This window comes from Cornus florida, unplaced genomic scaffold (genome assembly GCF_030987335.1).
Source record: "Cornus florida cultivar Cherokee Brave unplaced genomic scaffold, ASM3098733v1 CherokeeBrave_3.0.0_Hap2_Chr07, whole genome shotgun sequence".
In the NCBI taxonomy this organism is placed as follows: Eukaryota; Viridiplantae; Streptophyta; class Magnoliopsida; order Cornales; family Cornaceae; genus Cornus; species Cornus florida.
Genome location: NW_026775577.1, coordinates 71,169,159 through 71,313,337, shown reverse-complemented (window position 1 = coordinate 71,313,337; position 144,179 = coordinate 71,169,159). Strand labels below are relative to the sequence as shown.

Genomic DNA, 144,179 nt, shown 5'->3' with positions numbered 1-144,179 from the left:
AATAGAGAATAGAGAGAGAGGTGTAAGAGTGGTCTTGAAAAATTGGGCAGCACTCTCTCACTGAAGTCACTGTGGTGTACCTGATGGAGTCAAACATACAAATATGAGATATTAAAAGACATCCATAATCAAAAAGCAATATATAGAGAATATAAAGTGCAGGTACATCAATAAAATAATAAAGCCGATAGACCGGCCGCAAAGTATAAAAGAGTAACAGTGACATTATAATACAGATCCAGAATAAAAAAAAATGAAAGCATAGAGCAACTGGAAGTGGAGTCTCAGGAGGCCTGATCGTGAAGATCTGCAGTGGCTGGAGGTGCAGGTGCGGGTGCAGGTGCAGGGAGTCGGGTGGAGAGATCGGCAAAGCAACCCATGACATCCGCCCTAAAAGAGGTGAACTCAGCTCGGTGGGCAGTGATGTCGGCTCGCATGGCTGCTACGGCATTTTAAAATCCTCAAATAGTTCGATCGATCGAATCCGAACTTGGATCGATCGAACTATTTGCTCTCCCAACTATTTTTTTTTTAATCAAGGGAAATTAATTAATGAGATGCAAATTTCGATCGATCGAAGAAAGATTTCGATCGATCGAAGAGGATAAAGAATGTACAAGTTTAAGGGTTCAAGAGTTGACACGTGTTGGAACCTTGGATCGATCGAACTTGGAATTCGATCGATCGAACATGAAAAATTTTGAAAAGTCCCGAGAGCATGCATTTTGGAATTTGGATGCAGGTCCAAAATTTTTCTAAGTGTTGGGACTCATGATCGATCGAACCACATGTTGGATCGATCGAAAGGTAGTTCGATCGATCGAAATGGTTTACGATCGATCGAACTTTTGAAAATTTGGAGATCCCGAGAGCATGCATTTTGGAATTTGGATGCAGGTCCAAAATTTTTCTAAGTGTTGGGTGTAAAATGAGAGCTGGATCAATCGAGTCCATAGTTGGATCGATCGAACCAATGTTCGATCGATCGAACCAAAACTTGGATCGATTGAACTTATGCCTAAATGCTCAAAATGACTCGAATGCTCATGCAATCCCTTACTCAGTTCCTTCCAATGTATATGAACCACAAAAACAGTATCTAGACTTCGCAAGAATCAAAATGCAAGATAGAAATGAGGGAGGAATAGGGTTTTGACATCCTACGAATTTTGGTTCTAGTCTTTAACGTCTCTAGCAAGACCTAGGGTTCTTTTAACCCGGATCAAAGATCTTGCAATGCATCCCTTCCTTTTTGGGATGAGAGATGTTTTGAGTTCCACCCAACAAATGGTTCTTGGAAGAACTTGTTGGATTTAATTCAAAAGATGTTTTTAAGTTCTTATCAAAATCTTCATCAATATGTTCATACACCGGGTCAATAAGATTTGCAGCCTCTAAATGTCTTTGAAAGACTTGACCCTCTATGTATGGTTTCAATCTTTGTCCATTCACCTTGAAGATGTTCCCCTTCTTCAAGTCTTGTATCTCTACCGCTCCATGCGGTGCAACCGAGATAATTTCATAGGGGCTTTCCCACTTGGTTCTCAATTTGCCGGGAAAGAGTTTTAACCTAGAGTTGAAAAGCCAAGCTTTTTGACCGGGTTCTAAGGACTTCTTCACAATATGCTTATCATGGAAGGCTTTGGTTCTTTCTTTGTAGAGCTTGGCATTATCATAAGCATTGTGCCTTAGCTCTTCCAATTCACTCAATTGAAGTAGCCTATTCTCTCCGGCTTTGGCTAGGTCAAAATTGAGCTTTTTAACTGCCCAAAAGGCTTTGTGTTCTAGCTCAACTGGAAGATGGCAAGGCTTCCCATAAACAATTCTATAAGGGGACATGCCAATGGGAGTCTTATATGCCGTACGGTAAGCCCACAAAGCATCATTTAGCTTTCTTGACCAATCTTTCCAGGTGGTGTTAACCGTTTTCTCAAGGATATGCTTAATTTCCCGGTTAGACACTTCAACTTGTTCACTTGTTTGAGGATGGTAGGGAGTGGCTACTTTGTGAGTGACGGAGTACTTAAGAAATAATTGTCTCAAGAATTGATTGCAAAAATGCTTTCCTCCATCACTTATCATAGCCCTTGGCATACCAAAACGAGCAAAGATATTGGATTTAATGAATTGAATGACCACGGAGTGATCATTCGTTTTGGTAGCACAAGCGTCAACCCACTTAGAAACATAATCAACGGCAAGAAGAATGTATTGATAACCATATGACATGGGAAATGGACCCATGAAATCAATGCCCCAAATATCAAAAATTTCAACAACCAATATATTGGTTAATGGCATCATATCTCTTTTAGACATTGTTCCCATCTTTTGACACCTCTCACACGACTTGCAAAAGTTGTAGGCATCTCTATGAATAGTGGGCCAAAAGAGCCCACTTTGAAGAACCTTTAGGGCGGTCTTCTTTGCACTAAAATGCCCACCACATGCAAGTGTGTGGCAAAACACTAGGACACTTGGGATTTCACTCTCCGGAATGCATCTTCTCACAATTTGATCGGGACAATAGCGGTATAGAACAGGGTCTTCCCAATAGTAATTTCGGATGTTGGCAAAGAAACGATTTTTGTCGTTCTTTAACCAAGAGGTTGGAAGCTTGCCTATTGCCAAATAATTCACAATATCAGTGAACCAAGGCATTATTCCATTTGAGACTTGAAAAAGTTGTTCATCCGGGAAGGAATTATGAATTGGAGGACTAGGGAAAGGCTTTATTTGTAATCTGGAAAGATGATCAGCAACCACATTTTCGGTGCCCTTTTTGTCCTTGATTTCAAAATCGAATTCCTGGAGGAGTAAAATCCATCTAATCAATCTAGGTTTTGTTTCCCTCTTTGTTAAAAGATGTCTCAATGCAGCATGATCAGAGTAAACAACAACCTTAGATCCTAGCAAATAAGAGCGGAACTTATCAAGAGCATATACTATAGCAAGTAATTCCTTCTCGGTAGTGGAGTAATTCAATTGAGCTCCTGAGAAGGTTTTGCTTGCATAGTATATGGCACAAGGGAGCTTACTTACTCGTTGGCCCAAAACTGCCCCCATGGCATAGTCAGAAGCATCACACATAATTTCAAAGGGCAAAGACCAATGAGGAGGTTGCGTCATAGGAGCGGATGACAATGAAGTGCGCAATTTATGAAAGGCGTCTAGGCATGCTTGATCAAAGACGAAAGGAGTATCCTTGGCAAGAAGATTGCACAAAGGTCTAGCGATTTTGCTAAAGTCCTTGATGAAGCGGCGATAGAAGCCGGCATGACCTAGAAAAGAGCGAACTTCCCTCACCGTTGAAGGTGGGGGTAGTTCAGAGATGAGTTCAACTTTCGCCTTATCTACCTCAATTCCTCTTCTAGATATAACGTGACCCAAAACAATTCCCTCTTGAACCATGAAATGGCTCTTTTCCCAACTACGAACAAGGTTTGTTTCATGGCATCTTTTAAGCACTAAGTCCAAATTTTTGAGGCAAGCATCAAAGGAAGACCCAAAAACAAAAAAATCATCCATGAAGACCTCAAGATACTCTTCCACCATATCCAAAAAGATAGACATCATACATCTTTGGAATGTAGCAGGAGCATTGCACAAACCAAAAGGCATCCGTCTATAAGCAAATGTGCCAAATGGACATGTAAAAGTGGTTTTCTCTTGGTCTAATGGGTCAAGGGCCACTTGGTTGTAACCGGAATATCCATCTAAGAAGCAATAGTATTGTTGCCCCGCCAATCTCTCTAAGATTTGATCAATGAAGGGTAAAGGGAAATGATCCTTTCTAGTGGCGGCATTCAATTTTCGGTAATCAATGCACACACGCCATGAGTTGGCGGTGCGCTTAGAGATTTCCTCACCTTTAGCATTTTCAACCACGGTAATTCCCGACTTTTTGGGAACTACTTCTGTAGGACTCACCCATTTGCTATCGGAGATTGGGTAGATGATTCCGGCATCCAAAAGCTTCACTACTTCTTTCTTAACTACCTCTTTCATGTTAGGATTCAATCTCCTTTGGGCATCCCTAAAGGGTTTTGTATCCTCTTCCATGAGTATACGATGCATACAAATGGAAGGATCAATTCCCTTAAGGTCCGCCACACTCCACCCTATAGCTTCTTTGTTTTCTTTAAGTACATTAAGTAGAGCATTTTCTTGGTCCTCATCTAGGCTTGAAGAGATGATAACCGGAAGAGTGTCGTGATGACCTAGAAATGCATACTTAAGATTAGAAGGCAAAGTTTTTAGCTCAAGAGTTGGTGGAGATACCAAAGATGGAACCGGAGGAGTACTAGAAAGTGAAGGAAGAGGCTCAATTGGAGTTTTCCATGGTGAACAATTCAAACTTGCTACGGATTCCATTATATTGCTTACTTCATTGATTGAATTTTCATTATCAAACCCACAACTCTCATACATTTCAAGAAAACATGAGGCAAGAGGATCATCGGATAAAAGAGATGAGAGATCATCCTCAAGCGGTTGTTTCATGATCATTGTGGGAATTGATTCCTCAACAACCTCATCTAACACATCAATAACATAACACTCATCTTCATCTATGGGATGTCGACTTGCATTGAAAACATTGAGTTTGACCAACATATTACCAAAAGAAAGATCCATGATTCCGGACCTACAATTGATAGTGGCATTGGCGGTGGCAACGAATGGTCTTCCCAAGATGATTGGGATTTGGGTAGTGGGATTAGCAACCGGTTCAGTGTCTAACACTACAAAATCAACCGGAAAGTAAAATTTATCTACTTTGACAAGGATGTCCTCAACCATACCCCTAGGTGTTTTGACGGATCTATCGGCCATTTGAAGCACCACCGAGGTTGGCTTTAACTCATTTAACCCCAATTGGACATACACAGAATAAGGAATCAGGTTAACACTTGAACCTAAGTCAAGAGGAGCTCTACGGATCTCGTGATTTCCAATTACACATGAAATGGTTGGAGCACCGGGGTCTTTGCACTTGAGTGGAGTATTTTGTTGAAGAATGGAGCTCACTTGCTCCGTGATGAACACTTTCTTAGGACCTTGTCCTTTGTTCCTCCTCTTTTGTGTGCAAAGATCTTTCAAGAATTTGGCATAAGGCGAAATTTGCTTAATTGCATCTAAGAGGGGAAGATTTATGTTCACTTGCTTGAAAACATCCATCATGTCAAGTATTTTCCCATCTTGCCTCTCTTGAGGTGAGGTTTCTCTCAAAGCATAAGGGAAAGGAGCTTTTGGCTCATGACATTTTGGCACTTGAGAAGATGATGAAGATTGAGTATTCTGATTTGGAACATTCTCATCCAAAGAGATAGGTATGGAATTGGAATTTTGATAAGTGACAACATTTGGTTGCACCGATTCACTATCCTCCTTTGGCAACTCAACCTTATTGTCAACTTGCTTACCACTTCTCAAAGTAGTGATTGCTTGTGCTTGAACTTGTGAGGCATTCTCCGATGTAGAGTTTGCCTCCACACAAAATTGAGCTTTTGGGTTCCTCTCGGGTTGACTAGGTAAACTTCCCTTGCATTCAATGCATTAGCTATAATCCCGATTTGGGACTCTAGCTTTGATATAGATTGAGAGTGTGAATGCAACAAATTTGTGTTCTTCTCTAGGCTATCCAAAGCCATTAAGACCTTATCTTCAAATGTAGAATTATTATGAAGTGCATGAGGAGAATGATGCTCCGTTTGGAATTCATACATTTGAGGATGTGAAGAATTATTCATTCTTTGATGATATGAAGGAGTGAACCCTTGAAAACTTTCATTTCTCTTATGAGGTGGAATGTACTTGTTTTGAAAATTCTGAGCTTGAAAAGAATTTGGATGTTCATTCCACCTTGGAACATAAGCATTGGAATAGGGATGAGCAAATGTAGCATTGACTTGTTCATAGTGTTCATTATAAGCATGTCCGTGGGGACAATCAAAAGTAGTGTGCAAAACACTTGAACATGTCATACAAGGCTCATACATTTGAGAGGTATGATGATGAGGATATGAATTGTTAGCCGGTTTTTGATTTAACAAGAATTGGTCAAACTTTTGAGAAAGAGTTTTAATCTCGGCTACAATTCCCATTGAACTCTCTATTTGACAAACTTGAGAATTTTTCTTCTTCTCTTTTCTTTCATGGTCAATTTGAGAAGTATAAAATTTTTGTAAAGAGTTTTCGCTCATCTTCTCAAAGAGTTGCCAAATGTCATCCTCATGTTTCCCAAAATATGATCCTCCACATGATGTATCAACAATGTCTTTATGAATGTCGGATAGGCTCTCATAGAAGGATTGAACCACTTGCCATTTTGGAATGCCATGATGTGGGCATTTCCCTAGCAAGTCATTCAATCTTTCCCAAGCCTCATGTAATAACTCCCCTTCTTTTTGAGAAAAAGTTCGAATTGAAGTACGCATAGCATTGGTCAAACTCATGGGATAAAACTTTTTTAAAAATTCATTTTGCATTTGCATCCAAGAAGTTATAGAATTTGCTTCCAAAGTATTGAACCAATGCTTTGCCTTGCTTTTGAGTGTGAAAGGGAAAAGGAGTAGTCTAATCACTTCCTCCGGAACATTCATGTATCTAATGGTGGAACATATTTCAAAGAATTCATTTAGATGCTTATAAGGCTCCTCATCATTTAGACCATAGAAAAGTGGACACAATTGAATAGTTTCGGGCTTGATTTCATATTGATTTGTCTCGAAATTAGGCAACATGATACAAGAAGGTGCATGGTATGCATGGAGATCATAATAGTCACGAAGTACCATTGGAGGCATTGGAGCTTGAGCTTCGAGACCGTATTGGTCGGGAGGGAGGTTTTGCATGAAATGCGGGTCTAGGTAGCCAAGATTACCCTCTAGGTTTTCCATGTGAATGCCTAGAGTGAATGATCAAGTAAAGACTACAAATCACAACAAAGTAATCAAACAAACACTTCTCCTCCTCAACAAGTCAAATATCAATAACTTCCTCCATATACAATAATTCCCATACTCCCATGCTTTCAATGATATGCAATGCCACCTCGTGGGCCCCCGATTTAACTAAGGAGATTGAGTAAGAAGGTCTCATAATGGTCCTTTAGCACTTCAACTCCAAATTTAAAAGCTTAGCTTAGCAAAAACTCTTCATTTTTATCATCATTTTTTTCTTTTTGCTTGCTTTGCTCCTTAGCTTTGAAGTTCTTTGCTAGCTCCTTGCTCAATGCACCTTGTTAATGAAGAACAAACTTAATAAGTAATCAAAAACAGAAAATAAAAAGAAAGTAAAGACACGATCAAAAGAGTACTAATCCTAATTGAATTTCACAATTCGACGTTGCCAATTTAAAATCCCCGGCAACGGCGCCAAAAACTTGTTGGCTTCCTTGATGGAGTCGCCACAACTAACAAAGCTTGAAAAGTTGTGTGTGAATTTAGGAGGTGGCCAAGTTTTACATTTATAGAAAGCCACTACTACCTTTCTCTATATATAATATAGATAGGGCGAGTAGGGATCGTCCCAAGGGATTTAATGGTGTATTGAATTGTGAAACTATGGTAATTAGGGTTAGTAGGTCGAATGATCACACAATTGTTGATTGATTGGTTGATTATACTAAATGAGCTAAACTATAATAAAGCAATGCAATAAGATAGAGAGTAAGTAAGAAGGAAAGGTCTTGGGGTGTAGAGATCACCACCAAACAATACTATTCCAAACCATAATCAAGTGATTAATGAGGGAAATGAATGTGTTGCAATAATGTTGTGTGTGTAAAAGACATTCAATTGGTACGGGTGACTCAACAAGTGCAAATTGTCTCAATCAACATGTGTGAGGCCACAATACATCTATTGGTAGAGGAATATATTGTCTAAACATCATGTGAAGATAACAAAATAACAATTCAAGTCATTGAACCTTTCATTAAGCTCATAGTCCAAGCAATCCATAAGGATGACTTAGTTAAACATGCATTATCTAAACATCATGTGAGAGGTACAAAATATCTATTAGGAGAGGAATAAATTGTCTAAACACATGTGAAAGATACAACATATTATAACTAATCATTAATCCTTCATTAAGCTCAAAATTCCATTACACCACAATATTAGAGCATATGCCTCTTGCATTCAAAAGCATGGAACATTAAAGAACAAGCATGAATTGTTTCCCTAACTAACACTACACTACTTAAAAGAGAAGCACAATCCATCAAGGAATAAGTATGAACCATCTAGAGACATAACAAGAGCATTACATTAAGAACTTCATATTTTGGCAATCTCAAGATTAAAGGCATTAATACACATAGACATGCATCAATAACATTAAATCTAGAGGTGAGCATCTACTCTAGCATACATAGACATATAGATAGAGAACATGATCAATTAGAAGCATTAATCCATAGAACTCAATGAATAATCAAGATCTTCATAAGTTCAAGAATCAAAATATGCATTACAACACAAATCCCTCAAAATTACACAAGATTAGGTAAAGAAAGCATGTTTGGGGCTAACTCTAGCCCCAAGAAGATGTCTAGCCACTCATGGTAGTGATGATCCAACCCTCAAGGGCTAACTCCATGGCTGCTCCTTGTTGGTGAAGATCTCCTCCAATGGTTGCTCTAGCTTCCTCCCTTCTTCCTCTCCAAGAATAGCCTCCAAGATGATTTTCAATGTGTGACAAGAGACTCTAGACTCCCCCCCAAAAAGTGTATCATATTCCTTATATAGGTAGCTCAAATACACCCTATGATGAGCTGTGGTCGTGCAAGGCATATTCTCTAATGATTGGGTGAAGGACGGAATAAATGAGCTGGACTTTAACTTTTTCTCGCTGGAGGAAGTTCGATCGATCGAACCTTAACTTGGATCGATCGAAGATGGGTTCGATCGATCGAACTGCATCTTGGATCGATCGAAGTGGTCTGACTCCTTCGGATAAGGACAAGGCTGAGATATTTCGAAGATATTTATGGGGAAAAGGACAAAAGTGGTTGGTAGGCGTACAGCTGTGGATAAGATCAATCATTTGAATAGGACAAAACAAGGTTCGATCGATCGAAGGTGATGTTGGATCGATCGAACTTGGAATTTCAGCAAAGGCCAAGGTTGGATCTATCGAGAAGTACTGTGATCGATCATAGATGTTCGATCGATCGAACTCTAAGTTGGATCGATCGAACTTTTCAGTTGCACAACTTTGATTCCTTTTTGCTCCTTTCTTTCTCTACTTTGCTCCCTCCTTTGGTTTATCTCAGGATTGCTTCAATTAAGCTCTTATTTGGCTGAGTTAGCTCAATTTTGGGATTAGTGCCTGAAAATATAAATAACACGTAATAAGTCTAAAACGGCAAAGTAAGATAGATAAAGGTACTAGAATGCTTAAGCTTAACGGGTTTAAATGCGCACTTTTCAGTGCTCATCAGAAAGGTATTAATTGGACTTGACCTTTATATTGTTTATTTATTTATTTACATATGTATCTTATATTAAAGGTTAAAACTTTAATTAGGATGATTTTGGTTAGAGATGCTTTATTTATCAGTTTTTAGAGGCTTGGTAGAGGGAGCTTGCTCGTGGGTCTAACCCACGTTTTAGCTTAGGGTTTTGTAGGACCCGAGGTAGGGTTTGGTGTCCGGAATTGGTTTCTGACATTTCATGTATTCACTTTAATTTATTTTATTGTTAATGCATAGTGTAATTGAGTGGCAAAGCATGCTAGCTTATTTTCTTTTCTTAGGGGTATAATTGCATTATTTCTTTAGGTGACATTTCATTTTTGGGGTTATTTGTGCGATTATCTTTTTGAAATATTTTTGTGTAGGGACCTTTTTGCAATTATTTCTATGAGATATTTAGAAGAGGGACCTTTTTGCAATTTGGAAAAAGTTGAGACAAGTGTCTCTTCTTCATTGGACCATGTGTTGGCACGTGATTGGTGGCATGTGTAAGGCTTGGATGGTGCTAAGTGTGTGGTTGAATGTGTGTTTTGTGTGGTGGACTTGGATTATGACAAGTGGAGGGTTTAGATTTAAGTGTGTGCGTGAGAGGTTATGTTAGAGTGTGTGTGTTGACTATATCATCTTCTTTTTTCATTTTTTTTTCTACACTTTATCTTCTTCCTCTCTCAAACCCTCCTCCATTGTTGTCCAAGCTTGAAGCTTGTTTTTCCTTACCTTCCATTCACCTTCTTAACTTGCCACAAGAGAGTTTATTGTTGGGGACACCAAGGGGTACATAACCCTTGTCCCTATTTTCATTTTCGGATACTTTTGAGTGTGGCGTGGCATGAACCCTTTCATTCATCCTTTGCCAATTAGATTTTCATTAGGATTATTTTCAAAATCTAGAGATTTGGCTAGGTTTGGATTCCTAAGTTGCCGGAAGAGGATTTGTCGTTCTTCTTGTTGTCCCAGACATAACCCCGAAGTTTCATTGCCTTGGGAGCGGTTTCATTTGGTGTCTTTGAGGTTTCCACCTCAATGTGAGGTGGGGGTGGCTTGTGCTTATAACTTGCACTTTCTTTGGGTTTTTGATGATGTAAGGGATTTGTAAAGCATGATTAATTGTTAATTGTATATATGAGCCATGTTTAATTTGACTATAATTATGTTTCGTATCATGCTAAGTGTTTTAATGCCTTTTGATTTACTTCTTGTTGAATTGGGGTTTAGTGATGTCAAGCATGTTATATATATATATAAAAGGAAATTTGAGTAGTTGATTGTCTCCTTTTTGGTCCAAGCATGATTTACATTGAGATAGTGATAATGTTGGTGTTTCTATGTATATATGTTGGTGAACAAATTGAGGATTGGATTGAATGGCTATAGAGTAGTCTACATTGTTTTAGCATTGTGAAATTATTGATGTATTTTCTTCCATGTGTGTGAATCATGGTGTGTGTGTCACTTTGGCCTTAGGAGCATAGTGATCATCATTCAAATTGTTCATGAAGTTCATGATGTTATAAGGTGGTGTCCATCTCTAGAGACTTCTTCTCTTTTCTTGCTTCCGCGTTTTGGATCTCGTTATCTGGTCAGTTTTCAGGTTACTCACTGATGCTTCGGGTTATTTAAATTTGGGCCATCACAACTCTGAACCAGTTCAAGTTCCCCAGAACCATTTTGTCTTGGCAAGGTCCCGCCAGCTTTGGACCCCTAACTTCAAGCAGTCATAACTTCTTCATCTTAAATCCAAATGGGGTTATTCTTGAGTCCAATTTCAAGGTTTTTAAGACAAATTTCCAATAATACTAACCTCATAATCAGATTATAATCATACTGAGAGATATGTATATTTTAGTGGGATAGTGTCGGAATTTCTCTTGAACCGAACAGGGGCACTTTTGGACAAATCATGACTAATGCCCCGTACAACTTCTTAGAATGTTATGGAATGACTAGGATGGATTGTATAAACCTTGACCAGCTTAGGGTCAAATTATCCCTACTTAATGTAAACTGACCATTTTACCCTTAGTGTGTCCTCGGGTTCGAGTAAGGACCCCGTTAGCGACTCGTACCCCCGGGTTCGAGTCGTTACTGGAAACTAATGAAATGCCTCATTTAGAGAAGCCCCGCCTAGGGATGCTCCATATAGGGAAGCCTCGTTATTTAACGAGATGCATCATTCAAAGATGCTCAACGTGTCGGATCAACTCCATCACCACTTCACTATGCACCTCAAGTGGTAATCCCACTCTTTTATGCGCTTTCACGCGCACCAGTGGTTATCCCTCACCTCAATGTGTCGGATCAGCTCCATCACCGTGCCACTATGTGCCATCAATGGTTATCATGTGCTCACACACGCCTTCAACGTAGTGAATCTTCACAAATTCATCACCCATCAGTTTATAGTAGTTACCACCGGGGATTGACAACATCAACCTATTCACGCTTTGCATCTACCTCCAAGATTTTCACAGATCCACCCAACATGTCACCTAACATGTCAGCATTAGTGCAATGTCAAACACATTCTATGATGCTAGTAGTTGTGCCACGTCACCTACCACGTTAGTTGCCACTCAAGAGAGGTGCTAGCAATAGTGCTAAGTCACTTGCCACTTTAGTTGCCATGTTATCAACCACATTAGCATCGGTGCCACGTCAGTTACATCAGGGTGAAAGGATTATCTTCAAACTCAAAATGGCTTCATATAACCCACATTGACTATGAGGGGGCTGTTAGAGTATATTATACCTACTAGGATTAGGTCACCTATCTTTGTTACCATATATAAAGTTACCATATACATATAAAGTTTACTTGTTCACCACACATAACTCCTCCTATATAAACCCCTCTTGTATTCATTAACATAACATCAATACAATACAGAGTTCTATACTCTCTCTTTATTTCTAACACAAAATGTTGTCTACCTGTTATACAATTGGTTTTCCATGTAATGCAAAACAAAGGTTCGTTATATGATTTTATATTTTTTTTTGGACATTATTTTAACTAATTGCACTAATTACATCTCATTTTCTGATATGTCTAACTTGAAGGATGAATGGAGAGTGAATACCTTTCAAAAGGAGGAATTCAAGAAGAATTGTTGGTCCATGATGAATTTTTATTAAGTTTTTATATCAATTTATAATCTGTAGTTTTTTTTTTTTTTTTTTTTTTTTTCTTAGTTTTTCTTTTGTGTGAATTATTTTTATTGTATTATTATTTTTTTTCACTTTTGTGTGAATTATGATCGTCTCATGTTTTCAATCTAGTGCAACATAACTTTTCAAAACCCATAAAGAAGAACTTTTATCACGCATATAACTAAATTAGAAGAAAAAAAAATAGATAGGAAGAATAATGTTTGTTCCAAAATTCGACAGAGACAATAATGTACTAATCATTAATTATTTTGTAGTTCTTGCTTGAGAGAGAGGTGATTTTGAGAGATGAAGAGGTTATTTTATTTTATTTTATTTTATGTTTTGGTAATTATCATTTATTATTATAATTAATAGTATTGGTAAATATTAAATTTGGAAATTAAAAATAAGAATAGTGGTTTTGTATTAAAATGAAATTATATAAGTGGGTTTGGAATGTGAACATTAGATTACTATAAAAAGTATAGATGAATTTTCTTACTCTATGGAAACAAGAGATCACTATAACTTATATATATATATATATAGACTTACAAAATAATAAACACTTCTATTATTAAGTTTAATTTTTTAAAGGCAAGATCAAAAGGTTCAAATGAGTAGTAAATAATTTATTTCATAAATCATATTTAATTTTCATAGATAAGTAAGCAAAAATGAGAACTTTATAAAATTTTGGGAGGTCAACTTTTATATTCTTATACAAAATTATTAATAATAACCATAAATAATTACTGTTTCAACTTTAATTTTTTTATACAAAATTATTATTAATAACCATGAATAATTACTGTTAATAGAATTCTGAAAAATATTTGCGGGGGCCAAATTCAATATTTTATACAAAATTACAATTAATAATAACTATACATTAGTACTACTAATAAATTTTTTTATTTTATTAAAGGTTTTTATTATGGAATGGGAACCAGAATCAGACTCCAATAGATTTTTTGTGCTAACCCTAGAAAGAACCGTACCCTTGCAGTGGGTGGGCACGGAAGTATGAGTGAGGGAGTCCTACCCGCCAAAACTAAAACTGGCGTTAGGGGCTAACTTCCAAATAAATAAATCCCTCTGTCCAAACAATACAAAGACTTCCTCTTGAGAAAACAGCCCCAGCTCATTGATAATGGATACCACCTTTCCTCAATCTTTTCTCCTTCCTTGCGGCGGAGATAGCGGAGCCCTGACAATGACAACCCCCCTCTCTCTCTCATATCTGTATCTATATTTATATATATATATAGCATTAATTCCTCACTCATGCCGTCCAAAGGACGGCCACATCACCTGTCTTCTTGTTCTTCTTTTTTCCACACATGATTACATTTCAATCAAAATGCCCAATTCACTACTAGTACGAGTAGTACTATCATCTGACCATTCTCTCAATGATATGTTACCTTGCTGTCATCCACACTTGAATTCCCTGCAAAACGTTAAGAACATTCATAGATTGGCTGCAGTGAATCAATGGGGTGTGTTCACGGTAAGGGAGCGACCTACACGCCGCCTCGGGGGCTTGAGAAACTGAAATTGGATAATGGGTATGTTAAAGGAAGTAGTGGAGGGAGACCCATTGGCCATAAGCAGCCTGAGAGGGATTCCGGCAAGTTATCTCGGCGCGAAGGGGATAATAATGATGTGGGTGGTGGTGGTGGTGGTGGTGGTGGTGGTGATGGTGGAGAGAAGAAGATTGATAGAGAAGGAGAGAGGGAAAGTAAAGGTGGGAATTTCTCGCGAAGGATTGGGATGAAGAAAATTGGTGCAGATGAGCTGGTTGATGGGTGGCCTAAATGGCTAGTTGATAACATCCCTAAAGAGGTTTTAGCTGGTTTGGTTCCAAAGAGTGCTGATTCATATGATAAGCTTGCTAAGGTATGTATGAAAAATATGCCCTCTTTATTTATATATATGTTTGTGTGTGTCAGTTTGTGTGTGTGCATTTTTTTTTGGAGGATTAGCCATATACATGAAATTGGTTTATTCCAATTGCAGTGCTTTCTCTGGCTTTATTGACAACCTTTTTCCAAAATTTGTTTGTTTCCTTTCTTTTATGAGATTTTTAATTCAACAAAAAGATGGGCAGAAGGTGTTTACACACTTACTTCATTGTGGGGAAGGATGTCATTGTTGTAGTTTTCATTGTTCATATCTATTCTTGTTTTGTGTGTGGTGCCCAAGGAATTGATTTTCCCTGAAACAAAGTATGTATGATTCTATTTTTCCCTTCAAAAATTAACATGCTTCATAAAATTTGGTAAATTTAATCAATTTTTCCTTTGTATAAAGATAAACTGAGACTACTTATATATAAATATTATATCAAATTTTATTTATAACTAGCATATTTAAGTATGATTTAGTACCTGATCTTAGGAAAATCGTAGTCTAAGGAATTTATGTTCATTGCTTTTGTGTTTTGTTGGGTTTATTTCTCTGAGGAAGTGATACATTTGAATTGGCTATGGTGTTGTGTTTTGCAGGTTGGTCAGGGAACATATAGCAATGTGTATAAAGCTCGAGACAAAGACACCGGAAAAATTGTTGCCTTAAAGAAGGTTCGGTTTGACACATCAGAGCCCGAAAGTGTGAAATTTATGGCAAGAGAGATTGTCATACTACGGCAGCTAGATCATCCCAATATCATTAAACTTGAAGGACTTGCCACCTCAAGAATGCAATATAGTCTTTATTTGGTTTTCGATTTCATGCTGTCAGACTTGACCAGAGTCATCTGTCGTCCAGACGGGAGGCTTACTGAACCGCAGGTTGGATTGTCTTCTCTGTGCACTATTGAAGTATATTTTTTCCAGCAGCAATTAGCTTTATTTTAAAATTTGATAGCCCAAAATTGCTCAAGATAAATTGCATTTTAAAAGTCTAAAAATGAAAGTGTTAGGTCAATAGGACTTAGGTTGGCATATTTCGTGAATCTAAACTATAGATTGTAATTTTATTTTTAATTTTTAGTTCTGTTAGAATTTTAAAATTAGTTTTTGTTAGTTACCCCTTGGTCATGGTCGAAGAAGGAATTCAAGCTTAAATTAGGTAAAAGCATAATCTTCTACACCAAGGGTATAACGGTAAATCGACACTTCTATGCATTTAGGGTTCATGCATTCATAAATCAGGGTTTTTAGATGTCATGATTTATTTGAAAAATCCTAACTGATAATAGGTGTTTTGGAAACTACCTTTTCTTTTTTATTTATTTATTTATTATTATTTTTATTACTAGTAGTTTGTTAGTATAGACCATCGAGGTCTATTGGAGTCATGTCGATCAATAGACATGTCTCTTCATCATCGAACCGTTCGAGATAGTGTTTTCCCATTTTTCCTTTTCAGCTTTAAACACTAAAAATGCTACTCTATAAAACATTGATTTGTCCTATAAATACACTACCATAGAGTAAATATTATACATAGAGAATATGCAGAGACATTTTTTGAAAGCTTTTGAGCAAAATTTGATTGCATTCATAATTTTTCTTTTAGCATTCATCAATTGCATTAGTTTGGTAAGTGTTACATGAGTGTATTGACATCGTATTCACTTTGGAGCTGATTCCAGCGCGTTTAATACCAACAATCATTCAATTAAAGTGAGATTGGGGTGGACAACAGATTATTGAAGATTAAATCATTGGTTGGAGAAGTAGATTGTGTTAGGAGAGTTTGGTGCATCAATCAGTGTCAAGAGGTAACTAGGGGTTTTGGTTTTGGGTACCATTAACTATTGAATATTTAACGGAGGAATCAGTAGAGAAAATCCTCCAGTAATTGATGTTGTTTCCTATTATTGAAGATTTACTGCTAGTAGAGGAATCAATGGAGAAAATCCTCTTTGTTTCCAATTTTCTGTCTCTTTCCATTCTCATCATTTCTTCTCTATATAGAAGAGCCTCCACCACTGCATTGTGTATGAGTTGAGAGAGTATTATAAAAGTGATGTAGCCCTTTGGGCTCTTTGTGCCGTGGATGTAGGCTCTAGTGGCTGAACCACATAATATCTGTGTGTTTTACTTATTTCGCTTCTTTATTCACTTATATTTTGTTATTTACAACATGGTATTAGAGTCCAATTTCTCTTCCTAGGTTTGGACACCTATTTTGTGGAATTCCCTTAGCATCTCAAAGGTTGCTAAGGGTTTCTCGGGTGCTATTTGTGACTTGTTTGGGCTATCGGTGTGTTCGATAGCATTGTTCTTCGCCTTTGTCGTGTCTCCGGCAGTTTGTATTTACTTGTTTGAGCTGCCGGTGTGTTCGGTAGCATTATCTTCGCCTTTGCCATGTCTCTGGTTGTTTTTATTGACTTGTTTGGGCTGCCTGTCTGTTCGTTATGCAATCAGCTATGAAAGAAAGAAAATAATTCTGAAGAAGGGAAAACAAAATGCTAATTCAAGCTAGAAAAATAGCTTAAACACCCACCACTTAATCCCAAATAAAGGGAGAGGTAAAAGGCTGCTGTAGCAGGCTGATTATAACTTGGAACAACCCTTTTATAAGGCCCAAGGGATGCCCTAGCAAGGATTTAATCTTAACTCTTCTTATAAATATAATCTAACGACTACTATTTTGTCCAGCATAATAGGCACATGACTCATTAAATAGAAGCGAAATGACAAAAATATCCTAACTAAAGCTTAAGGCAAACATTAAACAGATAATTAAGACAAATTTATGACTTAACTAAATGAGTTAAACCCAATAAACAATGATGCCCCTATTAGTGCAATCTTAGTCTAGTCTTCTTAGGATCTTCAATTGTTTAAAGAAAGTCCTATTCCACTTGCAATGCATCAGTCCCTCCAGGTGAGAGAAAATTCGTCCTCGAGTTAGAAACAAATTTCCACCATCAATAAAAAATATGAGCATGGCGTTCCATCTCTTCTTTCTTCTTTTCCGAACTCGATTAAAATCCAATAATCTTCTTATACTAACAAATAACACATTGCATAATCATCATGAATTTTGCTGGATTTTCTTTGAAATTGAGTAGATTCGCAAAACTCGGTTCAACACGTATCCTGCAATAGAAGTTTAATTAACTTTAATTTTTCTTCCACCAATCACCTAGCAATTGTAGTGCGTTCCAAGAATTCACCACAAATCATATCATAAAAGTAAAACCATTTTTAGTACTCGAATCTTCAAACACCAACCAATGATCAGACTTATATTCTTGCAAAACTTTCGTTGATGAAAGATTAAACACTTCATTGTTGTCCATTGCTCTTATTACCGCCACATTCTCATAGCTTCCTTCTTTTTGAGATTCTTCTTTTGTAGCTTCCTTACCAAAGATCACTAATTGATCCCAATCCATGGATTCAATGTGTGGTTCTTCATAAAAAATTTGAGGCTTACTCCAGTCAACAAATTGTTCTATGGTTGTCGATGTTCTGAACAACCATGACTCATCAATTGTTGAATCATTCTCGGAATCATGATAGAAACTTTCCAACCGTGGCTCCTCATGATTGAGGAAAGTGTTCTCATTGGATTCGTCATCCTTATCATAAATAGCCTCTTCTTGTGGTTGTTCTTCTCCTCCTCCAAGATACCGTACAAATTCTGGATTTTTCACCTTAAAGCCACCATCCAACTCCTTTCTTCAAATGGAAGAGGTGCTGGATTTTATTAATCCTTTTTCAAAAAAAAAAAATATGGAAGAGGTGCTGGTCTGCGTGCTGCGTTTCCAGAAAAAGGATTAATAAAATCCTCTTCCAGATTGTCCTCCTCCTCAGATTCGACGCCATCTTGAGAAGGGGTTGGGGTGTGTGTAACGCACAGGGCTAAAGCTTCAATTTGACTTCTTAGATGTTCTATCACGGCAAGCACTTGTTGATCAACTGCTGCATTCTGATGAGGACGAACGGCTGGTCTGCGAAGCGGGTTTCTTCTTCTTGGTGGCATGTTGCAAAACCTAAGAGAGATATCCGATAACCCTACACAAAACCACCGGACCAGAACTAGCTCTGATGCCAACTAATGCAATCAGCTATGAAAGAGAGAAAATAAATCTGAAGAAGGGAAAACAAAGAGCTAATTCAAGCTAGAAAAATAGGTTAAACACCCACCACTCAATCCCAAATAAAGGGAGAGGTAAAAGGCTTCTGTAGCAGGCTGATTATATTGAAAATACGTCAAAAGCTGCTGAATACAACTTGGAACAACCCTTTTATAAGCCCAAGGGATGCCCTAGCAAAGATTTAATCCTAACCCTTCTTATAAATATAATCTAACGGCTACTATTTTGTCCAGCATAATAAAAGATGTCAAAATTGACAAAACAACCTTAAAGTGGTCACATGACTCACTTAATACTTTAATAGGCACATGACTCATTAAATAGAAGCGAAATGACAAAAATATCCCAACTAAAGCTTTAGGAAAACATTAAACAGATAATTAAGACAAATTTACAACTTAACTAAATGACTTAAACCCAATAAACAATGATGCCCCTATTAGTGCGATCTCAGTCTAGTCTTCTTAGGATCTTCAACTGTTTGAAGAAAGTGTTGTCAGGGGCTTATTTGTTATTACTTATATTGGGGCTTATGTGTAATTTCTAAAACTTATTAGTATAAATAGAATGTGATGGAAGGATGGAAGTATTCTTTCATTCTTTCTCTCTTTTATTCTTTCTCTCTTTTCCCGTCTGTCTCTCTTTTTCTCTCATCCTCTTTCTTCTCTTTTTCTTTTTCTTTTTCTTCTTATACTTTACTCTTGATTTGATTATATCTTAAAGTCAACAGAAAGTCCTATTCCATTTGCACTACATTAGTTCGGTAGCATTGTTCTTCGCCTTTGCCGTGTCTCTGGCAGTTTTTGTTGACTTGTTTGGGATGCCGGTGTGTTCGGCATTATTCATCGCCTTCTCTCTTCTCTCTTCATCATTTGCACTTGCTGCTACTCATCATCTTAATGGTAAGTTGGGCATTCATGCTCTAACTTAAGGGGAATTATTGAAGATTTAACGGAGGAATCAGTGGAGGAAAATCCTCCTGATGTTGTTTCCTATTATTGGAGAATTACTATTACTAGAAGAATCAGTAGAGAAAAATCCTCTTTGTTTTCTATTTTCTATCGCTTTCCATTCTCATCATTTCTTCTTCTATATAGAAGAGCCTCCACCATTGTATTGTGTATGATTTGAGAAAGTATTATAAAAGTGATGTAGCCCTTTGGGTTCTTTGTGCCGTGGATGTAGGCCCTAGTTAACGTAGCGGAAATAATAAAAACAGAATTAAAACCCCCGAATCCAAAAGAAATATACTCACAAGTGAGAAAATTTGAAATTGTATAGATAATTGTCTGCATACAAACTTATATCTCTTGCCTTTATATAGGCAAGTCAAAAAAAAAAAAATAAACCACACCACTTATTAAAATAAGGACACTTATTACACTCCATAAAATATTACTAAAGGGGAATCCAAAGAGGTATCTGCTTAGATTTCGGTGGAGCATAATCCTCATTAAATCTTGTAATGGAGAATAATTCTTCAATCAAGCTGTCTATTGTTGGCAACTACACCAATCTTGTTGCTTATTTTCAACTTTTCCTTTTTCTATTGTTGACTTTTCCTTATTTCCTTTTCTTCTATACTTGTATATCTCTCCTTACCTTTTTAGCCTCCCTGATTTGCAGTGATCCTGTATGCTCATATACTCGTGAGCCAGTAGTTCTACATCACTAGTGGTTGAACCACATAATATCTGTCATTTTTTTCTTCACTTTTTTTTTTTTTTTTTGGATAACTGGCCCCCCCCCCCCCCCCCCCAAAAAAAAAATAACACACGGATTGGATAAGGCTTGGACTATGTCTGCGGTCATGGCCATTGCTCGCACCTAGGAGGAATCGAATTTGAGACCTGAAGCTTCATGAGGCTCCAGGGCCTAAGTCTTTTCCACTAGGCCAACCCCTTGGGGTTTCTTCACTTATATTTTGTTATTTACAACATTAACCTGGTGTCAAACTCTTTCTCATAGTTGATTTAGTCTTCCTGGACTAGTTCCCGTAGTTTTTTTTGGTTGCGTTTTTCACATAAGAATCTTGATGTCCTTATTCATTTTTCTTATTACTTTTATTTATTATTCTTAGAATGGATGACTGATTGGATTTCATTACTTAATTTCAATTTTAATTCAAAATTCAGGTAATTTAGTTCAGAATTTAAAAAGTTGTTCAAATTAGTTAAAATCAATACCTATTCACCTCCTCTAGGTAACTAGGGAATCTAGTGTTGGGAATTTTTAACTTAGTGTGAATCTCTTTCTCATAGTGGATTTGATTTTCTTAGACTATGTCCTGTCTTCCGGTTAGGTATTCCACTTAAAAATCTCGGTATCCTTATTCATGCTTTTAACTTTATTCTTCGAATGAATGATTGATTAGCATGATTGAATTAATCGATTTTATTCCTTAGTTTCAATTTGAATTTGAAATTCTAGTAATTTAAATTAAAAATCATAAAGTTGTTCAAATTAGTTAAAGAAACAATTAGGACCTGTTCTTTGCCAAGTAAGATACCAAATCTTGAACCATGGCCAAATGGTTGAAGTATAAATACAAGATTTCAAGGATTATGACCTATTCACCCAACCTCTAGGTCTAGGTCACAGACCTTGCGCTAACTTTATATTAGAGCCTAGGGTTCCAATCCTTACCCCATAAGAAAGAATTGAAAGAAAAGAAGAAGGAAGAATCAGGAGTATTAAATGAAATTTAATTGATAAAGAAGCTGTGGGGTCTTGTATCTCAAATTCCTAGTTTAATTAGGTTTTTATTTTAAAGTTGTATTTTATTAGGTAATTTCTTGTTAGACAAGTCTTGGGCTCTAAGAAATTGTAATCCTTATCCAACAAGGAATTGTGATTAGAACTCTATAATTAGATGCCTAGATTATGGATTGAGACTTATGAGGTTGAGAGAGGTACAGTCTCACGAGGGAGTTGATGGGTAGAGGTAGTTTGTGGGTTGGTAGGGTAGGAAAAACACCGAGGGTCACTAGTAACGAGGAGATAGATTTGTGGAGTGGTACATAGTAAAAAGGCATGTACGTGGTGTTGGTTTGTACTGTTGTAATATCTCTACGAATCATAGTGGAATCTCTTCTCATAGATAGATACCGAACCACTTTATATCTTGCGTTTGTGTGATTGCTTTTAATTGCTTTCATTGGATCTTCATGTTCCTTATGCTTTCGCTGACCCTAACAAATTGATATCAAAGCCGAAGGTGAAGGAGATCCAGAAAATACGAGGAACTTTGGAGGTTTGACTGATCGAGCAATGTGTAGTGTGGCAGTCACAGTTTTGCAGGAGGATTGTCTATATTAAAGGGCTGCAATAAATTGTCTTGATCAATGATGTGGGAAGCGATGATAGACCGGATGGAATTTGAGTCAAGGTAGTGATTGTTGGGACTTGTGTTTCTAATTCCTCGTATAATTAGGTATCTATTTTAAAGTGTATTTTATTAGGTAATTTATTTTTAGACAAGTCTTGGGCTCCAAGAAATTGTAATATTTGTCCAACAAGGAATTGGGTTTAGAGCTCTCTATAAATAGATGCCTAGGTTATGGGTTGAGACTAATGAGATTGAGAGAGCTGCAGTCCCTTGAAGGAGTTGATGGGTAGACGTAGTTTGTGGGTTTGTAGGGTAGGGAAAACACCAAGGTTCATTGGTAGCGAGGAGATAGACTTGTGGAGAGGTACATGGTAAAAATGCATGTACGTGGTGTTGGTACTCTACTGTTGTAATACATCCACAAATCATAGTGGAATCTCTTCTCATCCGTGGGTGTAGGTGGGTTTTGGCCAAACCACTTTATATCTTGTGTTTGCGTGTGATTGCTTTTAGTTGCTTTTGTTGGATCTGCATGTTCCTTATGCTTCCGCTGTTGCCAACAGAAGCATATGTTGTCATCATTGCTAACCTTGATTGTTAATGATTTGTGAACTGTTGAATAATGGACAAATTTGTCAAATAAGCAAACATAAGAAGAGGTTACACTTTAAGGATCTTTAGAATACATAGAATTTTGTGAAATTGATATTCTTTTACTGAATGCAGGTCAAGTGCTATATGCAGCAGCTGCTTTCAGGTCTCCAACACTGCCATGCAAGGGGAATTTTACATAGGGACATAAAAGGATCCAACTTGCTGATAGACAATAGTGGGATGTTAAAGATAGCAGATTTTGGGCTTGCAAATTATTTTCAGCCTAAACAAAAACGCCCTCTCACAAGCCGAGTTGTAACACTCTGGTATAGAGCTCCAGAGCTGCTTTTAGGTTCTACAGATTATGGAGTTGGTATTGATCTTTGGAGTGCGGGATGCCTTCTGGCTGAGATGTTTATGGGAAGGCCAATTATGCCTGGTAGGACAGAGGTAAAACTCTTTTGGTACTAAATGCTGTTTAGACACGAATAACAAAGATTTCATTACTGTTACTTTAACAACATTTGGAATGACTACAATTTTTATTGCCAAAAAAAAAGAGGGTATATTTTGTTACCTTGTGGTTTTTAAAAAGTACTCCTTCTCCAAGCCAAATATACAAAAATCATTGAGCTTGATTTTTTTGGTAAGTGCTTGATATTGATTTATAAACATACTCTCTTTAATGACATCGAATTTTGTTCCTTCATATGTATAAAAAGAAAGAAATGAAAACACCTCTTGCATCCTGAGCATCAGTGTGCAATATTTTGGAAAACAAAATGTCATAATATACATATATATTTTTGCATTCCAAAACTGTTCTTTCGGCTTCTGTTAGGATATGCATGCAGTGACATATAGTGGCGGTTTACTAAGTTTATAAGCTCTTTTTCTTTTCCTTTCAGGTTGAGCAACTTCATAGGATTTTCAAACTTTGTGGTTCACCCTCAGAGGATTACTGGAAAAAAATGAAGCCACCAACAACCTTCCGACCACCACAACAGTATAAACCCAGTTTTCAAGAAGCCTTTACAAATTTTCCTTCCTCTTCATTTGGTCTCTTGACCACACTTCTAGCTCTGGACCCAGCATATCGTGGCACTGCTGCTTCTGCTCTCCAAACTGATGTGAGTTCAAACGGGAACTACTTTTTATTAATAGTTAGTGCTACGTTAAACATTTAGAAAGGGTCAAAAGATATGAAATTTAGAATTTCTGGTGCCTGCTTACATAATAAATCTAATCTTTTTAGAGAAACCAATGGTTGCATGAACAATGTTTTTTCAGGGGGAAATAAAAAAGAGAGAAGAAGAGAAGGCAAAGAAAGCAACACACTAAAATTCATATATACAACCGAAGTGAACTTCATTATCAATTTAAATGTAGTGTAACCAAATGGGCATTAGCCCAGCTGGTACAAACCCACCTGCCCAAAGGAGAGAGGTTGGGGGTTCGAGCCTCAGTGGTCAGTGGAGGCATGGGTGTGTGAGTTTGCTTACCCTTCCCAAAAAAAGAAAAAATTTAAATAGTAGTATCCCTTTAGATCCAGATACACAGACTTTTCATCTTTAGATCGTTATTTATGTCTTCCCTAGTTTGGTCTATGTCTAACTCACAGGTATATTTCAGTCATTAATTTTTCATCAGTAAGAAATACGTGTGTGTGTGTATATATAGAGAGGGGTAAATCTAACATGATACTGTGATTTCTCAGACTAGAAATATTAGTAGTTGTGAAACCAACATAAAGGACATTGTCAGCTTCTCAATGTGTCGTAGTTCTATCTGTTCATTGTAATGTCAGTCAACTGGTGTTTCAAGGAAATCCCAAGATGACAGACTTTAGTGCCTTTTTGTCTCTCAAACTTAGCAGAAGTTCAGACCAATATCTTACATAAACGCTGTGTAGGTAAAAAAAATATAAACCTTTCAATTGAACTATGACGGGTTCAAAAGTTGAATTTATCTAACAAATAATTTATAAAACTGCATATAATGTAAAATCGTGTTAAAGAAGTTTTCTTCTCATCTCTTTTGTTTTCTTATTTCTATCCCATTTATATGCTATGTGTTTTGTTATAATTCTAAGTAACTCTTCCTGCTTACAGTTCTTTATTTCAAGTCCATTAGCGTGCGACCTTTCTGGTCTACCTGCAATGAACAAAGAGGAGGATGATCCAACTCAAATGAATGACCGTAAGAAGTATGTTGTCTTCAGAATGTGGTTTCATTTTCAATCAAAAGTTGATAAGTAGTACTATTTCATGATCATAAAGATATTACTCTGTTTAGTTGTCAAGAGACTGAAGATAAAGTTTAGAACACTACATTTTGTTCTACAAGAATGCAAAATCCACTTAATTGTAAATCTAGAGTAAAGCAAAATGCACAACCTTTTATCCAGTTCAACACATATATGACATAGCACGGAAATAGGTCCCAAGTCCATTTACTTCTCCCTTGTATTCTCGATAACTAGAGAATAATTTACTAGATATGATTTGTGGGTGTGAAAAATAGTATGACTGGTAAGACGTCTATTGGGATCTAGTTTGTTTTTTATTTTTTTTTGATAAGTAAAAATAACATAAAAAAAAAAAAAAGGCGTTCAAGAGGGGAACGCGTCCCAATTACAAAAGTGGAACCGGAACTAAGGCCCCAAAGTATCCAAAAAAGTAATTAAATCATATGAAGAAGAACAAAAGCTCCTCTTCACATAATTGAAGAGAGAACGAAGAATGTAAAGTTTGACCGTTTCCGTAGGCAACTCTTTTCCTTCGAACATTCTGCTGTTTCTCTCCTTCCAAATGCACCACCATACGCAATGTGGTACAATTCTCCAGAAATCGCGAATGTCTCTTCTCACTCGACAACCTCTCCAAACATGAATCAATTCCTTAGTAGATCGTGGCATAACCCAACACATGCCAAACAACCCAACAATAAGATTCCAACAATCAATTGCCATAGGGCAATGCAAAAGGAGGTGATTAACGGACTCCTCATCATCGTTGCATAGACAACAGCGATTAACTATACAATTGCCCCTTTTCCTCAAATTATCAATTGTCAGAATCTTTCCCCACACAGCAGTCCAAACAAAGAAAGCCACCCTAGTTGGAGTCATAGACCGCCAAATAGTTTTCCACGGGAAGTCTCGATTAACAAAATTTGACAAACATAAGAACAAAGATCTAACTTCGAAACGACCATGAGAAGAGGGAACCCAACTTAAAACATCATTACCTCTGCCAACGCCCTCCTGTCGATACAGAAGATCCAAAAAAACACATACCTCGTCCATCTCCCAATCCTGAAAAGAGCGCCGAAAATGCACATCCCATATAATCCCACTGCTATCAAGCCGATAGCAGTCGACTATGTAGGCGTGTTTATTAATAGCAATACTATATAATCTTGGAAAGTACGAGAAAGTGACTGATCCCCACACCAGAGATCTTCCCAAAACCGAATGCAACGTCCGTCATGGAGTTTGTGAATTTGAAACTTTTTGTATAGTGACAAAAAATGCAAGTAGAGAATGATTAGGATGTAAGGTCATTTGTTTTCTAAGAAACCTAAACATTAACAATGCAGATATAAATTCTCAACTCTGAAGTTTTTTAGTAAAATCATGATGATAAGATACTAGGAAAAATGATATTGTACGAATGCCTTAACAAAGGTGTCTTTTGGTGTTCCATGGCAATTGAATTGATCCATCGCGATGTCCATGGTGTTTGAAGGAAAATTTAATTCTCTAAGTGGAGCCATTATGAAAATGACGCCTTAGGCAAATGACAGTGAAAACTTTGAGCCTTAGAAGAAAGAAATGTAATGGAATTCTGTAGGCTAATACTTTGAACAATGTCAAGTACAACAAAAATATTATTTATATACCTCTGGAATCAAAATGGTCTAGTTTTAGTGATTTGTAAAACTCAGTTAAGGGGAGAAATTTCCACGGGATGTGCAGATGCATTGTTATTGAATTAGCTGATTCGCCTTTTTCTGTCTCATAGGAGAAGGACTTTAAAAACAAAGGAACGGTCTCAAAAAACTCGTGAACATCATGAAAGAAAGGACTCAGCTACTGAACAAGCGAAAGATGCTTCTACATCAATGAAAGAGGTAAACCACAACTTGAATTTTCTGAGTTGCATAAAGCAATGCACTTCATACGAAAGTACTTTTATTTTAGTTGGGTTCACTATGGTTGCAAGTTTATGAAACAATCTGGTTTTTGATTGGATGATGGTGTCTTTTGCTTATATTCAGAAAAAACTTTGAGATTTAATCATTGCAATATAAATGTAATACATTTTACAACAAATTTTTAGTCAAGTTCCTAGATGATGATAAACGTCATAATTTTAAGCATTTTGGAGTTGCAGCGATCTCATAAAACAGCAAGTAGCCTTTCATTTTTTTTTTTTTTTAGAAAAACTCAAAAAGGCTATTATTAAGATTAGAAGAGAACCATTTATGTGACATTACACTTTCATCTTCACTTAAAGCGCTTCTTCAGGTATTTGTAGGCCCTGTGTACTTTGAAGTAATTATTCGTCAAACTATCTGCTTCAAATATACTAATGCTCCATGGATGGAAGGTTGGTTGGATGGAAGGGAAAGAAATAGAAGCTATTGATATTTTACTAATATACCTTTAAATATGTAAATTAATACATTAAAATGAGGTAAGGACGTCTTTCAAATTTATCTAACAAATTTTTATTTTCCTATCTCTTCTTCCTCCCACTTTTGAATGGAAGCAAAATGGTGAGCCAAGAGGGATGACTCATCCCTCCATCCTCTTTTCCCTCCTCCTCTCATCCTCCCTCTTACCAGATGAAGCATAAATGTTATCTTCCATGGTCAACTTTACATATAAATTTGTGGGTCATTTTCCAGATTGGGGGTCATTTTATAACAATATTGCTATTATCCTTGAAAGTGATTCCAAATATACTTCAACTAATCACTGCTGCTGATAAGTACTGTGTCCAGATTGATCATAATTATATCTATGTATTTTGAACAATGCTGAATTCAGTGACACCTACCCTTTTTTCCCTTCTTTTTTATAAAGATTGTATCTTATTATATGTTCTAGTAGAAAATATAGCTCATAGATATATTTTTCTCCCCTTCTTTTGGTAGGAGAAGAATGAAGAGCTAAACTTGCACAGCCAAGAGTTGGGTCACAGTGCAAGCAGCACTGCCTCCAGTAGAAAACCAAGCAGGAATGAGGAAAGCACACCTCCCACCCCATCCCCAGCTTTTCATTCTAACCGAAACCGATCTGCAAGAACCGAGGCACATCCAAATGCTTCAAAGAACATCAAGAACTTCCCCATCTTACTGGCCTCTATAAGAGATACTACAAGCCACATCAACATGAATGAGAACAGATTGACTCTCAACCGGAGGTCCGTCTCCACCGTTGATTTCCGAAAACTTGATCTGGAAAAGATATCAAAACTCTTTGGATTGGAAGACAACTAGTCCATGTCAAATGGTGCCCCATTTTGCTCTGGCATTTCATGCTTCATGAGTTGCATCTCTTTGTGTCACTCTTTCACTACTTCAATAAACAGAGCTATATATAAATAAAGGAATCAGTTTTGTCACAGTATTGGGTTGGTGTTGCTTGACACTGATCTGGCTAGTTTTCTCATGAAAGTTCCTGCAGAAACTTATCAGATTATTTTATACAGTTTTATATAATTATCTCTATAGGTAGTTGGTTCTGGTATAGCTCTGCTCACTAAACACTCACTAAACAATAGGATGGCCCAAGGGTATTTTTTTAAGTGAGTTCTTTATAAATTCAATCTTATAATGGAACCTTGAGTTTGACATTACTAGTTGAAGTAGTTGGTGGCTGGTGACATGACTGCACAATGTTTTTGCCTCGTGTGCTTGTCTGTATGCACAACCGAGCATCTAGTTTCAATGTATAGTATATGCTATTTCCGTCATTGCAGGATTTGAGAAGGGGTACACAAACTTACTTCCGTATTATCCCAATGAGAGTTCAATCCCCATTGGGACAATACCCGATTCGTGCACTTCTTAACTATGAAACACACAAACAGATGGTGCTTAATTGGAAAGTTTAGTATTTGTTAAATCAATAATGCCAACATGATATTGGTTTAATTTTCTGAAAATAGTTTTCTATTTTTATCGGACAGAAAACTAAAGGACAGTATAAAAATTTGTTTTGTTGACAAACTTGGGATTAATTTCTCTCCTGTCATCCAGAGTAAAGATAGCACTAATAATTATTTTCTTGTAACCAAACTATGAACAGGGTTTATTTATCACAATCAAAAGGAGGCTAAGAAGTTAAAGCCAAAACCAGTGTACAAATTCAACACCAAAACATATAAGTTTAATATCAAAAACACACTTGACAGGCCCTCTTATCATCCAACAACACATAAGACATGTACGCATCAGGAGGAATCATAGTAGGTATCAGTGAACTTGCTCTTGATCCACTTGAAGCTGTTCCTAAATGATGATTTGAGCTTACCTTCCATGGCATACATGTTATAGGATGCCACCCTCTTCCTCCTCTTGACCTCCGGGTTGTCGTTGGGACCGTTGAAACTGTACGATTTGGTTCGGTCCTCGAAATCTAGCCGTACTTCTGCGTAGGAAAATGAGTGATCTGGAAATGATCTGCTCTTCTCCATCACCGGAAGCTCAGTGAAGACGTAGTAGCATTGCAATCTACTTTCTCTTTAAATAAAGGAAGCAAGCCAAACAAAAAAAAAGAAAAGAAAAAATGGAGGTCTCTAGTAGTATTGGTGCATTCCATGCAAGACATTGTGCACATTAGTGCGGTCTTCATGGGCCCTAGATGTGAAATAAATTTGATGATAAAAGATTTGAATCAAGATCTTTGTGCGTCATGAATTAGTTTCGTGAGGCCATTCTCAATCCTCCCAACCATTGAATTGGTCGAAAGATTTATCATTTTTTATTCCAATTCAATGACTCAAGACACTTTTATTATGGTATGTGGTATAATGGTGAAAAAAAAAGAAAAGAAAGAAACTATACATATTTTTATGGAATGTATTAAGACAATAAAGCATATAACTAAAATAGTGTTGCGTGATTAACCTTCTATAATTCTTTTCTCTTTTAATCACTGACTCTTAACGTATGCTTTAGGTATTTTTTGATACAAATTGTAAACTCATGATCGAACCTTTTATAATTCTTTTTTCTTTTAATCACTGACTCTTAACGTTATGCTTTAAGTATTTTCTGGTACAAATTGTAAACTAAGACATATATTCGAATAATTGCACATATTAAATGGTTATTTTTGCTTGCCAAGGATCACTACGTTTGAAAGATCCCTAGTTTCCCACCCCAAAAAAAAAAAAAAAAAAAAACCACCTTGTGTTTTTGGAATTACACAAATGGTCCCCTTGTTCCCCCAACATTGTTCAGCCTCTGCACACGCGGGTCACGTGATTTGAGTGAGATGGCATGTTGTGATTGGCTCACACGTGTGTTGTTCCCAATTCAATGGGCCTCCTTCTCTTTTCTCTCATTATGAATAGTAAGAGAAATGGATAGATACGGTGGTTGAAGCAGTTGGGAGAATGGCAGTCGTGACAATTCAGATGGGTTTTAAATCCATTGAGGCAGACCACACTAAGTTAGGTCACACACAGATGGTGGAGCCCACCACAGTTGAGTTTTAAGTGGTGATAACCACTGTGTGCAATGTGTGTGGGCTTTGGAATGGACAACTTTCTATGGAGGAGTGCTACTGCTACCACCACTTTATGCAAAGCTAATGCGGCCGTCTTCTCATTTAATCTGTGGGCCTTTTCTGTCTCATACTTACTGGTGACAAGGAACATTTTTAAAACTAAAGTATCTTACTAGTGTTTGATCACATAGATAACCCATCAAATGAAACATCACTTTCCCACCCCTATACTAATATCACACACACGCGCGTGTGGAGCTTGTTCACGCGTGTACCCGTGATAGAGTGGATCTAAATCCTCTCATACAAAACAGTAAAACCCATCCCTCCGATAAGTGATACAAATTAAGTAAATATTGTGATGCAAGGCTAAACTTTACGACATTTGTCTAACGTACATCACTGGCCGGAAGAGATATGATACTGTTTGGCATGAAATGATTTTAGCTCCGATCAAATGGGTTATTTCATATCATCGTCATCATTCTTATCCTTTGTCACGATGAATAAGATTAACCACATAAATTATTATTTTTCGTTCTTTTCTATTACAATTAATGTCTTCAACTATTTTTATTTTTTACAATCATTTCTAATTAATTCCTCCCATGAGGAGTTTTACGGTCTCTCACTTCGTTATTAATTGGTGCTATTCCTAATTATTAATCATATTTTTCTAGTCACTTGTATCATTTACATTACAAAATTTTCACTTCAGTTATATGAATGCGTTGTTCTTGTTTCCCTTTTAACACTCAAAATTATATTCCATATAAAACAATAATAATAATAATAATAATAATAATAATAATAATAACCGTGTTATAAAGTTTTCCTTTTTATTTTTTGATATTCTCTTGTCACATTACTTAACTTTTCAGGAAAAAGAAGAGGAAGATACAATTAGCTTGTTTTAAATTTATCCAATGTGCTTCAATCCAACTAATTACATCGCCTTTCTATCTCCCTATTTTTTGTATTATTGACCCTAAGTTTTGAAATTAATTATTTTGAGTAATCCTTCATTCACTTGACATTGTTTTCTTCTTTTAGAAATTTGTTAGCCATTCAATTCCTATTTTCTCTGGATTGCTTGTCATTTGGTCCTACAGCTTTTTTATTACCCATCTTCTCAAGTATGTCATTTACCCATTATTAATTTCAATGTTAGGTTCGTTGTTATTTCTTTCATGACATATTCTTCATTTATGCTTTTATCATTTATGCTTTTACCGGTACGAAAGAAAAGGGGGAAGGAAAAATAAAAAAGGAATAAACAAACTTTTTTCGTTTAAGATGATACAATAAAAGAAAGGTGCAAACAATTCCCCGGGATAGGGGAACTAGGAAAAAAAATTGAGAGAAATAATGATAAATGAGTCATCATTCCTCCTTTAAAAATTTCCATCCCTCCAAATATGGGCAAAAGAGAATGGAAAACAAGCGATGCTAAATTACAATAGTATCCTAAATTATACTCAAAAATATTAAATCTGATTTTAGAATGAAAACAACGAGGTGTGCATATACAGGGACCTGGGAGCGCTCGGAGGCATTGTGCAAGCGCTCGCATAGTGTCTGAGTGCTCCCACGCGTGTGCAAGGGGTGCGTCGTGCAAAGGGCTTGACATGCTCCAAGCACTCAGAGGTATCTTGGTGAGGATGCAGCAAGTGGCATGGGCCGGATATGGATCGCGGAAACGAGATCGGGTTGAATGATTGAAGTAGGATCCATGCCAAAGCACCCTGAAATGGGCCGAACGTGGGGGGTCCACCGAGGAAGGTCAAGCCCATTGCAAGACCCAGCCCAGAAGGAAGAGAGCTTTTGGATATAAGCCCAATGTAATTGGTTAACTGCAAAAAAGGTCATGGCCTATAAATAGACCATGACGGGTGGAAAGTGGAGAGAAGGCTAGAGAGAGAGAGAGAGAAGAAACGAAATCTTGTATCTTCAATTGGCGCCTTCTGTGGGAACCGAGGACGAAGATCAATTCGAGCCCGATCAGTACCATATTAGTTCAATCGAGTTTGTGAATATGCAGTGTGACTTCTGGAAGTTGAATCCAGATCAGTGAGATTGTAGTTTGTTCCGAGAGAATTCTTGCTTATTGTGGATTCTGAGGCATTTGCTTTGGAAGGACGCAATTGTGATTTGCTCAGTTGCAGTCAGATCTGACAAGTTTGAAGCTAGAAAAGTTCAGATCTAGCAAACAACGATCACGATTCGGTAAAGTTAAGCCCAGATCTAGCGGAGTTTGCATCGGTAACGCTTAGATCTGTTTCGAAGTTCGTAATTCATGCCTTTGCTTCGATCCAGAATCATGATAGGGGGTGACAACTCTAATACGGTTGAGAACGTCCAGCAAGTGAAACTTGATGAGTTGATGAACATGATCGAAGCTCTCCGGAGAGAAAATGCAGATCTAAGGAATGAAATACAGCATCAAGAAGCTCCAGTAATTCCACGACCACTTCCGGTAGGAGAAGAAGGTGCACGTACCGATGCAGCACATCACGGTGAAGAGGTTGAAAACAATCTAGTAGATTCTCACCGCGAGGAAATCCGACGAGACGGTTTGCTGCCAAATCTTCGTCGTATGGATGATCGTGAAGGATCGATTCATATGGATCCACGGCGTGAGCAGATCAGGCGAAACGAAGCAATGACTTTTGATCCACATCAAGAAACGCTCAGCCGAGGTGAAGCAACAGAGTTGATTCGTCAAAAAGCTATGCCTCCATGGCGCAAGGACTTCGTTGAGGATAGATCATTCGATCCGACCTATCGGCCTTCCATGACGACGTTCGACTATCACAGCTCAGAGAGGAGATCAGTAGACCAGAGAGCAGCCGCGGGGTTCCAGAGGGAAAATGAAGCACTCCGTTCAGCAGCTCGAACGGTGGATTCATCGTTCACCGATGAGATTCTGAATGCTCTGAGTCCGAGGAAATTTTCCATGCCCGTTTTCATTCTATTCGACGGAACGACTGATCTGATCGATCATGTGTATCACATCCAGCTGAAAATGGCTCTAAACACTGAGAATGATTCTTTGATGTGCAAGTGCTTTCTTACGAGTCTAGCCGAACCAGCTCTGAATTGGTTCAAGAACCTGCCGAGGGGTTCGGTGGATAGTTTCCGAAGCCTGTGCGATCGGTTCATAAGCCAATACTATGGAAACAAGCGTCCAGCGAAAGATATTTCAAGCTTATTCACAATGAAGCAACACGCTGAAGAGCGTCTCCAGGCTATCCTAACCAGGTTTAACCTTACCAAGAGCATGGTTATTGAATGTCACCCTTCAACGGCAGTTCAAGCATTCATTCTGGCTATGAATCGTGGCACCCCGTTCCACACAAGCTTGGTGGTCAACACGCCGAGGACTATGGATGAACTTAACGAAAGAGCCGATGGATTTGTGCGCTTGGAAGAAGAAGAGGCGGCAAACGCTCGGAAGACATCCGTTATATCCACGGAAGAAAAGACCAAAGCAAAGATCAGGCAAAAACAGGTCCAACCGCAACGCTCCTCGTAGAAATCCGAGAAGAGGCCCAGAGAGGAAGAGCTGATTACTCCATTAAAAGTTACCCTAGCAAGACTGTACCAAGAAAATAAAGATAAGTTCCGACCTCCTTTACCAATCAAACAACCTCTAGAACAGAGGGATCAGTCTAAACACTGTGCATTTCATTCTGATTTTGGCCACTAGACTAACGAATGCAGGAACCTAAGGAGACAGGTAGAGATGCTGATAGCTAGAGGGGAGTTCGCAAGTTATATTCAAGGACCAGCGGTGGAGCAGAACCGGCCAATGGAGCATGTGAAGAAGAATCAAAAGTCGAATTCTCACAACACGCAACCAGTTCGAGTAATTAATGCAATTCACGGTCGGCCAGAACATGCTGAGGAATCAGATGAATTGCTTTGAACACGCCTTCGTCAGGCACGGATGAAGAGAAGGATAGGCAGTGTAAACACTCTGCACTAGCAGAGCGCATCAACGTAGATAAAGTTTGACGCAGCAGACTTGTTGCGTGTTCAGATCCCTCATGAGGACCTGCTGGTCGTAAGTTTGATAGTGGCCAAATGCTTGGTGCGCAGAGTTCTAATTGACCCTGGAAGTAGTGCGAACATCATGCCAAGAGATACATTCGATCGACTCGAGATCAAACAGGATCAGCTGAAATCCACCGGGAATCCACTAGTAGGGTTTGATGGAAAGCGAGTGGAGCCCGTCGACACGGTGGAGGTAGCGGTACATGCTGCCGAGAGGGTTTTGATGGAAACCTTTGTAGTTGTTGAAATGCATCCCTCTTACAATCTTCTGATGGGCAGAGGGTGGATCCACAGAGTTCGAGGTGTTCCTTCCACTCTGCATCAGGTAATGAGATGCCTGGCACCAGACGGAACCAAAGTGGTTGACATTCATGGAGACCAAGTTGCAGCAAAAGAATGTTACTCTGTAACGATGAAACATGCCGGAAAGGGGAAAGCTCTCATTCGTTCAGTAAGTCCGAGATAGCAATTACAGGAGCCTCCCTCCAAGCAGAATGGAGAGGAGGAACCAGTAGGCTTGACTGAAGAACCCCTACTTGATGTGTAGATCGATCAGTTCCGACCAGAACGAACAACCAGAGTAGGGGAGCGACTCGTTGAGGAGGAAAAGCAGGAATTAGTTGATTTTTTGTCTCAAAACGCAGATGTGTTCGCATGGAGTCACCTAGACATGCCCGGGATCGATCCTTCAGTATCCTATCATTCCTTGAACGTTAACCCCAATGCAAAACCTGTAAAGCAGAAACAGCGACGGTTTGCCCCCGAGCGCAACCGAATTATTGCCGAGGAAGTTAATAAGCTGCTTGATGCGGGGTTCGTAAGAAAAGTGTACTACCCCGACTGGCTATCGAATGTGGTCGTTGTGCAAAAGAAAAATGGGAAATGGCACGTATGCATTGATTTTACCAATTTAAACAAAGCTTGTCCAAAGGATAGCTTCCCGCTGCCAAAGATTGATCAGATGGTGGATGCAACTACTGGATATGAACGCTTGACCTTTTTGGATGCTTATTCGGGTTATAATCAGATCCCCATGGACCCCACTGATGAAGAAAAAACTTCTTTCGTTACTGAACGCGGGACGTATTGCTACAAAGTTATGCCGTTCGGACTAAAGAACGCCGGGGCAACTTACCAAAGACTTATTAGCAAGATTTTTAAAGAACAAATAGGGAAGACATTGGAGGCTTACATTGATGATATGGTGGTCAAGAGTAAGAAGAAAGCTGATCATGTGCAGCATCTTCGAGGCGTGTTTGATGTTTTGCGGCGATATAGAATGAAGCTCAATCCGACCAAGTGCTCATTCGGTGTAAGTTCAGGCCAATTTATAGGGCACGTGGTTAATCTCAGAGGCATCGAGGCAAGCCCTGCCCAAGCAGATGCTCTGACTAAGAATGCCGAGCCGACGACAATCAAAGAGGTGCAAACACTTACGGGACGGATTGCTGCACTGAGCCGTTTCATTTCCAAATTGTCAAATCCATGCAAACCATTTTTTGACACAATTCGGAGCTACGGCAGGCAGGTTTGGGGAGATGAACAACGCCTAGCGTTAACTGCTCTGAAAAAATATATGCAAAACCTTCCGGTACTGTCCGCTCCAGAATCGGGCGAAAAACTGTTTTTGTATCTCGGAATGTCCAGCATCGCGACAAGTGACGTTCTGGTCCGCTACGTAGAAGGGAAACAATATCCAGTGTTTTTTGTTAGCAAGACAATGACTGAGGCCGAAAGACGTTATTCAAAGGCAGAGCGGGTGATACTCTCGCTAGTGCATGCGAAAAGAAAGCTCAGGCATTATTTTGAGTCCCATCCTATTATCGTTCCAACCACTTTCCCTATCAGAATAATCCTGCACAAACCGGATCTCTCCGGAAGAATGACGAAGTGGGCTATAGAGTTAAGCTCATTTGATATCACGTACGAACCTAAAACAGCAGTCAAGGGGCAGGCGGTGGCAGATTTTTTACTAGAATGTGATTCAGAGGACGTGGAGGAGGATCTTGGTAAGTGCTTATGGAAACTCTTCGTTGATGGATCCTCAAATCAGATGGGTGCAGGCATTGGGATCAAGCTGCAGATGCCAGAAGGTACAGCCTTAAGCCAAGCGCTTCGGCTTGAATTCGCAACCACGAACAATGAGGCAGAGTATGAAGCGTTGCTGGCAGGAATAAAGCTTGCCAAAGAACTTAAGGTTAGGAATTTAAATGTTTTTAGTGACTCACAGTTAGTCGTTCGGCAGGTGAGGGGTGAGTATGAAACCAAGGATGAAACGATGGAAGCATATCGTTTTGCTGTTATGCTGGAGGCGAAGAACTTTGAAAAAATTGAATTCATTCAGATTCCAAGGGAGTATAACGAAGATGCCGACAGGCTAGCATGTAGCGCCTCGGGTTCTGGAGAAACATTAGCAAGAGTGGTTCCAGTGGGAATATTAAATCAGCCATCCATTTTCGAAGAACCTTCAGGCTCGGATCCTTGGCAAGTGAATGTTATTCCATATGAGCCAAGTTGGATTAATCCGATCATAACTTACATCCGAGATGGTACTCTGCCTGAACAAAGAAATGAGGCTAAGAAAATCAAAGCTAATGCTGCCAAGGACGCCATAGTGCATAACCAGTTATACAGAAGATCTTTTTCCGGACCGTACTTAAAGTGTGTTACCCCCACAGAGGCTCGGCAAATATTACGAGCTATTCATGAAGGCGTATGTGGAAACCACTCAGGGGGGAGATCATTAGCACACAAGGCAATGGCTCAAGGGTACTTCTGGCCAAACATGTCGCGAGATTCGGAAGAATTGTCCAGAAGGTGCGATAAGTGCCAAAGGTTCGGACCACTGATTCACCAACCGCCTGAAGACTTGCATGTAATGCCTAAGCACCCTGGAATGGGCCGAACGTGGGGGGTCCACCGAGGAAGGTCAAGCCCATTGCAAGACCCAGCCCAGAAGGAAGAGAGCTTTTGGATATAAGCCCAATGTAATTGGTTAACTGCAAAAAAGGTCATGGCCTATAAATAGACCATGACGGGTGGAAAGTGAAGAGAAGGCTAGAGAGAGAGAGAGAGAAGAAACGAAATCTTGAATCTTCACCTGGACTTTTAAATTACAATACTATCTTCTATAAATTATAATATTATAAATAGTGATGGGTAAAATGGTAAAAACAATTTAAAACTTTATTTCCTTCTCTCCTAATGAACACAAAAAATTGTGAGTTTATTCTTTTCTCTTCCATCAAACCAAACAAAAATCTTATTTAAGAATATCTCATTCATCTCTTCTTCTTTCCCTTTTATCCAAATTTTTTCTTTCTTACCGAATATAGCATTGGTAATTGTTAAATTAAATTTTGCGTTCCGTGGTATCTGCAAACTCTAGACAACGGTCTGCGGGCTCCCCAACCACCCCCTTAATACATCTAATTTGATCCAAATCTCTAGTCAATTTTTCTTTAGTGGATTAAATACTCTCATAGCCCCTTATGTTTCAGTTTATTGCTTTTATATTAAATCTCAGCCAATTTTGCTAATACACCCCTATGAGATTTTGTTTATCTTGCTGTGACACCTTTTTTTTTTTCTTTTCAAAATGGTAAAATATAATACCTAATTTACCCTCCATGGTATTATGTAAATATAATACCACTTTAGTGGACCAAAATAATCCTAACAATCCTTCCATGGCCAACCCAAACACCACCACAACCACAGTACCACTGGAAGAGCAGAAAACAAACCATGGTCACCCCAACCACCGCCACCACACCACAACCTCCTGGGAGGGAAAAAAAAATTATAAGCCATGGTCATCACTATTTCTACAAAGTCATTCATATAGAATTTACCAAAAAAAAAATAGAAACAAAGGTTTTTACCAAAAAAAAAAAAACATGAATTATAGATTTTTTTTTTATAAAAAAATCCATTTTAGTTTCCTTCCACCAACCCCCCCCCTCCCCCCCCCCCCCCAAAAAAAAAAAAAAAAACTCTTATGGTAACGACCCTACCTATTAACAAATATATATATGGGAAGATTTATTTAAATACTATTAATGCAACGACATTGGAATCCAGAAAGCACCTAAAATCGGACCTCTGAATTGGGAAACCAGATTTCCACCGGAGAGTGAGAATCCGGTTGCAAGTCAACGACACACGCGCAGTGGTGGTAATAGCTCCATGGTGAGACCCAAAGAGTGGAGATTCAGGAGGCTTCTGCAAGGGTGAGCATGAGGCATGAATAGAGGCACCAGAGTCAAGGATCCAAAAGGCCAGAAAGACCTTTGTGGTTAGCCGAGGTAGACAACACAGTGGTGGCCATTGAGGATTTTATTTTTACTTTTTTTTTTTTTGGTTTTGGCAATTAAATAATAGAGGGTAATATTGTTATTTCACGTTTGAACTACACTTGTTAGCAATGACACAAACATGAGATTTAATAAAGTCAAGGGTATAATAATAAAAACACTTTTTTCATATTTTTTTATAAGGGGTGTGAGTAATTTTGACTGAGATTTAATACGAGAGAAATAAGTCGAAATGGGGTGTGTGAGAGCATTTAGCCCTTATTTATTTTGTGCTAACTTGTAATAAATTTTCCACCCACTTCTGTACCTTATCTTTCACATAAATCATTTAACGCATTTTTGTTTGCCTTTCTAACAGTGATCAAATCTGGTAGCTGAGGCCCATCACAATTCAAGGAAAACAAGAACAATATTTATGAACCCAACCAAACACAACCCACTCAAACAAGATGCTTCAATACACCATCTAGCAGAGTCCCAAATGTGTAGTGTGGTAGGGCATTGCATTGATTGCACAAACCTGATGGGACTACACTGCATTTGTATTCTCTGGTATTCATTGAACTCTATCGGATACAGTAGGCGTCCAACTCAGCAGCCCCGCCACGAAATAAAAACAATAATCAGAACATTGAATGCAGCCATGGTACGAAAACTTGTGAGAAAAAAAATAAAAATAAAAAATCATGAATGATCATAATCTTATACCACTTAATTATTGTGTTTTGACTCCAAAAAAAAAAATTACTCAAATCATCAAGTTGGTTATAAGACAGCAAAATATTCTCAAATCTCTGAAATGCGCGGCTCTGTCAGCTGCTTCCACATGGCGTTGCCAAGGAAACTAGATGATTCAGCAATTTGGAAAATGGTACAGTTTCACTAAGTGATTGACAGATTTCAAGCCAAACTCGGCAAGTGTTTCCACTGCTGCCTTGCATCGAAGGGATCATGCCTTCATTAGGAAAGTTCAACTTGCAGGGGCATAGCTTCTTCAAACACCAAATTCTGTTTAACTTTGATTCCAGTTAGGGTTAATCCAAATACAAAGTAACCATACTCGAAATGTGGCTCACACTATACAGAGAGAGCATAGCGGTGTAAATCATAATGAATGAGTTCAGTGGGGGCATATACACACCTTATGATTACCAAAAACTACAATGGAGGGTGTGTTATTCAAGTTGATTGATGATTGAAGAAATCAGCACCATCCTCGACGTCGTCGGTTTTGATGCTTCCACTTTGAGCCATTAGTATTCTGTACACTCTCTTGGAACAAATCTCTCCTAGCCTTCTATCCTCGCTGAGTAACCCTTCTGTTGTCAAGTCCTTGAGCAGAAATTCTTTTTCATGCACCTACCAATTAACATAAAATAGCCAAAATAAATCTTGAGATATTAATCACTGATGCACCCTTTGATTTTGTCTTTATAGAGTGGGTGGTGTCTGGATGTACTCATTGTCCTAACTCCTAATAAAAATGAAAACAATTTACAGTATGGAAGCTGAATAGCATTCAAATCAAAATTCTGTATTACAGTTTAGTCTATGACTATATGGTCAGTGGAAATGTATGAAAAACATCATGAAGCTTCAGTATCGGCTTGTCACTAGCAATTGGATTGAAATTTTTTATTACAAACAGGAGTTTCTAATTTTCACATTTTGGTTTATACATTTAAAAAAAAAAAATTGTTCTGTTATTTAGAGTTAGCTGTTACCTTTTGATCCAATGTTTTAATTGGAAATAATTTGAGAAGATGACAAGGATATAAAGTTAAAATCACCTCCCACATATCAAACGAATTATGTTCTTATTTTTAAATGCTCATATCCATGGCTCACAATCACGGATGCAGTGCAACATAATCGAGCTCATATCAGCATAACGTAACGGAATCATATATCACAGTCATGATGGCACATATGGTCTAAAATAGATTGATACTTGAACTTTTTATAACATACTCCAATAAAAATGATTTTTTAGTGAATTTTAGTGTTTTTTATTGATTTTTTAAAGAACATTTAACACAAGTAGATTTATGAATTTTAAGTAGTTTAATTTTTTTTTTTTTTTTAAACTAAAGAATAAAAATAAACTTAATTATGACAAACCTGGTACCTAACTTTCTTTTTTAAAATAAAGGCCATGTTGACACGTTGGGCCGGTTCGAACTAGCCCATTATTCAAAGAACCGACCAGTTCTTCACTGAACCAGCTGGTTGGGTTGTGATTTTGAGGACTCATTGATATATCGGTGAGTCACGGTATCGGTCCCTCCATTTCCGATTGCAATCCAGCCGGTTCAGCAAACCATGTTCATATCACATATTGCATTATAAGGAAAAAAAAAATTACTGAATTTTTTTTTTTTAATGATACAGGCTCTTCGATCGATCAAGCTATCAATAAACACATTATGTGTAAAAGTTTGTTCAATCAAACCACCTACCGGATCGACCGAACCTTATGGGTAACAGTTTCCAAATTAGTTTGAAACTCTATAATTTTTCCTTTTCTGTCAAGGGCTTCAAAACTAAAATATGTTTATATAAGAGATGCTAGGATCTTAGAAAGCATATAGGCAATTCTGAGAGCATAATTTCTTTCTTTTTATCATCTATTACTTGTCCATTAGATGGTGAGTGATATTTTGTGAGTGTTGAAAAATTAAATCCTAAGCTTCAAAGAAGATCAACGCTATTTTTCACATAATCAAAGAACGAATAGACTAGAGAGCTATGGAGAACATCAAAAGAAGAAACAAATCGCGTGTAGAAAAAGATTCATTGATCTAGAAACTCAATGTTTGAGGTAAAATATCTGACATGAGTTTGGATGAAGAGAACTAAAGTGATTCTAGGGATTTAGAATATAATGCCTAAAGTTCTGAACATTTTCTTTAAAGTGGATTGTTTTTGTCTAGCCTGGGTCTTGTGGTCTTTCCTGTTGAAGGATTTATTTATTTTAATCCCACTCTAAGAGTTTAAGCTTTTAGAGTAGATGGGCAGTTAACATGTGTTAAAATTGGATGCGGAAATAAGAAATGCAAATAGGAAAAGGGAAGAGAGAAATATGGAAAATACAGGCATATACATGGTTCGGCACTAAGGCCTACTTCCATGGACAAAGAGCCACTAAGGGCTACCTTTTTTATTATTCAAATCTATATATTGCTCGAGTACAAGGAGCCTATATATAGGCATGGTAAAGATAAGAATATATGGAAGTTGTACAATAGTCAAAGAAGGCACCATGAATGGTGGAGGATTTTGCTCCACCGTTAGATAGAAATATTTATAATTGGAAGGAAATTGACTAGATCACTATGATTGGTGGAGGATATTGCTCCACAATTATATAAAAATATTTATATATTTCAACACTGCCCCTCAAGTTGGAGCATGAATATGATGAATGCCTAACTTGCTAAAGAAATGCCTTGAAAGATGGTGAAAAGGTGTTAAGAACAAAGCCGGAACAACGCCGAGAAAGGCTGGAACTAAGCCGGGAAATGGCCGGAACTAAGCTGGAAAAAAGTTGGAACAACGCCGGGAAATGGCCGGAACAATGCCGGGAAAAGCCGAAACTGCGCCGGGAAAGGAATGTGAAGACATAAAGAATATGCTCCATGATAGTAATTCCAATACTCCCCCTCAAATTCTAGATGGGAAAAAGCCGGGACAACGCCGGGAAATGGCCAGAACAACGCCGGGAAAAGTCGAAACTGCACTGGGAAAGGAATGTAAAGACATAGAGAATATGCTCCATGATAGTAATTCCAATACTCCCCCTCAAATTCTAGATGGGATTACAAGAACAGCTTGGCTCTAATACCATGTTAAAATTAATTGCGGAAATAAAAAATGCAAATAGGAAAAAGGAAGAGAGAAATATGAAAAACACAGGCATATACATGGTTAGGCACTAAGGTCTATATCCATGGACAACGAGCCACTAAGGGCTACATTTTTATTTTTCAGATCCATATATTGCTTGAGTACAAGGAGCCTATGTATAGGCATGGTAAAGATAAGAATATATGGACGGTGTACAATAGTTAATGGAGGCAACAACAGGATGATTTTGCTCCACCGTTATATAAAAATATTTATAACTGAAAGGAAATTGACCGGAGCACCATGATTGGTGGAGGATTTTGCTCCACAATTATATAGAAATATTTATATATTTCAACATTTCCCGATGAGTGTATGATGCAAATTTGGTGTTCACTGTGTGGATGCTTTATTTAAATTTCATGCTCTATTAATCGTCGTATTTGATTGATATTTTGATAATTTAAAATAAATATCACAAACATTCCCCTTCGTTTAGCATAAATACACACGTGTTAAGATTTACGCAACACATTACATTAACATCCTTGATGTCTGACACGTAAATTCAAATCCGCGACCTGTTTATCTAATTAGCACTATAAAATTATTTTTTTAGAATATCAAATTTTCCCTTTCTCATGTTGCAGAACACTACATTCACCGTTGGGACTTGGTGACTCTATAAGCCTATTTAGTGATCCATGGTGTCAAGGTCAAAATATCATGCAGAGGCCATAAAATTTATAGAGAACTAACTCTTCCTAGAACTACCAAGATGAGAATTTTCCCTTTATCATTCCTGATGGTAGATGGAGTTTACCAAGTGATGGGAAACGTGGTGTGATTCGCACATATGAGCTGCACGTGTTCCAATGTTACTTTTGGAGAAGAGGGAAAGAGAGATAAAATTAAGGATTTTAGTAATTTAGGGTTTTATTTATGCTTATTGTTATATTTGATCACGTTTGAATTTTAGGTTAATATTGGTATTTTTATGTTTTAGGGTTTGCTTAATAATTTACCTATTTAAAGGCTTCTTTGTAATTTGAGAACTCAGTTTTTGGAATATTGAATATTATCGTTGAGTTTGTGAACTCGCTCTCTTTGTATCCATTCTCCCTCGTGTTCTTGCTATTCTTAATCCCTCAGTTTCTCTAGCCTACCTCATTCAGTCTAATTTCTCATCTCATTCATCTATTTTCTCACCTCCTTCGTCAGTCTCATCTCATCTTCTCATTCTCATCCCCTTCTTTCTTTCTGGTTACTATTTACGCACTACTTGTCCTGCGTCAATTGGTATAAGAGCAAAACGATCAAGTTTATTTAGAGTGAAAAATCACAGATCATCATTGCCGGAGTTCTCTCTTGTCGCCAATATCCCTTGCCGTCAGCCCTCCATCTGTTGTGCATCATCGTTGGCTTTCTCATCAATGTCTGTCACATCTTGACATCAGCCCGTCATCGAACAGTCTTCACCAGAGTTTGCCGTCGATTTCATCGCCTCATCATTGCCAAGATTTTCTGATCATCGCTGCCATCTTTCGCGTCGCAACTTCAGCCAAGAATTCAGTGTTTGATTTTGGCAAGTCAAATTTGGTAATTGTCGGTATTGCCACTTTAGCACAGAATTCAGGGATTGATTTTGGGAAATCAACTTTGGATTATTGCAATCTTTGAGATCATTATTGTCACCAAAATTTCAGCACCACTGATTTTGGAAAGTCAACTTTGGATTATTGCAATATTGTCACCAAAATTACAGCGGGACTGAATTTGGAAAGTCAACTTTGGATTATACCTTCCGGTTTGGAAAGATCAGATTTGAAAATCAAAATTGGTTTGGAAATGATAGATTTGGTTTCTCTTATAACCAGATTCTACCTGCCCCAAATCAATTAAAACAATTTGACCCGGTCCAGGAAGCAAGTTCAAAACAAGGCCAGCCCAGTACAACAGTGATCCAGAAACAGAAAAAGAAAAGAAACAGCAGTCAAGAGAATTGGATCAGATTTGTTTGGCCAATTCTAAAACCAGCCCAGAAACAGTTCAGCAATCTTCAACAGGAAACCAGTGCAGAAGAACCAAAGGAAATAAAATAAAATAAAAAAGTTCAGAAAATTATTTCAAAGTGGGATTGATGAACTTCAGCCTTTGGAGAAACTTTTTGGAGCTTTCTTTCTTCGGATAGCTGCATTGGACTTTGGTAATGGTAAGCCTACTTCACTTGAAAATTGAATTCAAAACTTTTATCTGTTTGAAGTCCATAAATTTGCAAGAAGGTCCCGACTTTAACTGAAAATCATTATTTCTTGACATATTAAACTTCAGTGCCTGACTGCCATTTGTTGTTCGTCACCACTACCACTAAATTCTGCACATTATTTCACTTATCAAAATATATATATATATATATATATTTCTGCCCATTTTTGCCTAGCTCTCCTGCATTTCAATTTCTACTATGAGCATTATTGTTAGCATATATGGTACCATGATTTATGGAATGACTTACAATAATAGCAGAGATTTGACTATGCATATGTTGGCATATATGATAGCCATGATTTATGGAATGACTTAACATAATAGTAGAGATTTGACTATTATTAGCATATATGATACCACAATTTATGGTATGACTTACCATAATAGCAGAGATTTGATTATGCATATGTTAGAATATTTGATACCACGATTTATGGTATGACTTACCATAATAGCAGAGATTTGACTATGCATAGAATATGCTTTAGAATAAGTTGTGATTTGATTTTGATTTGATATGAGCATGTGCTCATTTTATCTATAAATACAAGAGCTGTGAATGAGTAATTCATATCAGTCAAGCCTTTACGCAATTCTCTCCTTTCTCTTCTTTTTATATATTTCTACTATGCATAGTCAAATCTCTATTATGGTACCATAAATCGTGGTATCATATATGCTAACAACTATGCTATAGAATATGCCATAGAATATGCTTTAGAATATGATTTGATTTAGTTTCCTTTCTTGTAATATAAGCATGTGCTCTTTTTATCTATAAATACTAGAGCTGTGAATGAGTAATTCATCTCATTCAAGCCTTTACATAATTCTCTTCTTTTTATATTTCTACTTGGTATCAGAGTCAACACCTTTCCACACCTTCCAGCAGCCTTGCTACTTGTGCAACAGCCACTTTAGGTTGTTTCTACACATGTTTTCCTGTGTTGCTGTTTTGTGATCGAAAACAGGTATTTTTAAGTTTTACAATTTCTTTTTTACTCTTCTAGGGTTGGGTAAATTGGGATAGTTGGTCTCTAACACCTAGAAGGGCTTGGTAAAAAAAATTAGTCTACAAAGAAGTTCCAGATATTAAGGAGGAGGCTGTCTGGCTATTTGTAAACGGGCAGCGCTCCTTAAAAAAGGTATGTATTTGGATTTTTCGGGAATGGTCTGAGGAGACATTGTTATTGTTTATGGTCTGAGGAGACCCTTCGATTTATTAACAAAATTTGTGGTGTTTTTGGAGTTTTTTTATTGTCGTGTAACAGATTATGACAGATTCAGAGTCCTCGACTGTTAATTCTCTTGGCTCAAGTTCTATTGGTGGTGGTGCCATTTTTCCCATCAACTCATCAGAAAATCCAGGACTTCAAATCACCACAGTAAAGTTGGATGGTTCCAACTATTTGATTTGGGCACAGTCTGCCAAGATGTTCATTGGTGGCAAAGGCAAGATTGGCTATATTACTGGTTCTGAGAAAGAGCCAGCTGAGTCAGAGAAGGCATATCCACAGTGGTTTGCAGATAACACTATGGTTATATCTTGGCTAGTCAATTTGATGAAACCAAACATAGCTGCTGGCTATATGTTTATGAAGACTGCTAAGCAGATTTGGGATTCAGTTCAACGCACTTATTCTCAGAGGCAGAATAATGCACAAATTTTCCAGCTGGGGCAAGATATCACCAGGATTTCTCAGGGTGTCTTGACAGTTTCAAGTTACATCGCCAAGCTTCTTACTATTTGGGAGGATAATTCCTTCCACTCTTGGAAGGATTCAGATGATGCAGTTTTATATGCAGGGATTGTGGAGAAGAATCGAGTGTTTTAGTTTCTTGTCGGGTTGAACGACGAGTTTGAATATACTCGTGTTCATTTATTAGGCTTATCTTCATTCCCTACTCTTGAGGATGCATACTCCTATGTGTTGTTAGATGAGAGCCGTCGGACTCATCCATTAGGTGTTGCTTTTGTTGATAGTTCTACTATGGCAGTTCGGGTTCCCAACCTTTCAAGAACTGCACCATCCCAGTCAGTTCAAAGCTCTACCACCGGTCCTCCTCTGGGACGACAACGCAGACGGTGTGACCATTATGGAAAAATTGGTCACATCAAATCTCGTTATGCTCTATATGGACGCCCGCCGCAACAGAAACAACAACCTCGATCCTCTGCACATTCTGATACACAACCAGTCTCGCTATCAACTCCTGATAACTCTGCCTCTACATCTTCTGCCACAGTTACCTTGACTCAAGTTGATTTGGACAAGTTCAAGCAATTCTTCAACCATATGGAGGCATCATCTCAACCAACCTCCACTTATGCCCACTCAGGTACTATTGCGTCTGCACATAGCTTATCTACATCTTTGATACCATGGATCATTGATTCTGGTGCTTCAGACAATATGACTGGTATGTCCTCACTCTTCCAATCTTATAGTATCTGCTCTGGCCATCGCAAGGTATGCCTTGCGGATGGCTCAACATCTTCCATTGCTGGGAAGGGTCACATATAAGTTACTCCTTCATTAACTTTGTCAGAGTCACTTCATGTTCCACAGTTAACTACAAATCTTATTTCTGTTAGTAGCATTACCAAACAATTAAATTGTAGTATAACATTCTTTCCCTCTCATTGTATTTTTCAAGATCTGGTGTCGAAACGGACGATTGGCAGTGGATGTGAAATGGACGGTCTATACCTGTTGGATGCTCCTTTGTCACCTCAACCACATTCAGCTTCATTTTCTAATATTATTTCATTTAATAAAGCCCAACTTATGCATTGGCACATGCGTTTAGGATATATTTCTTTCGGTTATTTAAAACATTTATTTCCTTCCTTATTTTGTAACGTGGCAGTGTTAGATTTATCCTGTGAGACATGTTATAGGGCTAAACATGTTTGTTCCAATTATCCTGCTAGTAGTAATAAATCTACTTTAACACCTTTTGATCTTGTTCATTCAGATGTGTGGGGTCCTTACCCAGTTACTTCTAGTCTTGGATTTCGATATTTTGTGTTATTCATTGATGATCATAGTTATGTTCCATGGGTTTATCTTATGAAAACCAAAAATGAGGTAACACCATTTTTTAAAAATTTATGACAATGGTTCAGACTCAATATGATCGTACCATTAAAAAATTCAGATTTGACCAGGGTATAATTTATGGGGAGGTACAATGGTTATGTACAGAATTTGGGATTGAGCATCAGACGGCTAATGTTAAAACTCCTCAACAGCATGGTCGTTCTGAGAGAAAGAATCGCCACATCCTTGACTTAGCCAGAGCAATCCGCATTGGCATGAATGTTCCCCAGTCATTTTGGGGAGATGCAGTTCTTACAGATGCTTACATCCTTAATAGGACTCCTTCTAGGGTTCTTAACTTTACAGCCCACTCTCAATCTTACATCCCAATTCATCTCTTTTTTTTATTCCTCCGCGAGTCTTCGGGTGTGTGTGCTTTGTTCAGCAGTTGGGGCAAACTCGTACAAAGCTTGACCCCAAGGCTTTGAAGTGTGCGTTTTGGGGATATTCTCACTCTCAAAAAGGTTATAGGTGTTACCATCCTCCCAGTCGTCGGCGGTTTATATCCATGGATGTTTTTTTCATTGAGCATACACCATACTATAGTGGTTCAATTGGTTCTCTAAGTGAATGGTTCCCATTGAAAATAATGGATGATCACCTTCTTCCGTCTTCAACTCCTCTACCGTTTCCTGTTTCGTCTTCTATGATTCCTCCTCGTGAGACCCCTCCAACAGGGGGAATTGTTCCTTTTTCACAGGTTTATAGTCAAAAACAATAGCTACAAGCTTTTACTCCCACGATCGATTGCCATGTTCCTTCGGCACCAGCTCTGCCTTCTCAAGCTTTTCACTTGATGATCGCCCCATTGCTCTTTGAAAGGGTAAGCGTTCTTGTACATACCGTATTTCTAATTTTGTTTCTGATTATGCTCTCTCACCCTCCCATTGGAGTTTTCTTGTTTCTGTTGCCTTCGTTCCTCTTCCTTCTAGTGTTGCAGATGCACTAGCACAACCTCAATGGTGTGATTCTATGACAGAAGAACTACAAGCACTTGAGAAAAATCAGATTAAGGACATGGTTTCGCTTCCTATTGGACGAAAGGTTGTGGGTTGTTGTTGGGTGTTTATAGTTAAGCATAATCCAGATAGGTCAGTTGCTCATTACAAGGCCCGGTTGGTTGCCAAGGGTTATGCTCAGACTTATGGCATAGATGATCAGGAGACTTTTGCCCCTATTGCAAAGATGAATACCATCCGCGTATTACTTTTCGTTGCTGCAATTCGATCTTGGCCTCTATTTCAGTTAGATGTCAAGAATGCCTTTCTCAATGGTGATTTGCAGGAGGTGTACATGGTTCCTCCTCCGGGATTTCGTTCTCCTGCTCATTCTAGCTTGGTCTGATCGCTTTGGCACTGCCATGCTCAAGTTTGGTTTCCATCAAAGTGCAACTGATCATACCTTGTTTTTATGTCATTCAGGCGGTAAAACAGTTGCTCTCATTGTGTATGTCGATGATATTGTTCTTACCAGCGATGATACTGCCGGAATTGCCGAGGTTAAGAGCTATCTTGGCCGTCAATTTGAGATTAAGGATCTTGGTCCCCTACGGTACTTCTTGGGCATTGAGGTGGCTCACTCCAAGCTGGCATTTTCATCTCCCAACGCAAGTATGTTCTTGACTTGCTTTCTGCTTCTGGTCAGCTTGGCGCTAGTCCTGCTGATACTCCGATTGAGCAGAATCATGATTTTGTTGTCAGATGTTGGTCAGTATAAACGACTTGTGGGGAAGCTCATCTATTTATCCAAGACTCGACCTGACATTGCTTATGCCGTGAGTGTCGTGAGTCAATTAATGCAATCTCCATGTGCCCCTCACTTGATGCAGCTATTCGGATCATTCGCTACTTAAAAAGGTGTCCAGGCCGTGGTATTTTGTTTGCCAATCATGGTCACTTACGTGTTGAGGCTTGGACAGATGCTGATTATGCAGGATCAATTTTAGATAGGAGGTCAACTTCGGGTTATTGTACCACTATTGGTGGTAACTTGGTTACTTGGCGCAGTAAGAAATAGGATGTTGTCTCTCGATCTAGCGCAGAGGCAGAGTATAGGGCTATGGCTCTTGGGGTATGTGAGTTGCTATGGATGAAAACCTTGATGACATACTTGTGCCTTCCAGTGTCGCTTCCATTCTCACTCTACTGTGACAACAAGTCTGCCATTAGCATAGCAGCAAATCCCGTTCAGCATGACAAGATTAAGCATATAGAGGTGGATCGTCACTTCATTCTAGAATCGAGAAGATCATCTCTGGTCAAATTTGCACTCCATTTGTCACAAGCTCTCAGCAGCTTGCAGACAATCTTACAAAGGGCGTCAGTAATATTGTGTTTGAGAATGCATTGTCCAAGTTAAGCGTTTCAGATATCCATGCACCAACTTGAGGGGGAGTGTTAGCATATATGATACCACGATTTATGGAATGACTTACCATAATAGCAGAGATTTGACTATGCATATGTTAGCGTATATGATAACCACAATTTACGGAATGACTTACCATAATAGTAGAGATTTGACTATGCTATAGAATATGACATAGAATATGTTTTAGAATATGATTTGATTTAGATTTGATTTAGTTTCCTTTCTTGTAATATGAGCATGTGCTCTTTTTATCTATAAATACTAGAGCTGTGAATGAGTAATTCATCTCATTCAAGCCTTTACATAATTCTCTCCTTTTTCTTCTTTTTATATTTCTACTATTATGGTATTTTATAATTTTGGATTACTTGATTCAATTTGAGTAATATATAGGCATTCTTTTATTATCCATTGTCATTATTCATAATGACAAAAACCAATTTCACATAGAGTTGAGTCCAAAATTATGCTAGGAGACCTCAAGTTGTTCAACCACATCGAGTTTTAGAATGCAAGTATCCTCAACCTATGCACTTAAATGTCATGAATAAAATTGGACCAATCCATAAGCACACAGAAAATTGGAAAGACGATCAGTCCATCAATAACGTCTTTGCAAGTGTTCCATCCATTCTTTTGGAAAAGGATGATTGGAGAAGAACCAACCTATTTCACACATATCTCCAATGTGGAGATAATGTCTGCAAAATCATCATTGACATTAAATGTGGTATCAAAATCAGGTGTTAATAGAATGAAACTCAAACCTGAGCCTCATCCACAACCATATAGAGTGGCTTGGGTAGGAGAAACTTCCTTGTTGGTCTCTAAGAGGTGCTTAGTTCCAATTCAAAAGGGTGACTACTTTGGCATGATTTGGTGTGATGTATAACCTATGAAGATAGCCCATGCACTTCTTGGTCACCCATGGATACTTGATTTAAATGTGAATCACTATAATAAAGAGAACACGTAGACCTTCAAGTATAATGGCAAAAATATCAAGTTAAATCCTGCAAAGCCATTAGAAAGTGACTCTAAGGCACAATATACACCCTCTCCTCAGCCTTTTGTTGATGAACTCATGTTAACAAGAGAAATGGCAAAAGAAGTTTTACAAATTCCATCTGAAAATGTGTTTAAATGTCAACCCCCTGAATCTAATGTCCCACGTCATCCCATTCTAGATAATCATGTAGAGGATGTTAGAATTCATGACTCATACACTTCCATTGTTTCAGGTAGGGACGTTAAGTATGCAGGCTATTTTTGGAAAACACTTTGGGCATCTTTGGGCACTAGTTTGAAACTTTCCTTTGCATTTTGTCCTGACAGAAAATTTGAGGTTGTTAATCATGGTATAGGAAAGTTGGTTAGTTATCTTGTAAGAGTGCCCTTAAACACTTCGGACTTTTTGTTCTCTGTTGTGGAGTTCGCATATAATAGCTTGGTCAATTGGTCGGCTGGAAGTTGTTCTTTCGAGATTATAACTCTGATTTTCCTTCGCCAGCCCATCGACTTTATTTTGCTGCCTCCACATTCTTGTTCATTCAAAATATTTGATTCCTTTGTCGAGTATGTGACTATGTCCATGATTTTCATGCCGATATAAGATGTCAAATTATTTTGAGTACTAAAAATTTTAAATTTATTGCATATGCTCGTCATAGAAATCATAAATTCTTGGAAGGAGATTATCTTATAATTTGTTTACCACAACCACCTTATCCTTACAACTCCTTCAGTTCATTAGAAGCCCAAGGCATTCAACATTTCCACATCACTAATAAGTTTGGACCTAATGCATATTTATTTGATCTGTCAACAGATACTAGTATTGGTCCAAATTTTCATGTGGAGTATTTGATGCCTAATCGAGGTGCCTTTGAGCCTCTTGTGTTGTTAGCTTGTGTTTCTACTGGTGGAATTACATTTTCTTCAGCAGCAACAATTGTCCTCCCATCATGTGAGTTATGGCCTTGGAATTGGATTAAAGGCATTATTGATGGTCAAAGTGAGTCACAATGGATGTATTATCCAGTTTCAGACGTCTCATGGATTACACTTGAGTTTTGCCGTGTTGATATGAGCTATTTCGAGCAGATGGGGAACGGGGTGTGATTCGCACACATGAGCTGCACGTGTTCCAACGTTACTTTTGGAGAAGAGGGAAAGAGAAATAAAATTAAGGATTTTAGTAATTTAGGGTTTTATTTATGCTTATTGTTATATTTGATCATGTTTGAATTTTAGGGTTATTTTGGTATTTTTATGTTTTAGGGTTTGCTTAATAATTTGCCCATTTAAAGGCTCCTTCGTAATTTGAGAACTCAGTTTTTGGAATATTGAATATTATCGTTGAGTTTGCGAACTCTCTCTCTTTGTATCTATTCTCCCTCGTGTTCTAGTTGTTCTTAATCCCTCAGTCTCTCTAGCCTACCTCCTTCAGTCTGATTTCTCATCTCATTCGTCTATTTTCTCACCTCCTTCGTCAGTCTCATCTCATCTTCTCATTCTCATCCCCTTCTTTCTTTCTGGTTACTATTTACACACTACTTGTCCTGCGTCACCAAGTCTGTCCTTGTCTACCAACAATTCAGTAACTTCCTCTTATCAGTTCCTATTCATGGTGGAATGGATTATATTCTGTGGAACAAAGGTGCTTTCTCTTTCAAATCAACCCTTCAGCTTTGGAGAGGTATTCAACCTAAAGTCAACTGGTATGACCTATGTTGGAATAAATCTAAACCACGGGTGTCTATCACTTGTTGCCTGCTTTTCCATGACAAACTACCTACTCTGACAAATCTGAGGAAAAGAGGTTTGACTGTGGCTGTTGTTTGCCACAATTGTATGTCTGCTGCTGATTACAGAGACCACCTTTTTGTGCATTGCTCTTTCGCTGGTTCAATTTGGGGATGATTTTCTGATCTATTTGGCTGGATTATGCAAGTCTTTAATGGTATTATGCAGCTGGCAGAATGGTTTTTACAGCTGCATGGATCTGCCAAGGCAAAGAATGTCTCAAAAACAATTTTCTCAACCACTATTTGGCACATATGGAAGAGTTGAGTACTAGATTGTAAAAAAAACAAGGCTAAGCAAGCTGAGGAAAAAGCAAAGATGATACGGTGGGATGTTCTAGATGTCACTGGAATCCAACTTCAGGATGCATTGCATTTACTTTGTAACTTTTAAAAGCTGTCTGCTAGGTTTTTGTTCGTCTCCCTATTTCATATAGTGGACTTGATTCTATCTATAAAAAAATTCCATCTAAACTAAGAAAAAAATAAAATTTCCCATTCTCATTAGAACTGACTTGAATAAACTTGGTTTATTTTATGGAATTAGCTAAATGGACAATATACTCTAGATACTTAAAAGGACCAATTTATCCTTACAATATCAATTTTCTTCTCAACTCACCGAGTCACAACGGCAATCCCCATAACCAATGCCAGCAGCCCTCTGTTCACGACGTTGAGGTTAGCAAGGATTTTGTCACTATATTTGGGCAACTGGTAGCACCACTAGCCCTACCATTCCCAATGTCGTCCCCTTTTAGCAAATTAGCATTTTTGTCCAAAAATTAAAAAGTAAAAAGAACTTCCAAAATTCCACAAAATCTCTAAAAAAGGTACTCACTATTTCTTAAAGTTGGAAAAAGACCACAAAAGCCCATAAATATTGAACCTTACTGTATCTATAATCACATGAGCCGCAAAAGGGCTCTTGTAAGTCTAATAGATCTCAACTGTATGTCGAGGGTTTGTCAAATACTCCTAGTCTTTACCATACTCTAAAGTTAAAAAGAGTTGTTTTCAAGTTTAGTAAGTGGTGGCTCTAACTGGTTCAAGTTTACTTCGCCAGTATCTACTTTGTCCGCAAAAAATAAAAATAAAAATTGTTAGCAGATATGATAACCATGATTTACGGAATGACTTACCGTATTAGCATATAGATTTGATTATGCTATATAATGTCATAGAATATGCCATAGAATATGCTGTGATTTGATTTAGATTTGATTTAATTTCCTCTCTTGTAATATGAGCATGTGCTCTTTTTATCTATAAATACTCGAGTTGTGAATGAGTAATTTATCTCATTTAAGCCTTTACACATATCTCTCATTTTCTTCTTTTCATATTTCTTCTTGATATCAGAGCCAACACCTTTCCACACCTTTCAGCAGCCTTGCTACTTACTTGTGCGACAGCAACCTTAGGCTGATTGCGACATCGTGTGACGTTGCCTACACATGATTTTTTATGTTGCTGTTTTGTGATCGAAAACAGGTATTTTTAAGTTTTACAATTTGTTTTTTACTCTTCTAGGGTTGGGTAATTTGGGATAGTTGGTCTCCAATAGCTAGAAAGGTTTGGGTAAAAATTTTTGAGTATACAGAGAGATTCTGGATATTGAGAAGGAGGTTGTACGGCTATATGTAAGCAGGAAACACTCCTTGAAAAAGTCTGTATTTGGACTTTTCGGGAATGGTCCGAGGAGACATTGTTATTGTTTATGGTCTGAGAAGACTATTTAGTTATTAACAAAATTTGTAGTGTTTTTGGAGTTGTTTATTGTCGTGTGACAGATTATGGTAGATTTAGGGCCCTCGACTGTTAATTCTCTTGGTTCAGGTTCTGTGAGTGGTGGTGCCATTTTTCCCACCAACTCATCAGAAAATCCAGGACTTCAAATCACCACAGTGAAGTTGGATGGCTCCAACTATTTGATTTGGGCACATTCTGCCAAGATGTTCATTGGAGGCAAAGGCAAGATTGGTTATATTATTGGTTTTGAGAAAGAACCAACCGAGTCAGAGAAGGCATATCCACAGTGGTTTGCAGATAACGTTATGGTTATGTCTTGGCTAGTCAATTCGATGCAGCCAAACATAGATGTTGTCTATAAGTTTATTAAGACTGCTAAACAGATTTGGGATTCAGTTCAACGCACTTATTCTCAGAGGCAGAATAATGCACGAATTTTCCAGTTAAGGCAAGATATCACCAGAATTTCTCAGGGTGACTTGACAATTTCAGGTTACATCGCCAAGCTTCGTGCTATTTGGGAGATGTCATATTATGATTCCTTCCACTCTTGAAAGGATCCAGATGATGCAATTTTATATGCAAGGATTGTGGAGAAGAATCGAGTGTTTCAATTTCTTACCAGTTTAACGATGAGTTTGAGTATGCTCTTTGTACATTTATTGGGCTTATCTTCATTCCCTACTCTTGAGGATGCCTACTCCTATGTGTTGTCAGATGAGAGCCGTTGGACTCATCCATTAGGTGCTACTTCTATTGATCATTCTGTTATTGCAGTTCGTGTTCCCAACCTTTCAGGAATTACATTATCCTAGTCAGTTCAGATTTCTACCACCAGTCCTCCTTTGGGACGACAACGTGGGCGGTGTGACCATTGCGGGAAAATTAGTCACATCAATCTCGTTGTTATGCACTACATGGACGCCCACCGCAACAGAAACAACAACCTCGATCCTCTGCACATTCTGTTACACAACCAGGCTCGTTGTCAGCTCCTGACAACTCTGCCTCTTCATCTTCTACCACAGTTACCTTGACTCAAGCTGATTTGGACAAGTTCAAACAATTCTTCAATCAAATGGAGGCATCATCTCAGCTAACCTCCACTTTTGCCCGCTCAGGTACTATTGTGTCTGCATATAGTGTATCTACATCTTCGACACCATGAATCATTGATTCTAATGCTTCGGACAATATGACTGGTATGTCCTCATTCTTCCAATCTTATAGTATCTTCTCTGGCATCGCAAGGTACACCTTGCGGACGGCTCTCTATCTTCCATTGGGAAGGGTCACGTATCAGTTACTTCTTCATTAACTTTATCAGATACACTTCATGTTCCACAGTTGATTACAAATCTTATTTCTGTTAGTAACGTTACTAAACAATTAAATTATAGTGTAACATTCTTTCCCTCTCACAAGATTGTGTTTGAGAAGGCATTGTCCAAGTTGGGCGTTTCAAATATCCACGCACCAACTTGAGGGGGAGTGTTAGTAGATACGATAGCCACGATTTATGGAATGACTTACCGTATTAGTACAGATTTGATTATGCTATAGAATATGCCATAGAATATGTTGTGGTTTGATTTAATTTCTTTTCTTGTAATATGAGCATGTGCTCTTTTTATCTATAAATACTCGAGCTGTGAATGAGTGATTTATCTCATTTAAGCATTTACACAATTCTCTCCTTTTTCTTCTTTTTATATTTCTTCTATAATAAAAATAAATAAATAATAACTTGAATGTTAGAAATATAATTGTGTGCTGGCAAATTTCGTACTCAAAACCATTTTATCAAGTTATAATTTTATTCAAGTCTTGAGTTGGAAGTGTTGGAAGAAAAATTAGGATTGATCTTCAAGATGTCCTGCCTGAAGAACTTGAATTGAGCCCACATTAGATTAGATAAGTGAGTACAGTCCGTGAGAAAAATAGTGAAGTGGTTTCTGAGTAAAAATGGCCAAGTGTTTTATCAAATTAAGGTTTCACCGGTAGAAGTTTTTCTTGCACCGGTTGAATAGGCTACTAGACTAGCACAACAATATAGTCCAGAGAACTATTCTACGAGTAGTCTAATAATTCCTTGTACCGGCAGAACTTGCTTTTGGTGGAATTGTGCCTTACTCCAGAAAGAAGAGGTACCGGTTGAAACTGTGCTTGTACAGGGAGAACATAATTCTGGAATGAAGTAATTCAAGTCCAGAACGCTAATGCACCAGTTGAACGATTTATTCTACCAGTGGAACCTTACCTATTTCAACTAGGATTTTGAGTTTTGAACAATTTTTACTTCTAATTCAAATCCAAACTCTTAGAGATGTCTTCAACATATTTCGATGACTTTTTCAATTTTGAAGAGGACTCTCTGTATATATATATACTCAGCTAAGACTTGTTCCAAGACAATGAGATAAATTACTAAAAATCAGACAGCTTTTTGAGTGAAAATTAGCTGACATTTTCTGAGTTTATTTCTTTCAATAGAATCAATTTTTTCATTAGTGTTGGTACTGTCTTTCATCCCCTAATTGTGTGAAACCGAGCTATACTATTGTGTATATCTAAAGCAATCAGCAACTTCCTTACACAATTTGTGCAAGAAGAGGCAATTGATCACTATGATAAGCGGCAGGGGGGGAGATAGAGGGGGCTAGTAAAATAACAAAACAAACAAGCACCACAATGAAACTAAATACTTTTTTTTTGGGGGGGTGGTGGTGGGGGTGGACGCCATGAAGTTGACATCGTTTATGAAGAAAGAAAGAGCAAGACATCGTTCATGAAGAAGAGAGAGAGAAGATAAACAGGAGACTGTTCATGAAGACAAACCTAAATTGAAAGCAGAGAGAGAAAATGACAATGCTCATGGAGGCAAACTGTAAATAGTTTGGGAAGAAGAGATAGAAGAGAAACAGGGCATTGTTCACAAAAAGAATAAGAACAGAAACGGGACACTGTTTGTGAAGAAAGAAAAACTGAGAAGAACAAAGAAGCTCAAAGTAAACAAAAAAAATCATGAATTCATCATCAGAAATCATGTAGTAATAGGAAATAAAAAAATCAATTGAAGCCATACCTCATGAAATTATAGTGCCTAATCTTTTGAATCACCTGAGAGTTAATCGTCTAAAGTAAATAAAAACTGCTTTTCCATCGCTTGACAATCATCACATGCTGTCGTTGCTTTCGCTTTATATCTGAATGACCTTACGTTTACCAGATTTAGCAGTTATATGCTAGGTCAGGGGCTTTGGGCTTTACAAGATTTTTGTAACAGTGTTATAAGCTAGGGCATGGACTTTATTTTCTTTAAAATTTCAGACTGAAAGGTCATGAACTTTAGGTTCTTTAAACAGAACAATAGACCCACTGAAAAAACCCGAAAAGACTCGAAAGTATGTTTTTCAACACACATGTCACATGTCCTCATGTTTTAGATGCATGTCTGCATTATGCTCATTTATCTTTTCTAGAAAATATAAAGACACATCTTTTGATGTGTGGCATGTGCAGAACATTTTTTACTCATGTCCACGTCTATCGCGTGTCGGACACATGATTGTATGGTTATATGCATTAGACAAATTCCTTAGGGGCTATTATCCGGAATTCCAACAACCCTGCAAGTGAAAAGAACTAGGTCCCAACTCCAAAAGAGAAAAAATTCAGCAAAACCCACCATATACACTTCCCTTTGTAGAACCAGCACTCACCCATATTTAAAATTTTCATTTCTCCCAGCACCAAAATGATTTAAGATTACGAAGATAAAAGCAGGTTCAAATGCCAAATCAAATTCTTTTTCTTAACCTCCAATTATTTGCTTCTCAAACATTATTAGTGCAATAGCCACTGATGTTATTTTCTAGAAAGAGGGGTCATCAAAAAAGTATTACAGAAGTTGAATGGTGTATGACAAGCTATAGACAGTATCAAATTGATCAAAGGCAATATTATGTACTAGTGGCCACATACAAGCCTATTTACTATGAACCAAAAGCAAGGCATATGTTACTAATACTCACCGATTTACTTGGATCCATGTAAACACTTAAAAGAGATTTCATTGTTGGGTACTTCTTCCATATAGCAAAAGCGAATCGCGGTTGTACCTTTGGTATAGCTACCAATGCTTTTAACCTGAAGTTAAAAAGAAAAGTCAGGAGGAACATGAAGGCATGCCTAGAGATATCAAATTAAGGCATCAAAATCGTATACAAATCAAACTTCTGGTTGAAAGAGGAAAACTTTTACTCTGCAATACTGTTATAATTATTTTCTAGAGCATTTATGCACAATAACCGGATTTGACATCCTTGAGTGACTGCACAGGTAGGGGAAAGGCCATTATACAAAGCGAGTCAACACAAAAAATTCAATATCGCTCTAATAAAGATAAAGTATTACATACCAAATGGCAAAAAAGGTGATAGTCTTGCAGATATATAATTTGTTAGCAGGTTATAGACAAACAAGACTTATACATCTCCAAGGGGAAAAAGACACGGCTTAGAGAACACCAGCTCTTTGTCAAGAGAGAGAAGTGCGAATTCTGCCGTAGTAAGATTATGTTTTTGGGACACTGGGTTAGTGTGACGGGTGGGCGCTTGCCCATTTACCCAAACACTCAAGTTGTTGGATAATGTTGCATACCCACCCATTTATACCCAATCACTTTCACATCTGGATCCGATGTGGGACAAATGACCATTGTTACATTCTCTCCTACCCAAACTCACAACGCCCTCATTGCGGCTCGGGCCACCCTGCCTACCATGGCTGGCTCACCCGGACGCCTTCCGGGCTGGGCACTTGGCGAGACATCGGATTAAAGACTGAGTCTGGCTCACCCGGACGCCTTCCGGGCTGGGCACTTGGCGAGACATCGGATTAAAGACTGAGTCTGGCTCTGATACCAACTATAACGGGTGGGTATTTGCCCATTTACCAAAAAGCTCAAGCTGTTGGGTAGTTCTGCATACCCACCCATTTATACCCAATCACTTTCCCATCCAGATCCGATGTTGGACAAATGACCCTTGTTACAGTTAGCAAGGACACAACTAGAATGGATGAGTGGAAGGTAAAGGTTGTTGCAAGTTTTCCAGCTCCCACCAAGGTAACAGAATTTCGTTCTTTCCTTGGCCTTGCTAACTATTATTGCAGGTTCATCAATGGTTACTCTAAGAAGGTGAATCCCTTGACTGACCTAGTGAAGGACCAGAAGTGGTGTTGGTCTGAAGCATGTGAGACAGCCATTAAAAAGGTCAAGCAGAGTATTGCGTCTGAGCCGGTGTTGCGGCTACCAGACTTTAACTGGCATTTTGAAGTTTAAACATACGCATCCGATTGGGCTATTGGCAGGGTGTTGGTCCAGCACACCCCTCTGCATTCAAGAGTCGCAAACTTAAAGATGCTAAGCAAAGATACTCAGACCATGAGAAGGAAATGACGACAGTTGCACTACCTAGATGCTTGGAAACATTACTTGCTGGGCACTCGAATTGCTGTGGTAACAGACAATGTTGCCAACACTTAGTTCAACATGCAGAAGAGGCTGTCCCAAACCAAGCCCAGAGGCAAGAGTTACTAAAGGAGTTTGATTTTCTGTGCGTGCGAGGGCTTAGGAGGCAGAACCAGGTGGTTGACCCGTTGAGCAGTAAGGAAGTGCGGGTCTATGCGGTTGCACTGTCCACTATGCACACGAACTTCCTGGAGTGTATTAAGCAAGAAGCTACAGATGATGTTGCCAACATCAAGCTCCAACAGCTAGTGAAGGAGGGCTTGGTGTGGAGATATTGGATAGAGGAGTAGCTACTCTATGCTAGAGGCGGCAAGCTAAACGTCCCTAGTGGAGGGGGACTTCGGAAAGAGCTCATGAGGGAGATGCAGAACATGTAGTGGGCTGGCCATCCAAGTGTGGAATGGATGCTGGCTCTTATCTCACACAAGTGTTATTGGCCCAAGATGGAGAACAATATTGATGCCTATGTCAAGACTTGTCTGGTATGCTAAAGATGCAAGAAATTTTCTCTCTAAATTGACAGAGTTTCATTATACTTCAAGAATTTCAATCCCCTCTTTTCTTCATTTTTTCCCTATTTATAGATTGTTTACAATGTTCAAGAAGATCCCTTACTAACTTCCTCCATCAGGCCCATCATTGAGGCTTTTGCATCCATCGACCCATTCGTCATCTAGGCCCTTATCCTTACTCTTCGGCATTGGGCTTGCCTCATGACGACTTGGTTTGGGCCTATGTCATTTGCCTGGCCCACTCTTCATCATATGGGTTAGATTCGGCCCACGCCGTCTTTGGGATCCTCATCTGCCCCCATAATCACTCCCTTATTAATTAGGGTGTGATTATCAATAGATCTAATGATGATTCGACAGCTCGAGACGATCACGTGGGGCATCGAGCGGTCGGCCTTGGAATTAATGTCTTTAATATTTGAATCTTCTTAACTCCCTGACGTCTCGGTTAATGGGACCACTTCCCCTTTATAAACCACTCTCCATATCCACATCTTCCATTGTCGTACCCCCCACAAATCACTGTCAATCGATTTCAGTTCATCCTCTCAAGGCAACTCGGATTTTTCTAATCAATCCAAATATTCTCTGGCGAATCCAGTGAAAGCTTCTTCTCTCTCAATCCTTTTGCAACATCCCTCGCTGATCTTCATCTTTTCAAGGTTAGTTTTGTTTATTCTTCTTAAAGTATTTGCACATTTTCCCAAAGATCATAACGGTCAGCGTCATGCCTATAGATTTTGATATTCTGTGTATGAAGCTCCATCTCCCTTCCAACATTCACCTTAGAGAATGTCCCAAAGATGTTAATGTCAGAACCGGTGCCTGTCTTCTCATAGTTGTTAAAGGCTCAAGGCGCACAAAAGCGCAAATGCCTCCTAGAGCCTAAGGCGCAAGGCGAGGCGCGCGCCTGACTGAAGTAAGGCGCACATTGAAAAAAAAAAAAAACAAAACCCACCCAATAAAATATTAAAGATGCAATAGTATATATACAGATGTAAAAGTCAACTAAATGAATTACTTAAGTTAAATATTCAACATAAAGATTGCAAAACCAAGTAAATCAAGTACTTAAGTTCAACAGTGAATAATCAAACATATTAAAACTAAAACAAACAAACATAAACATCATATATGGACTGCATAACATGTTCATACATTTATATACATTCACTTATTACTTGCATATACTATATGAGATTTATCTACTATATGAGATGTAATATATATGCATATATGGACTACATGATACCATATACCAACTTATATGTATACTGTAATTTATTCCAGCAGCACAGAATTGTATACTACAATTTATTCCAGCAGCACAGATTATAAAAAAATAAATAAAATAAATAAGAGAAGAGGCTGAACTCTGAAGAGCAAAAGCACAGAGAGCCGAGAAGTAGAATAGAAAAAAAAAAAAAATACCATTGAAAGACACCATTACGTTGGACAAAGATGTTAGGACTGACACTAAGGGGATCCATTACGTTGGACTAACCCAATGATCCATTACTGATTTTTAATCAATTGTGTCCCAGAATCAAATTTTAATATAAGAAAATATTGTTGAAATTTGCGCGAGCCTTTGAGATTTTATAGAGAAGAAGAATAAAAGAAGAAGAAGAAAAGAAGAAAAAAAAAAGAAAAAGAAAAAGACCGAAAAAAACTGGAGAAAGAAAAAATAAATAAAAAAAATAAAAAGAAGAAGACAAAAAAAAAAAATACCATTGAAAGACACCATTACGTTGGACAAAGATGTTTGGACTGACACTAAGGGGATCCATTACGTTGGACTAACCCAAGGATCCATTACTGATTTTTAATTAATTGTGTCCCAGAATCAAATTTTAATATAAGAAAATATTGTTGAAATTTGCGCGAGCCTTTGAGATTTTATAGAGAAGAAGAAGAAAAGAAGAACAAAAAAAAAAAAAAAAAAAAAAAAAAAAACAAATCTACCAGGACTCAGGAGAGAGCCGAGACTCGAGAGAAGAAGAAAAGAAGAAAAAAAAAAAAAAAAAAAGAAGAATAAAACTGGAGGAAAAAAAATAAAAATATAATATAAAAAAAAATAAAAAGAAGAAGAAAAATAAAAATAAATGATATAAATCTGGCAAGAAAGAGCCGAGAGTCGAGAGAAGAAAAGAAGAAGAAGAAAAGAAGAAAAAAAAAATCTGACAGATCCGGCAGATCCGAGAAGAGGAGGATGAGAGAAGAAGAAGAGAAGAAGGAGAGAAGAAGGAGAACTTACCTGCTGAGTGTTTGCCGACGGCGCGACGCAGATCCAAGAGTCCCAAGTGAGCACTGTATTGCCTTCGTTGCCTCTGTCTTCTTCTTTCCTTTGCTTCTCTTCTTTTTTTTTTCGTTTTTTATTTTGCAAGGCTTTCGGCTTTGAGCTTTCTACTATATTAAGTAATAAAATAATAGAATACAATAATATAACAATACACACTTACACAGAGTCACAGACAATAAACAAACAAAAAAAAAAATAGCGAAAAAAAGTAAAAAAAACCACAGTTTCATGCAGGCACGCCTTTATAGCGCCTGTAGCCTGGCGCCTTGGTCAGAAAAGCGCGCGCAAACATGGCGCCTGGAGGCGCCTTGCGCCTCAGGCACGCGCCTCCGGCGCCTTTGACAACTATGGGTCTTCTTCCCGGCGAAGTCTTGTTTTCCCTTCATCACCTCAATATTATTAGATTCCCTCTCCACCCTTTCTTTTGCTACGTGTTCAATAGGTTGAAACTTTCTCCTCTTCAAGTCAACCCCAATTTTCTTAGGGTTCTGTCCGTTCTGCTACTTCTGAATCATAGTTGTTAAAGGCTCAAGGTGCACAAAAGCGCAAATGCCTCCTGAAGCCTGAGGCGCAAGGCGAGGCGCGCCCGACTGAAGCAAGGCGCACGTTAAAAAAAAAAAAACAAAACCCACCTAATAAAGAATTAAAGATGCAATAGTATATATAAAAATGCAAAAGTCAACTAAATGAATTACTTAAGTTCAATATTCAACATAAAGATGTCAAAGCCAACTAAATCAAGTAATTAAGTTCAACAGTGAATAATAAAAAAAGTGTATTTGATAATGTATTTTAAATCCATGCTTCAGTGCATTTTATAATGTATTTTAAATATCACGAAAATCATTATCACTTTAAATTTTGTAAGATTTTAAATCACAGTAACTTCACATTTTAAATCACAGTAACTTCACTAATGCAAATTTCACCATTTGCACCATCGTATAAAATTTAGCTCTTTAAAATTTTCAGTATTCATCCCCTATTGAATAATAGAAAATCTATTGATCATGTTATGAAACCCAAAAAAAAAAAAAAAAAAAAAAAAAAAAAAAAAAAAAAAAGACTTTTAAGATGCTGCAAGTTTCAAGGGAAAAGCTCACTGATAAACTCAACAAATAAAATAAAAAATAAATAAATAAATAAAATAAAAGTTCACTAAAAAAAAAATAGCAACTGTTATTTTAAGATTAAAATAAAATAGCACAAGATCAAGATAAAAAATAGCAACAATGCAACAACTATGCTCCAGAGTCTCCAGACTCGAGAAAAAAATAAATAAATAAAAAATAAAAAGAAGAAGAAAAAAAAAAAAAAAAATCTGCCAAACTCGACTCGGCCGAGAGAAGAAAAGAAGAAGAAGAATAAAGGAAAAGAAAAAAAAACTGATCCGGCTTCCGAGATCCGAGAAGAGAAGGAGCCTAGGAGGAGAGAAGAAGAAGAGAAGGAGGTGGAGAGAAGAAGAAGAGAAGTTGGAGAACTTACCGGCAGAGTCGCCGACGCAGATCCGGCAAATCCAACGCAGATCCGGCTTCCGAGACCAAGTCGTCCTCGTCACTGACTGCCTCTGTCTTCTTTGTTTACTTTTTTGTTTTCTTTTTTGTTTTTTCTTATGTTGTAACTTGTAACTATCATATTTTAACTAATAAAATAATAATATAATAAAAACAATAACAATATAACAAATAAACAAAGAATAAACAAACAAAATAATACAAAACCAATCAGGCGCGCCTTTAGAGAGCCTTTCGCCTGGCGCCTTTGAAGTAAAGGCGCACGCCTTCATTAACCCAAGCGCCTTAAGTCAATAGAGGCGATGTGATGGCGCCTTGCGCCTCAGGCGCGCGCCTCCGGCGCCTTTGACAACTATGTTCTGAATCGTGACAGAGGCCTAGATCTTGACTTGATTGATCTTCTCCTTTGCTACAAGGTCAGCAAAATCAGGCTGGAGGATGCATATTACCATCTTTACCCCCTTGAAAAAAAATCCATCTGTACAGACAAGCTTAATTCTGAAAAGGGGTGGAAAAAGGGTATTATTAGCGTTCGGGGTGCTTGGTTTGCTCCGGCTGCCAAGGACTATCCTATCCCTACAGCCTTCGGCGAATGCTCCGTGTCTTCATATAAAAAATACAAAACCCATAAGGCAAACCGCCCTTATGAAATTTGCATCCCTCGATTCTGTTCGTTTCTTTGCAATTCTTTGGATATCCACAGGATAATGAACTTAGTTATAACATTTGCAGGGATAGGACCAATTATCTGAAAGAGTACGTTTTGAACAACATCCCTTCCTGTTCGGAACTCCTCACATCCGAGAACTTAAGTGACATATCCCTTCTCGGCAGCACAATGAGCCAGCTTCAGATTCCATCCTTCAACAGGAGGAAGGATCCTCCCAGGATCAATACTGCTCCTGTAACTTATTCTTCTCCAGCTTCGGCATCTTCATCTGCCACCACATCTGGCACTACCCCGAACGTGGTGAGTGTTCGTCCGATCGTCACCGTTCTGCCTGTTATCCAGAACTCCGTCCCTCAAGCTCGGAGTACCACTGCCCCCGTTACATCCGTCCAAGATAAAGAACGGGGAAAAAGACCTCAGCCTGAAAGCGAAGGCAGCCCTGACGACGCTCCTCTGACAAGGAGGATTCGTACCTCCGAGACAGGTTTACCTATCCCACCTCAGGTTAGGCCAACTGCTCCTTCTGGGTCCGGCACTGCAGCTGGCTCCAATTCGGGTGAGGCTCCGTGGACCCCAAAATTGGTCCGAGCTGACAGTTCGGTTGTGAAGCCAAGCGAAACCATGTTCAAGGAAGGTCAGACAGCCATAGCCTATTACAAGAACATGTGGTCTCCTAAATACATTGAAGTAGCCAAATCTCTGTCCCAGAAAGAGGTCTTCAGCCGTTTTCCTCTTGCAGCCTTGGAGGTAATTCCTCTCCCTTCTCTTTTGTTGTATTTGAAATGTCTTTTCATTGGAATTCCTCCAGACATACGTTCGGCTTAATTAGTACTCATGTATTGTTTTATAGACTCTCTTTGGCATGATGGCCATGCAAAAGCATGTCGAGGCTGCCAATTCTAAGGTACGAAAGTTCGCCAAAGACGTTGAGGTGGGTTACAAAGAAAATAAGATCATTAGCACCAAAAATGCTGAACTCATGGTGCAGCTGGAAAAGGCTGAGAAGGAAAGGGATAGTCTGAAGAAAAAAACAGACTCCCTTTAGGACGAAAAAGATGCCCTTCTGATCGAGAAGAGTGTCTGGCAGACCGAGCGTGAAGCGCTAAAAGCCGAACGAGACAATCTTCAGCGCCTACTTCATGATGAACAAGCAGAACGTATGGTAATGATGATAGGTGAATACTCCGAGAGAAAGAGAAGAAGAAATTCTCTTATTGCATATTTAGAAATTGTACAGAAACAATACATAAATAGGAAAGTCAACACACAAAGAATCAAATCAACATTAAATAGGAAAAACAATCAGCTATCATTTACACCCTAAGATTAGGGTGCCAGCTATTCATGAATAAATCCATGTCTCCACTACGTATTGAGAAAAAAAGAAAGAATTCTCAACACTCCCCCTCAAGCTGGAGCATAGATGTCAATCATGCCCAGCTTGGCTCCTAATTTTTCAAAATTCAATCTCGGTAGGCGCTTTGTCAAGATATCAGCAGTTTGGCTACTTGTAGGAACATATGTCATACAATTGTTCCTTCTTCAATTTTCTCTTTGATAAAATGACGATCTACTTCCACATGCTTTGTTCGATCGTGATGAACAGGGTTATGAGCTATACTGATCGCAACCTTATTATCACAGTACAGCTTCATAGGTAGATTTGCTTCAATTTTTAATTCTTGTCATAATAACTTTAACCACAATAATTCACAAATACCCTGAGCCATAGCTCTAAATTTAGCCTCTGCACTGCTTCTAGCAACAACTGCTTGCTTTTTACTTCGCCAAGTTACTAGGTTTCCCCAAACAAACGTACAGTAACCAGTAGTGGACCTTCTATCTGTAATTGAACCTGCCCAATCAGCATCTGTGTATGCCTCAATTTTCTTCTCTTCATGTTTCCAAAAAACAGGCCTTTACTAGGAGTTCTTTTGAGGTACTTGAGGATTCTGTTCACGGCTTCTAAGTGATCCTTTCCAGGAGAATGCATGAATTGACTAACTGCACTAACTGCGAAGGCTATGTCTGGACGTGTGTGAGACAAATAGATCAGCTTTCCAACCAATCGCTGATACATGCCTTTATCCACAGGAGTTCCACCTTCTGTCAGTCCTAGCTTTTGATTAGGATCCATCGGAGTGTCAGCAGGTTTACAGCTAAGCATACCTGCCTCCTTTAGTAAATCCAGAGTGTATTTTCGCTATGAGACTGAGATTCCTTTGCTGGTTCTTGCAACTTCCATGCCCAAAAAATATTTTAAGAAACCAAGATCTTTAATCTCGAATTCACTAGCTAGAGTCTTCTTCAATAGTTCCATTTCTTCAAGATCATTACCTGTGAGGATTATATCATCAACATAAACAATTAATATTGCGACTTTCCCTTCACGAGATTGTTTATAGAATAAAGTATGATCTGCTTGAGTTTGACTATATCCATGGCTGCGAATTGCTTTAGTGAATTTTTCAAACCAAGCACGTGGTGACTGTTTCAACCCATAAAGGGATTTCCTCAGTCTGCATACTTTCCCAGATTCGATCCTGTTTTCAAATCCTGGTGGTCTGTCCATGTATACCTCCTCGTCAAGATCTCCATTAAGAAAGGCATTCTTTACATCTAGTTGTTATAGAGGCCAATCCAAATTTGCTGCAAAAGATAAAAGGACTCGGATGGTGTTCAATTTTGCCACCGGTGCAAAAGTCTCCTGGTAGTTCACTCCATATGTCTGAGTAAATCCCTTCGCTACAAGTCTAGCTTTATATCTCTCAATAGAGCCATCAGATTTGTACTTCACAGTGAAGACCCATTTACATCCCACTGTTTTCTTTCCTGTAGGCAAGTTTACCAATTGCCACGTGCCATCTTTTTCAAGAGCCCTCATTTCTTCTTTAACAGCTTCTCTGGAATAGATAGAGCCTCCTGTACAGAATTTGGAATTTCGACACTGGAAAGATTAGTGGTAAAAGCTCTATAGGATGGTGATAATTTTTTATTGGAAACAAATCTAGAGATAGGATGAAGGGTGCATGATCGAATTCCTTTTCTAATGGCAATTGGCAAATCTAGATCAGATTCATTATTAAGCATAGAAGTAGACTCGAAGGGGAGATTACCTGAATCAGAATTTTGAGTCACTGTCTGAGGTTCGGATTCTTGGCGATGCTGAGGTGGTGGTTGCTCTATTACTCGTTGATTGTTTCGTCGAGTGTAAACCCGTAGCTCTTGTTCATTCGGCTGCTGAAGTTCTCCCCCTATCTGAGAATTTTCACATGTTAATGGCATAGTAGGATTAGGAGGAAAAGGTGGAGGTTGATCTGGTTGAGATGGGGTTGAGTTAGGTAGAGAAATATCCCAAAACTGATCTTCCGAAATATGTTGCTCCCCCTGAAGATCAGTTTTTGAAAAAAATGACTGGTTCTCAAAAAAGGTGACATCCATGGAGGTGAGAAATTTCCTTTTTTCTGGAGAATAACATCGGTACCCCTTTTGAGTAGGAGAGTATCCCACAAACACACATTTTATGGCTCTTGGATCAAGCTTGCCACGGTTATGGCTATGTATATGGACGAAAGCAGTACAACCAAACACTTTGAGAGGTAATTTGCTAATGAAACGTATATGAGGATAGGCTTCAATCAAGGAGTTGAGGGGAGTCTGATGATTTAGGACTCTAGTGGGCATACGGTTTATGAGATAAGAGGCAGTGAGAATTGCTTCTCCACAAAAAGTTTTTTTCATATTTGAGGTGAACATGATAGACCGAGCCACTTCTAGGAGATGGCGGTATTTTCTTTCAGAGAGGCCATTTTGTTGGGGGGTATCCACACATGAGCTTTGATGAATAATGCCATGTTTGTTAAGAAACTCACTGAGAACAGAGTTAAAATATTCACGACCATTATCAGTTCTTAATATTTGAATTTTTGTTTGAAACTGATTTTGGATCATGGAGTGAAATTCTTTGAAAATACGCGCAGTTTCAGATTTTTCTTTTAAGAGAAAGACCCAACAAATTCTGGTGTGATCGTCAATGAAGGTTACAAACCATTTTTTACCAGTAAAAGTTGTTACTTTAGAAGGCCCCCAAATATCACTATGAATGATGGAAAAAGGTTTTGATGATTTGTACGGTTGAGATGGAAAAAAAGTACGATGATGTTTAGCAAGTTGACATATTTCACATTGAAATAAGGCTGGATTTTTATTCTTGAATAATGAAGGAAATAGGTTTTTTAAATAGGAAAAACTAGGGTGGCCAAGTCTACAATGCCACAACATTATTTCTTTTTCTCCAAATAAAGAAAGAACTTCACTCTTACAGCTTGTTTTTTGAGCTTGTCCACTCACGACTATGTCCTCATCAAAGTAATAGAGCCCTTCACATTCCCTAGCACTGCCAATCGTCCTCCCCGAAGACAGTTCCTGAAATTCACGCAAGGAATTAGAGAATTTAGCAATACAGTCTAGATCCTTAGTCAGTTTGCTAATAGACAAAAGATTACGTGAAAGATTAGTAACATGAAGAATAAATTTGAGGGTTAGACTCTTTGAAATTGGAATTGAGCCTTTTCCTGCAATGGAAGATAATGAACCATCTGCAATTTTTATTTTTAGATTTCCAGGACATGGATTATATGAAGAGAAAAAATTTGCACAACCTGTCATGTGATCGGTGGCTCCTGAATCAATGATCCAGGGTTCCTTTTTGCTGACACTTAAAGCAATTTTAAAACTACCTTTTTGGGCTAAGAAAGACGAAGGATTGCTAGAATTTGTGCTAGACTGGTTAAGGAGTTTGATCAGCTGCTCCATTTGGTCCTTGTTGAGAGATAAGGCACCGGAGCTATGGCTGTCTGGAACAGGGATCGGTGGCTGACCGTCGACTGCAGTTTGATATCCTTGTGGTTCTCTTTCTGATCTTGGCTTCCAGTTTGGTGGTTTTCCATGTATTTTCCAGCATGTTTCTCGGATATGACCTGATTTGCGGCAATGGTCACACCATGGTCTGCCTTTCCGAGGACGGTTGTCATAGTTTGAGGGACTGGAGTTTTGGGTAACCAAGGCTGATCCTTCTGTTGAAGCAGGTTGATTTTGGCTACCCATCATCACCTTTTTTCTTCTTTCCTCACGTCGAACTTCTGAGAATACTTCACGAATGCTTGGTCGAGGTTTAATACCGAGGACTCTTCCCCTTACTTCATCAAGGTCTTTATTAAGACCCAACAGAAACTTATAGATTCGTTCTTTATCGACAATCTTTCTATATTTTTATGCATCTCCGGGAGTATCCCATACAGAGGTCTCAAACATATCTAGTTGCTGCCAATGACGAGTGAGTATATTGAAATATTGGGTAACAAACATCTCACCATGTCGTAGATCATGAAGGATACCCTTAATTTCAATCAGTTCTGATGTATTTTCATTATCAGAATAAGCCTCTCTTGCTGCATCCCACATCTCCTTTGCTGTTGCATAGAACATGAAGTTTTCTCCCACCTCTGTAGTCATGGAATTAACCAACCATGACATAACCATCATGTTCTCAGCTTTCCAAGTTTTGAATTTTGGATCTTCTTTCGCTGGAGCAGTAATCTCCCCGGTGAGATAGTCGTCCTTTCCTTTGCCACAAACGTACATCATGACAGATTGAGACCATTGTGGGAAATTGTTTCCGTTCAGTTTATGTCTGGTAATTGGTAAGATTGAGCCTTCCGATCCTCCGACATGGCTGAGGATGGTTTTTTCTTGAGTAGATGTCATATCCAAGCAAGAGCTTTATTTCTGCTCTGATATCATAATGATGATAGGTGAATACTCCGAGAGAAAGAGAAGAAGAAATTCTCTTATTGCATATTTAGAAATTGTACAGAAACAATACATAAATAGGAAAATTTGGAGGCTACAGACCAGCTACTCAATTTCCTAAATTGATGGAATAAAACAAGCAACAAATAAATAGGAATTAAACTAGGAAAGTCAACACACAAAGAATCAAATCAACATTAAAAAGGAAAAACAATCAGCTAGCATTTACACCCTAAGATTAGGGTGCCAGCTATTCATGGATAAATCCATCTCTCCACTACGTATTGAGAAAAAAAGAAAGAATTCTCAACATATGGCATTTGAAAAGAGGGCCCTGGATGAGCGTAATGCCTTGCTCGGTGTCATCGGCAGAGTCCATGGAGGGATGATGGCTCTGCATAGCCGTTTCTCCCGCGCTAGGGCCCTCAGGTATGCTGAAGGATACCGAGAAGGCTTCAACGATCGCCTTCCAGCTGAGGGTCAGACAGTTTCAGGCACAAACCCAGATGATGTTGACAAGGAGCTGGTAATTGATCCTCCAGGAGTCTATGCCGATCCAAACCCCACTCCTGCCGAACACATTTTTGAAGAATGTGATGGGATTGCCTCATCTGGAGTTATCCCTGTTCCTCCTCCTGTTCAGCCTTTAGACATACCTCCTCTCTCTACTGTAGCTCCACTTGTGATTACTGCTGAAAGTGGAACTCAGCAGACTGAAGAGGTGATTCAGCTTGACTCCCCCCCTCACAGGGATGCCATTACCAATGATGGGGAGGGGAATACTAACTGTTCTGAGGAGGCTGCCGAGGGCGAGCAAGTGAATGAGGAAACAGATAGAGCTTGATTGTACCCAGATTATGTATATCTTTGTAATCTCTCAGCTTATAATGAATGAAAAGATACTTTTTGACTACATCTGATCTGAATTCCTGCATCTTTTGGTAGTACTTAATAATAATTTTTGTTTAACACAAGTGTTTGGCGTTCGGCTCGTGGTGCCAGTTGCCACTTACAATGCTTAAGTGCCTGGCGCTCGGCTAGAATGCCACTTGCCACTTGGTTCTTTATTATTTTTGGCAAATGTTTGGCGTTCGGCTCGTAATGCCAGTTGCCACTTACTATGCTTAAGTGCCTGGCGCTCGGCTAGAATGCCACTTGCCACCTGGCTCTTTATTATTTTTGGCAAGTGTTTGGCGTTCGGCTCGTAGTGCCAGTTGCCACTTACTATGCTTAAGTGCCTGGCGCTCGGCTAGAACGCCACTTGCCACTTGACTTTTTTCATTATTTTTTAAGCAAGTGTTTGGCGTTCGGCTCATGGTGCCAGTTGCCACTTACTATGCTTAAGGCCTGGCGCTTGGCTAGAATGCCACTTGCCACTCGGCTTTGCTCATACTGAGTCACCTTGCTTAAAGGAACACGATACCCTTTTTTTTATAAAAAAAATTTGTTAAAATTTTTGCTCTCTTGCAAGTATACATCTGAAGGTAGACATTAGTTAAACTAAAACTCAATTTTCATTGATAATACCTTTTTAAAGAAGTGGCATTCCAAGGCTTGTTTACCAGCCTTCCAGCCATGGTTTCTAAGACATATGCTCCCTTTCCGTTAACCTCTGCAACTCTATACGGCCCTTCCCATGGTGACACCATTTTCTTAATAATTCCGACTTTTCTTTTCAGAACCAAATCACCAGGTGCAAAACCCCATGCCTCACCTTTCTGTTGTGACTGTTCATGAGCGTTTGTTGATATGACGCGACCCTTATTGCCGCAGCATTCCTCTTTTCTTCAAGCAAGTTGAGGTTGAATTTCAGCATATGATCATTCTGCTCCTGATTCCACGCTAAACTCCGAATGGTAGGAACTTGGTGTTCTACCGGTATTACTGCCTCAGTACCATATGCCATGGCGAATGGGCTTTCCCCGGTCGGTCATCTTGGAGTCGTTCTATACGCCCACAGGACGTTCGAGAGTTCATCCAACCATTTCCCTTTCTCTTCTTCAAGCTTCTTCTTTATACAAGCAAAGACCGTTCTGTTTGTGATTTCAGCCTGACCATTCGCCTGTGGGTGGCTGACCGCTGCTAACTTTTGATTAATTCCATACTCGTTTAGCAACTCCCTCACCTGCTTGCTATCAAAGTTAGTTCCATTATCCATGACGATCGCCCTCGGCACACCAAACCGACAAATGATATTATTCCAAATGAAGCGTCTCACATAAGTTTGAGTCACACTGGGGTACGGTTCTGCCTCCACCCATTTGGTAAAGTAGTCTGTTGCAAGCAGAACGTACTTGTTTTGCGATCTGGCGGTCGGTAATGGGCAAACCACATCCATCCCCCATTGCGCGAAAGGCCATGGTTTGGCCATTACGTGCAAATCTTCTGGTGGTTCGTGAATCAGTGGTCCGAACCTTTGACACTTATCGCACCTTCGCGAAAATTCTTCTGCGTCTCGTGCCATGTTCGACCAAAAGTAACCCTGTGTCATCGCCTTGTGTGCTAGAGACCTTCCCCCTGAATGATTGCCACAAACCCCTTCATGGATAGTCCGCAGTATCTGCTGAGCTTCGGCAGGGGTTACCCATTTTAAGTATGGTCCTAAATAAGACCTTCTGTAAAGTTGGTTGTGCACTATGGTATACTTTGTGGCATTCGATCTGATCCTCCTTGCCTCATCTCTCTGTTCGGGCAAAACACCATCCTGTATATACGTAATAATTGGATCTATCCAGCTCGGTTCGTATGGTATAACATTCACCTACTAAGGATCCGAACTGGATGGTTCCTTAAGGATAGATGGCTGGCATAGTACCCCAATTGTAATTACCCTTGCTAGTCTTTCACCTGAACTTGACGCACTGCAAGCCAACTGATCTGCATCTTCATTATGCTCCCTCGGCAACTGAATAAACCTAATTTGATCGAAGCTTCTAATTTCCTTCATAACGCCAGAACAGTATGCCTCCATTATCTTATCCTTTGTGTCATACTCTCCAGTCACTTGCCGAATTATTAACTGTGAATCACTAAAGGCAACTAAATTTTTAACCCTTAGCTCCTTGGCCAACCTTAAGCCAGCCAGCAGCACTTCATACTCTGCTTCCTTGTTGGTTGCTTTGAACTCAAGCCTGATCGCTTGGCTCAGCGTAGTGCCTTCTAGTGTTTGTAACTTGATTCCGATGCCAGCCCCCATCTGATTTGAAGAGCCATCGACGAAGAGCTTCCATGAAGATTCTTCAAGGCATTCATCCGGCTCATCTACATCACATTCCAATAAGAAATCAGCCACAGCTTGCCCCTTAATAGCTGTTCGGGGTTCATAAGCTATGTCAAAAGAACTAAGCTCTATTGCCTACTTCGTCATTCGTCTGGACAGATCGGGCTTATGCAAGATCACCCTTATAGGAAATGTGGTCAGAACGACTATAGGATGAGACTCGAAGTAATGCCTGAGCTTTCTTTTTGCGTTTACCAAAGATAGGATTACTCGTTCGGCCTTCGAATATCTTCTCTCTGGCTCGGTCAACGTTTTGCTGACATAGAAAACTAGGAATTGCTTACCCTCAGCACATCGTATCAGCACTCCACTGGTCGCAATGTTAGAAACTCCGAGGTACAGGAAAAGCCTTTCGCCTGGCATTGGGGCATTCAGGACTGGTGGGTTCCGTATATATTCTTTCAGCTTGATCAACGCTTGCCTTTGCTCATCCCCCCAAGACTGTTTTCCATGACCCCTGATTGTATCGAAGAATGGCTTGTATCGGTCGGATAATTTAGAAATAAAACGACTCAATGCCGTTATGCGTCCAGTGAGAGCTTGGATCTCTTTGACAGTTCTTGGTTCAGCATTTTTTAGCAACGCTTCCGCTTGGGCTGGACTAACCTCAATTCCTCTCTTGTTGACCACGTGGCCAAGGAATTGCCCGGATCCCACGCCGAACGAGCATTTAGTTGGATTCAGCCTCATTCCATACTTTCTCAACACGCCGAACACCTCCTGTAAATGTTTTAAGTGATGATCCTTCTGTTTGCTTTTGACCACCATGTCGTCAATGTAAGCCTCTACTGTCTTGCCCATTTGATCCTTAAAAATCTTGCTAACTAACCTCTGGTACGTGGCTCCGGCATTCTTCAGTCCGAACGGCATAACCTTGTAACAATAGATCCCTCGTTCAGTAACAAAAAATGTCTTTTCCTCATTGTCTGGGTCCATTAGGATTTGATTGTAGCCTAAATAGGCATCCAGAAAGGTCAGTCGCTCATACCCGGTTGTTGCATCCACCATTTAATCAATCTTTGGAAGTGGAAAACTATCCTTCGGGCAGGCTTTGTTTAGATTAGTGAAATCAATGCAAATTCTCCATTTTCCATTCTTCTTTTGCACTACAATCACATTCGACAACCAGTCCGGGTACTGTACTTCTCTAATGAACCCAGCCTCCAGCAATCGATTAATTTCATCTGCAATGATCTGGTTGCGCTCCGGGGCGATCCTTCTCTGCTTCTACCTCACTGGCTTGACGTTCGGATCTACATTAAGAGAATGGCAAGAGACTAATGGGTTGATCCCTGGCATGTCGAGATGGCTCCAAGCGAATACATCAGCGTTCTGGGAGAGGAAATCAACCAATTGACGTTTTTCTTCCTCGGAAAGCCCGGAACCTACCTTCATGGTCCGATCTAGGCTTAAATGATCAATTTGAACTTAAACCAGTGGTTCCTCGTTCAGCACCTAAAGATCCTCCTCTCCGTTCATGCTGAGGGGAGGCTTCTGTAATTGCTATTGCTCATCAGCAGATCGGAAAAGGGCTTTTCCCTTCCCTGCAGCTTTCAGAGTCACCAAGTAACACTCTTTTGCTGCGACCTGATCTCCGTGGATATCTATCACCTTGCTCCCGTCTGGACTTGTACATCTCATCACCTGATATAGGGTCGATGGGACTCCTTGTACCCTATGGATCCATCCCCTCCCCATCAGTAGATTGTAGGAGGGATGGATCTCCACCACCACGAAACTTTCAACAAGGTTTTTTTCAGTTGCACATACCATCAACTCCACTATGCCGATCAGTTCTACCCGTTTGCCATCAAACCCCAACAGTGGGTTTCCAGTAGACTTCAACTCCTTTGGATCGATTTCTAGGCGATCAAAGGTGACCCTTGGCATGATATTTGCACTACTCCCCAGATCAATTAGCACTCTTCGTACTAAACACTTGGCCACTGTCAAACTGACAACCAGAGGGTCCTCATGAGGAATCTGAACTCGCATCAGGTCTGTCTTATCAAACCTTATCGGCGTTGTTGAGCTTTGTTGGTGCAGAGTGTTGACACTGCCTATTCGTCTCTTCATTTGTGCTTGTCGAAGACGCGTTCGGGTCAACTCTTCGGACTCTTCGGCTCATTCAGGTCGACCATGAATGGCATTTATAATCCGAACGGGCTGAGTGTTATGGTGATTCGGCTTTTGATTTCTTTTGACTTGCTCAATTGGTCGATTCTGCTCTTGGGCCAGTCCTTGAATGTACCCTGCAAACTCTCCCCTAGCGATCAGCATCTCCACTTGTCTCCTTAAGTTCCTACATTCATTAGTCTGATGACCAAAATCACTATGAAAAGCACAATGTTTGGATTGATCCCAATGCTCAAAAGGTTGTCTAATTGGCAAGGGAGGGCGAAACTTATCTTTGTTCTCTTGATATAACCTTGCCAGTGTAACTTTGAGTGGAGTAATCAGGTCATCCTCCCTAGGCCTCTTCTCTGCCTTCCAGGAAGTCTGACGTTGCGTAGGAACTTGCTTCTGCCGTATTTTTGCTTTGGACTTCTCTTCTGTGGAGATGATAGATGTCTTCCTAGCATTAGCTGCTTCTTCCTCTTCCAGGCGTACGAAACCATCAGCTCTCTCATTCAACTCGTCCATTGTCTTCGGTGTGTTTACCACCAGACTGGTATGGAACGGTGTCCCCCGGGTCATAGCTAACTTGAACGCCTGAACTGCTGTGGAAGGATGCACTCTATCACCATACTCTTGGTCAGGTTAAACCTGGTAAGAAAAGCTTGGAAACGCTCATCATCATGCTGTTTCATGGTGAACAAGCTGGAGATATCTTTTGCCAGGCGCTTATTCCCATAGTATTGGCTTATGAAGCAATCACACAAGCTACGGAAGCTGTCCACTGAGCCCCTCGACAGGTTCTTAAACCAGTTGAGCGCCGGTCCAGCTAAGCTTGTAGGAAAACATTTGCACATCAAAGGATCATTCTCTGTGTTCAGTGCCATTTTCAGCTGAATGTGATAGACATGATCAATCAGATCGGTCGTTCCGTCGAACAGAATGAAAACTGGCATTGTAAAATTCCTCGGGCTCGGAGCATTCAGGATCTCGTCAGTGAACGGCGAATCAACCGTTCTTGCTGCCGAACGGAGGGCCTCATTCTCTCTTTCAAACCTTGTGACAACTCTTTGATCTGTAGATCTTCTTTCCGAACTCCTATAATCATATGTGGCCATTGAAGGCCGATAAGGTGGATCGAACGACCTTTCCTGAGTAAACCACGGCGAGTTAATCTTGTGACAATCAAACTCCATATCCTGTTCGCGATTGTGCCTTTCCTGATGCGGATTGAGAGCTGTATTTTCATCCCGCCTTATATGCTCACGATGAGGATCAAGATGTACAGATCCTTCTCGATCCTCAGCTCGACGAGCGTTCGGCGGTAAATTTTCCATCCTAACCTCCTCGCGATGGAGATTGACGTGGTTATCTCCTTCTTGCTCACCTTGATGTGCGTCATCAGGTCGCACGCCTCTTTCACCTACCGGAGGCGGTTGCAGCGCAACCAGAACCTCTCGACGTTCCATTCCAGCTCTCAACTCTGCATTTTCTTTTCTCAGTTCCTCGATCATGTTCATCAGTTCATCAAGCTTCATCTGTTGTTTATTCTCCACCGGATTCAAACTCTCTTCCCCGATCATCATTCCGGATCGTAGCAAAGTCATCAACCGCAAATTTCTGATCAGATCTGAGTTTTGCCAATGCTGACGCTCTAGATCTGGATTCTAGTGTAGCTGAATTATGATCAGGATTATCCAGATCTGAATTGCTCCGGCGACGAACTTGCCAAATTCAGCAATTTCAGTGACTCTGGACCGCACAACTCTCCAAAACAAGCACAAATCAGAACTGCGTAGATCGAACGCCAATTTCTCCGATCACAATTTCACCGATCTTAATTCTGCCTTCAATGATTAGGCTTCGTCTTCAAGCGCTATACCACTAGATCAAATCAATCTGAATGAATCATCAATGAATTCTCATCGATTCCCACGGACGGCGCCATTGAAGATGCAAGAAATTTTCTCTCTCTAAATTGACAAAGTTTCATTACACTTCAAGAATTTCAATCCCCTCTTTTCTTCATTTTTTCCCTATTTATAGATTGTTTACAATGTTCAAGAAGATCCCTAACTAACTTCCTCCATCAGGCCCATCATTGAGGCTTTTGCATCCATCAACCCATTCGTCATCTAGGCCCTTATCCTTACTCTTCAGCATTGGGCTTGCCTCATGACGACTTGGTTTGGGCCTATGTCATTTGCCTGGCCCATTCTTCATCATGTGGTTTAGATCTGGCCCATGCCGTCTTTGGGATCCTCATATGCCAATTAGACATGTTGGAGAAAAAGAAGAAGGCAGGGCTCCTGTGGCCTCTGCCCATTCTAGATAGACCATGGCAGTCGGTTTCTATGGACTCCGTCTCCGGACTCCACAGGGTAAATGGACTCCTCTCCATTTTTGTTATAGTTGATAGATTTTCCAAATATGTAGTGTTTGTTGCAGCTCCACATGCCTGCCCTGCAAACATGACAGCAGAGTGGTGAAACACTTTGGTTTGCCGGAGGACATCATCAGATGTTCGATTCACAGGCCAGTTCCAGAGAGCTATCTTTAACTTGATGGGCTCCAAGTTGAAGTTTTCCTCAGCCAACCATCCTTAGATGGACGGCCAGACTAAGAGAATGAACTCGCTAATGGAGTGACTGCGTCCCAGAATAATTGGGTGAAGTTGTTGGACACAGCTCAATTTTACTACAACCTGCATGAGCCCATTTAAGTTGGCTTCTGGTCAGCAGCCACGGACACTGCACAGGAGGTGGCTACAGCAGACAGAAGGCAAGTGTCCTGTAGCATGCAAATTGCACAGTCCAGGGAGCAGAAGCTGGATGAAGCGCGAGACAGTTTGACCAAAGCTGGCAAGAGCATGAAGAAGTATGCAGACCAACACGAGCGGCCCTTAGAATTTTCAGTGAGAGACAAGGTGTTGCTGAAGCTAACACCTTAAATCTGGAAGAAGATAAGCAGCAAGACAATGCATCATGGGCTGATCCCTAAGCATCATGGTCCCTTTGAAGAGGTGAAACGGGTTGGTAAAGTGGCTTATCACTTGGGGTTGCCAAATCGCCTCAAGATTCACCCAACGTTCCATGTCAGCTTCTTTAAGCCATTCTACGATGATGCTGCAAATGTGAGTCGTCAACAAGCCAAGAGGGCTCCCCAAGTGAACAGAAAACAGTTTAACCAGGAGGTGAAGAAGATACTTTCTCACTAGACTCAAGGGCAGAATAAGAAAAATCACTGTAGAAACTATATGGTTTAATAGAAGGGGTGCAGCAATGCAAAGGCTAGCTGGGGACGAGATGTTGCTTTGTGGCAGTTTGAAAAGCAAGTGAGGGGATAAGCTCCCAACTAGGACGTCGGACTCCTCTTGTGGGGGAGGTTTGTTACCCTCTTAACACTTCCCCACATGGGGCCTAGGCCAAAAGGAAGTTTGGCCATGCCCTTGACAACCAACGTGAGCCACAAGTGGGCTGTCAGAAGGGCATTGTGTGCAGCAGTGGCATTTTCATAAATAACTCGAAAACCAAAATCCGAAAAATCCATGGGGGAATGACTCGGAATTTTTTTGGAGCCTCCTTGAGTTATTAGAAGCTCTTTGCAACCGGTTTGAATGTTGAAGCTCCCCTTTTTTATTAATAGGCATTATGATTTCCCAAGCAAGGGTAACGTCTCCTCCGAGTCGAGTTGTGACTTTTACTTTTGCATATATAAATTGGGGTAGGATCTCTCCCCCTCTCAGGTACCCATGCACACTTGGCTTGGCCGTGGCATGCCTAACACAAGGCATACATGGGGTACGCCAACAAGCATTAGGCATGGTTGTGCGCCACTCTAAGGTGGTCGCACCTGGCGGCGCACTGGCAACCCCATGGGCGGGTTGCACATGCTTGTTTTCCACAGGTGAAGGAGAGTGGGTTTGCTTTCAACCCAAAAGGAAAGTGGGTTTAATCTTCACCAGTAAGAAGAGTTGTAAAGATTTCCTCTCCACCTGAAAAGGAGAGTGGAATAGCGGATTGGTGTTCTTGGCGCATGGATGTATGCGGTTGACGCAGGACAAGTAGTAACTTATAGTAACTAGAAAGAAAGAAGGGATGAGAATGAGAAGATAAGATGAGGCTAGACGAAGGAGGTGAGAAGACAGAAGAATAGGAATGAGAATCAGATTGAAGGAAGAGGTAGGATAGACAGACGGAGGGATTAAGAACAGCAACAACAAGAGGAAGAAGAGACACAAAGGGAGTTCGCAAACTCAACGATAATATTCAATTTCTCAAAACTGAATTCTCATATTACAAAGGAGCCTTTATATAGGAACAAAACCCTAGATAATAAAATCCTAAAATATCCTTAAAATTAAAACATTACTAAAAAATAACCATAAGCATAAATAAAACCCTAATATACTAAATCCCCTAATTCTATCTTTCTTTTCCCCTTTTCCAAAAGTAGAGCTTGAACACATGCGACTCATCATCCATGAAAATCATTATAGCTCGTTCCCCATCAAGTCTCCTCGACTGAAAAGAACTCTTCCCCGAAGAGTAAAGCGAAAAGTACTGCTCGAAATAGCTCGGTTCAACACGGCAAAACTCTTTTGTAATCCATGAAACATCTGAACCCAGAAAATACATCCATTGCGACTCACTCTGATCATCAATAACATCCTTAATTGAATTCAAATGCCATAGTTGACATGAACGGAGAACAAGTGTTGTTGCTGTAAAAAGTGTAATTCCACCTATAAAAGCACAAACTAACAACTCCAGAGGCTCAAAGGTAACTCAATTAGGCATCAAGTACTCCACATGAAAAATTGGATTAATACTATTATCCGATATCAAGTCAAATAAATATGCATAAGGTCCGTAATTGGGAGTGATGTACAGATATCAAGTGATTTGGGCTTGCAAAGTCTCAAAGGAGTTATCAGGTTGTGGTGATGCACAAATAAAAACATAATATCCTATAATGAACTTCTGATTCCTACTATGAGCATATGCAATAAATTCATAATTTTTATTACTAAAAATAATTTGTCGTCTTACATCGGCATGAAGATCATGGACATACTCGACAAAGGAATCACATATTTTGAATGAACAAGAATGTGGAGGCAGCAAAATAAAGTCAATGGGCTGGCGAAGGAAAATCAGAGGTATAATCTCAAAAGAACAACTTCCAGCAGACCAATTGACCAAGCTATTATATGCAAACTCCACAACAGAGAACAAAAAGTCTGAAGTGTTTAGTGGCACTCTTACAAGATAACTAACCAACTTTCCTATACCATGATTAACAACCTCAAATTTTCTGTCAGGACAAAATGCAAAGGAAAGTCTCAAACTAGTGCCCAAAGATGCCCAAAGTGTTTTCCAAAAATAGCCTGCATACTTAACGTCCCTACCTGAAACAAAGGAAGTGTATGAGTCATGAATTCTAACATCCTCTACATGATTATCTAGAATGGGATGACGTGGGACATTAGATTCAGGTGGTTGACATTTAAACACATTTTCAGATGAAATTTGTAGAACTTCTTTTGTCATTTCTCTTCTTAACATGAGTTCATCAACAAAAGGCTTAGAGGGCTTATATTGTGCCTTAGAGTCACTTTCTAATGGCTTTGCGGGATTTAACTTGATATTTTTGCCATTATACTTGAAGGTATACGTGTTCTCTTTACAACAGTGATTCACATTTAAATATTTTTTTTCCTGAATGGGGTATTTTTTTTTATATAAATTGAAATAAAAAAAGTACAATTACAAAAGGAGTAAAACTCCAATACAGCAAATGGAATGGACAAACTCCATTTCCAGCCAAACCTGAAACAGAAATCAAAAACATGCAAAACAAACTGATCATCAACCAATCTGCAACTTCACTCTGTAGAATCTGAAACAACAGTTGAATCTCTGAAGAAAATACATAACCAAATTGCACCAGAGACAATTCAACTTCTGTTACCAATCTGCAGCAACTTCCTTCACTGACATATGATCAACAAATCTTCCAGTCTAAACTTGAGATATTCAATCACATCCCAAATTATAGTCCTAGCAGCATATTCATAAGAATCATTAATTCCATCATTTAAAAATGAATTCCTACTTGACCAAATCTTCCAAATAGTAACAGCAAAAACAGCACCCAGCACCTTAGACTTTGTATTTTTTATAGTAGAATTCCTAATGAACCAATCTGCCATGTGTGACACAGAAGAAAACCAAGGCAGTTCCATATGTAGTAAAAAGCCAATCTCTCGCCAAATTGCAGAAGCATAAGTACACTCACAAAATTGATTCACATTTAAATCACGTATCCATAGGCGACCAAGAAGTACATGGGCTACCTTCATAGGTAATACATCATACCAAATCATGCCAAAGTAGTCACCCATTTGAATTGGAACTAAGCACCTCTCAGAGACCAACAAAGAAGTTTCTCCTACCCAAGCCACTCTATATGGTTGTGGATGAGGCTCGGGTTTGAGTTTCATTCTATTAACACCTGATCTTGATACCACATTTACTGGACTTTCCTTGTCAATGATGATTTTGCAGACTTTATCTCCGCATTGGAGATATGTGTGAAATAGGTTCGCTCTTCTCCAATCATCATTTTACAAAAGAATGGATGGAACACTTGTCAAGACATTATTGATGGACTGATCTTCTTTCCAATTTCCTGTGTGGTTATGGATTGGTCCAATTTTATTCATGACATTTAAGTACTTAGGTTGAGGATACTTACATTCTAAGACTCGATGTGATTGAACAACTTGAGGTCTCCTAGCATAATTTTGGACTCGACTCTCTGTGAAACTGGTTTTTCTCATTATGAATAATGACAATGGATAATAAAAGAACTCAAATTGAATCAAGTAATCCAAAATTATAAAATACCATAATACTCATAGTAGAAATTGAAATGCAGTAGAGCTTGGCAAAAATGGGAAGAATATATATATATATTTTTTTGGCAAGTGAAATAATGTGCAGAATTTAGTGATAGTGGTAACAAACAACAAATGGCAGTGAGGTACTGAAGTTTAATAGGTCAAGAAATAATGATTTTCAGTTAAAGTCGGAACCTTCTTGCAAATTTATGGACTTCAAACAGATAAAAGTATTGAATTCAATTTTCAAGTGAAGTAGGCTTACCTTTACCGAAGTCCAATGCAGCTATCCGAACAAAGAAAGCTCCAAAAAGTTTCTCCAAAAGCTCAAGTTGATCAATCCCACTTTGAAATAATTTTCTAAACTTTTTTTTTTCTTTGGTTCTGCTGCACTGGTTTCCTGTTGAAGATTGCTGAACTGTTTTTCTGGGCTGGTTTTAGAATTGGCCAAACCAATCTGATCCAATTCTCTTGACTGCTGTTTCTTTTCTTTTCTTTTCTTTTCTTTTTCTGTTTCTGGATCACTGTTGTACTAGGCTGGCCTTGTTCTGAACTTGCTTCGTGGACCAGGTCAAATTGTTTTAATTGATTTGGGGCGGGTAGAATCTGGTTTATAAGAGAAACCAAATCTATCCTTACCAAACCAATTCTGATTTTCAAATCTGATCTTTCCAAACCAGAAGGTATAATCCAAAGTTGACTTTCCAAATTCAGTCGCGCTGAAATTTTGGTGACAATATTGCAATAATCCAAAGTTGACTTTCCAAAATCAGTGGCGATGAAATTTTGGTGACAGTAACGATCTCAAAGATTGCAATAATCCAAAGTTGATTTTCCAAAATCAATCCCTGAATTCTGTGCTGAAGTGGCGATACCGACAATAACCAAATTTGACTTACCAAAGTCAAACACTGAATTCTCAGCTGAAGTTGCGATGCGAAAGATTGCAGCGATGATGAGGCGATGAAATCGACGACAAACTCTGGTGAAGACTGTTCGACGACAGGCTGATGTCAAGATGTGACAGACATTGATGAGAAAGCCAAGATGTTGCACAACAGATGAAGGAGGGCTGACGGCAAGGGATATTGGCGACAAGAGAGAACTCCGGCAATGACGATCTGTGATTTTTCACTCTGAATAAACTTGATCGTTTTGCTCTAATACCAATTGACACAAGACAAGTAGTAACTTATAGTAACTAGAAAGAAAGAAAGGGATGAGAATAAGAAGATAAGATGAGGCTAGACGAAGGAGGTGAGAAGACAGAAGAATAGGGATGAGAATCAGATTGAAGGAGAAGGTAGGATAGATAGACGGAGGGATTAAGAACAGCAAGAACAAGAGGAAGAAGAGACACAAAGGGAGTTTGCAAACTCAATGATAATATTCGATTTCTCAAAACTGAGTTCTCATATTACAATGGAGCCTTTATATAGGCAAAATAATAACAAAACCCTAGATAATAAAATCCTAAAATATCCTTAAAATTCAAACATTACTAAAAATAACCATAAGCATAAATAAAACCCTACTATACTAAATCTCCTAATTCTATCTTTCTTTTCCCCTTTTCCAAAAGTAGAGCTTGAACACGTGCGACTCATCATCCATGAAAATCATTATATAGCTCGTTCCCCATCAGCGGGGGTGCCAAACCACATTACGACTTGGTGTTCTTTGTATTAGTGTAACAGCCCTCACTCTACCCAGAGATAACATTGTATGCTTTTGGCTCCCCCGGACTAGAGACTTCCCAGGAGATCACACATCCTGGTACTACTCCAGGTTAAGCAAGCTCAACTCTGGAGTCCTAATAGGTTCACGACTATCACGGTTTTAAAATGCGTATAACGGCCCTCATCTAGGTTAAGCACGCTTAACTCCGAAATTCTAATTGGTTCACGGCCATCATGGCTTTAAATCGCGTTGTGTCATAGAAGGGTGATGAACCTACATATAGCACTTCACTTTTCCGCAACCCCCCGCAATGTGGGAATTGTGAGCACACATAGCTCGCACCAGAGCCTTACCTCTCACAGGCCTGCTCCAGCCCACCGAGCCTCACAATTCCACCCCCCTTGGGAGCCTGACCTCCCCGTCGGCACACTTCCGGCTGGTCAAACTCTGATACCATTTGTAACAGTCCTCACCCTACCCAGACACAAAATTGTCCGCTTTTGGCTCCCCCGGACCAGAGACTTCCAAGGAGGTCACTCATCCTGGTACTAATCCAGGTTAAGCACACTTAACTCCAGAGTTTTGATAAGTTCACGGCCATCACAGCTTTAATGGGTAGGGGTGAGGGACGTTACAGTTTGCATCTCCTTGCCCTCATCTCTCTTACTTTCAACTTAAATAATTTAGATTACTTACATATTTGTTGAGTTATTTTGGTTTAAGCAAGTTAATTCGATTATCTACATGGTCTTAACTTTTGAATTTTACAATTATGTTTGCATTTCCATTTCCTAAATCCTCTTGCACACATCAACGTCGGCAGCGGGAAACTCGAAGCGTCGTCACCGACGGTGACTGAAATGCGACCCCAGTTCAGCCGGGGCAACCCGCTGAGTTTAAGCCTACGAGGGTCACCCCATGCCACTTGATGGCACAGAGAGAGAAATGAGCAGTGAGAATCAATTTCCATTAATAGGTGTGCAACACGGAACCCAGCATGGCGACCAAGGGAAATAACATGCCCTTGTAGCACAACTGAAGAGCGACGCTAGAGCTAACTTCACCGCACAAGCAGGGAACAAACCAACCTGCGCAAACCAAACACCACCCATACGCCGACACGTACAACTGCGCAAGATCAACACCCAGAACGTGGCGGCTGACGGCAACGTTAGGGAGTCCAGAGACGTCGGTGGGGACCTCGGGAAGAGTTATCTTTTCTGTTTAACAGCCTGCCCACCCTGGAAACGGCTCAGCCGGAGGTAAGGTCCAGTGGCTGGACGAGCACCACATGTCGCGTGGTATCCGATGCGCCCCTAGAAAATTCGGAGGACCGAGTGAGCACGTTGAGGAGTGCTGGTGTGCACCTTGGGGTGCACGCTGAGGGGAGCTGGTGTGCAAGCTGGGGGGCGCTGGGGTCCATGTTAGGTGGCGCTTGGGGTGCTGGTGTGCACGTTAAGGGGCCTCTGGTGAGGGACACTGGGGGGTGCTGTTGTGCACCTTAGGGGGTGCTGGGTGCACGTTGAGGGGCGCTGGGTGGCGATTTTGTGCATGTTGGTGTTAAGTGTTCAATAAAATGAAAAATCTAATACAGCTACAAAAATCATATGTAGTAGCACCCTGCAGTTCCATACCATGCCACAGCCACCCCATAGCAGTTGAATCCTCACATCCAGTCCTCATATTTTGGGTACATCTTAGCAGGTGGATTATCTGCCAAAATATTTCAATTCATGTTTCCCCATGTGGTCAAGCTAGGTAAATTCATAGCATTCAACATTATTTAAGGTAATAGATTTAGGTATATCATCATCCTTGTTTTCTTCAGCCATGCAAAATCAAACACAACCAATGTAGACCAAAACTCAAGCGAAATGCAAGTCAATGAAGAATCCTGACCAAGAAAGGGGGGAAACACCACCATCGAATGCAATTTACTGAAGAAAAAGGACCAAATATAACCAAAACAGCAATACTGGGAATTTTCAGTCAAGAAACGAACCGAAAAACACACCGACGCCCTTCGAGGCAACCAAATCCATAAAAATGGAACTAGGCTCTACATAAATCAAATAAAAGAGTCCTAGAGGCTTAACCGCACCTCTGTATGGATTAGTTCCAAATCTTTGGGCCTAAACTCATCAAGAAACAGATCGACCAAAACCAGACAAAAATTTTGAAAATACTTCAAAAAATAGAAAACACCTATCACACAATCTCAAAAAATTGCACAAAGTAAAAGGTGATAATTAGGATTAGATTACAAGATAGCGGAAGAGAGCGATCAGAGGAAATGTTTAGGGCACACTTCTAAATTAATCTGCCCCTTCTTGTCATATATTTACATCAGACGTGAGACAAATATAATAATACCCCTAGGGTAACATAACCAAAGGAAATAATAACTCACTCTAAAGAATAATAACTAACCACAACTAATGACTCCTGATTTCTCCTAGAATGACTTTTTGAATCCCTACAGGCCCACACAACATTAATACTCCCTCTGTAACTGTGAGTCACAGTTCCCAAAGAAAGACTTTCTTTTTGGGACAGAGGGTGTAATACTTTTACCACTTCCATAAGCAAACACTTGGTACTTCCAAACCTTGATTATCAATTTTTATAGAAATAAGGATGAGCTTTAACTTCATTAAACAACAAGACACTTTTCAAGGCACCATTCTTTATTTACATCACTTACTCATCAACTTTTACCTTGCATTAAAGTACCTAAAGAATAGATAAACATTGATTTAACACAATGTCCAAAAACTACTCCCTCCATCCCATACTATAAGTCCAATTTCAGAATCTAACTTTTAATGGATAGGGCAATTTAATATTTTATATTGGATAAAGAATAAGTCACGTTCCAAAATTACCCTTAGTGGAGAGATTTGCTCCAATACAAAATTGTGAAATGACACTACAAACATTTTCAAATTTTAAATTTGAAATATCACTTTGCTTATATGTGTTATTATAATAGTTTACGTAAGATCGTGGGTCCTCCATTTTGGTTGTTTAATTTGTTTCCAAATTCAATGCAAAGGGAAACTTCAAAAAGTTATACATCCAAAAGTGGAAGTGGACTTATATTTTTGGACATCCCAAAAAGTAACATTGACTCATATGTTTGTTAAAGGTTGAAGCCTGACAGAGAAGTCCAAAGTTCTATTGTTGCACATGTTGGGAAAGAGGAAAGATGAGTGCAGTTTCCAACTCTCCAAATGAAAATTTTAATACAGTAGCTACATAAAGTAAATTTCATGTAGGGAAAATTATAAAAAAAATGACAAATTGCCCAAAAAACGTAAAGGACCATTTGCACTAAGAATACAACAAGTTATCAGAGTTGAGAAACATGAAGCTAATCTTCCATATTTACAGCACAAGCTGTAACCACAGTGCCTAATCGTTCCATAATTTAATACAAGTATCAACGTTAGTCCTACATAACAAAACGATAGTGTCCAGAAATATATCAACTAGGACAGTGGCACAAGTTGATATCAACCATACATATGAGAATACCAAAGTTGTAAAGTAAATATAATAATAATAGTAAATAATAATAGTAAATAATAATAAATAAAAAATTGTCATCCAATAATGCCAATGCAGATTCATGTCTGGCAAAATTATGCAGCGATAAATGTTATTACCAGTAACTCCATATTATTCTAAGATGCAACAAATTTATAGATTTAATAAGCGTCTGAAATAATGGAAATGTTCTGTTCACCAATAAAATGAAAGATAAAAATCATGACTATAAGACATTATATAAGGTTCGTAGTGCCAGTTATTTGCTAGTAAAAAAAAACTACACTTTTAAAGTGATAATATGATATCATATGAAACTACTTACCACAAGCTCTTCTTTATTAGATTCCTGTCAAAGCAATCATTCGGTATAAGGGATCCATTAGCATTTACAGATAACCGAGTTAACTTCTTTCTGCAGTTTAATGTAAAAAGAAAAAAGAAAACAGGTAGATTTAGAATATTAACCAGCAATTATAAAAATAAGCACGCAGAGGGATGGGAAGAATTAGAGTGTGACAATAATTATAGTAAAGGTAAACCATAGAAAATTACTGAAGGATAATTTAAGGCATATTGAAATTTTGATTAAGCATTTGCAATTTGGTTTTTTCTGTTACGAGGAACCATTCCAACCAGTCGCCCTTTGGACGGGTGGCTACAATGTAAACTCTAAATATCAGCAATCACTCGCAAACCATGGATATCCCTTAATTTAGACTCGAACTTGAGACCTCAAGGTAGTAACCCTAAGGACCCTGCTATCCTAGCTAAATTGACAGGTTTGCAATTAGTTTTTGCCAACCCACAAAAGTGAGTTTCCTCAGTCTGTACTATGTGCTAAAAGCATTATACTTCTAACAAAACCCAAAATACAATGGCCATATGAATGTTGTTAGACAACTTCCCTCAAAGAACAAGCATTTCCCTCAACTGTATACACTGTTGTTGCCAACACCACACTTCATGAATGCTGTCAACAACAGAGACAATAGGACTGCAGATGGTGTCACGGTGATCTTATATTTCATTCCACCATAAAGAATATATTTGCACAACAAAAAGCTTTCAAGCACGAACTAAATAAAAAAAATATTCAAACCTCTTAAAACAAGGAAAACAATAAGAAAAATAGGATTTAAGCAGGTTTACAGTTGAGTAGGAAGCTTCTGCACTTTGTACTTCCTCAGAAGAGAAGAAGATAGTGAAAGAGTTGGTTTTTATACAAAATCACCACACTACGTTATGTATGGAGTGAAGCCTAAAAGCAAATCATCTTAAATCTTGGGCTTACATACTTCCATCAAATCCATATATATCAATAAGATAATGGCCTAAATAGATGTATTTCAATGATATGTATATTTACTTATTTATAGCCCATATCTTAAACATTCTATTGGGCTAAAAAATAATTGCTGACGATTCAGTACCTAAATTGGCAAGAAGCCAGGCTGGAAGTCAAACCAACAACATGTTCAGCTAATTCAGCTTCATCTCTACACTGTCTTGACTGTACCCTAACAAAATGGGTGGTTAGTTTAGACAGCACCTGTAAAAATCACAAATTTCAGAAATCAATACAACAGTGTCAACATTTTAAGCTCATTCACTAAAGATATTTCTCAAAATTCTATGCATTGAAATTTAAAATCCAACAACCTCCTCTACTGGTGGACGTGTCCAACTGCTACAATTTGTGGGGTTCTTGTACTGTTCTTGTTCCCTAATGCAATATCAAAATTGGTTGTTTAAAATCGTTGCATAATCACATACTTATAAATCCTACATAATATAACACAAGATAATTATATATTATTAAACCAAACAGTATCAATTTGAATAAAATTGCCAGGTACGTTGCAAAATAAATAAGTAAAAATACAAACAAATATTAATTGAATTTTTGTAAGTAAAACCAGAATCCAGAATAAGGAACAAATGTATCAATAAAGCATATTGCATTTTAGGCAAAGCCATCTGCTTATGGAAAAACTAATTTTCACCTGCAAATAAACAAGGTATAACATATAAAAATGGACATATCAAATAAACATTGCATTATTTTGCACACCTTTGTGGTATTAAATTTTGTCAGTGCAATTCATTTAGGGGAACACAGATTTAACCAATCGTGAAAGACAAATAAATAGCTATGACAAGGAAAGGAGGGTTTCGGGAATACAAAAAGATGCTGCTCCGACCAAAAAACCCAAAGATTGTGCCTATTAGCCCTTTCTGCATTAAATTGACATCAACAAATGTTCACCAGAGAGTTTACGGTCCTTTCTTCCTTTATTTATTTTTTTTTTTCCTTTTATTTTTACTTCGCCAAAATCAATTATCTTTTTTCTTTCTTTGCTGCTAAGCCATCTGACACTACCAATGTTTTCAAGAATTCACACTATGGGACTAAATTTTCAATAACAGAACCAATCCCATTATATGACCATCTTTCCTTCTCAAGTAGAAAAAGAGATTAACAATGTTAAGGAAACAATAAATTTCCAAAGATCAGCATAAACACAAAAAATAACAATAAAATAGAGTCAACCTGACCTACAGAATATGTGAAAACAAAACTATCTGCTGCAGAACGGTTTGATCAATAATCATTATACTGCCACCCATCAAAACAATTCTGCATCAAATTTTGTAATGCCAGGGCGTCCCCAACAATAAATAGTGAGTAGAGACTAATTCTCTAGACACGTGCCTTAATAGAGATTAATACTCCATGGAACCTTAAAGTTACAAATGTTATCATCAAAAGTGCCACTTTACTAATTACAGAACAAAGTATATTTACTTCTATGAAGTTATCTTAGTGATGTTAGTATATAAGTATTAACCCCAAGAGGCCAAGACCCTTGTTTTAAATTTTCGACTATTTATTTATTTATTGATAAGTAAAACCGCCTTGACATTCATATACTATATTGATGGAAATTGTGTCTCAAATTTCTATTCTAGTTATGTTTCTATTTTAGAGTTGTATTTTGTTTGGTAATTTCTTGCTTGGCAAGTCTTGGCCTCTAAGAAATTGGAATCCTTGTCCGATAATGAATTGGGTTTGAAACTCTATAAATATATGCATAGGCTTTGGGTTGAGGCTTATGAGCTTGAGAGAGATGTAATCTCATGAGGGGATTGATAGGTAGAGGTAGTATGTGGATTAGTTGAGTTGGAAAAACACCGGCAACACTGGTAGAGAGGAGATAGGCTCGTGGAGTAGTACGTGGTGAAAAGACATGTACTTGGTGTTGGTACTCTAATATTGTAGTATCTCTACGAATCAAAGTATAATTTCTTCTCATCCATGGATGTAGCCCTGAATTTGGGTGAACCATGTATATCTTGTATTTGTGTGTGATTGCTTTGTTGGCTTTCATTGGATCTTTGTGTTCGCACGCTTCCGCTGCCCTAACAAATTGGAATCAGAGCCAAAGGTGAAGGAGATCCAGAAAACACAAGAAGTCTCAACATATGCTGCAACAAGCTTCAGTTGTAGGTGGAGTCAATCGGCTTGGTAACATGATATGAAGCTCGAGTAGTCAAGGTGGAGCCTTAGAGGTTTGACTGATCGAGTAGCGTAGAGTGTGGACAATCGGAGTTTTGTAGGAGGATCGTCAAGATTAAAGCTGCAAAAGAATTGTCTGATCAATGCCGTGGAAGCAATGATTGGCTCGATGGAATTTAAGTTAAGGTGGAGATTGTAGGAAATTGTGTCTCAAATTCTTATTCTAATTATGTTTCTATTTTGAGTCGTATTCTGTTTAATAATTTTTTGCTTGGCAAGTGTTGGCCTCTAAGAAATTGTAATCCTTGTCCAACAAGGGATTGGGTTTGAAACACTATAAATAGATACATAGGCTTTGGATTGAGACTTATGAGCTTGAGAGAGATGTAGTCTCATGAGGGGGTTGATGGGTAGAGGTAGTATGTGAATTAGTTGAGTAGGAAAAACACCGGCAACATTGGTAGCTTGGAGATATGCTCATGGAGTAATACATGGTGAAAAGACATGTACATGGTGTTGGTACTCTAATATTGTAATATCTCTATGAATCATAGTGGAATCTCTTCTCATCCATGGACATAGCCCTGAATTTGGGTGAACCATGTATATCTTGTATTTGTGTGTGATTGCTTTGTTGGCTTTCATTGGATCTTTGTGTTTGCGCACTTCCACTGCCCTAACATATATATATATATACACGCACACACACATCTAGATCATCATAGTTTTACCATCTAACTTCCAAGAACCCAGCCACTTAAAATTTTAATCAAGCCACCAGTATGGACAAGGATACAAAAAGACACAGATATGATGACAAAATAAACCTTACAAAAGTAGAACATGCACATAGCGAGGACACAGCAATAAAATATGTTTTTTCAACATAAAATATATTTTATACAAAAAGTTAATATTATAAGACTATAATGCAACATGTCATATATCTATATGTATCTATTAATGTATGTAAATATGCTGATATGAATATGCACACATGCACAAAATTTGATAATTTTTCTCGTACTCTCATGTCTACGCCTAAGATGTATCAAGGACATATTATAATACAGTATTAGTTGAAGAAAATCATATATTATCTAGATGGAAAAATTATTTTCATCACTTATTAAATGAGGAATACCCTAGAGAGGAAGAGAAGGAGCTGAAATAAATATAAGAATTGTTAAATAATTGTTTTAGATTTTATGGGTAGTGTTTCCTTTTCCTCTCTTTTAGTTAGTCAGCCCTTCAGTGCATATTTCTTTATTATTTATACGTCTTTTGTAGTCTGTAACATTATTTGATTGATACAATACAATTGAAGCCTTTCTTTTCTCTTCTTCCATTCCCTCTTTCTTGTTGTACAAAAGTTAACATGGTATCAGAGCAGTGTTTGATCGCATTGCAATGTGCGAACTTCAATGCATTGATCGACTCTCCTCATTCTGTTTGAATCACATTTTACCACGACAGCACAACTTCTGCTTCATCGCACAATCTCGGCTCCATCACATAACCAACCACACGACCTAGGGTTTGCAGTCAACTCCATTGCATAAAATGTTTGCATCAAATCTCAATCCTCAATTCTTGCATTGCGTAGCATAGCAGTGACTCAATTAACAAGCCAGCAGTAGTTATTGGGTCAGACGAACTGCACTGGACTAATTGGTTAATCGACATTTATTGGACTTCAATACATGTTTCAGTTAAAAACTCGATCAATTATGCACATTGGACGTATGTAATAAGGAATTTTCTATTAGGTAAGAACATGGGGATTATATTACTGGAGTTGTAACAGTCCAGAATATACTAAGACGGAGAATTCTACTGAGTTATTGCCCGCTTGGGAAGTGAATAATGCCAAGATTATTACTCGGGTAAATAATTTGTGGATCAATCTATTGGTGTGCATTTGGCCAAATTCTCCACAGCTAAAGAAATTTAATATTTTTCCAATTTATATGTACCATCCAATTTTGCCAAACGATATCAGTTGGAATATGAGATTCGGACTGCTATACAGGGTGACAAGAATATATAGAAATTCTATTTTGTTATGACTGGGTATTAACACTCAAGGAGCATACAAGACTGAGTTCTGTTGATTCAATGGTTAATGAACTGTTGGCTTATGAAGTTCGTCTCAAAGCTTTTCCAGAAAATGGACTCCTCTTTTTACCTAGTCAGATTGTCTTGGTTATCCCACCTAAGCCTCATCCTAGTACACAGAGCAGGCAGCGTGCTAGATTTGGTATTGACGAATGCAGTTTTTGTCAACATAATGGTCATTGGAAGGCTCAGTGTCCCAAAACTGGTGAATAAGCTGGTTCATGGACAGCAGTAGTCTTCAAAGAGCAGGATCACTACACTGCAGCAATTGCACCATCTGGAGATGAGCCACTACCACCAGCTCCCACATTGTCTTTGATTGCTGAGCAGTTGCAGAAGCTTCTTTCCACCCATAAACCATTTTGCTAAAATGACACCCAGTATACTTCTTGTTGATGAGAAAAACATGTAACGTGCACTACTAAGAACCAAGAAAAATGAAATATGCGTTTACGAATCTATATCCAATTTCTCACTGCAAACCACTAAATTTTTAAGTTTGTCTTGTCTTTGATTTCTTCAGGAAATTTGCTTCAAGATTTCAGAAGAAAGGATAAAAACTGAGGAGACTACCTTAAATCCAAAATGATATTAATATTAGCACTATATGTTTGATCACATCTCCATCCATACTCAACCATCATTGGAGATTCAAAGAAAACAGATCTATAACCCATAATAATAAGCACATCGAAAATAATTAACAGTAAGCAAAGTAAGAAAAAAAATGCAAAATGTCAAAAACCACAACATATATGTGTATGTGTGTGTTTTTTGTGTATATATAATGGAACTATAGTAAAATAGAAAGTAAATTATGATGTCTTGAAAAGTAAGAATAAAATAAAATGGTAAACATGACCAAGCATTAAATAAATAAAAGGTCTTTGAGAGAGTTGCTATCAACCTTTTATCGATATACGCCATCAACCGATTGGTGAGGTAGCAAATTGTATGAGATCGATAACAGCTCCGAACACGTGAAACATGATCAATAAGAGATTCATTCATAACAAGGTTGCAGAACTCTTTGGCCTCATACACGAGTAATATATATGGAATTTCAATTCCTTTGGACGAAAGCTGCAACACATTAGTGAGGTCAATATCTTTAAAAAATAGACACCAATGATATGTTAGGAAATCAGGATCCCAACAACAATCCTTGTATCTGACAAGGGAAGCGTATCAATGAGTGAATAAAGTAATATCATTCAGCTATATCTATATATGTGAACTGCTAGCCACATAAATTTAAAGCATAATACGTTGAACATTCAAATAACAATTATGTTAAAATCAGATTACTAACATACTGGTTCTAAGATAAATGTATAAAATGCACACTGGCACAAATACATATGCAAATGGATGAGAATTTTGAACACACACAAAGCAGTCTCAGAAAGCACAAAAGCAATTACTTTATAGAAATACATACAAGATGCTAGTAGTGAGATTAGTGATGAGATATGAAGTACTAAAAAATTCAAGACATCTTTCAAGATTTTTTCTTTTTCTTTCTTTTTAAAACTAATACATCCAAATGTTGTCAGGGGCTTATTTGTTATTACTTATATAGTGTTGGGCCTTATGTGTAATTTTCTGAAACTTGTTAGTATAAATAGAATGTGGTGGAAGGATGAAAGTATTCTTTTATTCTCTCTCTTTCCCCATCTCTCTCTCTTTTTCTCTCATCCTCTTTCTTCTCTTTTTCTTCTTCTTCTTATACTTTACTCTTGATTTGATTATCTCTTAAAGTCAACATGGTATCAGAGAATGGTTTGTAAAGCTCTAGCGGAGTAACTGAAACCCTAGGGTAAATTTGTGTAAACCCTAGTGGGTGTGAAGGGTTTTGAGGAGATTCCAAGATGGGATTTGTTTGAAAAGAAGAAGTTTGGGGTTTTGGCTTAATCAAACCGAGAGCCAAGAGCTATATTTATATACAAAAATAGGGTAGAAAGAAAGGAAACCAAATCAAAGAAAAACAAGAAATATGCCAAAATCTATGTGATCCCATGATTATGGGGATCTTATCTACATGATCCCATGATAATGAGGATCTTACATAAAACAATAATAAAAGGCTTAAAACAGCTAATAAAAATAAAAATAATAATAATACAGATATTTCAACACTCCCCCTCAAGCTGGAGTGAAGATATCAATCAAGCCCAGCTTGGTAATCGAGGAATGAAGCAAAGATGGACCAACGGATTTGGTGAACAGATATGCCGATTGATTAGAGGACCGAACAAAGCACGGATTGATAATTCCCGAACGAACATTCTCTCTGATAAAATGAATGTCCACCTCTATATGTTTAGTCCTCTCATAAAAAACAGAATCTGAAGCAAGCATGATGGATGACTTATTATCACAAAACAAGTCTGAGGACTGTTTTTCACTTAGCCCTAGTTCCTCTGAGAAAGATCGAAGCCAGAGAATCTCACAAGTACCTTGGGCCATGGAACGATACTTAGCCTCTGCTGAAGATCTCGAAATTACAAGTTGCTTTTTACTTTTCCAGGATATAAGATGATCTCCATAGAAAGTACAAAAGCCAGATGTGGAATGTCTGTCAATCTTGGACCCAGCATAGTCTACATCACTGAAACAGGATAGCCCAACCTGTCTGCTAGAAGAATCGAATAATACAAGCGCAGGACAGGACTTAAGATATCGAAGAATATGATATAAGACATCCATATAAGTTGTACAAGGAGCAAACATAAACTGACTCACAACACTAACAGAAAAAGCCAAATCAAGACGGGTGTTGGTAAGATAAATCAATCTTCCTACCAAGCGCTAATACTGCGAGGGAGCAGAAAGGAGATCTCCAGACTCAGCCGAAATTTTCATATTAGGATCCATAGGAGTGGAAGCAAGTTTACACCCAAGCATACCCGTGTCTCAAAGAAAATCCAAGACATACTTCCTTTGCGATAAAGAGAAAACCTGCTTAGATCTAGCAACCTCAATTCCCAAGATATATCTGAGTTGCCCAAGGTCTTTCACATCAAAAGCTTTAGCCAATTGAAGCTTTACTTGAGCAATACCAGGGATGTCATTGTCAGTAATGAGGATAACATCAACATAGACGTGAAGAATGATACATCGACCAGTGGAGGAACGGTGGATAAAACATGTATGGTCAGAATGGCATCTAACAAACTCCATGGATAGAATTACATCACTGAAGCGGCTGAACCGATCTCTGGGAGATTATTTTAACCCATACAAAGACTTCCGCAGTCAACAGACCTTTCCAGCAAACTCCCCCTAAGCCCAAAAACCGGGTGGAGGATTCATATAAATAGTCTCAAGAAGATCACCGTTAAGGAAAGCATTCAAGCTAATGAAGAAGCCAATTGTGAGAGGCAGCCAGGGAGACAAGCAAACGAACTGAGGTTAATTTAGCCATTGGAGCAAATGTATCATTAAAGTCTTTACCAGGAATCTGAGTAAACCCTTTAGCCCCAAATGGGTCCTATACCGATCAATAAAGCCATCAGTTAGATATTTAACACTGAATATCCATTTGCAACCAACAGTCTTTTGACCAGGAGGGAGAGATACAAGCTCCCATGTTTCATTTTGCTGCAAAGCATCCATTTCTACCATCACAGCAGACATCCAATTGGGATTCCGGAGAGCCTCAGAGACATTTCTAGGTATGGAAATGGAATCAAGTTTGCCTAGAAAGGCTCGATAAGACCCTGACACCATAATAGATATACTGCGAAATAGGATGATCAGTACTACAAGCGAATCCAAATCGAGCAAGGTGTTTGCAGTCCCGAGTGGGATACCAAGACTCAAGCACAGGGTCAGGGACATGTAAAGGAGAGAGAGGAGATGTACCTGAACCTATATCTGAGGAGGATGAAGGCAGTGGAGGCAGAGCACGAGGACGGCGAGAATAGACCTGCAAAGGGGGTGAGGAAACCACAAGAGAAGACTCTTCTTGAAAAATAGGAAGAGGACGAGCAAGAGGAGAAGCCTCTATACATGTGTTTCTGTACAGGATCATAACACCGGTAACCTTTTGACATTGAAGAGTATCCTAAAAAGATACATTTAATGGCCTTATCATCAAGTTTAGTATGAGAAGGGCTACAATTATGAACAAAACATGTACATCCAAAGTTCCAAACACCCGAGGCATAATGGAAAAAAGAGTAACATCAAGCTAAAGCACTTGTAAGGGGACCTTACCATTTAATACTACTAGGGGTACGATTAATGAGAAAAGTAGCTGTAAGAACCGCCATGTGCCAGTATGACTTTGGCACATTCATACCATTTAAAAGACATCGCACAACTAACATTAGTTGGTGGTTTTTACGCTCTGCCACACCATTCTGTTCAGGGGTATATCGACAAGTAAGTTGATGAAGAATACCCTGTTGGTTAAGTTGAGACCGAAACTCATTGGAAACATATTCACGACCATTGTCAGACCTGATATTCCTAACAACAATTTTATATTGAGTTTTGATCATTTGGAGGAATTGAGTGAACATGGGAAAAACTTCAGATTTCTTTTTAAGTAAATATACCCATGTGCAGCAGGAATAATCATCAATGAATGTGACATAATAACGATGCCCCGAAAAACAGTAACGGGAGAAGAACCCCACACATCAGAATGTATGAGATCAAACATACTAGGTGCACGATGCATATGAGAAATATAACTGGTTCTAGTATGTTTAGAAAGTTCACAAATCTCACATTGAAACTTATTATCCTTACAAGCCGTTATTAATGAAGGGAAAAGCAGACATAAATACTAAAAGTTTACATGACCAAGGCGAGCATGCCATAGATTTAAAGTCGGAAAAGAAAAATCAGAAGATCTAGAACTGGAAGAATAGAGGCTTGAAGGCTTGAAGCAAGTGGAGGAGGTATGTTTATTTCTTATTGGCACGTTGTCCCTAGGGCATCTCACTCAGCCATTTGGAGAAGCATTGTGGCTGTCAGGGACATTGTGGAACTGAATTGTACTTTTAGAATTGGGAATGGTGATACTATAAAAAATTTCATGGATCCATGGTGTGGGGGTATGTTTATTTCAGAGAGATTCAGCCATAGGACTTTACAGTACCTGAGTAGAGACATATTGCTTACCTTGAGCCACTTCATTACAAATCAACAATGGGATGGTTCCAGGTTTAATGACAGCACAGTAGCAGTACACCAGTATTTACAGACTTATAGTATCCATGGTGGAACTGACCAGTTGTTGTGGCAATCTCAGCAGTAGCAGCTTGGGAAGCTTGCAGGGTGAAAGAACCAGTGGTGAATTGGGCTGGGTACTCTGTCTTGGTGCTGCAAAATGGTATCTTAACTGCCTCAAATCTTCAAAGAAGAGGCATCTCTCTGGCCTCAAGATGTTCTTTGTGTTTTAAGCAAGAGGAGACTTTGGATCATGTCTTTTGCTGTTGTGAGTTTAATTGGGCAGTGTGGAGTTGTATGGATGGTATTTTCAGATGGCATCTTCAGAGAGTGGTCTCTATTATGGACATGGCTGTGGCTTTTTATCATCAATTCTCAGCTAATGGAGTTCGACACAAGATGTTCAGGATGCTATTTTCAGGTACCTTGTATTTTACTCGGAGTGAAAGGAAAGGTATAATTCATAACAATAGTTGTAGGGACCCTAATACTTTTGCCAAATGCATCTTATGGGAGGTCATGGATATCTTGGGGGTATGCCTCCAAGATATTACTTATTAGGTGGCTTTTGGGTGGTAGAGTTTACTTCAAACAAGGCCCTTGCTTTGTTAGGGTCCTTGTGCCTGCTGTGAGGGTATGCCCTCATGTCTAGCCTTGTACTATAATGTTTTATTTATAAATCTTTTCTTCATTTAGGAAAAAAAAAAAAATTAAACAGCTTGCGAAACTAGACCCATATAAATAACAAAATTACAAGACAGAAAGAACCAACGTAGACTAGGTAGGTCCTGTAGTATGAATGCTAAGATCATGCTAAAAGAAACAATATGGGTAGAAATTTGTGACCCGTGAGTCTCATCCAAGTTGTTCATACAATCCAGGAGAGAACAGAGAATAACTAATTACAAAGATGGGAGAAAAAGAAAGAAAGAAAAGTAAAATAAAAAGAAAGCAAGAAATGGAAGGATGATACTTACTTCCTCAAAACTTCTTGTACATAGGAAAGAATATAAAGAAACAATGACAAAACGAGCACAAGCCCGGCACTTGGTAATTGTTTAATATAAAGGGCCTGTTCCTCCTACATCAAATATCAACTTGATAGAGAACAAACACAATCATGTATTCCATTTAATGCACATATTGACCCTTTTAAGCTCCTTTAGGATAAAATGACATTAAAACTCAATCGTGCAATAATTCATTTCTCTACTCCAGGAAAAATGTGAAAATTTCACTAAAGTAGTATTTCAGTTGGTAAGAATGAGGGTTGTTTACTATAAAAACTAGGCACGGCATAGAAGGAAAGGCAAAGATAGAACGTTAGATCTCAGAAAGATCTTTGTAGAGAAATTCAAGCATTGATCACCTGTGAAATTTCTTCTGGAACAGTCATGGTCCACGTGATAGATCTCTCAATTGGATTTGACACTATACGGTATGAAATACCTTTCTCTGCAAACCTTGTAAGCAAATGTCCTAAACTACGAAAATAAAGGCTTGCTCAGCACATCACCAAATACAGAAGGTAGGTAACAAAGATCAACATAAGTAATCTACTTCCAGTGAAGAATTAAAGAATATAAGAAAGACAGTACCTCCAACTGATAGTTCAACTACTTTAGCGTCAATTTCAGCAACAATGGACTTTAAAGCAAACTTCCCCTTTTCCCACTTTTGCTTTTCTTTCTGCAATTTTTTCATCTCTGCAGCTTCAGCCTTCAGAGCGGCTTTCTGCAACTTCTCTTGCTGAATATGGTCCATGAAATAGTTCATATCAGTTCATATATCTAAAATTTTTATTTTAATGCAAATTTGATGCTATCAGAAAAAGACTGACTTCCTTCTGCTGTTTTTTTTCTTCCATTAAGTGAATCCTTTCTTCCTTTGTCATCCTATTTTTTCCAATTGCTTCATCCGCATTCTTTTCTTTGTTTGAATTAGTTTTTCTTCTACCTTTCTGTTTCAAGACATTATCCACAGGCTCCAATCTGTCAATTTCTTCATCAGGATGATCGTGCGCCTGAATAGAATTTAATTAAGCAATTGAAATGCGTAGAATAAAATGAAAAATACAACCAACATTAAAAGAAGGATGTATAGGCCATTTATAAAAGTAAAATGAAGTTTCTAATTTTTTTCCCGATTAACTTTACTAATTAACCAGTAGTAAGGTTTTGTAGATATTTCAGAATCTTTATTGACTTGGATAAAATCAAATAATGATATAAGATGGTGTGGAGGAAAAAAAATCCCCCCAATTAGGACGTGATATCTGTACCAAGTAGAGGAGTAAATCAGCATCCGACATGTGTAGGGGTATCCGTCCTACCTGGCAGACCTCAGGAAACCGACCCAGGCAGCTGGGTCGAACTCAACAAACTGACCTGGTCAATCCGGTCAAACCCATATTTTAAATTTTCAACTCGGATGGATAAAACTAATTTTTGAATTTCAAGATAATGTGGATCTTTGTAGATGGAACGAGAAAAGAAGGGGAAGGGGTTGAACTGTAACAATATAAATACAGGCACAAGGCCTCAGTGAAAAACAACTTTTTCTGCTATTTAAAAAATAAATAAAATAAAATAAAATCTCTAGTCGTCTTCTTCATTGCCTTATTTTTTAGTGTAGTAACTGCAAATAATTTGTTTGGCGATCCTTAGTCAATGGGTTCCCTCTTCTCATGGATATTTTGATGTTCGATCCTTCTTTAGGTGTCTTTCAGATGTCCTAGGAGATCCTTTCCCATGGAAGGCTATTTGGCGTTCTAAGGCCCTCCTTAATGTGGCTTTCTTTGATTGGACATCTGTGTTGGGGAAGATTTTGACTCGGGATAACCTAAAGTGGAGGAGACAGGTGGTGGTCAACTGTTGCTACATGTGTAAAAGAGATGAGGAAACGGTGGATCACCTTCATTTGCATTGCCCCATGGCTTGGGACTGTTGGGTTGTGTTGTGGATCTGTTTGGTTTCCAGTGGGTTATTCTAGGTCCTCGAGAGACTTGGTGGAGGCTTGAAGAGGGTGTATAGTGAGGGACCAAGTCCGTGATTTCTGGAATGTTATGCCTTTGCGCATTTCGTGGTGTTTATGGCTCAAAAGAAATAGGAGATTCTTTGAAGGAAAGGAAAATCCTATTGGTAGGCTAAAGTTCTCCATTAGTAGCACTCTTTTATTTAATAAGTAATAATTCATTAAAAAAATGTTCAAAAGGGGAACGTGTCCCTCAAAAACAACACAAGGCCAAATAGGTCCTCTAAATCCTCAACAAATCCAAAAACTGTACAAGCTCATTCAAGAATTTACAATTTCTTCCTAGAACCCAACAAAAAAGGGTGCTAAGAATGGAGAAATAACCCAATATGATTTTCCTTTCCCTCAAAGGATCCCTTATTTCTTTCAAGCCATGGACACCACCAAACGCACAAAGGAGTAACCCTCCAAGGGTCATGAGCTGGGACCCCCACTATACACCCTCTCCAAGCCTCAATTAAGCCTCTGGTAGGCCGTAGCATAACCCAATGAATCCCAAACAAACCAAAAAAACAAAAGCCAGCAATCTCGGGCCACAGGATAGTGTAAAAGAAGATGATCAACCGTTTCCTCATCGTTTTTGCACATAAAACACCGGTTCACCACAATCTCTTATTCTCTGAAGGTTGTCCTGAGTCAAGATCTTTCCCAAAACGGATAACCATGCAAAAAATGCTACTTTGAGAGGCGCTTTTGTTCGCCAAACATCCATCAGTGGAAATGACACTCCAAAAGCATCCACTAAACATCAAAACGCCTAAGTGAAGATGTTGCCCAAATGCAGATGTCTGAACTCTCCTCCACTAGCTCTTTCGATATAACAAATCCAAGAAATTCATGGCATCTTCCATCTCTCAATCCTGAAATAGCCTCAAGAAACGTACATCCCACACCGTTCTTCCTCTATCAAGGCGATAGCAGTCGACCACCATGGCATATCTATCAAAAGCAATCTGAAAGAGTCTAGAAAAAGTGCTAGAAAGGGAACGCTCCCTGCACCAGATGTCATCCCAAAGTCGTATGATCGTATCCTCCTGCCATCTCTAACATGAAATTTAATGTGCTTAGAGAAATCATTACACCCCTTCTAAATGTACTTGCAAACCCCAACCCTATATGGCAAGCTCACCTCAGGGGTGTGCCGCCCTCCTATCGCCTCCCCGTGTCTGCTCATAATCACCCTCCTCTAGAGTTTGTTTCTCTCTATCCCGAATCTCCAAAGCCATTTCCGAAGAAGGCCTTGTTAAAAGGCATTAATTCCCAACCCACCTTGCTGAATTGGATTGCAAACCCTCTCCCACTACACCAAATGATACTTGAACTCCTCCCCTTTACCACCCCATAGAAAATTTCTCTGCAACCTCTCAATCCTTTCAGCCACTGAAGAGGGAATCTGGAACACTGAAAGAAAGCAAGTCAGAACACTCAACAATGTACTCCTCAAAAGAGTGACCCTCCCCCCTTTGGAAAGATACAGTTTCTTCCACCCAGCCAACCGTTTCTCAAACCTCTCCACCACTGTATCCCAACTACCCACACTCCTAGATGAAGCCCCCAGAGGTAGGCCCAAGTAAGAAATGGGTAGCGAACCAGTGTTGCCACCCAAAACAAGAGCCAAAGTCTAGATATCGGGGACCTCTCCAACCGGCACTACAACACTTTTCCCCACATTAACTTCCAAGCTAGAGACAACTTGAACACATCTCAAATATCTCATCCGAGACACATCCGCATCACAAAAAACCAAAGTATCATCCACAAACATCAAATGGGAGATCTCCAGCTGACTAGCAACATCCCAACCAACGCTGAAGCCTCTCAACAAACCCAAATCAACTGCCCTTGACATCATTCTGCTATAACTACTGGGAAGCACGGACACTCCAAAATAGGCAAAGAATCTGTCGGACACGGACACGGACACACCCCGACACGTGTCGAACACGCCAAAAAAAGTGTCTGGAATTTTTTTTTTTTATTATTATTTTCGGACACGGCACGAACACTCTGCGGACACGTGTCCGACATGCCAGGGGTTTGTGTCCGACATGCGTATCTTATTTTCGGGGGTCTAAAAGATAATTTTTGAAAGAAAGTTGGGTTAAAGTATAAATATATGAAGTTATTTAACAATTATGTGGTCTGAACATAATAATTTTAACTTTCAAGGTTACTATGCAATTTTAAACAAAAGAAATAGATATTTAAGGCTAGTCATTACACTATTACAAGATGAGATTCAAAGGACGTCTGGGTTGCTCTCTCAAAGTGACGAAGCTCTGCAACTTCCTGCTGCCTATCAAAGGCGACTCCCTCCAGGTCACTCTCTCTCTCTCTCTCTCTCCCCTCTTCCTCCTCTTTTCATCCTCCTTCCTCTTTCTGTCTTTTTCTTCACAAACCCTAGTTTCTTTCTTTCTTTCTTCTTCATCTTTTTTTTTTTTTCTTCCTTTTCCGTTTTTCACTAACCCCGGTTGCTTTCTTCTTCTTTGTTTTATTTTATTTTTCATTTTTCACAAACCCCAAATTCTTTCTTCTTTTTTTCTTTTTTTTTTTTCTTTTTCACTAACCCCAGTTTCTTTCTTCTTCTTTGTTGTTGTTGTTTTTTTTTTTTTTTTTTCATTTTTCACAAACCCGTCTTTCTTTCTTTCTTCTTCTCTGGTGTTTTTCCTTTTTCACAGACCCTAATTTCTTTCTTCTTCTTCTTCTCTGTTGTCTTTATTCTTGATTTAATAGGATTTCGTCTTTAATTTAATTTCAGCTGTTGCATATGACTTGTGAATCTGTGATGAAATAGGAATTTATTCATTCTTTGCTGACTGTTCTTTCTTTGCTGACTGCTATAAGTATGGATTTTTTTTCTTTTCTTTTTATGTCTAGGGAATTAGACATTTCAATGTTGTCTACATTAGTTGCTAGTAGTACTCCTCAATTTGAACAAGATGAGAACAAACCACTTTGGTACTATGTCGCACAATTAGAAAAAATTGGTGATGGAGGAGGAAATTTTTTATTCAAATGCCACTTTTGTAGTAAGGAATTCAGGGGGTCTTACACAAGAGTTAAAGCCTACTTGTTGCAAAACACTAGTATGGGTATTCGCATATGCCCAAAAGTCACATCTCAGAATATTGCAGAAATGCAAAAAGCAATTGAAGAAGCCGAATTGAGAATTAAAAATTCTAAACCAAAAAAAGTTCCTTTGCCGCCATCTAGTGCATCATTGGGTGGTACTACTAGTCTCACTCAAGAGGCTTATGTACCAAAGAAAAGAAAGGCAAGTGGGGGTGCCATTGAAAAGGCATTTAATAATGAGGCTTGGGGACAATTGCACTCAGAGATTGCTAGGATGTTTTATTCGGCAGGATTGCCGTTTCATCTAGCAAGAAACCCGTATTATGTGAGTTCATACAACTATGCTGCAAATAATCCTGTGTCGGATTATTTGCCTCCGGGTTATAATCTATTGAGAACCACTCTACTTCAAAAAGAAAAGGCAAATATTGATAGATTATTGCAACCAATTAAGGGTACATGGAAGGCAAAGGGTGTTAGCATTGCAAGTGATGGTTGGAGTGATCCACAAAGAAGGCCTTTAATTAATTTTATGGTTGTGACAGAAGGAGTCCCATGTTTTTGAAAGCTGTTGATTGTTCCAGTGGAATTAAAGACAAGTTTTTCATTTCCAATTTGTTGAAGGAAGTCATAAATGAGGTTGGCCCCCAAAATGTGATCCAAGTAATTATAGACAATGCCCCAAATTACAAGGCCGCTAGACAACTAATTGAAGGGCAATTCCCTCACATTGTTTGGACACCTTGTGCATAGTTGTTAAAGGCGCCGGAGGCGCAAGGCGCCAGAGTGTCACCTGCAAGGGCTTAAGGTGACCGGGTTGAATAGGGCGCGCGCCTTTGTATTACTTTTTATTATTACAAAACTTACAAGTTACAAAAAAAAAAAAAAAAAAGAAGAGACAGAGGCTAGGGCAACGAAGGCGAAGCAATCTGCCGGATCTCTCAGTCTCGGATCTGCCGGTAAGTTCTTCTTCTCTTCTTCTTCTCTCCTCCTCCTCTCTTTCTTCTTCTCTCTTCTCTTCTCTCGTCAGATTTTTTTTTTTTTTCTCTCTTCTTCTTTTCTTCTTCTTCTCTCAGCTCTCTCGAGTCTGGCAGATTTATTTATTTATTTTTATGCTTGTCTAGATGATGTTGGTCCTTTGTTTTTTTTAGGGTTTTTGTGGCTTAGTGGTTGTTTCTGTAGATTAGTGCCTTGCATGTGTTTGATGATTATCCCCTCTCTGTTAGATACTGTGGTTTTGAGAGTTTCCACTGTTTGAGTTGTTTATTTCAATCTATTTCTTTTGAATTTAGTAGAAGCGACGAAACCAAATGATTTTTCTAAATTAAAGGAGCATGCTTGAATATGGTTGTTAACTATTCATGGTACTTGATAGTCTGTTGAATAACGTTTTATTATGCTTAAATTTATCCTATTGAGATTCGATTTAGCTTTTATTAAATCTGAAGGGTGATGCATCCAAAGTTCCAAACATGGTGCTTGCAAAAACGTTTTATTCGTGCTTAATGAAAATTAGATTTGATTTGACTTAAAAATAATAATAGCACATCCATGTGATTTTTGCAAGATGAACTCAAATTTTCTATCAATTAATGCAGCATCCAAACATGGGATAAATATATATATATATATATAAGTTGAGATCGAAATAATTTCCATATATTAATAAATAATATTCTGCTCTCTGCATCAACACCGCTTTCTGCGTCAACATTGCTTTCTGCATCAACATGAAGTCATGGACAGATAGATGCATTTTTTATTTTTGCATGAAATAATATTCTGCTTTTTGCATTTTGTCAAAGCTCTGTATTTTTTAAAAAAATAGAAATGTTAATATTGCTTTAAAGCTTGTATTTTTTTTTTTGTCAGAGTTGTTGCAAACACTGATTACATGACGCTATTATTTTGTTTTCTTGAATTTGATTGCAGTTTGTACTTTAAAAGATGCCTTGTGATGGTTCAAGAAAGGATCCAGCATGGAATTACTCACATTTGGAGAATCCGAAAGATACAAATGCCATCACTTGTAACTTTTGTGCAAAAGTTACAAAAGAAGGTATTTATCGGGCTAAGCAACACTTAGCTGGAGGGTATAGAAATGTGAGTGCATGCACAAGATGCCCATCTAGTGTTAGAGAGAAATCAAAGAGTACATGAGCAAGAAAAAGGAAAAAAAAGATCAAATGAATTTGTTACCTAATGATGACATTAATTTCATTGATGGAGAGGATAAGCATGACGTTATGGAAGTTAACAATCGGGGAAAAAGGGTAGGTAGTGCTAGTGTCAATTCCTCAAAGAGGCAAAAGCAAAAGGGACCGATTGATTTATATTTCACTCCCAGACCGGAAATTGTGGTACAAAAAAGAAAGGAGGGGGGAAAACAGATAACCATTAATGATGCATGCAAGAAAGAGTTGAGAGGAAGAGCGTGTGCTGCTTTTGCAAGGTGGATGTATGATGCAGGAATTGCATTCAATGCTGTTAAGTATGGTAGCTTTACCAAGGTTGTTGAAGCATTTGGACAATATGGTCCTGGCATGAAACCACCTAGTTATCATGAGGTGAGAGTTCCTTTGCTTAGGAAGGAATTAGATAATACCAATGCTTTGATGAATGACCATAGAGAGGAGTGGTCAAAATTTGGATGCTCATTAATGGCAGGTGGGTGAACAGACAAGAGAGAGAGAACATTGCTTAATTTCCTAGTAAATAGTCCAAGGGAAACCATGTTTATTGAATCGATAGATACTTCTTCTTTTTCAAAGGATGGTGAAAAGATGTTCGACTTACTTAATAAATTTGTGAACAGCATTGGAGTAGCAAATGTCGTCCAAGTCGTCACAGATAATGAATCAAGCAATAAGTATGCCAGTAAGAATGTTCAATGTTTATAACTTTTAGAGTTTACATTCTTTACAAATATATAATTTAAATCAATTTTGATTTACTCATTCTCTTTATATCATTTTTTTTCTGTTTGGTTTCAAATAGGGAGGATGTTAGAGAAAGGACACCCACATTTGTATTGGACACCATGTGCTGCTTATTGCTTAGACTTGATGTTGGGAGACATTGGGAAAATACCATCCATCTCTAGAACAATGACGAGGGCAGTGGAGTTGAATAGTTATATTTATATGCATCCAAAGTTGTTGAACATTATGAGGAACTTTACTTACAAAAAGGAGTTGCTTAGGTCCACTAAGACTCGATTTGCTACATGTTTCATCACATTATCAAGTATTCACAAGCAAAAGAATAACTTGAGAAAGATGTTTACTTCAGAAGAATAGAGTCGTAGTAAATGGGCGAAAGAGCAAGCCGGTAAAAAAGTTGCTTCTTATGTTTTGATGCCTTCCTTTTGGAACACCATTGTCTTTAGCCTTAAGGTTTCCAGTCCTCTTATTCCGGTTTTGAGATTAGTTGATGGCAAAAGAAAGCCTCCCATGGGATACATTTATGCGGCCATGGATAGGGCTAAAGAAGCCATTGCAAAATCATTTGGGGAAGTAGAAGAGAAATACAAGGAGATTTTTGAAATAATTGATAAGAGGTGGAATGTTCAACTTCATCGCCCTTTGCATGCAGCAGGTTATTATTTGAACCCAGAGTACTTTTATTCAAATCCGAAAATTGAAGAAGATGAAGACATTGCAAAGGGTTTGTATGCATGCATTGCAAGGTTAGTCCCAGATGTCAAAGAACAAGACAAAATTACTAAGGAGCTGTCCTTATATTCTAAAGCTAAGGGCCTCTTTGGTAATCCCTTTGCTATTAGACAGAGAAGTACACGAGGACCAGGTAAAGTGGTAAAGTATATTAAGTTAGTATAGCTAAGTTTTAAAATTATTTTGACAATAGAGTCGATACAAAGATGAAGCTAAACTTGCTAAACATCATTACTAATTTTTTTTAATAGCTAATTGGTGGGAAGCTTATGCCAAGTCAACAAAACTTCTCCAAAAGTTTGCTATAAAGGTTTTAAGCCTTAGTTGCAGTTCTTCTGGTTGTGAACGAAATTGGATCGTGTTTGAGCATGTAAGTATATACTATTTAGTAACTAGGTTTGTAATTTAATTGTTAAAAATTAAAATTTTAATTTTTTATACTTACTAGTTAAAGTTGAATTTATTGTAGCTTCATAACAAGAAAAGTAATAAGCTCGCTCAAACAAATTTGAATGATTTAGTGTTTATCAAATATAATAGAGCATTGAGGCGTCGATATAATATGCTTGACACCCTTGATCCCATTTTACTCGATGACATTGATGAGAGCAACGAGTGGTTGACGGGGAGGATGGATAATTCTGATGCAAAAGATGATCTAGTCTTTGAAGATGATTCCTTGACATGGGGTGATGTTGCTAGTGTTGCTGGTATTGGAGAGGATAGCAGGCCGCACCGGTCTACTAGATCAAAATCTAGTTCAAGTTCACGGTTACCAACAAAGGGAGCAGGAAGTTCTTCAATTCCACTTGTGGATGAGGATGAGGATGAGGCAGATTCAAATGAGATAGAAGAGGATCTTGAGAATTATGAATCATTTAGTGACGATCAAAATGATGTTATGCTTATTGATGATGAGGATGATATTTAGATTCGTTGGTGTTGTCTTCTTAGGAAGAAATGATGTCTATGTTTGTTTTAGTTTTATCTCATAATTCTCCTTAGTTGACTTTTGCATCTTTATGCTAATATGTTTGATTATTCACTGTTGAACTCAAGTACTTGATTTAGTTGGCTTTGACATCTTTATGTTGAATATTGAACCTAAGTAATTCATTTAGATGACTTTTGCATCTTTAATACTTTATTAGGTGGGTTTTTTTTTTTTTTTTTTTTTTTAACGTGCACCTTGCTTAAGTCGGGCGCGCGCCTCGCCTTGCGCCTCAGGCTCCAGGAGGCATTTGCGCTTTTGTGCGCCTTGAGCCTTTAACAACTATGACCTTGTGTGGTACTCTTAATCTTGCCCTCAAAAATATTTGTGCTGCAAAAAACGTGGAAAAGAATGAAACTGCATATGCAGAGTGTGGTTGGATTCTTGATTATGCTGATGATTGTAACCTAATAAACAATTTCATCATGAACCATTCAATGAGATTAGCTATTTTCAATGAGTTTGTCAGCTTGAAGTTGCTTTCGGTTGCGGAGACACGCATTGCTTTTGTTATTGTGATGATCAAAAGATTTAAACTTATAAAAGGTGGTCTCCAAGCAATGGTCATAAGTGACAAGTGGACTTGCTATAGGGAGGATGATATAGGAAAGGCCGATTATGTAAGAGAGAAGCTGTTGGATGAACAATGGTGGGGAAAGATTGATTATATCCTTTCCTTTACTTCACCTATTTATGACATGCTAAGGGCTTGTGATACCAATAAGCCTTGTCTTCACTTAGTTTATGATATGTGGGATACAATGATTGAAAAAGTGAAGATGGCAATATATAGGTATGAAAGAAAGCGACAAAATGAAAGTTCTTCCTTTTATGAACTGGTGCATAGGATACTTGTAGCTCGTTGGAACATGAACAATACTCCGCTTCATTGCTTGGCACATTCACTAAATCCAAGGTAAATCATTAGATATTAATTTGTAAGCTAAAGAAGTTTTAATCTTAGTTTAGAATTAAGGAAATTAAATTATGAATTAAATGCATTCTCTTATTTATTGTAGGTACTATAGTGATGTGTGGCTCAGTGAAAACTAAGGTCGAGTTCCACCACACAAGGATTTAGAGGTCTCACGAGAGAGAACAAGGTGCCTTAAAAAATACTTTAGTGACCCACAAGAGTGTTCAATAGTAAAATTGGAGTATGCTAATTTTTCATCAAACTTGGGGGAATTTGGGGAGAGTGATTCTATATGTGATAGATATACCATGGATCCTAAAAGTTGGTGGGTTGTACATGGTTCATATGCTCCCTTGCTTCAAGAGTTAGCTTTAAAGTTGCTTGTCCAACCTTCTTCCTCCTCATGTTGTGAGAGGAACTGGAGTACTTTTTCTTTTATTCACTCATTGAGAAGGAACAAGATGGCCCCACAACGGGCTAAAGATTTGGTTTTCATTCATAGTAATCTCCGTCTTCTGTCAAGGAGAACCCCACAGGACAATGAAGGACGAAGTAAGATGTGAGATATTGCAGGAGACGCATTTGATTCAATTGGTGATGTTAGGGTGCTTGAGGTTGCAAACCTCTCACTTGATGAGCCGGAATTAGAGGCGGTATTATTTACCGATGATGGAAGTGTTAATGATGATGAGATTCATGAGACAATTGATGATGACCAACAATAGATGAATGCTGATATGTTCTTTCTTTTGTTTTGGACTACCCTTTTGGTATTGTAAATGGTAAAGTCCCAAGTCAAATGATAGATGGGAATAGATGATAGTACACTGACTTGTTTTTTTATCTTTTTTGGGGACTAGCCTATAGGTTTTTGTGAATGTTAAGTGCTAACAGTACAGTCCTGAATGTTAAACAGTCATGAATGTTAATAGTCCTTTCTGTCTATGCTTTTGTATTTGGAGTAAAGTTGCAATGATGATTAAATGATACTAGTTATTATTCTAATGTCTTGTTTTTTATTTGGTTTTATAACTCTGCAACATTGTTCTTTTATAGTTTATTAGTTATGAGTTATGATTTGTGTATTTTTTTCATTGTGAGGTTGATGAAAAATAGTAACACTAAGTAATTTTTAAAGTACTACATCATATATATATATATATACACTATTCGGCGTATCCCCGCCGTGTCCATGTCCTAATTTTTTTGGATTTGCCGTGTCGCCGTGTCCGTGTCTTGTCGTATCCATGTCCGTGCTTCTTAGGCTACAAGTGTCCATCACAATAAGGAAAAGAAAAGGAGATAGCGAGTCCCCCCCGTCTTAAGTTCTTAACCCTCTCAAGCTTCTAAAAAAGCCTGTCGGTGCTCCATTCACAAGGACTGAGAACCGAACACTAGAGATAAAAATTCAATCCATTTCCTCCATCTCTCACCAAACCCAATCCACTCCAAGAAATAGATGAGGAAGCTCTAACTAACATAATCATAAGCCTTTTTGATATCCAATTTGCATAGAACACCCGGAACCCCACACTTAAGTTTGGAATCTACACACTCGCTAGCAATAAGGACAGAATCGAGTATCTGACGACCTCCAAGAAAAACATTTTGAGAATCCAAAATGACACTATCCAAGACACCCCTCAATCTCGATGCTAGAACCTTGGCAATCAATTTATAAATGCTCCCCACCAAGCTGATAGATCTAAAATCCTTGTCGTCTCGCGCTTCCCCCTTCTTTGGAATAAGAGCAATAAACGTTGCATTTAAACTTTTCTCAAAGTGTCCCCGTGAGTGAAAAGCAGAGAAAGTTCACATGACCTCCCTCTTCACCACCTCCTAGCTTTCAACAAGAAATCTCATCGAGAAACTATATGGACCTGGGGCTTTATCCCCATTTCAACTCTTCAAAGCCCTCAAAACTTCCTCCTCGAAAAAAGGCCTTTCCAGATTGACACTATCCAACTAAGAGATAGAAACAAAATGCAAACCCCCAAGCAAAGGTGGCAAAGTCTCTGTCTCCGTGAACAAACTCTGAAAGAAAGAGGTAACCCCCTACAAATATCCTCCTCCTTGGAGAGAAGCTCCCCATCCACCATGATTCTTCCGATATGATTACCCCATCTGTGAGCATTTGCCAACCGATGAAAAAAATTCATGTTTCTGTCCGCCTCCTTAAGCCACAAAGCCCTGCACTTCTCTCTCTATGAAATTTCCTCTAATAAAGCAATCTCAGCAACTTCCTCCTGACACTCCACCCTTCTCTGTACCAAAAACTCAATAATATTACCCTCCCCTTCCTTTTTGTCAATATCAACAATCTCATCAAAAGCACGATTCTTCCTCCATTCCAATTTCCCGAAATCGTCCTTGTTCCATTTTTTGAGGTCCTCTTTCAGACGTCATAATTTACCAGCAAGAGAAAAACTCGGGCTACCAGAAACCACATAGCTCTCCTACCAAGATCGAACTCTCTCCCTGAAACCCTCGGAACAAGGCCACATGTTTTCAAATCTGAAGGGTGAGCCAAGGGAATATGATCCAAAGTCGTGCGTGCCTACGCCGCCTGAATAACATTCGAAAACTTATCCTTTTTGTTGGGTTCTAGGGAGAAATTGTAAATCCATGGAGGAGATAGTTTACTTTTTGGACTCTTTGAGAGTTTAGAGGCCCTATTTGGCCTTGTGTAGCTTTTCAGGGATGCATTCCCCTTTTGAACGCTTTTTTAATACAAAATTAAAAATAAAAAATAATAATACTTAGTCAACAAATTTCTGCACCTACAGATGGGTATTTAAACTTGTGGGTATCAGGCCCCCAAACAACTACCTTATAAGCAATTAACCATGGCTTCATGCAAGATCCATATCTTGGAACGTCCTCCTCAAGACCTCTACCTCTTAGCCTCCTCTACAAGGAATTATGATCTCAACCTTGTCACCTTCTCCAAGGGCACTTGTGATCCCCAAAAGGACACTAACTTCCTCTACAGGCATTTGTAATTGCAAGAAGCTCTTCTCTTCAGATAAATCTTGTTGTTGGCAAACGCACGCATGTATATGCAAACTTATTCTCCTTAGAAAAGTTTTGCTGCGTGAACATGTTTTTCCCAGACAAAACCTTGTTTGAAGACTATAGCGAGGACTTCTCCTTTAATAAGCCTCGCCACTTGGACCCTCTCCTCAAAAAAGCCCTGCTTGAAGTCTTGAAGACCAAAGCATCCTAATACACCTAATGCACTGCTTGAGTCGGAAGTTGGACTTGTGGAGTTTCTATAACAGTGTACAACTAATCGTCAGAGTCCACCATGAGAGATCATTAAGGATAACCACCTTCTAGGATTCTAAGAGGTGACTTGGCTGCTGAAGTTCAAGAATAATTAAGGTGACCATCCTCCAGGTTCCTAATGAGTTGGACCCTTCCTCAGGTCCACTCGACCTGACTTTGAGAGAGAGAGATCATTTTGACTCTGCGCAACATACGCCCGTCTAAGATTGGCCATTTAAGCAATTTTTTCTCATTAAAAAGCCCTATCTTATATGTCATTATCAAGTTCCCCTCAAGTACAGTCTCTAACATGGTGTTGTTCCATCAAGTCAAAAATAAAGAGAAAGTGTCATGATTATCCTCATAACAACCTGGTCATCAAATACTCTCCCTCCAGCTATAAATACACCACCACCATAATTTAAGAAGAATGACGCCAGATAAAAAAGACCAACCTAGAAGAGAACTGTTAAGACCTTACCCCTTTTAAAACCCTCTCATATTGACTCCTTGAATCTCTCTCATCTAAATTTAAGATCACCCATGCCTGTGGACCATCAAAACATCTAGTCTCCATACCCTTGGCTTCCACCTAATTGAGTCCACCTGAGATCTGTTTAATATCTTTTCTCTTAACAAGGACACAAAAAACTAAGGGTATAATGGGCATATAATACATTGCGTTTCATAAGAATAAGATCATGACATGAGCTAAATCTGCCAAATTCAATAAACTAAGATTTTTGACGAGGATACACCAAGTTGTAGATATATTTCATTATATTTTACCCAAATTATTAAACTAACCCAGCAAGAAATGTAGCTCTCCAACCTGTAAAAGAAAATTAAATAAATACAAGAAAGTCATCATCATCATACATCAGTTAGAAATACCTGGGGGATATCTTCTGAACAAACTGGCTGCAAAGAACTGTCCCCACACATTTGTGTTAAATTAAAATTCCCTGATAACACATGTTTTTATAACTTCATCAAATTATCAGATAGCTTATTTCAAATCATATAAATAAAAAATAAAAAATAATCAAAAAAAGAATTGCTTCTTTGTGATTCATGAGTTATTCCAAGCATCACATGATCACAAACAAGTAAAATATAAAGATATGGCATTAACTTACTGAAAGAAAATGAGGAGTTAATAAATCTAGAGCTCATTTCTGAATCCTCTTTCACATCAAAGGCAGCATCCATTGTTCCATTCTGCTTCCGGTTTTCCTTTCCAAAACCATTTTCAGACTCGTTGTCAGATTCCAAACAAATCAAGCCACAGATTCCTGACAAATGAGAACACAAGTCCAGTACAGTCCAATTCATTGTTCAGCTAAAGAAACACAAACCACAATCAAAATTACCATTTCAGATCTACCCAGCTTCTTACCCAAAAACCCAGTAAAGCCCCCATTAAACTGTACTTTGATAAACTTGAAACACTGACTTCAAAAGTTTCTTCAGCTATTTTGTGAATCAATATTAACTGCAACAAATATATGAACACATAATTTCCATTCTCAACAGAAGTAACCACTAATTCAGTAATCAAACTCCCAGGAAAAAAATTACTCATTTGTTAGCTTGCCAATTTGTTTACCAAGTCCTGTACAATTCAGGATTATCTTAATAAACTTCTGGGTATTACATCTATCTCACCACATCTTTAAGTCTTTGAGAAGAGAGGGGCAACATTTTAAAAGTTGGTTTTTTTTCTTACTTGTATTGGCATGATGGTCATTAATCTCTCAATATAAATTGTGGATCCTGTCAAACGTCAAGGCTCAATCTTTTTGTGATCTTTGAAGCTCCCATAACTCTATCATTAATCAAAATTCAACAAATATAATACCAATTCACTGTTTCAACCCCAAACACTCAAGAAAAGTAAAAAGGAAAACAACTACTACAATCATCAATATGACTTCAAATCTCATGAAGAACTCGAAACAACGAGACTCATTATAAATCCATGAATAAGAAAGTTAACCAAAACCAACAAACTAATATGCAGAAAACTAAAACTTGCAATCATCAATGACAATTTCATTAAAAAATTAAAACCGCATTATAAGGGCATAAATACCCAAATCAATTCAAAATCAACAAACTAATATTCCAATACAGAAGCATCAAACTCACCGGAAAACTTTTGGTCGGACGCTGAAGAGGACCTGAGTTGGGGATCAGAGACAAGTGTGGTGCATTTGACTATTGCAACATCCGAATTCGACGAACCAGGCATCGGGGTATCGGGGATGAACAATGGAGTGGAAGAGGAGCCCGCCGGCTTCCGAGGCGTTGGGTCATCGTCGATGATGAAGACTGTAGGGTTAAAATTGGGTTCTCCTTTGTGCCTCTTGGATTGGGTTGGTAATGGGGTTGAGACTGGATGATGATCGCCGTCATCGTCGTCGGAGAGGATGTCCACTGCGATGGACCGGGACATTTGAGAAGAAAGTGAGTGCGTGGAGAGAGAGAGAGAGAGAGAGAGGGCCGAGGGGTTAGGTTTGTCTTCGAATGTTGTGTTAGCGCGGGATGATGCGAGGTGGGGGATGTCTGGATACGCGGTTTTGAATGTCATGGTTTATTACATCAATTTACATTTAACTGCACTGTTGGTCCGTTTGGCTTCGCGTATTCGGCAGGACCATTCCTTCGGAACCTCTTACACTATGTTTGGTACAATGAAAAAAAAAAAACAAAAAAGAATAAGATTATTTAGGAGATAGAAAAATAAAAATAAAACAAAATCAAACAAAACAAAACAAAACAAAAAAGAAAAAAGAAGAAAATTAGAGGATATAGTTAATTACTTATCGTGTATTTGGTTAATTAATAAATAAAAATAAAAAAATAAGTGATTATGTTTGGGAAAGAAATGAAATGGAAGTATTATAATGAATTTACTACCATATCCCTTTTTTCATATATTTTATCTTTTATAGAAATAAGGGCAAATTTGCATTAATAAAATTTCATTAAAAAAGCTAGCATTTCCTTCCCTTTCCTCCCATTTTTAGAAAGATAACAAAACCAACACATTCTATATAATTTGTTTCCTTTCAGATCCCTCTGTTTCCTTTCTTTTCCTTTAAAAATTCATATCAAACACAATATTTGATTTCCCTCCATTACCTTTTTTCTTTTCCTTCTTGTTTATCCCATTTATTTTTGGACAAATGGAAAGACGACATGTGGCGAGTCCAGAGAGAACTTGCCACGCTGGATTATTGCTTGATTATTTGAAAAAAGAATTACATTAGGACATCTTATATTCAAATTGACTTAAATAAAGGACACCTCATCCAAGTATCTGCTACATAGACTCACGCATGAGGTAAGAATCAAGAGAGAAATTGTCTACCAATAAGAAAGAAGCATGTGGTGAGTTCCAATGGACTTCACGAAGTAATTCAAGGCAAAGACCAATTAAGCCAATCATATTCCGCCACATGGAGTCCATTAGATCAAGAATATGGTGAGTCTCATAAGACTTACCACACTAGATCAATTTCCCATAAATTCCCAATGATCTGGAAAGTAAAGATTGCATGGAGATATTATTGTACATGCAACCTTACTTGATTATTCAAAGACATGACACGTGGAACTACTCAGCCATCGACACATGGAATTTATGAAATAAGATTAAAAGAAATAATGTTGTCAAGGTTAATAAGAAAATAACATTTGGCGAGTGATGAGTGCTGAATATTGCATATTCGAGCCCCTAAATACGCATATGTTAAGACCTAAAGTGATACTTCTATTAAGTTTTATACTGATTTATGTTTATTTCATGTTTTTAGGTACTTTCCCAAAAAAATGGTTAAAATCGATGATTTATGATGAAAAAACTGACATTGAAGCTAACAAAGTCATTGCCGATCATTTGAAGCAAGCCCAGAGCCAAAAGGATGATTTTTGGAGAAGTCCAAGTGTCAAAGCTCGAGCCTATGTTCTTTAGGCTCGAGCTAGAAGTCAAGAAAAAGCAAGAATTCCAACCACGGCAGAAGGCTCGAGCCTAAATATTAAGGCTCGAGCCATAACTCAAGATGATCGAGCCTTTGCAAAGGTGGTCAAACCCAAATTACATCGAAAATATGAAAAGACACTTTGGAAGTTCTATGTTGCCAAATCTCGAGCCAAAGTCATAAAGCTCGAGCCTTTTCCCAAAAACCTCGAGCCATAGCCCCAAGGCTCGAGCTTCAAGCTACAGTGATCGAGCACTATGAAGAAGAAGTCCTAAAATGGCTAAGTGTTGAATAAAAAGACGTTTCGAACAAAGTTTGATCCCAGAGCTCGAGCCCAACTCTTTAGGGCTTGAGCACTGATGAAAATTCTGACCTGCTTCAGTATTTTGGGCATAACTTTTGACTCAAAACTCTAAATTGAGCAAATCAGCGGCAATGGAAAGAAGACTCGAAGCCCGATGTTTTTGTCTTGAATAATAATTTCGAGATTCGCATTTTAAAGATGTCAAAATCGCGTTACAACTTCAGAACAATGTACTGACAGATTATGCTCGAGGTTAAAAATACAGGCGAGAATTACTTAAAATCATCCCTCTTTATTCCCCGTGAGTCCAATTATTCCCAAAAGTTGTAAAATGATGCGACCCGAGCATGTGCATAAAATAATGCACAACACTTTGAGTTTGAAAATTAGTGTCAAGTGGGCATCATACTTTAAATTTTTAAATCGCTTAACATTTATACTATGTAGTATGAGTGAGCGTCCCAAGAGATTATACGTGTTGGAATTTAATTTCGACTCTATTATACCAAATGATTGCGAAGGAGGGTTAGTTGTTTGATTACACTAAGATGCAATTAATTAAAATGCAATAAAATCAAGCTAAAGTGAGATAGGGATTTAAGAGATGAGAAGTGAGGTCTTGGGGTGCATTGGAATCGCTACCAAGCTCATTCACCAAACCACACACTTTCAACTAATTTGGGGAAAACTTTCTTGTGAACAAAATGCAACTACCAATTGTAATATTAAGCATGGACCATCAAATTCAAGTATAAACTGTCTACCTAACCAACAACTAAACTAAGTGTAGAATAACCCATCAATCCTAAGCATGACCCATCAAACTAGTAACAATTATAGCACACATCAATCTAGAGAATCATGAAAATGGCAATGATAAGCTATGGAATATCAAATTAAGTATAGATTGTCTACCTAACTACAAGCATGAATTAAATTGTAAAACAACCCATTAAGTATAAGCATAACCCATCAAATTAATTGACAAATCCATTCAATGAAAACCATCTATAGCCATCACTAGATTTTCAATCAACCACACATAAACATGCAATTAATATAGAAAAACTAGTGTATAGATCAATTCCCAAATAATCACACATAAGACAACATATAAGCACATAGAGAATCAATAGAAAGAATTAATCCATAGAAATCAAAGGAGAACCCAAGATTCATTAAATTCACAAGGCTAAAACACTAATCACAAGATATTATTCCCCAAAAAATATGAAAGAGATAGAGGTTTAGATTACAAACTTGGGGCTTATCCAAGCCCAAGGAGAAGTCTAGCCAATCATGGAGGAGGTGGATGTGATCTTGAAACCCTCAAAGGCTATCCTTAAACATGGTTCCATCTTCTTCCTCTTCTTCTTTGTTGAATTCTAGAGAGAGAGTGTGTGTAAATTTTGAGATGTGTTTTTGGTGCCTCCACTCTTTTCTTTTCTTCTAACCCTAATCTCTAACTTTTTCTAGAGCGAGAAACTAACTATTACAATGTAAAAATAAAAATAAAATTGAAGACCCTAACAATTGATTCAATTCCCCCTTTATACAAGCTTATTGGAGTAGTAAACAAGTCAGAAAATAAGCCTTCGATTGGTGCAAACTCGCAGCTATAAAAGTTGGTGGAGTTCGGGCACTCTCGGGAATTAAATAGCTCACTGCCAGCAGTGGGTTCGATCGATCGAACACTTACTTCGATCGATCAAAGCTGACATAGCAAAGATATTTTGACAACTGGCGACCTTATCCATTAAGCTGGCACCGTGGTGTGTTTTGAACCTAGTTGCACAAAAAGTGTGTAGTATGGCCAAGTTTAAATTTGTAGAATGTCACTACCATTACTAACTCTTAATGTAACTAGAGTAAGTAGGGATCATCCCAAGGGAAATGGAGTATATTTTTGTTTGGAAATTAATATTGGATTAGTAGGTCGAATGATCAAAAGATGGTTTGATTGATTGATTAAACTAATATTCAATTAAAACAATGCAAGTAAGTAACAATCTATAAATTAGGGAAAGATATATGAGAGAAGGGTCTTGGGGCTTAGAGTTCATCACTAAGGTTCACTTCACCAGACACTAGCAATTGTAAATTAATGGGGAAATTTAAGTTGTAAAATGTGTGTGTGTACCACTAATTAAAAACAAAGCATGATGGATGGCAAATAAGCATAGATTGTCTAATCAATCTAGTGAATAGCACAACCTATCAAATGAGACCAATAACCATTCAATTAAAACACAATTGGTGCACACCCAAAAGTCTAGAGAAATGTACTCTTTGCACTCATAAGTATGGAACATCAAACAATAAGAATGGATTGTCTATCTACCTAAGAAATTAAAGCAATTAACAATTACACTACAACTAAGCTAGTGACATGAAAATTAAGCTAATTAAACTAATTGTGTGGTATAATCCATCAAAAAATAAGTATGAACCATCAAATAAACCACAAGAGTGTTCAATTAAGCACCATGCCTTGACCATCACTAGATTAACAATATCAACACACATAGACATGCATCAATTTCATTAAATCTAAAGACAAAAACATGAACATTAATTTTAGCATACATAGGCATATGGATAGAACTAAATAATAAATTGAAAGCATAAATCCATACAAATTAAGTAAAAATTACAAGATCTATATTTATTTATAATCAAAACATCTATTGCAACTAAAATCCCCAAAAATACACAAAAGCTAAGTTTAGGAAGTAAGCCTAGGGGCTATCTCTAGCCCCAAGAGAAGGATTTAGCCACTCATTGTAGTGGTCATGGAACCCTCAAGGGCTAGCTTAGAGGTTGGCATCATCATCTTTATCCTTGCTTTCTTCCCAAAACCCTAGTTCTAGAGAGAGAAATATTTCTATAATTGGTAATATTTTCTATGATGATATTTTTACAATGTTGTTTAATGAATCAATTACATTCCTCTTTGAGTAGGCACCAAGTCAGAAATATAGCGTATGATTGGAGGAAATTCGCAGCTACACAAGTTAGGTAGAGATCGGCGTGCTCGGGAATTAGACAACTCACTGCCAGCAGCATTCTCGATCGATCAAACATTTAGCTTCAATTAATCGAAGCTGACGTGGCATAAAAAATATCTTCTAGGCTTTATACACTTTGCTGAGCTGGCACCGCCTCATTTCGATCGATTGTAGACATCTTTGATCGATCGAAGTTCCTCTGGTGCATTTTCTTGGCTTTTTTTCAACTTTGTTCCTTAGCTCCAAAATTGAGTTAAATGACTCTTATCAGCCTGTTTGAACTTTATTGACCTGAAATAGACAAAAACACAAATAAGTATCTAAGACATGAAAGTAAGATAGATGAATGGACTAAAATACCCTAGCTTAGGTGCTAAAATGCGTCACATTTGAGCATTTATCACACCGCCTTCATCTTGATCGATTGTAGAGATCCTCGATCGATCGGGACATCCTTCAATCGATCGAAGTTTGATCAGTGCAGTTTTTCTGACTTTTTCTGGATTTTCTTCTTAACTCCAAAACTGAGCTAATAGGCTTTTTTTAGCCTGTTTGAACCTTATTGACCTGAAATAGACAAAAACACAAATTAGTACTAAAATGGTAAAGTAAGGTAGATAAATGGACTAAAATACCCTAACTTAGGTGCTAAAATGCATCACATTTGAGCACTTATCATAAAACTCATCCAAAGGGGATTATGACTTGTTCTCCACTATAAAAGAAGAGGATAAGACACATTAAGAGGAGCCATCAATCTATCTATCTCTTTCTCTCTTGTAAATAATTCTAGATCTAAGGGGTGGCTTTTGGGGTTTTAAAGATAAAAATTCAAAGGAGTTTTTGGTGGTCCATAGAGATGTCTTCTATAACATCAAAGAAGACATTTTTCCTCTCCACGAGTAGCTAAATTCCATCTTAAGGCATTGATGTAACCCGAATTCGAATACTATGGTTTGACTGTTCTATACTTTGAGAATTTAATTTATTATGTATTTTGATTGCATAGTTATGAACAATTGATTACGGATCAATTGGTGTTTTAATGAAATAATGATTTTGAATAATTAATACCTTGTCTTAGATTGAATTGTTCTTAAATTGTTCTCAACCCATTCTTGTTGTACAGAACTGGTGGATGCGAACATAAGAATGGAGATTATGCAATGGTGTTCCAACATTTTTCATAAATGAATGTTGTCATAATCTATGCCTAGGGAAGACGAGTTATACTACAACATTAGTTAGAAGTAGGTAGGTAGATAATTCGTGCCAACCGAAAATAGGTTATAGTTAGTTGAAGTTCATGAAACATCTTTCTCGAATTAAATGAATGTTATTGAGTTTAATTCCATATAATGCATAATTGTTGAAATCCCAAGGTTGAATGGTTGACCATAGTATGAGGTTCATGGTGAAGTCAATCCCTAAGTATTTATTTTCTTGATCTCAATCCCTTTACTTTGTTTATTTTTTATTCATGTTATTGCACCACAATAAATTAAATCTGTTACCCAAGTATTGACTCTAGAGGGGGGGAGGGGGGGTGAATAGAGTTTATAACAAATAATAACCAATTTTTGGTTTTAATTGTTTAGCAAATTCTAATAAACACCTTATAACAATTATGTAATAATCAGGATACGAACTCAAACAATTAATAGCATAATTGTAAAAGAGATAAGGGAAGAGAAATGCAAACACTTGACACAACGATTTAGCGAGGTTCGGTAATTCCTACTCCTCGGCTCAAGATTCCTCTTGAGACTTTCCCAATCCTACTATGGCACATCTTTAAGGGTGGAGAGCAAACCAGTACAAGAAGCACACAGCTTCTAATTCTTTTTGCTAAGAGAACAATCCTCTTTTAGACTTCTACTGGGTTACACCAACCCTTACAATTAATTATAGATAGAAAGTTGTTGCACAAAAATATATCTCTCAAAGATTGATATGAAAATCAAAGCTCACAACTAGAGTATAAATGAATATAAGTGAAGCTCAATACTCTATAAATGGTGTGTATGAGAGGATGAAGAAGATGAAAAACAAAAGCTCTTTGATACTTAAGATATGACGACCCTGGTTTTTAAGCCAGCGCGTCCTGTGATGAACCGAAGATTGAACCGATAACAGATCTAGATGTGGAAGCAAGAAACAAGACAACTGTCTCCCGAGGCACAACACACCTTTAAGACACTTTGATGACCTTCCATGAGGTTGTGGAACTCAATGAGAACTGACGCGAAAGCAAAAGATCGAAAATATAACGAATAAGCCCCTAGGGGCAAAATGGTCATTTGACATGGAAATGACGTCCCTAAAATGTATATCATTCCTAAAACACATCCGCAACTTCCCATGAAGTCACGGAACTCAAAAGAATGTAGCGGAAGCGAATTACAAGAAAACCGGACAAAAATAGCCCCAAGGGCAAAATCGGGTGCTACCGAGCACACCACTGGGAAGACAGAAAAAAAAATAATCAAGTTAGACTCAAGAATCACTTGATTCGGAGTCCGGATGGAAGAGAAAAGTCAAAACAAAGTTTTGATGTCGCCGCGGCCGTGAATAGTAACCTGGGCAAAATGTTGAAGTTCATGTGCCATTTTGAGGTACTAAACAATGTTTTCTGGAAAAACACGAAGAAGAAACCCCCCTTAAAATAATTTTTCCAAGCTGACCATGTCAAAATAAAATTTTATTTTTGACGTGACATCCCCAAAATGCCCTTACAATAGACTTTTTCAAATAGTGCAGGTGCGCACAGGAAATCAGATTTGACACGGGGTTTTCGGGTCCGAGATGACATTTTCTGGAAAAATGTTGTGAAAAAACCCCCCTTAAAATCATATTTTCTATGTGATCATATCAAGAATGGAATTTATTTTTCAAAGAAAATTCCTGAAATACCCCTAGATCAGTCTAGACCAAGAGGGTTAAAAGCTGCTACAAGATCTGTCCGCAACTGAGAGCAAAAACGGGCTAGTAGATGAATTTTTCTGGAAAAACACAAAGAAGAAACCCCCCTCAAAATTGAGTTTTCTACGTGACTTTTAAGAGAATTAAAAAAAAAAAACTCATTGTAAAATACCCAAAATGCCCCTCCATGAAATCTGGTCATGAAGGCCAAAAAGCTGCTACAATTGAAAACAGAAAGCTGAACTTCCCGAGGGAATTCCGATACCAAGATGACATTTTTTGGAAAAACACAAAGAAGAAACCCCCCCTAAAATCACATTTTCTAAACGACCATATTGAAAGAAGAAAATAAAAGTGATGTAAAAATTCTAGAATGCCCCTAAATCAGATTATGCAATAAAGTGTCAAAATGAGTCTATAGGAGGCTCATTTCACCAAAGAAGAAGGTTTGCCCAGAGACGACTATGCACGTAAACGTAACTTACCTATTAGGACGTGCTACAATGGTCCACTGCTTAAAAATACCACCGATGCAAAATTTGACCCCCCAACAGCCAAAAGGGCGAAAATGCACATGAAATGAAAAATTTGAAATTTAAAATTGACAAATGATTTCAAATTACCGTTTGGCCCTTGGCCACACTTCATGCATGATTAATGAGACCTAGTGGAGGTACCGGAACACACTTTGCACCACCCGATTTGAAAATAAACCCTTAAAGGTTTAGTTTCTACTATTTTAGCCTAAAAATGCAATATGTGAACTAAAATGCAAAAATGAAAATTAAATGGTGTTTGGCCCTTGGCCACACCTCACATATGGTAAATGAATGCTAAAGGATGAATTTCACACAAAATGCACACACCGGTGCGAGAATGACATATCAAAACACTAGTTTTCATTCTTTTCTCATTAAAGGCAAAATTCAACATTCATGAATATGCATGGATTTCAAATAAAGTTTGGCCCTTGGCCAAAAATTATATACATGGAATGAGTGTCAAAAAGTGTGCTTAAGCACATAATACAAGTTTGGAATCAAATATATACATTTGACAAAATGGCTACAAATGGCATTTCATGCTAACACTTGCATGAAATGGAACTTAAAAGCTATAAGTCATCCCAATGAATGATAAGCATCACGAACCAAGTCTTCGTACCTGAAACAACCCCCTAGTAACTTCGGGGTGAGTAAACAAGTTTACTCGTTGAGAATGAGCATGCATCGACTCGATTTCTTTAGAGATTTTTACATTGACTTGAAATAATTTAAAAAGGGTCATGCCACCTAATGTCTGTGTCAAAGGTTAGACTCAGGGAGCATCCTAAACTACTCATGCAACTGAATTGAACCACGACATACAAGTGTACATGCTCAAGTATGCAAGTCAATATTAAAACATGATATTCGATATAGAAACATACATTTATAAGTATACTAATCCATATTAAACAAGTTATGCAATGTCTAAGCATGCATATACAATTATACAATTAACATGGAAAACTCATAAATCAAGTATACATGCACAAGTATACTAAGCTAAATGAATTACGCATAAGACAAGCATACACAGCACCAGTATACAAAATGAAATCCGATTGTACAAATCAAACATACAATACGTAAGTATACTAAATAGGGTTTAGATATACAACCAAGGATACAAGTTCAAGTATGCTAAATGAGATTTAAATACACAAAACAAGTATACAGTTTTAAGTATACTAAATAATATCTAATACACAAAGTGAGTATACAGTCTCACGTATACCAAATAAGATCTAAAATGCAAGATAAGCACAAATTCACAAGTTACAAGTATTCCATGATTAACAACTTGAATTTAAATGCGAAATCAAATAGTGGAAAGAGTAGGATTCTTGGCTGCAGACCAATCGAGTTATTCCGGGTTACTAGCTCGCAAGGTACTACCTAGTGCGCACGTGTATAAGTTATTCTAGGTAATTATGACCCACAATGTACTTCTTACTGCGCACTTCATATGACTTAGGAAACTCACGAATCCGTACTAGGGCCAAACCATAGCTATCACATGAACATGATCTTTACAAGCCTCCAAAAACAATAAGTTCAAAACTTATGCAAAATCAATAAGTTAAACCAAACTTATACATCTCAAATAATGTCTAGGAATGACTTTACATGCACATGCAAGATTGAATCCACACAACCCATGTCCTAGAGTTCAAGTCCATAATGACATTCACAATGTCGAATCTTCAGTGTGCGATTCGTTACACGCTATAACAATTTCATTTCAATATTAAAATGCAATCCCATCCAAACGATCCCAATTTCAAATATGTTAAACAACATGGTATGGTCACTACACAATCCAACTCAAAAACTAATTTGGATCATTGAGACAACAAAATAGAGTTTAATTGAAACATGTTAATTAAATCTCTAGATTTTCTAAAACAACCCCAAATGGCCCCAAATGGATATATACAAGTGAGCAAGCCCAAGTCACTACCATTATTAAGTTAAAACTCAATCAAACTAGTGGAACCATTAATTAGATTTTTAATTAATTCATTTAATTCAAAATCTCTAGATTTCTAAACTTATCCAAATACTCTCAATTTAACATAAGTTAGAGAACATGCCAAGGCCTATTTTAATTTCACATTACAAGTTGTTTTCATGCTTGTTTCAACTATGTGAATTAAACTTTCATAAAAGATAAATATTAAATAAGTTTTGCAATTCTTATTCAAATGCTCCGAATTTAATATATGTTACTCAACATACCACGGCCTAATTTACTAGTATGCCATAATTTAATTCCAAGGTGCTTACCATCATGACAATTAAATCTTAAATAAGAAAATAATTAAATGAAAGGTTTCAAAACCTAATCGAATACTCTAGATTTATATATATATATGAAAGTACATGGCATGCACATTAATGATATCAAGTCGGAATTTCAAGGAAATGAATAGTGCACTTGGAGCAAATTAATTAATTATTACTAGAGTTCAAAACATTCCCAATTACTTTCAATTTCACATATGTTGAAGACTGCATTAAAGTCTAACATAATATGCTAACACATATTGATTTCAAGCTAGATAAGGTCACATGAATTAATCTTTCACTTAAGATAAATATTAAATAAAAACTTCATTTCTTGTCCAAAAGTTCTTAATTTAATATATGTCAATGACTATGTCAAAGGGTAATATTCTATCATGCCACATGTTTAAACCAAGTTATGAGCAACCGGGAAAATCAAATCTCATACAAGAAAATAATTAAATAAAATCTCTAGATTTGATATCAAAGCAAGTAAACAAGTTGTATAAGCATCACAAATATGCAATATAATAAGAAAATAAATTATAACACCCCCTACCTCAATTTGAGATGAAAATCTCAAAGGTCCACCGAAATAAAAGTGCTCCGAATCCGACAATACCGAAGGGTTTTGTCGGGGACAACACGATGAACAAGAATCCCCAAGAAGCCCCATGAAAATTACAACTTGACTTCAAACCCGAACTCAAAATTTGGCCAAAAACGGGTTCTAATAAGGGTGAAAGGTGCGCGTCGTCAAGACAAACACAAAACGCAAAGGCACTATGCCTTTATAACAAAGGGAAGGAGGTTTAAATGTGAGGAGAAGGGTGGCAGCCCCCCTTGGGCTGCCATGGCAGATTCAGGTCGTGCATGAAGGGAGGAGAAAGTGAAAAATGAAATGTCTCACCCCCCTTTATAGGAAAACCCTAAAAGTGCCCCGAACGGGCCTTGCCTGGTCCGGAAAAGTGAAATTTGAGCAGATGTGCTCAAGCAGCAAAACTCTATGAACAAAAAAGATTTAAAATGAGAAAATATGAACAACGGAAGAAACGACGTAAAAAACCAAGTCCCGAGCAGAGAGATATGCCCCGAACAAGTTCGGCAGCAACTAGGGCCAGAAACTCTGAAACTGGAGAAAAATGACCAGGATCTAGGCTCAAAGAGTACACGACTCGATGAAATGTGAAAATGAATCCCGTACGAGGATCCAGGCTCAAAATGAGGTATTTTTGCAATAACTTTCATTAATTGCACAATGGCCCCTCCAAAAAGTGAAAACTGCACTAATGGCCCAGAACGAAAATATCTTCCAAAAATATTTTCTTAAAAACCCCTGAAATAAAATATATTCAAAAGATATTTATGAAAAACACCTCAATAAATGAAAAAGATTCTGAAGAACTGTGCATCCATGCCCTTATAGACACCGAGAGCAACCAGAGTACTTTTTTGCAAAAGTAAAGATACGTATTTCGTGGAAACCACTCAAGATGAAGGTACGTGAAGTCAAAAACCAACTCCGTGCACGAAAAGTGAGATTGTGCCAAAAAGTGACAAACGAGAAAAGGACGAAATAAGGAAAAGGACGAAAAAATAAATAGTGTCCAAAAAGTGAAAATGTGAAAATGACTCGGTCCTCAAAGGAAGTTGTCAATCCAAACGAAAGAGTCTCAAAAACCATTCCCGAGCACTTGAGATGACACTAAGTGACGAGAAACAGAACTCAGAAAAGCAAATTAAACGGAAAAAATTTATCCGTAAATTTTCAGGAAAAAGGAAAGGAAGGAAAATGACCAGGTCATTACATAAGAAGGTTTCTCTATTTCTCTCCAATGCATACCCACAATGTCCAAACATTGTGTATTTATAACCCCTTTGAAAAATATAGCCGTTAAGGTTGAAATCGTTTTCCAGATCTGAAATTTTCGTCCATCTGATTGGTCACATAAACAATCTGTGCGGTCACTTGGAGTCATCTGATCGGTTAGATGAATGATTTGATCGGTTAGGTAAATGATCTAATCCATAGTTTCATATCTAAATGTCATTTGATCGAATACTTAGATCATCTGATCGATCACTTGGATCATCTGATCGGTTAGATCAGTGAAGTGATCGGTTACATGATGAAATGCATAAAAGATGTTCACTCACTGTTTTGGTCATCTGACAGACAACATGGTCTATTACTTATGCAGTCACTTCTGCATACCTTATTTTCATTAAGTAAATGTCTTTACAGTATTTATATGTCCAATTATTTTAAGTTTATAATGTAAATAAGGAATTATCCCCCATTTGGAGTCAATAAAAAAAATATAAGAAAATTGAAATCTATCTAAATCAAAATATAGAAATTCAGTTTTAATACAAATTGGGGTTCCCAATAGTTTTTGTAAAACTTGATCCTCCGTGTACGCTAATATATTAATGATGAAAAAATCCCATAAAATCAGTTTAAGCTATTTGAAGTACAATGAGTATTTATCGGGAAAAATTATTTTGAGAATATCTTTATTTCAAAAATCCAATTTTTACACTTAGCCAAAAACACAGTTTTTCATGAGGCGCATTCACGGGTCCTAATGTCCGTTACCAAGTTTTGGTAATAAAGGCTTTATATGCATTAACCTTTACATTCTAGTGACCAATATGAATTATGTGATTGATGTGCACGGTTCTAGTATTTTTAGCTCAAGTGATGAGTTCTTTTATAGCTTATGCAAGGTTGAACTAACCCATTGTTTAGCAACGACTAGGGCTACAAATGAACCGAGCTGTTCATGAACAGCTCGGGCTCAGCTTGGGCTCGTTCATTTAACAAACGAGCTGAGCTTAAGCACAAATTTTGAGCTCGTTTAATAAACGAGCCAAGCCCGAACAATATTAGGCTCGGCTTGTTAGGCTCATGAATAGGCTCATTTATCAATAATGTATAAGGTTTTGATCCAGCCCAACAACATTGATCCATTGAACAATATACCCATTTTTATAATACATTCCTATTATCTAAATGAAAAGCCCAAAGACAAAACGGCCCATATTTCATTTTAAAGGCCTAAGTTCAACTAACCTACCCATTAATGTTAACATATAACAAACCCTAGTCTTATACATATCATTCTTTGCAATGATGCGCTGCGGCAGCGCAGCCCCATTCCGCTTCTCGATTTTCATTCTTCTTCTTATCACTCTCTGCCTCGATCAGCGCCGATCTTCTTTTTGTTACTCCCCGCAATGATCGACTACGACCAGCCTCTCCCTTCACCGGTCTTTCAGTATTTTGTATTCTTCAGTATCATGAAATTAATTGCAAAAAAGTGAATATGCACAACTGTTGATGATATCATGCAACCTTAACCTCAAGGTATGCATATATATATATCTCTCTAACAATAGATCTATAACTCAACACACAATTTGTTTGTGTTATGTATAGACACTCTTCTGTTGTGTATTACTCCATATATATTTGTATTTTTTATGTGCAAACGAGCCCGAACCGAGCCCGAGCTTGCTGATATTCTGATAAGCCGAGCCTGAGCTTGGCTAGGTCAAGCTCGCCTGAGCCTGAGCCGAGCCAGAGCACCTCCCAGATTGTGGCGAGTCGAGCCCGAGTATGCCAAAGCTTGGCTCAGCTCGGTTCATTTCCAGCCCTAGCAATGACTTCATATGTGACGACCCTGGTTTTTAAGCCAGTGTGTCCTCTGACGACCCGAATTGGATCTAAGATGCGGAAGCAAAAGAAACAAGACTACAGTCCTTCAAGGCACAACACACCTATAAGACACTTTGATGACCTTCTATGAGGTCATGGAATACAAATGAACTAAACAAATGAAGCAAGAATGCCAAACTCGAAAAGAATGAACCAAGGCCAAAATGGTCATTTCACATTGAAATGGGTGCCACCGAGCACACCATTGGAAAGACAACAAAAAAGTGAACAAGGATACACTTAAGAATCTCCTGATTCGGAGTCCGAACAGAAAAGGTATGAATTTAAAACAAGGAGGCCTTTACCGTTTAAGGATCACCATAATCCTATCCCACTAGAACTGGAATAACTCACACTACGGTTGGAGTTTTGGTGAATGGTTGGTACCAATGGATAGCTAACTTCGAGATCTTGAACTTAGAATCAAGAATGACCAAATTTGGATATGAAATGAAGGAATTATGTCCTTCTGAAGTCAATGTAACAAAGCTGACCAATGAAAAACTGAAATGGGAAGTTCCAGGGAGGATCGGTCGACCGATGACAATGGTTAGCCGGTCGAAACTCAACCGTCAGCTGGCCGAACCCCCATGGTCAGCCGACCGAAACACCCTTTTTCACCAAAAAGGATATTGAAATTCTCTTGAGACAATCGTCAGCCAACTGATGATGCTCAATCAGCCAACCGATGCATCTGCTGCAGCTCAGAAAAACTACTGCAATGTGTGTGTGTGATGCTAGGTCCATTTCTAAGGCTCTCTAAGCTTTGTACATGATCCGGACAAGTTTGAAAACATCTCTTAACATCATTGAAGCATTCAAAACATGCTAAAACAAGAGGGAACTCAAAATGACACCCTATGGAGGAATTTTTCATGAAAATTCATAAAATCGCCCAAAAATAGGTCAAAAGTTGGAACTAATGTATTTTGTAAGATATGAACATGCACGCATGTGTAAAATGATGACTTAGACGCGCTAGGATGGCCTACGGCCTCATGGCATGTCATATGCAAAATATAACCCTTCAATGGATGAAATCCCTTAAACTCCACATACAAACTATTAAGATGAAATAATATACATGGCATAAAAGTATAGCCATTGGCCTCATTATATACATATCAAAAGAGTGTCAAAAGGTGCACTTAAGTGCACATTAAATGGCTTAAACAATAAGTACAAGTTTTGTCAAAATAAACAAAAGTAAACATGATATGCTAACATGTGCATATTCAATATCATCAAAAATACTTCAAGACTTCTAGCATGTCTAAGAGTGTTGTGTATCCCACAACAAAGCTTCTTTACCTACAAAACACCCAGTAACTTTGGGGTGAATAAACAAGTCTAACAAGTTTATTCGTAGGGGATGAGCATGCATGACTCGATTTCTTTAAGATTTTTAGACAACATGAATCATTTCAAAAAAGGATCATGTCACCTAACGTCTATGTCAAAGGTTAGACTCAGGGAGCATCCTAAGCTCCCATGGAGCAATATTAACGAGAATCATGATATATCTACATATATGAAGCAAGTTAAGATTGGGATAATCCAAAGAACACGACAAAAATAACGCATGGAATCAAGAACAAGGCACAAAGTCTATGCAAGTAAATAAGATTGGGATATTCCAATTAACCCGACGTGAAGTATACTTGAAATCAAGGACAAGGCATATGATCTATGCGATTAAATAAGGATGGGACATTCCATGAAACACGAAAAGAGATTATACATGAAGTCAAGAACAAAGCATAATATCTATGCAATTATACAAGGATGAAATATTTCATATAACACGAAAAGATGTTATACATGAAATCAAGAACAAGGCATAATATCTATGCAATTTAACATGATTGGAACATTCTGTAACGACCCGAATTTCTCAACCCGGTGTGTTAGTGATGAACCGGAAGTTGACCCGATAACGGACCCGAAATGTGGAAGCGAAAGAAGCCAAATGACCTCAAGAGATGTACGTCATCCCTAAGGCCCCAAAATGACTCTCTATGAAGCCACGGAACTCAAATGAGCCAAGCAAATGAAGCAAGAATGCCTAACCCGAAAAGAGATGAACTAAGGGTAAAATGGTCATTTCTCACTGAAAAGGGTGCCACTGTGCACACCATTGGAAGGACAACGAAAAATGAACAAAATTAGACTCAAGAATCGTCTGATTCTGAGTTCGGATAGAAAAAATATGAAATTCCAACACCCGATGCAAAAGTTATGAAGCAATGACTTAACATTTTTCAATATTTTCATAATAAACTTTGAAAACAAAAGTGCATAGAAAATGAAATACATGTCATTGGCCTCTGGCCTCATCTCATACATGTTAAATACATTGAAAAGAGTGCACTTACGTACACTTTACATATACGAATCAACGAATACAAGTTTAAACAAATAGGGCTACAAAGAGGCATCTTATGCTAACTCTTGCATAAAATAGAAACTTAGAAACTGTAAGCCATCCAAGGAGCAATGGAATCTTCAAATCCTGAGTCCTGTACCTGAAATATGCCTCAGTATCGTAGGGGTGAGTAACATAAAGTTACTTGTAGGGGATGAGCATGCATCGACCTAGCATTTTACAATTTTATCACCTTATGGTGAAATATGTTAAAGGGGCTCATGCCACCTAATGTCTATGTCAAGATGAGACCCAGGGGAGCATTCTAAGCTACCTAGATCATTTATATCATAATCACATTGTTCATGCAATTCAAATAATATGGAAACATGTTCTACAAGGCAACAAGATATAGATTCTCAAAGTCTTCAACTTGAAATCCAAAATACGAAAACAACAAGTATGGGTCATGCCACCTAACGTCTATGTTCGAAATGAATCTATAAGGTCATTCCTAAACTACATTTGAACATCAAAACACAAATTATGATATCGATGCAATTTAACCAACAATGGACCTTCCAATACAACGCATGAAGCATGCTTTCACAAAGCTACATCTTAAGCTCAAAATAGGAAATCAAATAAGGAACAACAAGTTACGATATCATCTAGTTATCAACTTGAAATGAAATACAAAATCAAACAAAGTGGATACTCGGATGTCACGCCGAATCAGACCGACAACATAGTTACTTTAGGGTTACTAGCCCATGGGTAACCTCCCTATGTGCGCACTAGACTGTATAGAGGGACAATCCCCTGTACTAGAACCAAGTCCTAGCCGTAGCCAAATAACGACATCCCCAAGTTTCCAAAATCAACAAATTATGCAACAACGTATATATATTAACATGTATATACAAGATATCAACTATTTACCAAGCACAATCCAAAATTTGAAAACTTATACAATACATGCTCAAAATTCACAACTACTATGGCATGTAAGATGTCAAATACAAAGTGTGCAATTCCTTACACATAACAACAATATATTCAATAAGGAAAAACATATTCTCATGAATATAAAAGTAACAACTATGTTATCCAATGCTCAAAAGTAATCAGGTGAACATACATCAAATCCAAATCCATGATTTAAATATAGAAACAACTTCCAAAATACAATTAAATCCATGGAGTAATAAAGTAGAATTTAATTAAACATAAATAGTTAAATTCTCTAAATTCCAAGTTAATTCAAATAACCTTAATTTAATATATATTGAAAGACAAGTCATGGTCATCATATATATAACATCAAATGACAAGTTAAGTGATTAAAACACTTAAAACAAAATTAATCAAGCCAATTAATTAATTTCCTCTAGATTTTTAAACAATTCCAAATGCCCTTAACTGAATCTATGTTAGAGAACATGCCAAGACCTATTTAAATACCACATTACAACTTGATTTAATGCTTGATACAACCATGTGAATTAAACTTTCACTAAAGATAAATATTAAATAAAAGTTGTAATTCTTAATCAAATTATCCAAATTTAATATATGTTAACCAACATATCTAAGCATAATTTCCTAGCATGTTACAATTCAAATTAAAGTTATACATCATCATAAATTTTAAATCTTATACAAAAAAAAAAAAATTACTAACTTTCTAGATTTGATACAAGGCATACATATATGTTGTATAATCATGGCAAACACACAATACAGCACACAAATAATCCTAAAACATTCCCTACCTCAATTGGAATGAAAATCCCAATTACCATCGAAATGAAATCGCCCCAAATTTTCGGTCTGCAAAACAGATTTTTCAGCTTGCTACCTTCAACTTGTAAAATTCATAAAAAATTCAATTCTAACCCAAATTGAATGAATCCAAAGCCCAATGAAAGCTTAAACACTGTAATTTGATAATATCAATTTAGTTTAACAAAATATTTTCCCAATTGAAACAGTTTTGACCCACAACTTTGAAACAAATTCTGCCCAGAAAGCACATTTTCAGGCTATAGCTTCCACCTTTGAAAATTCATGAAAAATTCATTTGACATCCAAATTGGGAAAACCTAATTTATTTTAGAATTAAACATATGAGAGTATAAAACTGGAAATTTAAGCCATGATCCAATGTCAAAAGGTTAGTGAAATAAATCATCTAAATATATGCTTTCCAGCTGCAATAAAAACATGGACAGCAGATAGTTTCAGATTTTTAAAAAAAATTTTGAAACGCTCTAAAATCGTGAAAAATTTTTGACTTGTGTAAAATCCATGGGGGAAGTTCCAGTAAAAATTTCAAGGCAATTGAAGCACCAAAGCTCCATATAAAAATTCATTTCCAGACTGAAAAGGAAAAGCTTCAAATTTCCAGCAACTAGCTTGTAACTTCAAAAATTCATAACTAATTCATTTTAAATCCAAATTACATGAAACCAAAACTAAATGAAAGCTAATTGAGTATATTTTTATATTATATATTTAATTTAATAAGATTAATTTCAAGTTAAAACAGTTTAAGGGCAAAATACAAGTCCTTCTCTTCTATGCATGTAAAGCACTCAATAATGACATAAAAATAGTTCAAAATAATATTTCAATACCTCACTAGAGAATTGAATCTTTAGATACCAAAACAAAACTAGGAGTTAGGCTAGATCCTTCAAGGGTTTTGAAGAGGAGGATGTTGGGAACAAAAAGTATTTCAAGCTTTATGGTCTAAAGTAAGTGGAAGGGCCTCAAAGATCAAGGTCAATGCCTTAGGCTTCAAGCTCCATCCATAGAGGCTAGGGTTTTCTTGTAAGGAAGAGAATGAAATAATGTGGTTAAGTGTGAGTGGAGGATATAGAAATCCTCCACTCACTATGTGCTCTTACACCATGGTCAACACACACATCTATGGTCAATTGCACAAAAACCCTCCTTTAAAACTATAATCCCAAAGTGGCCCAAAGATATTTGCAAGACTAAATTGTGAACCTACACTTGTCACCAATCCATGGCTCCTTCCTAGGCTTAATCCCACACCTACACTTGTCAACCATCCAAGCCAACAAGTGTACCAATCCTAGGCCAACAAGTGGGTGAATCCTCACCCTCCAAATGTCATCATCCAATGCATTAAAGTGTTTCCACACAAATGTCAACAAGTGGACCAATGAGAGTGTGACACTTGTCACACTTTTCAAAAATTGCAAAAAGGTCCTTTTTGAAATTATCTTCCAAATTTAATTGCAAAATGGTCCCTAAGATGAAAAATAATTATTTTATTTAATTACATTAAAACTCCACAAGTTAAGAATAATTACACTAAAGTATGCATTAATGCTCCTTTATGAAAGAAGTAAGCAATCAACATGCTTTTCTAGAAAAGTAAAAATACCACTATCATGGAAATCAAATATCATGAATGTATACAAAACCGGAATCAAATCCGAGCACAAAAAGTGAGGTTGTGCAAGGAAAAAGGATAAACGAGAAAAAGACAAAATGTGAATAGTGTTCGGAAAAATAAAATATGGAAATAACACAATCCCCAAAGGAAGTTGTCAATCCAAGGAAAAGAGTCTCGGAAATCATTCCAGAGCACTCGAGACGACATCAAGTGATGAAAAACCGAACCTAAAAAGGAAAAGACAACGGAAAAAAAATATCTGTTAAAATCTAAGAAAAAGAAAAGGAAGAAAAATGACTGGGTCATTACACATTCCAAGTAACACGATAAGGAAAACACATGAATCCAAGAACAAGGCATAATATCTATGCAGTTTAGCAAGATTGGAGCATTTCACATACATGACAAGTTTAAATCTTCTAGGAATAGCAACTTGAAATTTAAAGAGTGAAATCAACTAATGTGGAAACTCGGATATCGCCCGGATTAAAACCGTACTCTTGAGATCACTTTAGGGCTAGTAACCCATGGGAACTTTTCCCCTAGTGCGCACTATAGTGTAGGAGGACAATCCCCCGTACTAGAACCAATTCCTAGCCATGACAATTCTTGATTGATATCCCAAGTCCCAAAATCAACAAGTTGTGTAAGTCAAGATTGTATCAAAATACTAGAGAATGCATTAACCACATTTCATGCACAACCAAGATTTTGGAACACACAAGTCGTGCCCTAAGTTCTCAACAAAACAACACATGTGTATATAAACCGTTCCAAGACAATGAGCATGTTCATTAAGTACATTAATGAAACCAAGATACAAGAAGTCTAGATACATGATATCAAGGCGTGATTAACTCGAGGGAGACATAAAAGGAAATTTAATCTACTTAAGGGATTAAATTATGCATGTGAAATGTTAAGAAATCAAAGTGTGCATCTATATAAACTAGAACCAAGATATATAGCACGAGAAATCCGTCGAAGTAAATATACTACAAGTATAAGATACATGATTCGATTGTATACAAAACAACACATGTGTATATAAACCGTTCCAAGACAATGAGCATGTTCATTAAGTACATTAATGAAACCAAGATACAAGAAGTCTAGATACATGATATCAAGGCGTGATTAACTCGAGGGAGACATAAAAGGAAATTTAATTTACTTAAGGGATTAAATTATCAAGGTTACATGGCAAGTCCAAATGTTCTACGAACAAATTATATCAAGAATCATGTCAAGGCCAAGTTCAATGTCAAGTTTCGAGTTCATTTCATACACACACAACCATGTGGGTTAAGTTCCATACAAGAGAAATGAATAAATATAAGTTTCAAAACTTATCCGATTATGCTCAATGTAATACATGTGAAGGAATTTATCAAGGAAATCATGAATACAAGGTTAGAAACTTAATCAAGTGCATAGAACCATCGAATGGATTTTAATTATTTCATTTAATTAAAATCCCTAGATTTTAAAACTCGTCCAAATGATTTCAAATTAATGTATGTTATTAAACATGTCAAGGCTTGATTTAAGAGCATGATACAAATATATTCTATGTAAGTGACGGCCATGTGTATTAAACTTTAATACTAGAAAAATAATAATTGAAAGGTTTCAAAACCTAATAAAATATTCTACATTTAATATATATGAAACTACATGCCATGCACATCAAGAATTTCAAGTCAGAATTCCAACGCGATGAATATTACACTTGGAGTAATTTAATTAATCTAATTAATTAAATATTACTAGATTTCAAAACACTTCCAATTTCTCTCAAATTCACATATGTTGGAGAGCATGCCAAGGCCTAATATAATATGCTAACACATATTGATTTCAAGCTAGTTAAGGCCATATGATTTAATATTTTATTCAAGATAAATATTAAATAAAATCTTCAATACTTGTCCAAATGATCTAGATTTAATATATGTCATTCAACATATCAAGGGGTAATATTCTATCATGCCACATGATTAAACAAAGTTATGGACAACCGGGAAAATTAAATCCTTCACAAGAAAAATAAATAATAAAATCTCTAGATTTTATATCCAAGCATGTAATCAAGTTGTATAAGCATCACAAGCATGCAATATAGCAAGAAAATAAATTATAACAGCCCCTACCTCAATTTGAGATGAAAATCTCAAAAGCCCACAAAAAAAAAGTGTTCTGAATTGGCCGAAACTCCTAGGTTTTGTTGAGAACAACACGATCTACATGAATCCGAAGGAAGCCTCATAAATATCACAACTTGACTTCAAACCCAAACTCAAGAAATGGTCAAAATTGAATTCTAGTAAGGGGGAATGGTAGAACACGTCGAGGGAAACAAAAGATGTGGCCCTTAGATCAATAATCATCGCTGGAAAGGTTTGGGTGTGGCGCACATACACAGCGCACCTAGTGCCGCCAATCACAAGGCGCTTGACAGACACACACCATCAACAACCAGCTGGCGCGTGAGGACCACGCGCTAGCAATGCAGGCTTTGACCAAGTGCGTGGCAGCGCGTGCCACGCGCTGGATTATTCCCCAAGCGCGTGGTGGCCCGTGCACACTCGCTGGTCACTCTCCAGGCGCGTGAGACGCGCGTGTGGGTGCGTGGGACTTGCTGGGACATTGTTTTGACTCCTCCAGGTGCATAGGACCCTACGATATACCTCCAGGCTTGTTTTTATAATTATTTTATGCTGTTTTCACTCATTTAAGAGTGAATTATTGACCCAAAGTGGATTTTAAAATTATTCTCCATTATTTAAAGATAGTGGGAGTTTAATGGGGTGCAATAAATATAGCACTTAAAAATTATTTAGTTTTTAATGTTGAAAGCTAAATCCATTAGCCATTTATTTGCTTTGTCTGTCATTTATTGATGTATGTGATGCATGAAATAGATAATTGTTTATTAATTATTATTCATGCATTGGATCCATGATATTTATTTAGATGACTTGATTTATATTAATTAACTTATGAAAATTAATTGGATTTGATTACTAATTAATTAGAGGGCACTAAAGGGGAAACGAAAAATTATTTTTTAAAATGTGCCTCAAATTAAATATTAGTGAATCATTTTAAAGTCTAGATATTTTCTAAATTTAATTGGATTAAAATCAAGGAGTTTTGTATGCATTATATCATGTAAATGAATAAATTGAAAACCCTAATAATGAATGAGTGGGAGCGGGGATTTTTATACATTACCCCATGGCCTTCGTTATTAAAACCATTGTAATTAGATTTTCAAAAATAAGGCCCCACGTATGATTTGAAGAGTCTTAATATTACAAGAATGGTTGTCTCATGAAAATAAAAATATTAAATGTTCATTGTAATTAGATCTTTAAAAATAAGGCCCTACGCATGATTTAAAGAGTCTAGATTATAATGACAAGATATTTAATATTTTATTTTTCATTGGAGCATTAATAACGTTATACACTCAATCTAAAATCAATAGTGTTAGCTCCCTAACGGAGTGGTCTATACTAGGTGATTTTAGAAAGGCTAAACAAAATCGGGAATCATTTCATATGATAGACAAGGCATTATCTTAAAAAATATGGAAATGATCAGATTTGCCCGCCAATAACAATAATGAACTTCGCCAACCGAATAAGTTATTGGCGTATTGGTTATCCGATTTTTCATGCAGTGGTTAAGGGACCCACATATTATTATTTTAATGGAAGTGCTCACCGAATAGCAAATGAATCCCAACAATAGTAATAATGAACTCCTCCATCAGGATAAGTTATTGACGTATTGATTGTATGATTTATTTTGCTACGAAGTTGAGGGACCCACATTAATTGAAAGGGATTGTTTACCAATAATGATAATGATTTCTTATTCTATTTGAGATTTATTATATTATGTGGTTAACAAACTCATTTTAATTTTAAATATGCATGATAGTATTAATAATTCACCTTGCATATTGTATGAATGCATTTATATTCAGATTAATTATGTCTAATACATTTTATCTGCTTGCTTACATATTCAATTATACTGGACCTTATTAATATTAACTGGAAAAGAAACTTAGATATTTTATTCACAATGTAGTGGTACAAAATATATTTACTACTCCTAAACCTAATCCTTTTACTTTAAGATATCCAAGAGAATATTAATGCTTTTAATAAGTGAAATAAGGCAAATGATAGGACTTGGTGCAATAAGAGTTTACCTCAAATACGTTCCAAAGCTAACATTTACATTATTTTATTTTCTTCAAGCATTATGTTAAATATCAATGAGATGTTTTAGTGAGATTAGATAGAGTAGATGTCTAAATACAATGTCAGACTTGAATACCATTAAGATAGCCTAAGGAACTCCAGTATGAGATCGTATTTAGAAAATGATTGTTTATTATTTAAAAATTGAACTGGAGGTCAATAGGGCTGACTTGAATGGTAAGTTTTAAATTGACATGATTATTGACTTGTTACCAAACTGGTTAAATAAGGAAACAGTTTAAGTTCACACTCGCTGATATTCTTATAGAATTGGTAACAGATGAATGGATAATCAAGAGTATGGGCGTTCCTATCAATCTAACCTAGTCTATACCATCTTCTTCTAGGCCCAAGTGGACGGGCAAAGGAAAGAAGAAGGATGATAATAGGACTAAGCTAGCACAAAACATGAGTATCCAAAAGATTAAAGGGAATAAGGCAGTGTATGTTGAGGGCGAAGGAAACTGTTTCTTTTGCCGCTAACTAACACACTAAAGGAGAGAACTGTTTAAGCAATGACGTGGCATTGGAAAATGTATATTTAATCATTGAGCTATGTTATGTGGTTGTATCTATTAATTCCTGATGGATAGCTTCTGGAGCCACAAAACATGTTTGCAATTCGTTGCAAAGATTTCAGGAATCCAGAAGCCTCAATGATATGTATATATATTTGTCTTTTGACCTGATGCCAAGGTTGTAGCTAAGTCAGTGGGAGTATTACATCTGAAATTAGAGAGTATGAGGATATTAGTGTTAGAGAATTATCTTTATGCACAGATGTTAGACGCAATCTAATTCTTGTTTCACTTTTAGTTTATAAAAACTGTATTGTTATTTAGTAAAACTGGTTTTATAAAATTGAATAGATGTGCGATTGTTTCTGGTGCATTAAAAGATGGTTGATATACTATAATCACAAACTCTTAATATTTGCATGATGTAGAAACTAATGTTGCATTTTCTGGATTGAATGTTAAGAGAAGATTTGTTGTTCCTGACTCATTGTATTTTTAGTGTCTATTTTTGGGTTATAATCAATCAAAATAAGATTCAAAGATTGGTCAAAGAAGGTTTATAACCTAGTGAGGTAGAGGAGCCTAAACCCACTTGTGAATCCTATTTTGAAAGATAGATAACCCTAAGGGCTTTAAATCAACCAAATAAAATAGATATAAAGAACAATTGGAGTCGGTACACACTGACACGTGTAGTCTTATGAACATCCAAGCAAGATTACTTATGTTTTGGATAAATTTACCTGTTGTGACATAAGTCTTAAACTTTTGGTATATTCCGAGAGTGTCAAGACTGATGTGGAGCATAGATTAGGTAAACTTAACAAAACACTTCGATCTGATCGTGAATATGAGTATTTCTTGGGATAATGCAAAGACTATATGGTCAATGAGGGTGTTGTGTACCAATTTTTTCCGCAATTGACGCTCAATGAATTGAGGTGTCAAATAGGAATAACAACATTCTGCTTAACATAGTTAGATCTATGATTTGATATGTTTCATTATCTTTTTCATTCAAGAGTTTAGCATTAATGATATCGATGCGCATTATGAACTGCATTCCATCTCAGTCTGTCTCAAGAATACCATTTGAGCTGTGTTTTTGACTAAATCTTAGTTTAAATCACATGCACATATGGGGTAGTCTTGCACATGTGCGCTTGATATGGACAAGTAAGTTGGAAGCAGATCATAGGCATGTTTGATTTGATGGCTACTCTAAATGCACTAGGATGGATTATTTTATGATCTTAATGATAAAAGTTGATTGTTTACACTCACTGTTTATCTATAGGAGGATCATATTATAAATCATATACCTAGTAGCATAATGTTAGAGAATATGGTATGAGTACCAGATGTACCACAAGTGAACACACTTATTATAGAGATTAAGAATAATATATGAATTCCCGATTGATACGTCAGCATTATCTAATACACAGATTCCTGCATCGGTACATTATTATAGTGGGAGGATTATCATCCAATCTGACAGAATCATGTTTTTAGGTGAGACCTTTATGAACATCCCTGTTAAACATGAGTTGGACCCAGTAAGCTACACGGAAGCGTGAACAGATATGGATATAGATCATTTTGGCAAGTTGCTATGAAATCAGAATTGGAATCTATGTATTCTAATTAAATCTGGGATCCTGTAGAACTTTCTAGTAGGGTGATACCTATGGAAGGCAAGTTAATCTACTAAAAGATACCAGAAGATTTCTTAGTGAATAAATCATAAGTGTACAAGGGAATGTCATTATTTTTCTAATTCTATATATATTGATGGCATCCTACTCATTTAGAATGATATGGAAAGTTTTGTTATCAGTAAAGAGGTAATTGTTCAATTATTTTGAAATGAAGGATTTTAAAGATGTAAGCTATATTTCTAGGATCAAGCTTTTGCAAGATCAGGTTAAAAGGAAAATAGGCTTATCTTAATAATTCTACATTGATAAAATTTTGACCAGGTTTGGTATGCATAACTCAAAGAATGAGTTCTTGCTTTATTGATATGGATTGCTTTCTCTAGTAAGTAGTTTTCCAAGACTAGCAGAGGAGATTGAGCAAATGAGACTGGAACTGTATGCTTTGGCCTATGGGAGTCTCATATATGCCATGGTCTATACTAAACAGGACATTCGCTACATAGTAGGGATAATCAGTAGAGATCAATCCAATCCCGGACTTGATATCTGGTCTGTTGTGAAAAATATCATTAAATACCTTAGGAGAACCAATGATCTCATACTCATTTATGGATATGATGATATGGAC

The 144,179-nt window shown here is 37.8% G+C and overlaps 2 protein-coding genes across 3 annotated transcripts; one reads left to right on the top strand and one right to left on the bottom strand.

Annotated features, from left to right (window-relative positions):
- Positions 1 to 13,660: 13,660 nt before the first annotated feature.
- LOC132267295 (probable serine/threonine-protein kinase At1g54610) lies at positions 13,661 to 28,477 on the top strand. Its single transcript, XM_059768430.1, has 7 exons — positions 13,661 to 14,539; positions 15,148 to 15,432; positions 22,753 to 23,070; positions 23,529 to 23,750; positions 24,732 to 24,826; positions 26,646 to 26,754; positions 27,784 to 28,477. Exons 1-7 carry the CDS (start codon positions 14,135 to 14,137, stop codon positions 28,126 to 28,128), a joined length of 1,779 nt encoding a protein of 592 aa, XP_059624413.1. The 5' UTR covers positions 13,661 to 14,134; the 3' UTR covers positions 28,129 to 28,477.
- Positions 28,478 to 39,407: 10,930 nt separating this feature from the next.
- Positions 39,408 to 117,550, bottom strand: LOC132267294 (crossover junction endonuclease EME1B-like). Of its 2 annotated transcripts, none has more exons than XM_059768429.1 (13): positions 116,677 to 117,550; positions 115,665 to 115,820; positions 115,420 to 115,490; positions 101,413 to 101,595; positions 101,171 to 101,321; positions 100,942 to 101,051; positions 95,296 to 95,471; positions 90,413 to 90,476; positions 90,184 to 90,302; positions 89,076 to 89,165; positions 58,915 to 59,029; positions 39,878 to 40,095; positions 39,408 to 39,752 (listed from the first exon to the last, which is right to left on the bottom strand). In XM_059768429.1, exons 1-12 carry the CDS (start codon positions 117,116 to 117,118, stop codon positions 39,916 to 39,918), a joined length of 1,857 nt encoding a protein of 618 aa, XP_059624412.1. In that variant the 5' UTR covers positions 117,119 to 117,550; the 3' UTR covers positions 39,408 to 39,752; positions 39,878 to 39,915. The 2 variants fall into 2 exon arrangements, with proteins under 2 accessions (XP_059624412.1, XP_059624411.1); XM_059768428.1 differs by having other exon boundaries at positions 39,408 to 39,744; positions 116,677 to 117,549.
- Between the last annotated feature and the right edge of the window lie 26,629 nt (positions 117,551 to 144,179).

Coding starts and splice junctions, on each gene's coding strand:
- LOC132267294 (XM_059768429.1), bottom strand. CDS start 117,118: ATGACATTCAAAACCGCGTATCCAGACATCCCCCACCTCGCATCATCC. Junction 89,166..90,183: donor CTGGCTTCTTGCCAATTTAG/GTACTGAATCGT, acceptor ATTAAACTGCAG/AAAGAAGTTAACTCGGTTAT. Junction 59,030..89,075: donor CTAATAAAGAAGAGCTTGTG/GTAAGTAGTTTC, acceptor TTTTAACTTCAG/GTTAAAAGCATTGGTAGCTA.
- LOC132267295 (XM_059768430.1), top strand. CDS start 14,135: ATGGGGTGTGTTCACGGTAAGGGAGCGACCTACACGCCGCCTCGGGGG. Junction 23,071..23,528: donor TTATGCCTGGTAGGACAGAG/GTAAAACTCTTT, acceptor TTTTCCTTTCAG/GTTGAGCAACTTCATAGGAT. Junction 23,751..24,731: donor CTTCTGCTCTCCAAACTGAT/GTGAGTTCAAAC, acceptor TCCTGCTTACAG/TTCTTTATTTCAAGTCCATT.